Source organism: Rattus norvegicus, chromosome 1 (genome assembly GCF_021556685.1).
Source record: "Rattus norvegicus strain SHRSP/BbbUtx chromosome 1, alternate assembly SHRSP_T2T, whole genome shotgun sequence".
NCBI lineage: Eukaryota > Metazoa > Chordata > Mammalia > Rodentia > Muridae > Rattus > Rattus norvegicus.
In genome coordinates this window covers 220,312,669-220,452,976 of record NC_141534.1, presented here as the reverse complement: position 1 = coordinate 220,452,976, position 140,308 = coordinate 220,312,669, and the positions used below count along the sequence as shown (strand labels likewise).

The following is a 140,308-nucleotide window of genomic DNA, read 5'->3' as shown; positions in this document are numbered from 1 at the left end:
CTTGGGTGACCGAGAGCCTGAGACTAGAGGTAAAACCAAACACTGCTGTTCTAAAAGGGGGATGTGGCAATAAAAGAACTTGTAATAACATCGTCTATTGTCACAGAAGAGCATCCTGCTCAGCCATCATCAGAGAAGCTTCCTCCTGCCACAGAGGGGGACAAACACAGAGACCCACAGCCAGACGCTACACAGAGAGTGAGAGACCTAGGACCACTCAGCCCTAAATGTGTCTCCCTCAAATACTTCCCCTCAGAGCTCAGGGAACCTAGAGGAAGAGGAGGCAGAGGGAGTATAAGAGCCAGAGAGTGTGGAGAACACCGGGAGGACAGGTCCTCACTCACAGAGTCAAGCGGTAAGCACGGGGCCTGCATGCGTCTGCACCAGGTCCTCTGTGTATACAGCTTCAGGCTCAATGTTTTTATGGGATTCCAGAATGTGTGGATGAATAGGTTGCCGATTTTTTCAATTTGTTTATTTTATGTATATTGATTTTTTCCTGCATGTGTATATATATACCAGAAGAGGTCATCTGATCCCACAGCATCTCTGATTCTTGTGTCTTCTCTTGGGCTCTTTTTCTTATGTTAGTTTGTCTTGTCCAACTTTGATGTGGTGGACTTTGTTTTCTCTTATTATACTTTATTTTGCTATATTTTTGAGTGAGTGAGTGAGTGAGTGAGTGAATGAATGAATGAATGAATGAATGAATGAAAACCTAGCCACTATAGTAAAGGTTAACAACTGAACTATCATTTTTGCCTTGTGGGAGAGGGAAATTCAGCTTTCTCCAAAGGAGTGACATTGAGTATACCAAGCACTACAGGGCAGAGCAGGCCTCATGTTCAGGAACAGTTAACTGACATATAATGGACTCTATAGGCTGTGTGTGTGTGAGTGTGTGTGTGTATGTGTGTGTGTGAGTGTGAGTGTGTGTGAGAGTATGTGTGGGTGTGTGAGTGTGTGAGTGTGCGAGTGTGTGATGTGAGTGTGTGTGAACGTGTAAATGTGTATGAGTATGTGAGTATGTGTGTGTGTGAGAGTATGTGTGGGTGAGTGTGTGAGTGTGTGTGAGTGTGTGTGAGTGTGTGAGTGTGTGTGTGAGAGAGTATGTGTGGGTATGTGAGTGTGTGAGTGTGTGTGTGAGTGTGTGTGAGTGTGTGAGTGTGTGTGAGAGAGTATGTGTGAGTGTGTGAGTGTGTCAGTGTGCGAGTGTGCGTGTGTGTGTGAGAGTATGTGTGAGTGTGTGAGTATGTGGGTGTGCGAGTGCGTGTGATGTGAGTGTGCAAATGTGTGTGAGTGTGTGTGAGTGTGTGGGTGAGTGTGTGAGTGTGTGTATGTGTGTGTGCTTTTATTGGCTACAGTTTGGTAGATTTGAGTGGTTTTGGACTTTGTTTTCTTAGTTTGGGGGGATTTTATTGTTGTATTGGTTTGGGGGATTTTTTATTTTTTGAGAAAAAAATAAAGTTGAATGAGTAGGGACAGGGAGAGGATTAGGAAGGACTTAGAGGAGGAAAAGATATATTTAATTTTATATATTATAATATACTATACATTTACATATAAATAAAACATTTAATTTTTTATATTTTTTATTTGAATTTTAAAACTTAAATAATAAAGATATAATAAAGAAGAATAAATAACTAAAGTTTATGCTTTAGTTAGAAGAAGAAGAAGAAAGTAGAGGCCTGATGGCTTTGCAAGCACAAGGACCCAGGTTTGAACCCGTGGCACCACGTGGAAAGCTGGGTGTGGCTGCGCCTGCCTGTAACCCTAGCACTGGGACACAGAGGCAAATCCCCAAAGCTCTTCCAACCAGCCTAAGCAGAACCTTTGAGCTTCCGATTCAGTGAGAGACCCTGTCTCGAGGCAGATAAGGTGTCAAAGAGGAAGACACCTCAGTGCTGCTCAGGCCTCCACCTGTATGTGCAAGGGCATGCTTACCCACATGCTCATGTACATGCACCACACACATGCAAACACACAAGCATACATAAGTATGTGCACATGTCCATATAAACAATATATACCGCCTCTCTCTCACACACACACAAACACAGATATACACATACACATACACATACACATACACATACACATACACATACACATACACACACATACACATACACATACACATAGAGAGAGAGCGCACACGCTCTGGATGAACCCAAGTATCTGGGCCTGCCTTACCTTATGTGCTAGGGTATCTGACTCAAGACGACTAAGGCGTGGCTAGGGAACATGCATTTCTAGGGGACCACACAAACCACATAGAGGACTAAGCCAGTGTGGTGGGAATGTGGAGCCCTAAAGACTGGGCACCAGCAGCATATTAGACAGAACCACTTCTCTCTGGGCCTGGGTTCTGGCCCTAAAAATTAAAGGAAGTCATGAGTCAAACTAAGTGCTCAGAGGGAGGCCTTGAGGCCTAGCCACTGTGGTTGTCTCTTGGTGTCATCAAGATGTAGCTCAGCAGTGGGACTCAGCCTGCCGGTGGCATAGCACTTACAGCTATAGCTGCCCTGAAAGAATGATTCATCAGCTGAAAAGAGTCATTCAAGTCAGAGACCTCTGAACGTGAGGGGTAAGGGGTGGGGCTCACAGCCACGTCAGCCTAGATTCCCTATGCAGCTGGAAGACATGGAGGAAGAGGCCTTTGGATCCAGAACATGCCCAGTTCCGTGTCTGTGATCCCTGACACTTGAGAAGAACATTGCCCACCCATCCACCCACTACCTTGCACACTCCACAGCCATAGGCCCTGGTCCCTGAATACAGCACGTCTTCATGGCATCAAGCTCAGTGGTACGGGAATAACAAGAGCAGATCCAGCAGGGCCCCTCACTTCTGCAGAATCAGAGCCTGTGGTTTCCTAGCACATGGGTCCTGGGGAACTGTGTTTGAAGTGTGGCCCAGATGCCCAGTAGGAGCATTCAAGGCCCCTCAGAATCCAGCACTGTGACCCCCATGAAAAGAGGAATGACCCTATAGACTCATGTATATGAATGCTTGACCCATAGGGAGTGGGCACTAGTAGAAGGTGTGGCCTTGTTGAAGAAGTAGGTGGGGCCTTATTGGAAGAAATGTGCCGCTGTGCAGGTTGGGTTGTGAGGTCTTCTATGCTCAAGCTACACCCAGTGTGGCACACAGTCTCCTTCTGCTGCCTTTGGATCAAGATGTAGAACTCTCTGCTCCTTCTCCAGTACTATGTCCTACCATGGCAACAGTGAACTAAACCTGTGAAACTGTAAGTCAGCCCCAGTTAAATGTTTTCTTTTATAAGAGTTGCCCAGGTCCTGGTGTCCCTTCACAGCAATAAAACCCTAACTCAGACAACCCAGTCCCTGCATCCTGTTCCCCACACTCAACTACCCTATCCTCCTCCCTGCCTCCTGTCTATGCCTGGATCTTGCTACCTGGAATGTCCACCTAGGCCTTCACCTCCTGAAATAGTCTCTGTGGGGGAAAGAGTCCAGTGCAACTTCCCAGTAGAGACCAATGCAGCCTCCCAGTAGAGACCAGTGCAGCCTCCCAGTAGAGACCAGTGCAGCCTCCCAGTAGAGGCCAGTGCAGCCTCCCAGTAGAGACCAGTGCAGCCTCCCAGCTGCACTGCATTAGGAAGCAGGTCTTTTGAGTTCCTTTCTGGCCACTTTTAAACAAGTCAACCAAAGAGGAAGTGAGATGCAGTCAGGAAACCCTAAATCTTCTAGGAGGTGCCTCCGGAGGTGCCCATACCTCACAGAGAAGTGACTGGGTGAAATTCTACAGGACATCTTGTACGAGACTGATAGAGGCCACTCAGAAGCTACTATCACTATCACCATGGAAAGGAATGACCTCCTCACACAGGCAGCAGGCCCATGCATACATACCTCCACCTTCTTCACTCCTCATTGTCATCAGTCAGCATTCATCATCACCCCTGCCTGCTCTGCACACACCAGGCCATGCCCATGACCTTGCTCCTGATGTCTGTCCGCTTCCCTGGACTATTAGTTCTTCCACCCACCTTTTGATGCACTCCTAATCATCCTTCAAAACCCTGTGCAAAAGTTGCCTCCTCAGGGACGTCTTCGCTTACCCCACCTCATCTCTGTCCTCCCAGTCTTCACTTGACTCATAGCCACCCTTGTTCTCCGTGGTCACTCTTTACTCCTACCCTCACGATGAACAGTCCAAGAGGCTCTTCTTATGCTTACTCTTCGTCTCCAAAGCTGAGCAGGGTGTCGGGGGTGCATGTGAGAGTCCCACGAAATGTCTGCTGAACACACGGCTCTCCAGTGCTGGAATCTGTGTGCAGACCCAAAAGCTCCACCAGACCTCACAGAGGCCCATGCTTCCTCCATCTGGTGGGCCTGCACCCAGCCCAGAGCCTGCTACAGCTCCCCCTGCGGCTAGTGATGGAGACAACCTTGGACAGCAAGGAGGCTGGATTAGGGTTTCAGATTGGCTCTGTTGGTAGAGCGCTTGCCTAGCATGCCTTAGGTCCTAGGTTCTATCCCTAGTATTGCACACATCCAGCAAGGCTTTGTGTGCCTCTCACTCCAGCACTTGGGAGGTAGAGGCAGGAAGATCATTCTTAACTGCATAGGGAGTTATAGCCAGCCTTAAGGAAAGAGGAGAAGGAATAGAAGGAGAGGAGAAAAAGGGAAAGCAGCCAGGCCTGATTATGTTCTATCCACACACAATTTAATCCTCACCATAGGAACAGCCAGATATTAGCTCCCTAGCAATATCATAACAAGTTCTCACACACTCGGGGGCTTTTAACAGTGAATATTATTCTCATGTAATCTGGAAGTTGGAGAAGTCTGAAGAGAAGTGGTCAGCAGGGCCACAGGGCTGCTGTAGAATGGCATCCATCCAGACAGACATCCATCCACCCAGACATGCCCCATCCGCCTGCCCCTAGGGTACACTGAGTTGATGAAGGGTGCAGATAAGTGATGCTCTGACCAAGCCAGCTCAGTCAGTGAACAGGCCTCTCCAGCGCAGGAGCGAGGATTAAAAAGAAAAAGGACAATTAGACAGCACTGTAGCGTGACCCCAGCCAGCTCTGAGGCTGAGGCGGGTTTATTTTTTCCCAGCCTGCTTTTATACCATTTTAATGACATGCAAGTACTAAGGTCAGCTCTAGGTTAAGGGAACAAGAAGGATAATAAACACAAACCGCCAAGCAAGGCAGTAAACAAAGCCCCGTGATCACTGTTTCTAAGGGCTTATCAGGATGACCAAAATATCGGAGCCTACTTCCTGTCCTAGGCCAAAGTCAGATTCTTGCCTGAAGCCTACTTACTTGTTCTAGCCTAAAATCAGATTCATCTCTGAGCTCACGTCCCTGTTCTGGCCGGATGTCAGATTCCTCTCTGGAGAAGCCTCAAAGCTCTCCATATCTCTCAAATCTCAGAGCATCCCAGTCGTGTTCATTTGCCGTGTTGGTTTATTGAGACAGGATCTCATGTACCCCAGGTCGGCCTCAAAATGACTCTGTAGCCAGGGACGGCCCTGAGCTCCTCCTCCCTCCACTTCACAAATGCTGGAAGTCTAGGCACCCTTATCCTACCATATTCTTAGTCTTACTTTATGGATTAGGAAAGTGAGAGATGGCTCGGTAGTTAGAACAAGCACTGGTTTTGTGAAGACACAAGCTTGAGACCCAGCATTCATGTCACGTGGCTTACTACCCTGTAACTCCACCTTCTGGAACCTGAGACCCTCTGCTGGGTCCACACACACTATACTCACGTTCACAAATTCAGACACAAACACATACCTACACACATAATTAAAAAAGGAAAAAATAAAGCACATTCCTGGGTCTGGCAGCAAGCTCCCTGAATCCCGGCACCGGAGAGGCAGAGGTAGGTGAGTTTAAGGCCAGCCTGGTCTACAATGGCCAGTTCCTGACCAGCCAGGGCTACATAATGAGACCTTGTCCTCGGGGGTGGGGGGTTGGGGTAAGGGGAGGAAGAGAGAGAGAAGAAGATGAATATGGAGGAGGAGGAAGAGGAGGAAAAAGAGGAAAAGGAGGAAAAGGAAGAAAAGGAGGAGGAGATCTCTGATTTTGAAGCCAGCCTGGTCTACAGAATGAGTTTCAGGACAGTTAGAGCTACAGTGTGAGACCTTGACTTGAATAAACTAATAAATAAAAATGAAGACTACAGGTACAGATGCTGCCAAGCCTGATAACCTGAGTTCCATTCCTAGGCCTCCAATGGTAGAAAAGAATCCATACCCCAGAAGTTGTCCTCTGACCTCCACAAGTGTTAATTAATTAATTAACTCATTAAGATAGGAAGACAGATGTAGTGATCTCAACACTTAAGGCAGCAGTAGAAGAAACATCACAAATTGGAGGCTAACCTGGGCTATGCAGCCAGCTCCAGTCAAGTCAAGGGTACAGAATAAGATTCTGTTTCAAAAAACAGAAGCACATAAACTAAGCGAATGTTTAATTTAATAAATGCATTTAAATATCAATAAAGATTTAATATTGGATATTTAATGAGACCTGGACATTTTGGCTCATACCTATAATCCCAGCACTGGAAAGACTGTGATAGAAGAAGCCTGAGTCCAGCCTGGAAGTCTATAACTGAATAAAGGAAAACCTGCCTAGCAACCCTATAAATTCAGTGCCATCCCTATCCCCACTTACAGAGGGAAAGCAAGTCACAGAGCAGTCAAGACACCTCCACAGTCTCCAGTTGGTGAGTTCAGCAGCTGGATCCCTCCCTTCTGTGGTAGCCAGGAGCGCTCAGGAGGCTGTGGAACTGTACCCAGGATGGTTTGGCGCCCTTTTCCCAAAGGCATCTGTGTGAGTCTGCTTTTCACCAATGTGATAAGGCATCTGAGAAAGTCAACTCACGAGGAGCAAGGTTTTGCATTTTACCTCACTGTTTCAGAGCTGCCGACTCATGGTTCATCACTCCCTTGCTTCAGGAGTACTGTGAGGCAGATGTCGTGACAGAGCAAAACTGCTCACCTCACAGAGCCAGAAAGCAGAGAGAGTAGAGAGACCGGAGTCCCAGTGTCCTTTTCCAGGTCCTGCCTTGAGTGTCTGTCATACCTTGCTTCTACTACGCCCTCCCTCCCAAGAGTTCCAGCACCTCCTAGCAACCCAGCCTTTGGCACTCATCCCCTGAAGGACTTTTAAGAACCAAACCAACAACGTATCTGTCTGGGCAGTGAGCAAGCTGCCTGTTTCCAAGGGCCCAGAGTTAGAAAACAACTGTGTATCTCTCTTTTTTTTTTTATTAACTTGAGTATTTCTTATTTGCATTTTGAGTGTTATTCCCTTTCCCGGTTTCCAGGCCAACATCCTCCTAACTTCTTTATGGGTGTTCCCCTCTCCAAACCTCCCCCATTGCCGCCCTCCCCTGAACAATCACATTCACTGGGGGTTCAGTTTTAGCAGGACCAAGGGCTTCCCCTTCCACTGGTGAACTTACTAGGATATTCATTGCTACCTATGGGGTCAGAGTCCAGGGTCAGCCCATGTATAGTCTTTGGGTAGTGGCTTAGTCCCTGGAAGCTCTGGTTAACTGTGTATCTCTTAATTTCCCCGGAACTATCACCATTCTCTTTCTTTTTTTCTTTTTTGGCCGAAGGGCAAAGAAAAGCAGTCAGGTGACCTTCCTCTGTCACTCTGCTCAGGCACTGCAGTGAATGCCGCACTTGTCCGCTCCTCAGTTCCTGCCCTCACTGCCTAACAGTGAGAAGAGTGCTCACCACACAGCGGGAAGGTAGTAGATGAAGGAGGAACACTTCAATCAGAGGACACTGTGCACACACACACACACACACACACACACACACACGAAGGCACACAAATGTCCTGGGAAGGGCAGGGCGTGTACAGTGTCTACTTCTAAGATTCTTGAAAATAACATGCAGTCCTGTATGTGTCTGTAACTTTCTGTAGAGAAACCTAGCAGCCACTATTTAAACCCAGTGACCTGGCCAGTGTCCTTGTAAGCAGGGACCTGGGACACACCAACGAACATGAGGAACTCACACACATAGAGGAAAGGCTATGTGAGAACATGGCAGGAAGTTAGGAGGGGAGCCTGAGAAGAAACCAGGCCTGCGGTCATCTTGAACTTAAACTTGCAGTCTCCAACTGTGAGAAAATAAATACCTCACTTAAGCAGCCGATGTTTGGTGTTTTATTACAGCAGTCAGGGTGACTATAACTGCCAGAAATGTGTAATCTAATTCCCGGATCTAATCAGAAAAAAGCACCAGGCAAATCCACATAGCGAATAGTTGGTCCAAAAGCCAAGGGCATGAATGACAAGGAAGACAGGTGGACTGTCCCCACCAGAGAAGGCAATCCTGATCCTGGATGAAATCCCAGACTAGGAAACACTTGTCTTCTGCTATGAAAGTATTTGGGAGGAGGAGGACCAGAGGAAGGTCCAAGACCAGGTGTAGACCAGGTTGGCCCTGAACTCAAAGATCTGCCTGAACTAAGTCTCTCTCTCTCTCTCTCTCTCTCTCTCTCTCTCTCTCTCTCTCTCTCTCTCTCTCTCTTTTTCTCTCCCCCTCTGCCCCTCTGCCCCTCTGCCCCTCTGCCCCTCTGCCCCTCTGCCCCTCTGCCCCTCTGCCCCTCTGCCCCTCTGCCTCTGCCCCTGCCATGCTGGGATTAAAGGCACTAGCCACCATCACTAATCTTTGGGATTGGAGGAGAGGGCTCAGTCATTAAGTAATTTGCCTGATAAGAACAAGAATCTGAGTTCAATCCTGAGAACCCAAGTTAAAAGTCCAGGCATGGTGGTGAGCATTTGTAATCCCAGTGCTGGGGATGCAAAGACAAATAGATCTACAGCCCAGCCTGAACGATAGACGTGGTGAGTTCCAGGTGTTTCTTAATAAAACAGGATAGATGGTTTCGGAGAATGACACCCAAGATTGATCTCTGGCCTCCGTATGTACCAGGGTCTCCTGCAGGTAGACAAGCACCATGAACTGCACTCCCAGCTGGAGCCCTGACTCTGGTTTTGTTTTGTTGTTGTTGTTTTGCTTGTTTGTTTGTTTTTTTCAATTTATTTCTATGACTACACTGTCGCTGTCTTCAGACACACCAGAAGAGGGCATTACAGATGGTTGCGAGCCACCACGTGGTTGCTAGGAATTGAACTCAGGACCTCTGGAAGAACAGTCAGTGCTCTTAACCACTGAGCCATCACTCCATCACTGCTTGGGGGGCTTTTTTTTGTTTTTGAGACAGGATTTCTCTGTGTATCCCCGGTTATTCTAGAACTCACTATGTAGACCAGGCTGGCCTAAACTCACAGAGCTCCACCTGCCTCTACTTCTGTAGTGCTGAGATTAAAAGTGTGTACCACCATGCTGGCTTGGTGGCAATCATTACAAATCAGCTTTCCTTCACAACCCCTTGACATTTGCACACACACACACACACACACAGAGAGAGAGAGAGAGAGAGAGAGAGAGAGAGAGGTGAGTCTTTATCAAAACAAATGTTACATAATGAAGTTTATAGATTAGACAAATGTGCTTCAACCAGTGTTGATTTCCTGATTTTGATCAGTTTACCATAGATACATCCTTTTAAAAGGAAATGTATATTCAAGTAATTAGAGGTGCTTTGCACAGTCTGAAGAATGATCTGAGATAGCCGTGCTCTTGGTTTTGACCAAGTGAGTCTAAGTGCACAGCAAAAGCAAAAGAATAAACAATAAGGAGCAGATCAGCAGCGGCAACGACAGCAAAACACCATCAAACCGGAAGCTCAGAGCATCCAGCAGAGAGTAGCCCAAAAGAGAACAAGAACACACAGTAACATCATCGGTCCCATCATCTTCCAGCAGGAAATGATTGGGGACACCCCACTGAGGCAGGCAGCTGGAAGTCCCCAGTTCAAGAATCCCAGGAAGAGCACAGAAGCCCCACTTGGCTGAAACTTCCAAACAAAGGATCACATAGCAACAGATGCCTACCGTCACGGCCAGCACGTACAGACATCCAGCAGAAAACAAGTGGGCGGCCCTGCCGAACAGTCAGTCGTGTTAGCGCCTACCACTGCGTGCAGCAGTACCGCACTCTCTCTCTCACGGCAGGCATTTTTATATTGTGGGATAAGAAGTAGTAGCCTCAGCTGGAATAATTTATGGTCTAGTTAGTCATCCGAGTGCACTGCTTTTATTCCCCGACTGTTTGATGTTTTCCTTTCTCCTTGTTAGAGTTGAGGATCAGCCTAACCCAGGTCAGGGAATTTTGGAGGCACTTGACATAAACATGTTTGGGTCTGAAATGGGAGGGGGAAGCTCCCCTCACTTCCAGAGCCAGTTTCTCAGTGAACAACTTACTAACATAATTAACGTGCATGACAAGAGGTAAAGAAGAATCCATTCACACAACTCAAATAGCACAGAAGAAAACGTGTTGCATACACACAAATGCATACACATAGATACTCAAAGCAAGCAGGGGCTAGAACAGATGCAAACGAGTTCTTTCCTGTGAACTTGAAAAGCCTGGGTTTGCTTTTGTTGTTATTTGTTTGTTTGTTTGTTTGTTTGGCAGAGTTTCTCTTAGTAGCCCTGGCTGTCCCAGAACTCATGGAGTTAAAGGCCTGCGCCATGACTGCCTGGCTGACTGAGATCATTTTAAAGTGACCAGTTTACAACTGGGCATCATTCTTGTAGAAGAGCCCACTTTCCTGGCAGCTTTTCCTCCTCATCTTCTCCCCATCTCCACCATTCTCTGCCAAGCTCTTAAGGTGTATTGTTGTGTTGTATTGTGTGGTTTGTTTAGTTGTTATTATTCGGTTGTTGTTGTTTGATGCAGTCTTGCATAACCCAGTCTGGCCTCAAACTTGTTATATTACAATAATTGCTATATTGCTCTATGACCTTGAAATCTTGATCCTTCTGCCTCCACCTTCAAAAGAGTGTCAAGGTTACAGCCATCACCTCCAGTTTATCTGGTGCTGGGGACTGAATCTGGGGCTAATATTTATTTATTTATTTTAAATATATTATTTATTTAATGTATATGAGGACACTGTAGATGTCTTCAGACACACCAGAAGAGGGCGTCAGATCCCATTACAGATGGTTGTGAGCCACCATGTGGTTGCTGGGACTTGAACTCAGGATCTCTGGAAGAGCAGTTAGTGCTCTTAACCACTGAGCCATCTCTCCAGCCCCTATTTATTTATTTAATGTGTGTGAGTGTCTTGCCGGCATCTATGTATGTGTACCACAAACATGCTTGATACTCATGAAGATAATCAGAAGAGATTTTGGATCCACTGGAATTGGAGTTGTGGATGAGTGTAAACCATATGGATCCTGGGAACTAAACCCAGGTCCTCTGCAAGAATAAAGAGCGTTGTTCACCGCAGAGCCATCTCTCCTATCCAAGACCCTATTCTTGAAGTCAACTTCCCTTCAGAAACACTTCCAGGAGCTCCATCCCACCCCACCCTACTCTAGGTGGGTACCTCTCCTTACAATGCTCAGACAGCCACCAGAGCCAGGAATTAAGTCGTGCATTAAGTCATTGCAACATACAATGCAATACACCCATTATGGGTCTCTTCCCATCTTCTTGCTCACCCTGCCAGATAGAATAACTTTTCAACTCTAGTTCTCAAAGGAGAAGCCTGAGGCTTGTCGGGGGAGGGGAGGATGGCACAGCCAGGTCACAAGTAGGAAGCCATAGCAGCTAGATTGCAGCCAGTATGTAACTACATGTTCTCTGCAGAGCAAGGGAACCACAAGCATTACTGACCCATGTTACCAGCCCTCACTGAGAGAGACTCTGCTGGGCTCTGGGAGAATTGGTACCCTGAAGGGAGGTTGATAACATCCCTCAGAGGATGGGGGAAAGTGAGGAGGTAGCACAGGCTTGCTATGGCCTGTCTGTTCTTGTGTGTTCATAGATGTTATCTCTTACAATTGCTGAACAGAAAACCAAGATGACATTAGGTGATTGGCAACCCCTCGCCACTTTCCCTGTAACTGATACCTTCTAATAGTACCTGGCTTTTTTTTTTTTCTGTCAATAAACCTGATAGATACATCTGCTAAGCTTTCCTGGTAGCTATCTAGGATGCCATGTTTATTCCATTATCTAGTCTTATTTCATGTTATTTTACTTATTATGTTTGAACACTGCTTCTCAGAGATGCTTGGCACTAAAGGTGTTTTATTTTTGTGTGTGCATGTGTGTTCTGTGAGTACTCATGCATAAGTAGAGGCCAGAGCAGGATGTCTGTGTATCCCACTGTCTTAGTTTGTTTTCTGACACTGTGATAAACAGCAGGACCAAAAGCAACTTGGGGAAGAAAAGGTTTATTTCATTTTATACTTACAGGTATTAAACAGTACATCCGTGGGGGAAGTCGGGACAGGAAGAAACCATGGGGGAATGCTGCTTATTAGCTTGCTCCTCGTGGCTTGCTCAGCTTAGATTTTTAGAACCAGGACCACCTGCCCAGGGATAGCAACACCCACAGTGGCCTGGGCCCTCCTGTGTCAATCACCAATCAAGAAAATTCCCCTACAGGTCGATCTGATGGGGGCATCTTTTCAATTGAGATTTCTGCTTCCAGATGACTCTAACTTATGTCAAGTTGGTGAGAAATGAACCAGCACACCTGTTCATTACTGTGCCTTATTCCCTCTGGAAGGGATCTCTCCGTGGATCTGGAGCTGGGCTAGCAACCAGAAACTCCCAGTAATCCTTTTATCTCAATCCCAAGAGTGATGGGGTTACAAACACCTAGCTTTGTACACGGGCGCTGGGGGTTTGAACTCAGATCATCATATTTGCATAGCAAGCACTCTCACCAAATGAGCCTCCATCTTTCTTCCTTTGTTTCTTTCTTTCTGTTTTATGTCTTTTGGAATGTTTGCATTCTTCTGGGGACAGCACCCTAGACTAAACAGAAATTTCACTTGTGTCTCATGCCCATTTTACACACATAGCCTAGAGGTATTCTTGGTAGTGGTGGTCTTGTTTAGTTTTGTTTTTGAGACTGGGTCTCCCTCTGTAGTGCAGGCTGCCTTCAAACTCATGATCTTCATGCCTCAGCCCCGTGTGCTGGGACTACAGGCATGTACCACCACGTGGACCCAGCAACTGGATCTTGATTTGTTCCGGATCACGTGCGTGATGTGTGACTCATCACAAGGTCAGGAACAGATTTCCACTTTTGCTGCCATATTGGTGCTCAGAATATTCCAGACACTTGTGCATCTGGGATTTCGCATTTTCACAATTAGAGGATGTAATAGCTAAGGATTAACTCAGAACCCCGAGAGGTGCTACCACCAAGCTCACCACTCACCACCCTGCATACCGCCAGCCCTGCCGGGAGCTGGGGTTGAGTCGGGGCAGGAAGTAACCTTGTATTCAGTCCCCAGCGTCCTGAGAGGCAGAAGGAGACCTTGGAAGGATACCTGGGCAGGAAGCTCCCACACTGATGTGAGACTCAGGAAGCACCCAGTCAGTGGACTGAAGCATTCAGGAGTATGACTGCTGTCTATAGCCTGCCTGCAGCCTCTTTGCTAGAAATCCCTGGGTAGTCCCAGCTGCCACAGAAAATTGGTGAGGGGTCAAGGGCAGCTTTCTGAAGATCCTTGATAGACCCAGGATGGAACGGGCCTTCCCCTGCTGCAGGGGAAGGAGTTTCTCCATAGCCCCTTGTAAGCTAAGCAGCTGCTCCCCCAGGTGGATCCCCTTGGCCCCCAGAGGCTGCCACTTCCTGCCTGATCCATATAAAGGCCTGGCCCCAAGCTGGCCGATAGGGAACTCATAGGGGTTGTTGTGGGTGTCTGTGGTGACAGACAGGAGCCTCCATCATGGCCTGGGGTTGTTTTGTGGTCCTGCTTCTGCTGGTGGCAGCTCCCCTGAGATTGGGTCAGCATCTGCATCTCAAGCCTGGCTTTCAATACAGCTATGACTGTGGGGTACAGGGCATGCAGCTGCTGGTGTTCCCCAGGCCAAACCAGACTATCCAATTCAAGGTGCTGGGTAAGTGCTGACAGACACCCGTCCCAACTTCCCATGCCCAGTACCAATTCCAGCCTGCTGCAAAGAAGGAGCTAGACCTCTTCCTAGAAGCAGGAACTGGAAGAGTAGAGGCTAGCCATTCAGAGGTCTGCAAAAACCAGCCTCTTGCCGGTCACACACAGAGATGGAAACAACCACCAGAGCAGGCTTTCCTGTGCCCCTGTGCACAGCAATCACCTGTAGGAAAGATAGGCTCTGACTCAAAAATGCTGGGCTCTGAACTTCCAGCTGTAAGCTTCCAGGTCCACAAAACACCCTCGGGGTGTGATTTAATGTAGGGAATGGGGGGGGGGGGTTCTGTGTGACAATTTGAACCTCATTTTAGAGCAGCATCTGAAAGGAGGGAAAGATATCACACACTCACACACACACATACACACACACTCTTGCCCTGTGCACTCTAAAGGAAGGGTGGGGGCAGGCCCAGAGGGTGGGGTGGGGGGCTGGTGCTCGCCGTTCTGAGCTAACAAAGCAAGTGAGCATTTAGCAGGTGTCCCCAAATGAGTGAGAGAGCCAGTTAGGATGACAAGGAAGCGTCAGTCTTTCACTCTGCCCTCATTCCTCCCCTTATTGTGTGTGTCTGAGAAAGCTCTGGCTCCAGATGCCTCAGCCAAGGCACAAGGCTAACTAAACTTAAAACTGTGAGGTGCTCAGTCTGTGCCTGACACACTGTGAACATTCCTGTATCCCAGCTACAAAGAGTCAATGACAGAAGTGAAAACCAAAACCAGAGAGGGAAGACACTTGCCTACAGCCACACAGCTGAGCTAGCAAGCAAAACTGGGTGTTAGAACAAGCTTGCCGGAGAGTTCCAGCAGCCTCTTGCCCTGCAGCACCTGAGGCTCCCTTTTCATCTCCTCCCCCTGCCCAGATGAATTTGGGAACCGGTTTGAGGTGAATAACTGCTCTATCTGCTACCACTGGGTGATCAGTGAGGCCCAGAAGCCCGCAGTGTTCTCAGCTGATTACAAAGGTTGCCACGTGCTGGAGAAGGTAAGGACAGAGTCACACATGCGAGGACGAGGACGGAAGGAGCTTGTCCTAACAGCCCCCTCATAACCAGAGAAGCATAGAATCTATGAGGGGTGGGGAGTAGGCAGGTGACAGATTCGATCCTGAGATATCCCACAAATCGGCTCCCTCTCTACCAGGGCTGCCCAGCTTCCATTAACACCAGCCATCCTGGGTGGCAACCGCTCCAGGGTCGGGTGTAGTCAACAGCCAGGCACTATGCTCTGGCCTCCAGCCCAGCGCTCACGCTCACCTGACGCTCACCTGACGCTCACCTGAAGTGTCAGGTGGCCAAACTCAGTTGCTCTCTGTGGCCCTCTCACCAGCAGGATGGGCGTTTCCACCTGAGGGTGTTCATACAAGCTGTACTACCCAATGGCCGTGTGGATACAGCACAAGATGTCACTCTGATCTGTCCCAAACCAGACCACATCTTGACTCCAGAGTCCTACCTGGCACCACCCACCACACCTCAGCCTTTTATACCTCATACTTTTGCCCTTCACCCCATCTCTGGCCACACCTTGGCTGGGTCTGGCCACACTGGTCTCACTACATTGTACCCAGAGACCCATCCAACTCCCGCTCCACCATCCTCAGAACCTGGACCTGTTGGACTCACCGTGCCTCAGTCCCAGTGGGGCACCTTGGGGTCCTGGGAATTGACTGAGCTTGATTCTATAGGTATGTGAGCCTCCTCTGTGTGTACACGCCTGTGTCTCGGGACCTTTGGGCTTTAAGCAGTCATTTCCTCACTGCTCTGTCACCAACCCTAGGTACCCATCTGCTCCAGGAGCGGTGTCAGGTAGCCTCTGGGCACATCCCCTGCATGGTAAAAGGTAGTTCCGAGGAAGCCTGTCAGCAGGCTGGCTGCTGCTATGACAATACCAAAGAAATGCCCTGTTACTATGGCAACACAGGTACAACCTCTCATCCCAAGCATGCTCTTGTAGTTCCTGGCATAGCAAGTCTGCCTTCCATCTAGCGGAAGTGCCTTGTATGCAGTCTGAGAGAACCCAGCTCCCAGGTAGACTCAACCACCCTCATTTAGGAAGAGCACCTGCCCCAGGGGAGTTAGGTCCCCTTCTTACAGACCCTGACCTCCATCTGTAGCATTTGTCTGTCAGCTCCTAGGGCATTTGCTTAGGCCAAAGATGGGAAGAACAATGTCCAGATCCCTTGACTCTTGACTAGTGGTCAAATATTGTCACTCCCGGAGCCCTTCCCCTGTCCCTGAGCTGGAGAGACAATCCCAAAGTCCTGATCTACCTCTTGGATCTGCCTTTGTCCTAGTCACTCTCCAGTGTTTCAGAAGTGGCTACTTTACCTTGGTCATGTCGCAAGAAACAGCCTTGACACACGGGGTCATGCTGGACAATGTCCACCTAGCCTATGCCCCCAACGGATGCCCCCCTACCCAGAAGACAAGTGCTTTTGTGGTTTTCCATGTCCCTCTCACCCTCTGTGGAACAGCAATCCAGGTAGGAGTGGACCTTAGGCTGGAGGGTGAGCCCCACTTCCTGAGGGGCATCACTGGCCCCCTCCATCCTCTGTCGCATCATGGACCCAGGTAGGGGTGAGATGCACGTTGGAAGTGAGTTCCACCGCTGGGGAGCCTCACTCACTACCTCTTCCTCAGGTGGTTGGTAAGCAGCTCGTCTATGAGAACCAGCTGGTGTCTAACATAGAGGTCCAAACGGGACCGCAGGGTTCCATCACTCGGGATGGTGTCTTCCGGTGAGAGGTAGCTGGGTTACAGACCTGGGTGTAGGGTGTGAGAGCATAGGATGTGAGACTAGTGTCAGGGTCCAAGTGTCTTTTGCTTTAGCACAAAGTACTATGGCCCGGAGGTAGGGGACACAATTCTTTAGCACACTTTAAGCTTTTGGACTTAAGTGCTTGAGGCAGCCAGTTTCAGCATGGCATCAAGGACTTTGGGGGAGGGGAATCAGGGAAATACAGGGGGACAGACAGCGTCTGTTGAGATTAGGCTAAAAGGAGCAAAGACAATGGAGTGAGGCCTTCAAGGCTGGTGCTATTACCACAGCTGTATAGCACACCATCAGCGGGCATTGGGCATGGGACCCTGGAGGCACGGATCGGTGACCCCATGGCACTCAGGCTACAAAAGGAGACACTGTTAGGCTAGTTGTAAGGACAAGCAAGGCCCTGAGATACAGTCCTGTGGTCTCCACAATCCTCACTAGAGCCTCTCAATGGGGCAAAAGAATAAATGAGGCTTAGGCATATTAAAGGCTTTTTCATGGCTCCACAATCCAGGGGTCTCCCCACCACACTTCAGAGACCTCAAGTGCCAGGACACAGCCCTGTTGTCTTGATACTGTGGTACCTGGCACCTAGAGTAGGGCCTAGGGTAGCCAATTCAAGCTGTCCTGGGCAGACTAGGTGGGCAAAGGCAGAAAAGGGTGAACAATGAGGTCACGGGCCCTCTGCACCCTGTGGAGGAAGCTGTCTGCTGCAGCCATTGTTGGGATGTTGGTGATTAAGTAAACAGGTTGCTCTGACTTATGGTCTCCCCCAACCTCTCGTTCTTGAACTTTTAGGCTTCATGTTCGCTGTATCTTCAATGCTAGTGATTTCCTGCCCATCCGGGCATCTATCTTCTCACCACAACCACCTGCCCCTGTGACCCGGTCTGGACCCCTGAGGCTGGAGCTGAGGATTGCCACGGGTACAGTCCCCACCCCACCTGCTACTTTCCCTTCCTGCCTCTAATGCCTTGGTACAGTCTGTCCTAGGTTCACAAGCCCCTCTCTCTGCAGATAAGACTTTCAGCTCCTACTACCAGGGGAGTGACTATCCCCTTGTGAGACTGCTCCAGGAACCAGTTTACATAGAGGTCCGTCTCCTGCAGAGAACTGATCCTGGTCTGGCTCTCATGCTTCATCAGTGCTGGGCCACACCCTCTGCCAGCCCCTTTGAGCAGCCCCAATGGCCCATTCTGTCAGATGGGTGAGTGGTAGCAGATGACTAAGCTGCACCCCGGAGGGTGGGGGGTTCTGCCTGCCACAGCTCCTCAAAGAGGCTTTTGGACTTCTCTTCAATCCAGGTGTCCTTTCAAGGGTGACAACTACAGAACACAAATGGTGGCTGCAGACAGGGCAACGCTGCCCTTCTGGTCTCACTATCAGCGCTTCACCATTGCCACCTTCACTCTCCTTGACTCCAGCTCCCAGAATGCCCTTCGGGGACAGGTTGGTTAGGAAGACCTTTTCTGTTTCTCATGTCCCATGCTACCTGCTGAGTGATAGCTAGCTGGTCACCACATCCTTCCCACACCCTACAAGCTAATGCTGAGATCCCAGCTGTTTCAAGTGTTGGGGAAAATGAGGTCTTCAGAACGCTGACCCACACACAATTTGGGATGGGAAGAGGTAGCTGACACCATGGCTCAGAAGGTAAAGGTAATTACTGCCGAGCCTGCTGACCTAAGTTCAATCCCTGAGTGGAGTCACATTGTGACAGAGAGAACTGGCTCCCAGGATCTGTCTCTGGCCCTCACGTGTGTGCTGTGGCATGCACGTTCCTCTACATACACACAGATGCGAAACATCGGAAAGATAGAAGGAAACACTGACTGTGGCTACAATCAACATGAAATCTCAGCACCAGCTCTGGTGTTTGTTCTTGTGTGGTCTCACATCTGATTCTAGAAATGATAACGTGTGCCTTGGTTTTCTGCTTTGGTTTTTAGCATAATAGCAGCGTCGCCAGAAGATAAAAATGGATGTACTTAGAGTCTTTAAACCTTAAGCTTTTCTGTATGGTGTACACATAGCACCACAGGAAACATGCTAGTATGGTCCAACCCGTGATAGATAGTACAACATGTTCACAGATCTCTCATGTTCTATCCCTGCCCTTAACTAATCAGATGTGGCTGGTCCCACTGGTAGGCAACGCCGAGGGTGGCATCGCTACGTTGCTTGTGTGCTGCTTCCCAAGCCAAGAGGCTCTGTCCTTCATGGTTACATGAAGGTGACCATGGCAGACTGACGCTGCTTCTGGTCCCCTCCCCTGAGCTGTTTCTGGAAGCAGGGGTGCCTTGTCTTCTCTGCCTCCAGGTATTGTCTGCAGGAGTAAAGAGAGGACAGCAGACATGTTGGCTGGCACTGTGGCCAAACCTTACCTCTTCTCTGTTAGCTGCTCCTGGGGGCAGAAGGCAAAGGATGGGACAGAGGACTGTAGCTCTCTTGAGTGCCACAGTGCCTGCCTGTAGGGAGTGTCTTCTGCTACAGGTTTTGGGGCTCAGGAAGCAGAAGGGCTGAACTCCAAATTGAGAACACCACAGTTTCCATCCCCACCAGTGTAGGGTAGCTGTGGTCATAGTCTCTGCTCACCCATCTCTCTCCCTGCACTAACACAGCCCTGCACCTGAATCTTTCAACCCTGCCTCTGTGCTTCCAGCCTAGCTGTACAAACCTAGGCCACCCCTTGACTCTGTTTCCTTCTACCAGGTCTATTTCTTCTGTAGTGCCTCTGCCTGCCACCCTGTGGGGTCCGAGACGTGCTCTACCACATGTGATTCTGAGATAGCAAGTGAGTCTGGGGGTATTTGGGTTTTTTGATGCACTTTTGCACCCGTAGCTGCCTCTCAGTAGAGGTTGGAGGCCAGACAGCTTTTCTCCTGGGCAGGGCATCGACGATCCTCTGGTCACCACAATAGCACTATCCGGGCCCTGGACATTGTGAGCTCTCCAGGAGCAGTGGGCTTTGAGGATGCTCCTAAACTGGAGCCTTCAGGTACCAGGGTTTGGGGTGCCCCTGAGGGTCACGGCCCTCTCTATAAAAATGCTGATGAAACAGGGAAGCTCTGGTCGTGTGTAAGGAAGGCAGAGGTGTGGTGTAATCTCCACTAAATGAGGAACTAAGTAAAAATTGCCCAGCCCCTATCTACAGACAGACTGCTCCAGGCAACCCTCCCCCTGCTTCTCTGACAGGTTCCACCAGGAACTCCGGTTCAAGACCCTTACTCTGGGTGCTCCAACTGCTGGCCCTCACCCTAGTCCTGGGGGATGGTGTCTTGGTGGGTCTGAGCTGGGCCTGGGCCTGGGCCTAGAAGTTCTGGGAAGGCACCGGAAATTAAATGGGCTCAATAAACCATTGTTTGAAAACTGAAAGCTGATGTGGGGAAGTTATTTACAAACCTGATGTATGTCTTTTCCAAGAGTGTAGGGTGTTTGAGGAGGAACAGGGTCTTCTCACTCTACAGCTAAGACTGGTTTTGAACCCAGTGATTCTTCTGCCTCAGCGTGCTGGGATTACAGGGGTGAACCACATGAGAAACTTGTTCCTGGGAGTCAGTAGTGTCCTTTCAGAATCGTGACCCCTATTATACAGTCATGTTATATTTCACCATTTATGGCAGCTTCTCTGTTAAATTACCACAGAGGTGAGATGTTCCTGTCACTCATGATGTCACAGCCACCATAACAGTGAGATGCAGTGCCACAGATATGTATAAGCTTGTGCCGAGTGTATATACTAGTAGAGCATGTATGTGCAAGCATACACACAGTACAGAATACTTGACTACATCAAAGGACTGAAAACTGACTTACATATTCCCTGTACTGCCTTTTTAACCACTATTTTAATCTTTTAACTTTTTTTTAACTTGTACATGTAGAGGTCAGAGGACAACTTTGTGGAGTCATTTCTCTCCTTCCCCCTTGACACGGGTTCTGGGATTTGAACTTGGGACACTTGCAGAGCAAGTGTCTTTATGTGAGGAAGTCACCTCATGACCTCTGCCACTAATTTATAGTTGTAACTCCTGCTCGAAACAACTAAAACCGGACATTCATGCCAGTAGGTTACTTGTGTGTAGCTTTCCAGTCTCAGGTTTACCACATTCCTGACTGGATCAATAGGCTACAGGAAAACTGAGCATGGTGGCCCCTGCCTTTAATCCCAGCAGGGGCAGAGCAGGCAGATCTGAGTTTGAGGTCAACATGGTCTACTTCTGACTTTCTGTACAGCCAAGGTCATAAGACCGTCCCAAAAAACTAAAGACTACGTGGAACAATTGACAAAACGTTTTGTTCCTAGGGGAGAGGTGAACATGTGTGGGAGTCAGAAGACACACTATGGGGTCAGTTCTCTCCTTTTACCTTTAAATGAGCACAAGAGATGGAACTCAAGTTGTCGGGTTTTTTTTTTTTTTTTTCTTTTGTGGGCTGAATCCCACTAACCCACACAATGAAATCTAATGCCATCCTCAAAGCAACTTAACATATGCCACAGCCTGGCATTTCTCTTTCCCAGGGCAGGGTATGGAGAGAATGCCACTAGGCAAGGGAAGGTGGTCATTCAGGCACAAGAGCAAAAGCAGAGATGTAGGAGGGAACATTTAAAACCTGGCAGTCAGCAAATAGCAGCTGGGAGCTGATGGCCTAGCAGGAACTTATCTAGATGTGGGTGTCCTCAGAGCACCCGCAAAGCTGCCTTCCCGACCGGAGGAAGTCAGAAGTCCCACGGACAGCAGAATCATCAAGCCTGAACTAACTCCCCAGTCCCACTGCATCCACCAAAGGATACGGGATGTACACAGCTGACTCCCAGCCTCCCAAAGCCAACCTATGCAGAGCCTACTGGCAGCACAGGGTAGCAACAGGCTGGCCTTGATCTTTCCTGCCACTTAGGAATAGCCATCATCCCATAGGTCAGGGCCAGGCTATGTTCTCATCAATCAATAGCATACTGATTGATGTAGGCTGGGAGGGAAGCCAGTTCAGCAAGGGATACAAGAAGAATCTGGAGAAGCTAGAGAAATCTCTGGGCCTCTGGCAGGATATGAGCTTAGCTGCCACAAAGGCAACAAGCCAGCAACCCTCGTTTGACACAAGGTCCCTTCTCCACCCTAGTTTAGGCTTATTCCACCTTTCCAGGATAAACATGGGCCTCCAATACCTGACTCAGGGCACCTTTGCTTCTCCCTGGGCCTTGTGGCAGTTGTTGCACTTCCCTGAGTCTGTTTTATCTTGTTAATGAGACTAGTGTCTAATCCACAGGAATACCAATGCAAACCAGTTGATAAAGAGACCTAGAATCATGTGATACCAGCCAGCACTTTGCGGATATTAGCCACTGACTGGAATTTCTCTTCTTCATACTCCAAGCTATTGCTTACTTAGTTTTTTGTTTTTGTTGTTTTTAGTTTTGTTTGGGTTTGAGGTCAAATCCACAACCAAGACCCGGCACTGGGAAAACTCCATTTTTTTTTTTTTTCTTTTCTAGAAGAGGCAGCACACCACCAGGAGCGCACCAGCCAGGGCTGGAGACCAGATACTGGCCATAAAGCAAACGTCCCTTCTTTTTTTTTTTTTAAGTTTTTTTTTAAAGATTTATTTATTCATTTATTATATATGAGTACACTGTAGCTGTCTTCAGATACACCAGAAGAGGGCATCGGATCTCTTTACAGATGGTTGTGAGCCACCATGTGGTTGCTGGGAATTGAACTCAGGACCTCTGTAAGAGCAGTCGGGTGCTCTTAACCACTGAGCCATCTCTCCAGCCCGCAAACGTCCCTTCTTGAGGCTGCCTCCCAGCTGTGACTAGTGACATCATGGCGCAGGCCAGTGTAGGATATATTCATGGCAGGAGAATCAGCATGGCTGGGAGAGAAAGCTGATTCCATCAACTTCTCCTGCCGAGCTGGAGTAGGATTGGTGTCCACACCGTTTAAACAAGAGCATTACTCACCCAACGGGTGCCAGAGGAGTCCCTTCCAAGCTAAAAACAGAACAGTAAATGCTTGAACCATTCTTTTGTTTTGTTTCCTACTTACCACTGTGTATACACACTGGAGGATAAGGCATGGCATGGCGTATACATGGAGGCCAGAGAGTAACGGTCCAGTCAGTTCTCTCCTACCTCTATATGGATTCTGGGGATCAAATCCAGATTGTCTGCCTTACAGACCCAGCACCTGACCCACTGAACCATCTTGCTGACCCCTTATGTTTTTTATTTTTTGAGAAAATTGAATTTTCCTCTTCCCTTTCCTCTCCCCATATAAACCCTTGTTCTTTCCAATTCTCTGCCTCTGTTATTACGTGTGTGTGTGTGTGTGTGTGTGTGTGTGTGTGTGTGTGTGTGTGTGTGTAATTATGAAAATGTATAATGTATATTTTGGAGAGCTCACAATCACCACTTAACTAAGCCAGCATCATCTCTAACTACATTCTAAATATTTATCCTCATTTTTTTGACACAGGATCTGCTAGAACCGAGGCCAACCTGATGGCCTTGAACTTCTGAGCCTCCTGCTGAGATTACAGCCCTGTGCCTGATTTCACTCAGTACTGGGTACAGGTAGGGAAAGCACTGTCAGCTGAGTGAGCTACGCTCCCAGCCCCAGTGCCTCATCCCGTATCATTTCAAGCATCTGTGTTTTATGGCTTTCTATTGAACTAGGACACATCTGATCTGTTAGAGGAAACTGGGCCTATCACGTCAGGTATCAAGTGTGAATGCAGTTATGTAAGTGTGGACCTCTTGGCGAGCTGCTTTCTTAGAAGAAATTCTTAGATAGAACTCCTGGGCCAGACAGAAGCCACATCCCTTCTGACTGTGGGCTGAGATCCGCCCTCTCTGCCCCTCCAGATCGTGCACCAGAGGCAGCACTAAAGTGATTCTGCTGTTAGCTTTGCATTTCCATAGCCACTTGCATCTTCAACCTGCTGGGGTCCATCTCCATTTCTTTGTACACAGAGCATTCAGAAACCCAGAGGCTTTGAACTTGTTCATCGTTCCCAGCAACTGGCCATGGGGTTTCCTTCGTGTCCCATTTCCCTCTCATTTTTATCTTTGACTATGGCAGACCTCCTGTAGAACCATAAACATACCCATTTGCCCTTTGGAGCTCTTATTTTACCAGTGCAAAGGTTTGCTCAGTCCATGAGCACGATTTCTGATAGGGAACTTCGTACTGAATGAAATGGTTTACAGGTTCTGTCAATACCTCCCTATCAAACGGTTCTGTGAACCAAAACACGTAAACACCACAAAGCTCTCTGCAAAACTAGCTTTCCTACACTCTCAGCACTGTCAGCTGAGTGACAGTTCCCAGAGCCTCATCCTGTATCATTTCAAGCATCTGTGTTTTATAGCTTTCTGTTGAACTCAGTCTCGATGGTGGAAGACACATTCCTAGATACCAAATCTTATGAATTGAGCTCAGAAGGAAACAGCTCCCCTTCTTCCTCTCATTTCCACCTGGTAGCCTGGGCCTATAACAAGGGAAATCAGAGCTGATGGGGAGGAAGGCGGGCCACCATTCCTGAGTAAGAAGCAGGGCTGCTTGCAGTCCATCAGATTTCCTCTTCCTGCCTTTCGGCCACAGCTACAGGACACCCAAGGGTTCCCTGCCTCTCCAGTCTCCCCAACAAGGCACTGAGAACACATTATCTCCATGTGTTTCCATAAGGAAGTGAGCGAGGGCTGACCTCAGCTCAGTGGCTATCAGGTAACAGAACTTGCTACCAAGACAGTGAGCAGACTCCAGTTTGGTCTCTGGGACCCACATGGTGGGAGAGGACCGAACCCTGCAAGCTGTATTCTGACTTCCACACGTGCCATGGTGACAGGGCACATACCACACACATATAAGATAAAAATAAATGATATAAAAAGGAGTATGCAGAGTTCACTGCCACAGCCTAAGATATGTGGCTTCCATCCAGGCATTCCTGCAGGAACACTCAATGCAAAAAGCCTTTTCTGTTCCAATAATGGGCAATACCAGACCAGTCTTTAAAAATAAACAATAAAAATACCAAATTATCTTTTTATAAGCACTTAAATCACTGTTGAACTAATGTGAGGGGGAAAAAGTCACACAGAAGGGATGAAAATAAAAAACAAAACCTCTGGGAAGTAAACAGCTTCTAATTTGGGAACTCTGGGGGCAGGGGCGCTTCTTCAGAATCCTGGCCATGTTGACATCCGCCTGGATGAGAACAGGGGGCCTGCCAGAGGCAGAAGTCTAGATGTAGGCCTCTGAGGGAGGACACTGCCGAGCTCAACCCAGAGTTAGGGCAATGAGGAATCTTGCCTGTCTTGGTGCTGGTGGACTAAAAGAACTGCCTTAAAGAGAACTGTGATCGCTCTCTCTCCAATGTGCCCGTCCAAATTCTTAGTATGCAAGTGGGGAGACAGAGGAATCCTTCCAGTTTCAGTCCTGGCTGATCTGCTTCATCATGCCTCCCTGGCTGGACGGATGAGCTTTTGGTTTTGTGGAGCCTGCTTTTTGTTTTTCCAAGATAGGGTTTCTCTACGTAGTCCTAGCTGTCTTGGAGTTCACTCTGTAGACCAGGCTGGCCTTGAACTCAGATCTATCTACCTCTGAATGCTGGGATTAAAAGTGTTTACCACCACACCCAGCTGGATTGATGAGTTTTAATGTCAGGCTTGAAGATGGAGAAGTTAGGTCAAACCTTAACACCACGGGTGTCAAGCACTGAGGGCCACTGAAACTGTTACTAGCAGCCATCCCGAAGCAGGGCAACAGTCACTAGTCACCGAGGGGTACCATGTGCTCACTCCTTGCAATAGCTCACTTAGCCCTCAGGTAGGCACCACACAGGACTCAGGAGTCACTGTAAAAGGAGAGTTAGGAGTCAAACTGAGGCTTGATGCAAGAGACCATACTAGCCATGACCCTACACTCCAAGACCCACAGAGGAGGTCATTAACGGTCCACTGCTGTCTCAGCTTTGTCTCTGAAACTATGTTTTAAAGTCCCAATTCAAGGCCACGTCTCAGGACAAGAGGCTTCTCTGACACTCACCTGCAGAAGGGGACTAGCACCGCCTGCTGGCTAGAGGCATGCTTTGCAGGAGCTTGGCCAAGGTACTAGGTTAGTTGGTAGCTAGTGTTAATTTCCCTGCCCCCTAGGTGACCATGGTTGGTGCTTCAAGTTCAAGCAGTGTAGACAGACTGTCAGTTCAACGGCAAAGGAACATGGTTTTGAACATCCAGAGGCTCGACTGTTCATAGGGTGGAGTAAGCACTGATTCACATCATAGCAAACACATTCCCTCTGGGCACCAGGCTCTGTGACGCTCCTAGACCCTAAGTAATAGGACTGGTGTGGTCCAGGAAGATGGAGCCCTTTAGGATCCTTGAAGCCCCAAATGAAAGCTTGCTTTTTTAGTGGCATCTTCCATCAGAGTACTTGCAACCACTACCAAGAAACCCAAGACTAGGCCTATTGACTAGGAATGTTCCCTCATACAAAGGGTAGGTGGGGAGGATCACTGGACCCTCAGCTGACGTCCAGACATTTGTTCCTACACTTCCTGGCAAACTGTATAAAATTCTGCCCTAATTGCATGCGATCTCACTGTCCTGTGAGATACTCTACAAACTGTGCCCTATTAGGAGGGATGGCTATTTGTTTACTTCTCTGATGTATGCCAGGACTCCCTACCTGTATTGTGGGACATACACACACATCCCACAATTTCAAGATGACCATGGAGCTGTGCCCAGAAAGGGTTCCCAAATCTTGTCTCTCACCATCTTTGTAGGTGGATCATAAAAATGCACATTACCATCTAACAGAAATTGCTCAGTGGCTTTGCACTGGCCAGCTTTAGGGACCACCTTAGGCCCAGGATGTCCCCAGGCATCCCCTCCCTCCCCTCCCTACATTGGCACTCCACTACCACCTGCAGACAGCTGTTATCGGCTCATCTCTAACTTGGCTGTTGAAACTTTTTATTTTACATTTACCTCGTTACTAAAGAACTGTAAGACTCAAGTTTTTAAAAAATCACTTTCACTGGGCAGTATTGGCACATGCCTTTAATCCCAGCACTCAGGAGGCAGAGTGAGTTCTAGGACAGCCGGGGCTATACAGAGAAACCCTGCCTCAAAAGAAAAGAGAAAACTGCTTGAGGGCATGTTAGACCAGAGCAATCCTATGAGAAGTCATAGCTTCTTCAGTCCAAAGTGGATGTCAATGTCAGGAACTCACCCATCAGAACTCAGCAAACCACTGGCCTTCATGGCCAGGATGCCCACTGACCCTAGCATGCTCACTGCTGCTTCACCAGTCTAGAGCAAGCTCCGTCACAGTGAACTCTATCTCTCAGTCACCTCTTGGTCCATTTACTTTAAGTCCCTGTATTCGTAGGGGGTGTATACATATGTACACATGCATGTAGAGGGCAGAGGATTACTTTGAGTGTCATCCTCAGGAAATTCTTTTGAAATAGGGTTCTTAGTTTAGAGCCCACTAACTAGGCTAGTACAGATTGTGTGTGAACTCCCAGGATCCTTGTCTCTGCCTCCCCAGCACTGGTTAAAGGGCTCACCATGCCTGGCTTTTTACAATAGGTGCTGGGGACTGAATTCCGCTCAGGCTTGCCTAGAAAGCACTTTACCAACTGTGCCTGTAACAGTTTACTGGATACACTTCTGGGGAGCAGCGGGCTGCACAGTAACTGCAGCAGACGGTTTCTCTACTATAGCTCTCCCATCCTAGCAGTAAGGTAAGTCTGAATCTCCTTGCCCACAGGACGCCCTGACAGAACATACCCAGTTGCTCTGTTGCGTTGTCAGGACTCCCTAGCTTGCCCTCACCCCTCTAGGTGATTCCTCACGTCTCAGATCCTCTTTTCTAAGAGCTTCTTTGTGGACTCACCAACACTGCCCTGCCCCTTCCTCCCTCATCTCACTACACTCCTAACCTCAAAACAGGCTCCCAGTGCCAACATTCTATTGGGGTGGCCCTACTAGGGCACTGTGGACCCCTGGGCACAGCTAATGGTGACTCACCCTTGGACAGTGGCATGCATCTCCCACACACACACAGCTCCCTCACCTCAACCTCAGAACCTTCTTTCCTTCTACCTACGGCTGTCCTCCTCTCCTATAGTACCAGGTAACTCCTACATTAATCTCCTGTTTATCATCTAATGTTTTATTTATTGTGCTCGAGCTGTCTGCCCAGGGAACAGCTCTACTTCAACAGATTAGCTGCCAGTCAACAAAGTCTCTCTGGTCAAGCCATCCAGGAATCAGTTTATATCATCTCCCTCTGAAGGATTACCCTAGCAATCCACTCACAGCAACCCATCAGCAGGCTAAGGCTAATCTTCTAGCTCCCCGATACATTTCAGGCTTGTGTAAGAGAAGCCAAGCCAGGCAGCTAGCACAGAACAAGTGACAGGGGCACTGGGAACAAGGGCAAGGCCTTCAGGATTGGAGACTTCTGGCGGACAGCTTTTAGGCTGCAGGGGAAGTTTCCTGTTAGCCAGTGCTCCACACTGTGCTCCCTCTCCCATGACCTCCCTGAATCAGGGTTTCTGGCAGACAGACACAAGAAGCTGACTGTTTACTGTGTGGCTTTTTTTTTTTAATGAAACTAGATCACTGCTTACAAAAACCTGCAAGAGCCCTCCTGCCCCTCCCCTTCACAGTTCCCTTGGCTCACCTCCCTGTCTCAGAAGAGCTGAAACAGAGCAGGCATGGAACAGCTGCCACCACTGGGGGAGGTGCTGAACTCCGACTCTGAGCATTTTACAGGGTGACAGTTCCTCCATGTCCGTTCCCTGGGGCCCAAAGGCTGCATGGATAGCAGTGTTCCATGTGCCCTGGCTCAGACCATCATCCAGACCAGAATGAAATGATGTGAATGTCCCCCCCTAACCAGACCTCCCTCTCCTCCTAAAGTCCCACCCCCCACCCCCACCCTCTAACTCTAACCCACTACTGAGATGAGGCCCAGAACTGTGACAAGGCATAGGGCCTACAGACTGTAGAATTTGAGGCTCCTGTCCATGCCGGTTGAAGCGATGAACTTGGCGTGGTGCCCAAAGGCCACTCCAGTGGTCAGGCCACTATGCTCTGAGGAGAGAAGGAAAGGGAGTGTGAGAAGGTTGTTCCTTCAGGACTGAACAATGATTTTGTTTGAATAGCACGTTCCTGGCACAAACCCAGACTGCACTTTATGGCAATCCCCTCAACGGCAGGATTCTGCACACTATTTATCTTTAGCCAGCACTCAGCACCTGGCAGGAGGCAGCAATCTTTGTTGGGTGAATGAACATCTGAATACTAATCCCGCTCTCATCTGAGATTTTGGGCAAGATTATTTCAATCTGGCTGAAAGTCTTGGCATGTATGTTTAGCTTCAGCTCATTACTTGGGCCTGGAATAGTCCATTAGCCTGTTCTAGCTCATAGGTGTCAAAGTTCAGGGCACAGCACAGGGCTGGATCCAGAATAGACAAAGCTGAGCTATCCTCTTCACAGGACTCCGACAGTTGGAGAACATATCAGATGTAGGATAACACTGGAGCTTCAAAGCTCCCCAGAGAAAAGCCCTCTTGCGCTCCTAGCTGGCCCAAACTCAAGGTGATCCTCTAGCGTCAGCCACTAAGTGTTGGGATTACAGGTGTGAACTACCACATGCAGCAAGATCCCCACCCTAAAGATTGCTGACGCAACTCAGGGTCACAGGGGAACTCCAAGGTGAGAAAACCTCTTGCACAGCACTGTGTCATTGCCCTTGAGTACTTGTGTTGGGGCCTGAAGACCTGCTACTGTGGGAAAGGCCCTGAACTCCATCTCCACACAAAGCGAAACAAGCGTACCGAACTGCCTTCCATCTGCTCTTCCTAACCTGATGTATAAGCTTCATTACTCATCCACGACAGCCCCCAATAAAAAGTTCACGAAGGAAAGAAAAGGCCAGGCACTGTGGTGCACACCTTTAATCCCAGCACCCAGAAGGCAACGGCAGCATATCTCTGTGAATTTGAGGCCAGCCTGGTCTAGAGTGAGTTCCAGAATTGCCAATGCTTGTTACCCAGAGACACCCTCTCAAAAAGCTAAAATAAATAAAAACTTCATTACTGCCCATTACTTCATTACTGTTCTTATTCATTACGCAAATCAAGACCCATTACCAAATATACCATAAAATACTTCTAACCTATGGGTGTCATGCACTTTCATGTAAGCCCTCATGATCCCCACGAAGTGTCTCTTCATGTATTCCAATTTTCCTGGAACACCAGGGAGATCAGTTTGCTCCTCAACACACAGCTTGGGAGAGGCCAGCTAGTAGCAGTACTCTGGGACAGACTCACAAGTACTTTTCCTGGGCCACAATGCTCTACTCCCCAGCCATAAGTAAACACTACTGGGTGGGGATGGGGGTTGAGAGCTCAGTGACAGAAACCTCGACTGTGTTCTAGTCCCAGGACAGCAAGACGGGAAGGAAAGCCTATCTAAGCCAAGCCCAGAGCTTTATCCCCACTTCTCACCAGAGCAGACACACAAGGCCCTGGAAGCCCCAGGCAGGCGTCCTCTACCTGTAAAGTGAAGAATCTCTGTCCACTGTTTGCAGATGTAGATCTGGACATCTGTACCCCCAAGCGCCAGGTAGGTGCCACTCTGGTCAAAGATTAGTGACTTCACCTGCCAAACCCCAAAGAGAGGCAATTACACAAATGAACAGAAGACATGAAACTGGGAGCAAACAGGAGCGGCTTGCATGAACTCAGAAACTATCGCCGAGTAAGGAGAAACAATTGAGACTGAGGAGGAACACACCTCAAAGTTGTTGTCCAGCTGCAATGTCTTGAAGTTCTTCAACTTGCGTAAGTCCCAGAGCTTGACTGAGGAGTCATCAGCTGCCGTGGCCAGGTAGTACCCATTCTCAGAGAAGGCAATGCTGGTAATGGGGCCGGAGTGGCCAGGGAAGTTCGCCACATTGGTGCGTTCCTGCAGGTGGAGGTTGGGCAATAAAACAGCATTCACTGGTCAAAACAGGAAAAAAAGCAGGGCTTACCAAACTCCTATTGTGAGATGTCCTATACATCCACAGTTCCTTGATCACACTTATGCCACACAAACAGAGCTAGGTACTCCTCTCCCAAGCCCTGAGATAACTCAGGCTTGCCATCACAGCTCATAAGTTCCTTCTCCTTTGGGCCCCAGACGAGGCCTGCATGTCCTACCTTCAAGTCCCAGATCTTGATCTGGGAGTCCATGGTTCCTGTTCCAAAGATGAGGCCATCAGGGTGGAACTGTGCACAGGTAAGAGCTGAGGAAAGGGAAGAGGTCTGTAGTCAGGAGTTTGCAGGGAGAGTGAGAGCGCTTCATTCCTCACTGTACCAGCACAAGAGTGGCACTACATTACTGCCAGTGGTAAACACTGTCTTTAGAACACATAAGCAAATGACTGAATGAAACACACCAACAAATTGCAAACAAAAGAGCTCAATGCCTCTAGGCCACTTACAGCAGCCGGAAGTCTCATCTGTCACCTTGGTGAGCACACGTCCTGTCTGAATGTCAGAGAACGCCCAGTACTGAAAATGAGATGAAAGAAAAAAAAAAAAAAAAAAAAAAGCCAATGAGAAAGTGGGTCTTGTGGTCTTCAAGACAGATCCCCCTTGCAGAGTTAGTTCCCATAGAGAAGAAACATTTCCCAAACTCTGGGAACCTTGCTGCCCCCTCCTCCCGGGATGAGAAAGCAGCTTCCTCAAGGCCCCCTGACTGTGACTGCACCTGATCATCAGAGGAGCTCAGTAGATAGTCTCCAGTGGCATGGAGGCTGAGTCCTGTCACCGCACTCTCATGGGCCCGAACAACCTGTACACAAGAAGTGTTCGGGACGGACCAAATCCTGATAGTAGCATCAGGGGACGCAGAAAACACCAATTCCTGAAAGGAAAGAGAGCAAGAATCAGAGTCCAAGAAGTGAGATGCATTTTAACACTTTTCCAGAGTGATGAGGACAGTCACAACTGCCAGCAACTACTTCTAGCCCAGTCCTGCCTGTAACCTTCTATCTAAACAACAAAGTCTGGGGCTGGAGAGATGACTCAGCGATTAAGAGCGCTGACTGCCCTTCCAGAGGTCCTGAGTTCAATTCCCAGCAACCATGTGGTGGCTCACAACCATTTGTAATGGGATCTGGTGCCCTCTTCTGGTGTGTCTGAAGACCAAAGTGTCATATACATAAAATAAATCTTAAAAAAACAAAAAGCAAAACAGAGCCTAAGAAAGCCAAGGAAAAAAGTGCTGCTGAAGTGCCAGGCCAGGCGAGAGCTTCACTACTTAGTAGGACAAGCAGCAACTGCATCAGAGAGCACTTGGGGCCCATTTTCAGGCTGGGTAAAATATGGCTTGTATAACTGAGACTGAAGTCGTGTGCTGCCTGCAGCTAAAGATGGCTGTAATAGACGATGGGAGCAGCACTGAGCCTAAAGGAAAGCCATGGGCCCTGTTCCTTCCACTTAGACCTCAAGAGCAAGTTGATTATCCAAAAGACTTGGGGCAGAAAGAACTTATTTAGTTTCCTTAACAAATTATTCCAACTAGTTAGGATAGCAACAGCTAAAAGATAAAAGCAACTATTCTTTCATTAACACATAAAAGCCAATAGTGGCACTAATATCAAATAAATAAGAAAATAGCGCTGCAAATTATACCTAATTTTTTCAGTTTGTCACAGTTGTGGTGGTTTGAATTAAAAACGGCCCCCATAGGCTCATGCTTAGTCCCCCAAAGTGGCACTATTTGAAAGGATTAGAAGGATGCTGCTATCAGAGGAAGTACGGGTGTGGGGTGTGGGGTGTGGTGGGGTCAAAGGCCCACACCAACCCCAGTGCTTTGCATGCATGCTGCACACATATCTGTCTGTCTCCTTTCGGATCAGGATACAGCTCTCAGCTACTGCTCCAGTACCATGCTTGCCACCTGCTCCCTGCCATGATCATGGACTGACCCTCTAAAACTGTAAGCAAGCACCAGTTAAATGCTTTCTTTTATAGGAGTTGCCACGATCATGGTGCCTCTTTACAGCAAGAGAACACTGACAAACATAAATTCCTCTATTTCTCAGTTTCCTTTTTTTTAAATATTATATATGAGTACACTATAGCTGTCTTCAGACACACCAGAAGAGGGCATCAGGGCTGGAGAGGTGGCTCAGAGGTTAAGAGCACTGTCTGCTCTTCCAGAGGTCCTGAGTTCAATTCCCAGCAACCACATGGTGGCTCACAACCATCTATAATCAGGTCTGGTGCCCTCTTCTGGCCTGCAGGAATACATTCAGGCAGAAAGCTGTATGATGTATATATAATAAATAAATAAATCCTTTAAAAAAAAAAAAAAAAGAGGGCATCAGATTTCATTACAGATGGTTGTGAGCCACCATATGGTTCCTGGGAATTGAACTCAGGACCTCTGGAAGAGCAGTCAGTGCTCTTAACTGCTGAGCCGTCGCTCCAGCCCTACATCTAAGTTTCCTAACGTATGAAGAGAAAGACTACCTGGGAGGCTGCTCAAGTACCTGAGGCAGCAGCATACCAAAGCCACTGTATTCTATGAAACCATTAATCTCATCTAATAAGCTACTTTTATCCTCTAAATCAAGGGTTCTCATCTATTAGAACTCACACGACTTTCAACAGTCTTGGGGGTCAGCATGGGAACATCAATGCCTGTTTCACCAAAACACTAGAGGTTGGGCAATTAGTTCTGAGCCTCAAAACCACTGGATCTGGACTTAGAAATAAGACAAGGGTGACTTCGAGAGTATCTTACCTGAGAAGGATGAAACACCACACTGGTGACCTTCTTGGTATGGCCTTTGAGAGTGGCCAGGATTTGCTCAGTACTCTTATCAAAGACAACAACGTTTTTATCTGCCCCACCTGAAGAAGATACAAAGAAGACAAAAATGAGGCAGGCCTTAAAGTATCCCTGGGCCACAGAAGGTCTTTCTGTCCTTAAATCCATGCAAAGGACCAAGGGGGGTTATATCTTCCCTGGGTCCTGCCATCCCTCATCTTGGCTGTCAGGCCAGACCTAGACTCACCAGTAAGAATCTTGTTGGTGTCTGAGGGACACAGGTCCAGAGCAAGAATCCCAGGAATGCTAGCACTGTGTAGCCCCTTTGCAGACAGAGCCACATGAAACCCAGTCACAGCCAAATCCAAGCCATACAGGTCCTCCACTCCCCTTCCCCACACCCCTCATTTTCCTCCCCAGTCAGGAAAGAAGAGTGAGTTCTATTCCTTATCCACCCAGCTTGGCTGGCTGCCTGGATGTACCAATTCCCCCCACTGCATGGCAGGACAGAAGAGCAGCCAAGGTGAGACACTCTGCCAGGGACCCAGGTAGCATTTCTCATGACTCCGCAGGCTGGCCACCTTCAGCCACTTACCACATGGGATGCCACCTGCCGGTACTTGCTGAGCTCTTCAGGCTTCACCAGCTCCTCAGGGACAGTTTTTCCTCTCTGAGAAAACAAAAAGCCCCCAAGAGCAGCAATGAAAGCAGGCTTCAACGAGCCCTTTCTCCAAGAAGGTGGGTGTTCCCAGCAGGCAACAACTCACCTTCTTACGCTCCGTGGTTAGTACAGTGGCCTTGTCTTGAAGCTGTGGAGAACATAAATAATTTTGTGACACAAAGCACACTGGGTGCTAGTCACATCTGATACATCACCAAAACACGCCATCTGCCAAACTGTGGGCTAAAAGCTGACACACCTCCACCCCCATCTTATAAGGTGAGGTATCCACAACCTTATGGTATAGCTGAGAAAACTGAACATCAAAAGAACTCCCTTGCCACAGCAGGTGGGACAGGAACCAGGTTGTAGTGCTCTGGGAGCAGGTCTAGGCTACAAACATGAGAGCTCAGATGAGCGCTCACTCCGTTGACCCACAAATGAAGACTACATCCAACAGAACCTAGCTGTAGTCTGAAGTCTGCTCTGCCTCTTCACAGCTGTCTGACTTGCCACCTCAGACTCCTCATCTTAATACAAAGATAACTCTTGCCCTAAGGCAAAATGATCAAAATCTATAACGAAATGACTTAATATCAACAAGGACTGCAAAAACTGCAAGAGCTAAAAACTTCCCTCATAGGTAATTAAATCTTTCCCACAGTAAGCCTACGAAACACACACCCCTCATTCTATTCAGAAGCCAGGGAAATGAGACAAAGGAAGCCAGACTGAAGTAAGTGTCATCAGAAAGCTCTTGATTGGCAGTACAGGCTCCTCTCATTGCCCACTGTGAGAGTCTTACAGGCCCCCAATGCCTACAGTACTAAGGGAGAGACTGCAGTCCCATCAGAAGAACACACAACTTACCTTCTGGATAATCTCAGGGGTCATTCCCACAAGCTCACCCAAATCCATGGGCTCTCCTGCACCCTGTAGAAAAGAAAGGGAGAGTAGGAGGGGCTCACAATACCAAAACTGTCTGTGTAAGGGACAGCTACTGGGGCCTGGAAGGGAACACTTACCACAACACTGGGCTGTGAGCTTGGCACAGCCTGAGGTACAATAAGACCAGCCTGTGGTTTCAGAGTAGCCAGAGCTGAGAGAAAAGATGAGGTTAGAAATGGGACATAACAAAGCAGGGCCAGCAGCAGGGCCAGAAGAGGGTGGGGAGCAGCAGGGAACACCAGAGACCTTCTCGAGCAGCAGTGACCTCCTTGGTGAGCCGGGCAATGACTCGGCAGGCAGCATCGTGCTGGTACAGAGCGTGGGACAGTTCCTGGCGGGTTGTCTGCAGCTGCTGGCGAAGAGTGAAGCTGTGCAGCATGACTGCATCCTGGGAGAGGGTAGGCCACTGTGAGGACTGGGGGAGAGCCGGAGAATTCGGCCAACCCTAGAGAAGAGGACACCACCTCCTATTCTACACTGAAACCAACCTGAGCTACTCAGAGACCCAAGCCAACATCTGAGTGACCCTGAATGCCCTGTACGACATTCAGGCTCCTACCCCATACCACACCCTGGACACACACAGAGTAAGAATTAGCTCCTTCCCACCCCAACCTTTGCAATTCACCAGCAAATCACAGGCATTAATGTCATCACCTCTCTGAAAGGAAATAATTATACTGCTGTGATTATTTACTGGCTATCCTCAGCAAATGCAGAGCCCAGTAATGAAAGAGTCCCTGGTGTCACAAGGCAAATATGTCAACTGCATTCTACTTACAGAATCCAGATAGACAAGACTAATGAGTGTCCTGTAGTCAGGAAGTCAAGTCTTAGAGACTGAGCAGTGTGTCCTAAGTCACAAAGGCTGACAGTGGAGAAAACTTTGGAATCTAGGTCTGCAAGAGTTCCAACAACCGGGCTCCTCTTGTATTGCTATCCTGTTCCTCACAAATGAAATAAGGCCAGCACAAAATGAGGGGGGCTGCTCAGTGGTACAGGGATTACATTAACCCTGTGTTCATCACCCCCAAGAGTCAGGCCTGGTGGTTGGCACTTATAATCCTAGCACTAGAAGGCTGAGGCAAAAGGATCAAAGTTTCAGACTAGTCTAACAAAGCAAAGTCCTATCTCAAGACAGTAAGAGGGCCTGCAGAGAGTTGAGAGCCCAGAAATTAAGAGCACTTGCTGTTCTTCCAGAGGACTCAGGTCCAAGTCCCAAACCCCACAGGGTGGTTCACAACTGTTCATAACTACAGTTCAAGGGATCACACACCAACTCCTGCCTCCCAAGCACCAGGCACGTAAGTCATACACAGTCATACATGTAAGCAAAAGGCCATACACAACATAAAACTACATTAAAAGAGGGAGGGAGGGAGGCCTCATCTGTTCAATCCTCAGGTCCTAGCCCGGAGGTGCATTCTTTTTTTTTTTTTTTTTGGTTCTTTTTTTCGGAGCTGGGGACCGAACCCAGGGCCTTGCGCTTCCTAGGTAAGCGCTCTACCACTGAGCTAAATCCCCAGCCCCCGGAGGTGCATTCTTTTCACAGACTCACCCACTCATCCTGCAAGGCTTTCAGAATGGCTGGGATGCTGGTGGCAGAGGGAGGCTTGGGCCGGATTGGATGAGCAACTGCCAAGAGAGGCAGCAAAGCAGGTATGAAGAACTAGAACCCGGGAACTCTTCCCCTCCCCCACTCACAGCCACCATCTTCTCCACCAGATTGGCACCACCTCCCACTCTTGAAGGCTGAGCTGAGATGGCCTTGGACCAAGGCTATTGGGCAGGCACCTTTGATGTCGATGAGCTGCTCCTCTGAGAGAGGCTGGTTGTTGATAGGATCTGTGCCATTCTCTGCAATGTACTTCTCAATGAGTCGCCGCTCATACACATGATTAGAGACAGGGGACACGCATGGGTGCTCTGGCACTTCGTTGGAGACTATAGAGAAAGACAGGTAGTGAGCCACAGGGTAAAAGGAGACTCTTCACTGTGTCAGCCCCAACAAGACCCTGTCCTTTATAGTCAGCTATCAGGAAGCAAGGTCTGTGACAGCAAGCCTGCCTGTACTTGGTCCCACAATGCTTGCCAACTACTTACCTAGAATCTCTGGTCTGCTGATAATAAAAGTCAATAAATAATAACTGCCCAGATCCTATGTGCCAGTGCGGTATAGAGTGGTCGATCTCTTTTTTGAACCCAGATGACTAGGCACATGACAGAGAAGTACACAGAGCACAACTCAAACTTCTGTCATCCATCGGGAGCCCGAGATGGATCAACAAGAGAAATTACAAAGCCATGTGACAAGCACTGATAAATTAAAAACAAACAAACAAAAACTTTCCATTGCTCTGCTACTACGTGCCAGGCAGAATTCTATTCTAAGCGCTCGACAGAATAGTCTGTGTACCCTTGAAGATGGGACTTACAGCTGTCACTGACCTCCAGGACAATGCAGAAGCGAAGCACACACTTGATAAACATCAGAGCAGATTAAATAAGTGCAAAAGTACTGGGGCTCAGAAAAGAATATCCCAAAGTATGGAGCCCTGGGCATGCCAAACTACCAAAAAAAAAAAAAAAAAAAAAAAAAAAAAAAAAAAAAAGCCTCAAAAGCAAGCTGAGAACCAAGGTCTCTCTGACCTTCTCAGACCCCCCTTGCTTCTCTACCTTCCCCTAAAAAAGACAACTGGATCACTCAAGCAGACAAGTGAAAGCTACCTCCACATCAGACTCTTCTGAAGGCCGCTCTAAGATAGTGACTTATCACATCACAAAACAGCTCTTATTCATCACATAATTCTATTCGCCTTCCCATAGGTTGTGAGTCAACAACCCAAGGCTTCAAGCTCCTATCCTTCTCAGTGGCTTCCCTTAGAGTCACTTAATTTTGCAGGACTCCATGCACATGTAATTAAGTATTTGTTTCAGTACTTAAAATCCCTATTTTTGTATATGGCTTTCCTGTCCTATTCTGTAGGTTTATCTCACTACTCAACGACTGAAGCTTTCTGAGAGCTTTCCCTCTCCTACCAGAGGAAGGATGGCCCTGGGCATGTAAGAGTGTTGTTTCAAAGATGAAAAGGAAACAAATCGTTCATAAATACTTTGCAAACTGCTATTTCTTCACTATGAGACTTCCTTTTCTGTTTGTCATTTCCCTCCTTCCTTTCCCTCTTTGAATTAATGGCAACGTTCTGAGAGGGAAAGAGAGAAAGTGAGGAAACTAGTAATGGGGTAAACAACTGGGAGAACACCCGCAATGCCGTAATACAACACCCAAAGACAAGACCATATACTACATGGGAAAACCATGGATCCAGGCTCAAAGAACCGAGCTCCATGGCTTAGTTTCGTCGCACACCCCTGGATAAACCCATTCTTCAAGTCTTCCGACAACCTCTGTAACACACGGATCTTTATTTCCCTTCAGACAATTCTTGTAAGCATAAAATGAGATCACCGTTTGGAAATGCATCGTAAATCAATACAGGTTTTCTAAACATTCGCTGTTTTCATTAGTCATACTGCGCGAGGCTAGAAGCCAGACACCTGGCTTCCAGCCCTGGTCTCGAAGTCACTGCATGATCTCTGCAAATCAGAAACTCCAATTCCTAAGCGAGGTTTCCCAAGCAATATCCATTGCAATGCTTTCAATTTTGCAGGTGGGGAAACTGAGGCCCAAACCCGCTAGAGCCCAGATCACAGTCGGAGGCGGATCCTGGACACGTCCTCGGGTTTTTGACACCAAGAGCTGTTTTTCACTGCACCAGCTCCTCCCCCCACTTCTGCTCAGGCCTGTCTCAGCTCTGTAAAACGCTCTGTCAAAAGACCCCTGAGACAGTCATTCTTCCCAGCTACGTGAATTGCGCATCACTGCGCAAATGCACCCTGCACGCAGGGCCGGGGGCTCTAGGGCCCGAGCCACAGCGGCCGCACACGCTCCCGCCTCCCGCCGCAGCCAGCACTCACTCGAGCAGATCAGGGACATGGCGCCGTCGTAGCGCTGCTGCCAGTCGCCTCACAGCGGGTTCCCGGACTAGCTCTGCAGCCTCCGCGGGCCACTTCCGGTCCCCCGCCGCTTCCGGAGCGCTCGGACGCGGGTAGACAGCTGCCCGGCGTGGCGATGCTCGCACAACTGCTTCACGTGGGGAGGTGGCCGGTGGCGCGCCTCAGCCTTCTGCAGCTAACGGAAACTGCCCTTTCCCAGCATGCAACCGAGCAGGAAAAGGCCCGCCTCGGAACACTCGGCTGTTTCCGCATTGGCTCGGCTTCTTCCGGCGAGTTTTCCAAGAGGCCTGAGGCGGGAAGGAGAGCAGAAACTACATTTCCCATGAGGCTGCGGGGATCTTAAACCTAGGAATCTGGCCAAGGCTGTTTTTGAGGCGGAGCTGCTGTCACCCAGGGAACACTAGTCTTTGAAATGTTCGTGTGCAGGACAGATTTCTCAGGAGCTTGTAAAAATGCAGATTCCTAGGGTCTGCCTTAGAGAGTCTGTAGGTATGATTCTGAGCCTGTGTTCCTTGGCTGCCTTTTGAGAAACAATGTGACCCCGTAAATAAAGCACAAATGAGTAAAGAAGCTAACACTGTCTAGGTTCTGTCTCTACTCTTGCTCTGGGAATTTGGGCAAGTCCCTGGCTTCGTTGCCTGCTACGTTTTAAATATAGTCTGTTTTCTAAACTCGAGGGAATTTAATTCCTGGCGTCTATGTGAATATTTAAAAGAATGGAAAGTTGATGGGTGTGTTTGCACAAGTCTTTAAGCACAGGCACTGAGCTGCAGAGCCAGGCAGAACTCCGCGTTCAAGTCCAGCCTGATCTGTACAGTGAGTTCTAATCCAGGACAATCAGGGCTGTGTAGAGAAAGCATGTCCCAATAAACAAACAAACCGTAAGAGTGGAAAGTTAACAGGACTATGGTGTTTTTCTGTGGTTTCATTTTTGTTTCTGTTTTTCAAGACAGGGTTTGTGTGTGTGTGTGTGTGTGTGTGTGTGTGTGTGTGTGTGTGTGTGTGTGTGTATAGCCCTTGGCTGTCCTGGAACTCAGTCTGTAGACAAGACTTGACTCAAACTCAAAGATCTTCCTGTCTCTGCCTTTTGAGTGCTGAAATCAAAGGGATGTGTCATTACTATCTGGCTTAACTGTGGCATTTAGAGGTGGGATCTTTGGAATTAGAATAGGACATAACAAGAATCCTGGTGGGGTTCTTATAGGAAAGAAAGTGAACAGGCACAAATGCATGAGTTGACTTCCATAGTTGTGACACCAGAAGAGGCCCTAGACATTGCCTGTGTCATTCCCTGTGAACCTTGTGCTTCTAGAACTTTGAGCCAAGAGGGCCCTCTTTTCTTTAAAGTAGCCTGCCTCCGATATTTGTTAGAACAACGGTTCCCCGCCACCTACCAACTGTTTATGTTTTCTCTAACAAAAACCAGACCGGCCGCTGGGCCTGATACCTGAGTTCAGTCACCAAGACCCACGTGGCAGAAGGAGAGAACTGACTTCTGCATATTATCCTCCAACACACACACACACACACACACACACACACACACACACACACACACACACTAAAATAAATAAATAGTCTGGGCTTGGTGGCACATTGAGAACTTACCTCAGAAAAAAGGTAAGTAGATAAAGTAAAACTAAAATGGAGTGAGTCACACTGGAGTTCCATGTTACCAAATTAAAACTAGCTTTCTGACCTTCTGAGAAACCAGGACAGAAAGAGGTGAAGGCCACATTTTCTAGCCATGCCAACTGCAGCAAACATAACTCTGTTCTGGCTGCCATTGTCCTTATGAAAAGTAAGCAGGAGGGATCTGATCTATTAACCAGCTAGCTCTGTGCTTCCCTCCTCTTCTCCCAACCTCCCAAGGAAAACATACTCCGTCCTTTTCCTTTGTTTTATTCCTGCTTCCTGTCTAGGAAATCACTCCCCTCCAAGGCGTCAGAACACATTCTGGCTTACAGAATGAAGTTTTACCCAATTCTAGAATCACAAAATATAGCCAACGTAAACCTTGAATGTGATCTAATTGGTCTAAGAGGCAGAAATGAGATGAAGAAAAAAACTGCCGACATAGATTTCAGTCTATGGGATGATGGGCACATAAACAATAAGAAGAAAGTTCCAGACAGGGGTAGGTGCTCTAAATACAAGATAAATTAGAGCAGGTTGAGAAGATGGTACTGGGGATTGGAGGGGCGACTGCTTTAGGCAGGGTATGGGAAAGGTATGCCCCCTGAGAGAGGATGTTCATTTTTAGCACTTGAATTTTATTTTAGTGTATGTGTATGCATGTGCCACAGCAAATGTATAGAAGTAAAAGGAGACCTTGAGAGAAGTGGTTCACTCCTCCCATGTTGGTCTTGGGATCGAAGTCAGGTTGTTAGACTTGACAGGAAGTTTCTCTCCCCAGTGAGCTGTCTCACCAGCCCAAAGGGTGGCAACATTTTTGCTGAGACCTAAATAAAGGACATGCGTCAGTTCAGAAACCACAGATATCTGATCAACCAAGCTCCTGCAGTCTCACCTCATCTTCCTCTCAGCCACACTGGCCCTTCAGTGGCCCCAGCAGTCCCCGAGGTAGGTGGCTCAAAATGTTTATGTGGCTACCTTTCATCAACTCCTTCCCCATCTCCAGCCCCGGCCAGACCCTCCAGGGCAAACTGAGGCCTCATCTTAAGTATTGCCCCCTCTGTGGATCCTTTCTTAATCTCTGGTGGGCTTTTTGTTTTGTTTTTTGCTTAATTAGTCAACCCATTTTGAGTAACTATTGTTTTAATTAATTTTTTTAGACCATCCTCTTTGGTATCTGGGTCCTCCTTGACTAGACTGTACTACTCTCTGCTAGTTCTCAAGAGTCCAAGAGTGTGACCCCAGTGCCTGGCACTTAGCAGGGACATTGTCACTATTGTTTATTGAATGGCAGGCTGCCTGACAGGCCAGGCATCTTGCATATTTAGATGTATGGTAGGAAATAAGTGAGTCTAGGTGGGGCCCCTGAACACAAGGTGATTAGACTAGATTGATCTGGCAACCAAGCAGCATTTGATTGAGTTTTGAGCTGATAACCATACTTCCAGAAATTTCCTGTGGAAGATACATACTATGGAGTTGGGAATAGACTAGTATTATGTATCTATGTCCTCTGAATCAAAGCGTTCCCTCAAGAAGGTGCAGGGAGGGAAGAAGGAGGCCTTTAAGACTCAAGGAACTAGCAACAGGTACCAGGCTCGGTACCTGTAAATTCAGAATGTCACAGGATTTCCAAAGCCTCTCCCCACTGTTATAAAAGCAGTAAATCATTTGGGGGAGAGAAAAGACTCTTAGTGGAATTGCAAGTTGATCAGGAAGCAGCTTTTGTGAATTCTCCCTAATAGTGGGGTGGGCTTTTTAGTCATGCAGTTGACTTTGAGTCACCCATGGGCCCGTAAGTGACATCTATAAACTCACTTCTTCAACAAGCTAGGCTTGAGTGGAGTTGTTTCCTCTGTCTCCCCCAGGAGAAGTCACACAACTTGTGGAATAAAAGAATGAGACCTGGCATGTTGGAAACGTGCCCTCCCAACAGTGTTGAGAGAGGGGACCTTTAGGAAGGGACTGGGTGGTGAGGGTTCTGACTGCATAGATAACAAAATTAACAGGTCAGTATTCAGGAGTGGTTTTGTTATAAAAACTTGTTTGGTGGAGATGGGGTCAGAGTTCAGTGGCAGAGTGGCCTGCCTACTTAGTGCAAGTCGCTGGGCTTGATCCCTAGTGCCACAAATATAAAAATCAAAACAAACAAACAAAAACAGGGCCAGCCAGATGGTTCATCGGGGAAATGCATTTGGTGTTCAAGCTTGACACCCAAATTCAATCCCAGCTTCCACATGAAGGGGCTGGGAGAACTAACTCCAGAACGTGGGCCTCTGATCTCCAGTGTGCCCAGAGTGGTACATACACACACAACACACATTCATCCACACGGGCACACTCACACATGCCCGCACATGCACCTGCATGTGCATACACACGTGCACACTTTGCTGTCTAGCACATTGCTTTGAGTTACCATGTAATTCCCTGTCCTGTTATACGTTGTAGCACTCTTCAGGTGCTGGAGCTGTTCCTGGATTTCCTAGCCTCTGAATACAAGAGCTAAATAAACTTTCACTGTTTTATAAATAGCCTCTGGTGTTAGCATTCCTTCTAGGCTCCGCCCTACAATTAGTTACCTTTTAACAGTAGGACAACAGTAGGTATGTCTGACTCACTATAAAAGGATCTGTTTGGCCCCTCCTCACTCTCTTATCCTCTTACTCTCTTACTCTCTACCCCTTCTCTTTCCCTCCCTCTCCCCATGTCCCTCCCCCTCTCTCCATGTGTTCCTGGAGGCTTCTCCTATCTATCTATCTATCTATCTATCTATCTATCTATCTATCTATCTATCTATCTATCTCTATCTCTCTGCCCCTACTCCCTCCTCAACTCCCCTTCTCATGTCCTAAATAAACTCTATTCCACATATACCCATCATATGGCTGGTACCTCAGGGGGAAGGGATGCCTTAGCCTGGGCCCGCAGAGGCACCCCCTCCACCTCACCATACCACACCTCTACCAAACATATACTGGCTCTTCTCCTTTTTTATAACACACAACATTTGATATTCTGTTACAGCAGCAAAAAGCAGACAGACCTGGTGATTAATTATTGGTACCACGTGCCTCATAGATACTGTATTACAAATTGGTGATATCACATGAGCAACATCAGACCTGTGTTTGTTTCTACTAGGGAGTTTATGACTGTGAAGTAAATGGGGAATATCTAGAAATCAGGGAAAAGGGAGTCTCTTGAAGTATTTTCAGTTTCAAAGGCCAGCTCCTCCAGGAATGGAAAGGATTGAGGTTATAAAGGAAAGAAAAACTTTTACCCTAGTAAGTCCTAATAATTGAGCCTATGTAATAATTAAATAGAAGTAAACCATTTTAAATTATATATACATATATATGTATGTATAAATATACTTATACTTACATACATATACATATACATATATGCCAGAGTCCCATGAAAATGTAACAGAGAAGGTCCAGAGGAATGAGGATTTGATAATATCCTGGTAGGGAGTGAGGGCTTGATGCTTTTGGGTATGAAGAGGTGACAAGAGATGAAAAGAGAAAAAAACTGAACTTGGGCTAAATACTAAGGAGTGGGGAGGCTGGGGATGTGTTTCAGAGGCAGAGGAAGAGCACTTGCCTCACTTGCTAAGACCATGAGGTTCAGTTCTTACACACACACACACACACACACACACACACACACACACACACACACAAAGAGTCTCTGAGTTCAAGGTCGTCCTTAACTACACAGTGAGTTGAGCGTAGCTTGGGTTGTATGAGACCCTATCTCAATAAAAAGAGAGAGGGTGGGGGGAAGGGGAGAAGGAAAGAGGGAGAGGGAGAAAGTTAAATTGGCAATATATCTTCTTTCCTGTGAGGGAACCTTCCCAGGCTGATTGGCTTTCCCGGCAAGGGACTCATGTCAAAAGGATACCTCTATGGGGGTGAGTATCTTTAGGCGAATAAGGGTACTTCAGAGAAAGCCCACACACATACTGGGGATGGGTAAAGGTGACAAGAGACAGGAGGGCCTGGAGGTCAAAGAGACATTGGTTCTGAGCCTGCTTCTGTAGTCTATGGTTCAGCATGCCATACTGGTTCATTAGCTGTTTCGGGTTTTGGCCAACGTGATATAGGTTAGGGTCATCTGGGAAGAGAGAAAATGCCTCCATCAGACTGTCCTGCAGGTAAGTCTATGGGACATTTTATTAATTTATGATAGAGGTAGGAGAGGCCAGCCCACCGTGGACATTGCCATGAGGAGGTAGGTGGTCCAGGTGTATATAAAATACAGGCTGTGTGAGTCATGGGAGCAAGCTAGTAAACAGTATTTCCCTATAGCCTCAGTTTTAGTTCCTGCCTCCATGTTCCTGCTTTTGAGTTCCTGTCCTGACTTCCCTCAGTGATGGACTGTGATTGGGGCGTGTAAGTAAATTCTTCCCCAAGCTGCTTTTTGGGCACGCTGTTTATCATAATAGGAAGCAAACTAAAACATGTGACAAAATGCCACGCTTTGGTGAGTCATTTTCCTGATTTCTAACAAGGATATTTGGTTTTGGAATAACCAAAAGAACCCTGGAGGTAAAGGTTTGTGCATAAAACGTTGTGAGTCCCTGAAAGTGGAATCCTATGCCTTGTTCCCCCAACTGGTACCTCTAAAGCCAGAGCTGCTGCTGCTTAGGAAATATGGAGACATATTTCCCCAAATACCCAAAGTATCTCTGCTTTTCAGGAGAACAACCATGAGTGTGGCCTGAGAGCAGAGGGTTAGGTAAGGTATCAGGGTTTCTTAAGCAGCTGACAGAGGATTAGATGACCTTGTTCCTTTTCCTGTGTCAGTGGTGGCAGGAATGAACAGACAGTTCCACACTGTCATTCAAAAGAGCTTGAGGGGTTCCTTTATTCTTTTAGGGATTTTAAAAAATATATACATCCATCTATCTATCTATCTCTATCTATCTATCTATCTATCTATCTATCTATCTATCTATCTATCTATCTATCTATCTTTGTGCATTGGTGTCTATCTATCTATCTATCTATCTATCTATCTATCTATCTATCTATCTATCTATCTATCTTTGTGCATTGGTGTTTTGCCTGCATGTGTGTCTGTGTGAGAGTGTCAGATCCTCTGGAACTAGAGCTGCACACAGTTGTGTGTAGCTGGTCTTTGATACTTTGTGAGTTCTTCTTTTTCCCACCCTTTATTCTCCTCCTCCACTTCACCACCTAACACTAGATAGAAGAGGAGACAATGAAAGAGGAAAGAGAGGAATTAGAAAAAATCACCGAATCTAATTTCTTTCCATTTGTTTCTTCCTTGACCATGACTACTAACAAACCACAAACAGCCCTCCCTAAATGACCAATAACCACCACCACCACCTATCAGAGGGCTCTGGCATTTATACACCCTCTGAAAAGTTCGCAGAATTCCAAATGTCACACAATTGCAGAAACGATCTGCAGTTGGCAAAAACGTGCTTCTGCTAGTGCATGAGGCAAATCATAGTCAGCTGCTTCGGACAGTCTGAAGCAGTCCCACATACCTACACCTGGGATTAAAACAAAAGCACATTCTTATGATATTTCTGTGTTTTTAAAGAAACAATTCCAAAATTGTCACTACAGTCTTCCCTTCTGCTTTAAATCATTAATTGTGCTGTGTGGAGCAGGAAATTACAGACATTTTCAGTGGAATAAGCACTTATGGTTCTGTGGTCAAGGTTTTTAGGAAACCTCTCTTACTCTATTTTAATCATTATCTGTTTTGATGGTATCCACAGCTTTTCATTTTCTATAGAAATATAAAAAAATCTGAGTCCCTAATGCAAAAGTTTCACTGGCTTCCATTCTGTGTACCATATAACACATCCTTGTAGTATATTGGCTGATTTAATCCCACAGTCTTTTTCTATAACGTCTCTCTGCTGCTGTTGTTCCCTACTGACACAGCTCCTATTTCTGCTGCTTCAGGGCTCCAAGCCAGGCCCCCAAGGCCGTTTCCCCTTGATAAGAAATTATTACTATTTCTTATCAAGAAGAATAATTATTATTATTACCTTGAATATCTCTTTTAGATCTACACTCCTGAGTCCAATGGCAGCCCTTGCTGCATTGCATCACACCCTGGGAAGCCTACTCATTCTTTGTTTGAGGTTTAGGAAAACCACTGCCCCTAGGACCGACTCAGTCACGTTTCTTGTGCAAAGTACTGTGTTTTTTGCAATTAGCACGCTGGACGTTTTGCGATCTGAGGCTTTTGGTTAGGTCACAGTCTCTTTGAACAGTATTTCCCACAACTGAAACACTGGCCATTTTTATGCTAAGACCTCCAACTGTAGTTTGACCTATGATATTAGCATGGCACATGTTGAACCAGTATCTGTCATATCCCTTATCCATTCACCCATAGGTGCTGCTTGGGCCTTTAATGGCCCAATAGCTTTTTTACAATCAGTATTTGCATTTTCAAATGCCAAGATTTCTATCAACACTTGTCTTGTGTCAGGGTCTAATACAGCTTTGTTCACAGCTCAGACTAATATTTGTAAAAAAAAAAAAAATCAGTGACAACGTCTCCAGAGCCTTGTATATATAAGTTTTGTAAATGAGGTGGACTTTTCCCCAGGCTCCTCAACTTTGTTCCAAGCTCTTAAAGCAATTAGCGGCATTCTTCACAGTAGCATCATCAAGTTGAATCTGCTCTTGTATATCACAGTACCGATCTTTGACTATATTCTTTCCCCTTGCTCTGTTTCACTGTCCGATATTCACAGCTTCTTCCCTCCAACATGTTAACCACTGTAACTATGGACTGGCCTCTAGGACAGCTGTCACCGACCCCTTCCAGTCTTGGGGGATAATTCTATTTTGAGTAAACTAGTTATTTAGAATTTGTTTCACACAGGGCGAGTGCATCCCATATGAAGTCATAGCCTCTTTAAAGAGGGTTAGATCTGTCATTTCTATAAGGATGCCATCCTATCTTGTCATTACCTTGTCCCACACTATTAGCGGGCATATGCTGTGTGACTACTAGGAAAACTGATGGTGATCTTCTAACCGAAGGCCACCTCTAACTCTGGCACTGCAGCTGGTTTAAGATTAACCCTCCTTTCAAAACAGATTATTTCATCAGATTTTCCTCCCATTTTTTTTTCAGCTTTACTCTGACCTGACCCCCACTCTGGTACAGTTTCTTTCTCTCTTCCCTCCTGTGGGAAGTTTTAACTAACCCAGGGATGTGAGCATGGTTTTACCAGCTTCAGATAGTTTCTGCAATTGTGCGACATTTGAAATTCTGCGAACTTTTCGGAGGGTATATAATGCTAGAGCTCCCTGATAGGTGGTTGTGGCTGTTGGTCATTTAGGGAGGTTGGCTGTGGCTTGTTAGTAGCTCCAAAGAAGAAGTGAAAGGAAAGAAATTAGATTCATGGATTTTTCTAAGTCTTCTCTCCCTTCTATCTTTGTTTCTCTCCTATCTACTGTTAGGGGGTAAAGTGGGGAGGGGGAGAGCCCACCATGTAGCAAGGACCATTTACAAATGGTCTACCTCCCACTCTCAGGGTGAGTCATGAGGACTGGGAGTATTTGTTCTCTCTTCTCCAGTGCCCTCAGTCCCCAAGTGTGTCCACCTCCACTTGCAACCTCTCTAGTTGCCCAGTCAACTCTACAACCTTTTCAGAAACAAGTGAGCAGAGTGACCCCTTTTGTTTCCTATTTCAGCCACTTTTTGTTTCTTAGGATCCTCAATTTTCACCCACAATTTTAACAACTGCTCAACCAGTTTTCCAAACTTTTTTGAAACAAAATATACAAAAAAGAAAACTTAAAAGCAGAAAATTCCCTCTGGGAGCAAAGTGGGGTTTATCCCAGCAGCAACCATGATAATTTTTTTTTTTTTTTTGCTGGTTTCTTAAAAAAAAAAAAAAGTCACTCCTTCATCCCTTGCCCTTTCCTCTACTGCATTTGAAACCCAAGATCTCATTTTATCCTTAACTTTCAAGCCCCACTTTGGGCACCACTTGTAACTGGTCCTTGCTACTCTGTGGGAGACAGACAGACTGACACACACACACACACCAGTGAAAAGAATGACATAACCAGGTGTTTACATAGGACTCTCAAGAGAGAGTCACAATGAAGTGTCATACCATCAGCTCATATAGAACATTCTGGCAGCTCTCAAGTTACATCTTAAAAGGGCTGCTAAGAATTGCTTTTATCCTTTTCTCACTTTCTGATAAGTGACTGGGTTAGGAATATAATCTAGTAAAATATAACCACGAGCCACTAGGGTTGCACCCTCTAAGGGAGGGCCAGGCCAGGTCCTTCTTACTGTAAATGGGGGTCTCTAGCGAAGTTCCTAGAAACTTGTAGGTTTACAGCTGGGAAGAGAGAACTCATTAAGTAGTTGTTGTATTGGCATCTTGATGCTCAGCTCGTGGGAGGCTTTAACCAGACTCCTGAGTGAGGGCCTCCTTTCCCTTCCAATGTCCTCAAACACTTCCATTTTTCTGTCCTACCTCAATATGTGTCCCTATGTTAATTTCCCAAAAGGTACTTGCAGCCTAAAACCAAGTCTAGAAAGAACACAGAAACATCACTCCCACCTCACCAATCCTGAGATCTTTTTTTCATTGAGGCCAACTGAAAGTGGGAAAAGAAATTTCACAAACAAATGTGAAGTTACAACTATTAGAAGACCCCAGAATGAGGATCCTATCAGTACTGATTCTGGAAGGAAGACTCCCAACTGAGAAGCACAAAGCCATCAAAAATACAGATGAAGAGACATGCACCTGAGAAACACCTGAAGGAGAACGACATGTGAGGTGACAGACTGGGCTGAAGGAAAAATTAAAAGGGTGACGCAAGGAGGGGCTGGGGCAAAGGCTGATTCTGGGGAAGGAGTTTTAGCATTAAAGGAGGCTGCCTTGGGGCAGCCAGAGTGACGGGCATTAAAAACAACGGCGACAACACTCAAGCAGGCAAGATGCTACAGTAGTGAAGGTGCTTGTTCGCCACACCTGACAACCTGAATCCGACCTCCGGGATCCACATAGTGGGAGAGGACTTCCATGGGAGTACTGTAGTGAGCACATGCATAGAATACATAAATACATGTAATTTAAATTTTTATGGGCTGGAGAGACGGCTCAGTAGTTAAGAACACTGACTGCTCCTCCAGAGTCCTAAGTTCAATTCCCAGCAACCACATGGTGGCTCACAACCACTTGTAATGGGATCTGATGCCCTCTCCTGGTGTGTCTGAAGAGAGTTACAGTGTACTCATATAAATAAAATTTAAAATTAAAAAAAATTTACATTTCTACGCCTACCTCATCCACAAAGCTACCCCAATGTTCTAAGGTTCTTAAAAACAAAACAAAAAAACCTCGGGGCACCGGGGTTGTTTCCCTTTCCCTAACAATTGTAAGCAAAGCTACGGTGGTCACCCACACATTTAGGGTGAGGCTTTGCTCTTTCCCAGAGCGGATGAGTTTCCCCAAGACCATACACCATTATTGTGCCCACTAACACGTTGTGCCTTTTCTCCCTTCGGCGCCTTTTTAAGCGTGAAAGGTTTCTCAATTCTCCATGTGCTCGCCAGCGCCCCGCCTTAGGAACTACACTTCCCGCGAGGGAACTGTGCCGCCCTAAATGCGTTGCAGGCTCGTATCTGCACCGAATCCTGCAACAAGCACCAACTCTACCCATGCCACAGCCTCGAAGATTTCTTTCTTTCCCCTTTCCTGCCAAAGGCTTCGCTTCCGTTCCAACTCCAATATCCGACGCCATTCTTCTCTTGGAAATACTTGGGAGGGAAACCACTACTACATGCAAACCGTAATGGAGCGAGCAGAGCGCATGCGTCCACGGTGCTTGCTCCAGCAGCAGCCTTGCCTGCCAGTCTCTCCTGGCTGCCGCCCCGCGCATGCGCAGACTATAAACCAACTCCCAGGGAGTTGAGGCGCTGGTTTGGTGGCGCGTTTTCTAGCGAAGTCCCACGTGAAGGATAGCGGTGGCCGGAGCAGGGTGAGTGAGGGCCGAGACCGGGGCTGTGGATGCAGCTTAAGGGACAGATTTGCAGGAAGCAACAGGGCGGAGCCGCGAGGCCTTGTGAGCCCGAGTGGGGAGGGGTCGAACGTGGAGCGTGGGGCTTAGCAAGCCTGGGACCCAGATCCTCGTTGCTATGCAACCAGGGGCGTTGTTACTAGGTAACCCAGGAAGAGAGTGTTTCCCGGGATAAGTGGGTTCGAGCGCTGAGGTCCAGTCCTCCGGAGGGAGCAGCTGCTAGATTTGGGGGATGAGGCCAGTGCTGAGCTGCACACCTCCCCATGGTCCAGCCTCCTGCCACCTCAGTTGGAGCCCCGCTCTGGGTACCCTGACCTCATGGGCCTCGCCGCGACGCCACAATGGAGTGTTTGGCAGGGGATGCGCTGTTCGAAATAGCACATGCCACTGCCCCTGTCGCCTGGAGTCTGGGCCTTGGGAAGGGAGCGGCAGGGCTGCACCCCGCCTTTGCAAACACCCTGCCCCACAAACAGTTGCTGGGTAGCAGCTGTCAGGGGTTTAGCTAGGGCTGCCTCCAACCTGCCAGAACGCTGACTTCATTCTCCTTAGTGGTGACTTCGCCACGTTTAGGACCTTCTAGCTCAGCTGTGCTTCTCATGTGGCTGTCATATATTTGGACTGACTGACTATTCAAATAACCTCCCCCCACCACCTCTCCATGTCTTTATGTCCTACACTTGTGGCTTCTTGGCAGGGCTTCTGATACTCATTTAGCAAGCACTTAGTCATTCTATGCTAGGTGTTGGGGATTCCAAGAAAAGTTAATGTCAAGTTAGTCTGAGAGTTGCTGGGAGGCTGTGGGACAAACTTTGAACACAGTGCTTGCCCAAATTATTTAACTTCTTGAAGCAACCCTTAACCCAGTTTCAACAGACTTTACATTTGAGGAGATTGAGACTCAGATAGGTGAAGTAACAGGTGTAAAGGTAGTGGCAGCTGATTTGTGATAGACTTGAGCCTGTGTCCTTTGTACAGAGAGCTTTTGGGAGGCCTTGCTTAAAGCAGACTTTTCTCTGGGTTGCTGACCTTTTGCAACTGCTGTCTGATTATGCTTCAGGAATCCCGAGGAGCTTTTAAAACAAAACAAAAAGGCTGAGCTCCTCCCTGGGAGGGTCTGAGTGGGTTGCCTGGGTGGAGCAGACATCCTTGTTTAACAGGCTGTGCCGGCAGACCAGATGGACAATCCAGCCCTGAGGATTGTAGAGCCACTGGACAGCTATGAGTAGTGAAGGAACAGTTGGGGCCAGCAGAGGGCACTGAGTTAGTTCCTGCCCCGTAGTGATTTACATTGTGAAAGGAAAAAGAAGAGGAAGGAGTCCTGACTGGGGATAGTGTGGACAGCCCCACCCCACCCTGGCAGAGAAAACCACAGCTGAACAGTGACATCTCTCCACCATAGTAAGTAAAGCAGTTCCCCAGCTGAGACTGTTCCCTCCTAAGCTGTCTGAACAGGGGTGGCCAGTCTCAGTACTCTCTCTTCTTACCTCTTGGTGTGTAACCTGCAGGTGGGTCATCTCCTATATGAAGGCTTTTCTTGGGAGGTTTGGGTGTCTTTGGCTTTGAGCTAGATGGTAGTTAGTGGACCTGTATGTTCCCATGGGCAGACAGCAGACGTTCCCAAGGCATTGTGGGAATGAGAAGAGCAAGCCTGAGCTACTGGACTTGGGGATATAGTCCCCCCCTTCTGTTCTAGGAAGAATGGGGCATCGTGATGACTAAAGGGCTGGCGAGATGCTCCACGGGGAAAAGGCACCTGCCACTAATCTGGTCCTGGGACCCACATAGTAGAAGGAAAGAACCAACTTGTTCAAGTTGGTCTTTGGCTTCTACACATGCAGACAACACACTTGTAGACACACGCTGTTCTTTTCTTTTGTAGCTCAGTGGTAAAGTGCTTGCTTACCCGATAGCTCTGAGTTTGATTTCCAGCGCCCCCCCACCCCCCTCTCCTGTTGGAGGAAACAGAAAGTTTCAGACATGCTTCCATTTTGCAGAGGCCAACGCTGTTTGTCTTAATGACCATAGCGTCTTTCTGTATTAATATTTCGATGAGGGCTGTATGTACCTCAGTTAGTAGGGTGTTTGCTTTTAGATACAAAACCCCGGGTCCAATCCCTAGTACAACCCACAGATGACACACACCTGTAAACTCCATACTTAGAAGGTGGAAGCAGGAGGATCAGGAGTTCAAAGTCATCCTCCACTGCATAAGGAGTTCAGGCTAGCCTGGGCTAGATCAGGCCCTGGCTTAAACAACAGCAAAACTGCAAAGTTCTTAATGAGCCATGAGGAAACATGATGGTGGTGGGTCAGATTCATGTTGCCCAAGCTTCACTCAAAAGAAAGGAAAGGAGGGGAACTGGTAAAGAGAGTAGCTTGCCACTCTTCTTCATACCCAGCGCTCTCCGGAATCCTGTGAGATTCAGTTTCTGGCACACTTCAGCTCACCTGGATGAACGGTGCTGGCCTCGCTGTGGAGGGTTAGTTCAGGGTCCCCTAGCCTGGGGCAGATGGCTGCTTTAAGTTGAAGTTGGCACAGAGAACATAGCAGGCTGCTATGGGAGTTGTAGCTCATGTCACCCTGACCTTCTAGTAGGGAAGCGACGACACCTGATTCCTCCTGTTGGAGGTCCTTGGATATAGGATCCAACCCAAGATAGCAACCTGGCTCCTTAGGGCCCCGGTCGTGATCATGACCCAGATAGCTTAGGCACCAACCCATGTTTTCCACATCTCCTAGCAGTGGCAGGCAGGGACCATCTGGCTCTTGATTTGTGCCAAAGAGTAGACGGTTCTCTCAGCTTGAGGCGCTTCCACTTGAACTGTGTGTCTCGCAACTCCACTTGACCTTACAGGCCTTGGGAGGGGTGTCTGGCAGCTGTTTCTGGTCCAGAAGCTACCCCAAATGTAGTATTTTTAGAAGGGCTGTGGGTTTTTTTTGAGCCTTCTCTGCCCAAATGGAACATCTTTCTTTTCCCTCTCTGCTATCCAGATGACTCTAGATTTGTGGCCAACTCCCCCACTACCCTGGTAAGAACAGACACTTCAAAACCTGGCCTCTCCACCACCTTAGAGCCTTGTCTCAGCCTCTACTCAGTGGCTCTAAATCACAGAAACTCTCTGGAGCTGCAGGTGTCTTTTTGAGCCCGAGGTAGAATCGGATTTACCAGAGCCTTTTGACATTTCTCCAGCAGAGTGCAAAGAAGAAGGTGGGCCTGCAAACATTCTTCTTACCCACCCCTGCTTGCTTCAATAAGCTGGTGCTTGCCGAGTCTTAACTCATGTGTGGCATCATGTTTTGGATGAGATCAAAGCACAAGGTGCTTGGGCAGATTTTCACTGTAATTCCCAGAGATGGTTAGTGGACGCCAAGTGTGTTCTAGCTTGGATAATCTGTTATGTGACTTTATAGATAACTTCTAAATTGAACACAGTTCAGCAGAAAGGTTGTGGACAAAGAAGGAGTGCTCAGTAGATCCACCTGAATTCACAGCTTGGTTTTCCCACACACTGCCCGTCCTTCCTTGATTTCGTCATCGGGATGACAGTGCCTACCCGATAAGTATCTGTCAGATTGAGAAAGGCAGTGCATGCAAGACCAGTCCAGTGTCTTGCTTTTTATTCCTGATAATCTTTCTTTAAGGGCTGACTGTTCCTGAACTCTTTGCTTATTTTGGCAGTGTGAAGTTGAGGTCATTCGTCGATGGTGTGATATAGTATGCTTGTGCGCGCGCGCGCGCGCACACACACACACAAACACACACACACAAACACACACACACCAGCAGTTAGCTTTCCTTCCTTGCTCAGATCTCATCTATCCCTTATAATTTAATGCATGGGAAGTTACCTTTTGTCAAAACCATTAGCCTTTTGCTTGGCTTCCTGCGTCCTCTCCAGAGGATAAAGGGTGAAAACAGCCCTTTCAAATATACCTTCCATGTCAATAACTATTTTTAGAAAGCTCCTTAGATAACCAAAAGATTGGAGAGAGCAGTTGCTGCTGGCGGGACCAGCCATGTCTTAAAGGATACCTCTCAGGAGGAAGAGGGACCACGAATTGAGTGGATTCCAGTGGCCAGAGATTTTGTTGATCACACTTATATAATGAAACGTCTAGGAAAATACAGAAAAGACCAGGTTTAGAGAGCTTCCTGATCGCTAAACATATGGAGACCTTCTAAGGGTACATAGATAGGGCTTGGAATCGCTGCACTCCTTCTCCCAGACCTTGTGCTACCATGTCGACAGCTGGTATCCTTTATAATGCATGTTTGTGCTTAACCAGGGGACCTACGTGTTTCTCTGAACTCCACTCTCTTTAGCCACTTAATTAGCCCTGACAGAGGGGTTGTAGGAGCCTTGACTTGTATTCAGACAGAGCACAGATAAAATAAACTGACGGTGGAGACACAAGCCCCTCCTCCTATTGCTCAAAAGCAAATACTTGGAGGAGAATTGGTGGGAAAGAACCAGATTCATTCAGGGCCTGCATCTGAGAAAACGGGGCTGTTGGCCTCAAGTCTCCATCTTATATAAAGGGGTTTGTAGAGAGGGGGGTACGGGGTGGGGGTGCTCCGTGCATAGTGGGGTCTTCTCACATGGGGCATGCAGCCCCATTTTACCCCCTCTGGCCAGAATGTCATGATAGACCTTGACTTCAACCTGCTGAGGCTAGGTCCTGTAGTTCCTAGATAGACAATACTTGTCTGTAAGTTAGACTCTGGAGCCATTTATATATTTCGTATTAGTTGAAGCACAGAATTAAGAAACAAAGAAGAATATTACATATCCTGATATAATCCCAAATTCACCAGATGTTATGGATTCTATACATGTAAAGATTATTTAAGCGGCAGTGGGGGCATATACCTTTAATCCCAGCACTTGGAGACAGAGGCAGGCGAAATCTCTGAGTTTGAGCCAGCCTGGTCTGTAGAGTAAGTTCCAGGACAGCCAGGGTTACACAGAGAAAACCTGCCTCAAAAAAAAAAAAAAAAAAAAGAGATTATTTAGCAGTTTATACCTGTTTGTCCTTTTAAGGATTGAACCCGAGGCCATGCAGATGGTAGGCAAGCCATCTGTCACTTAGCTACCTGTCCCTAGCAACAGTAAATATTTTAATCACTGTGGTACTGCTTCTCTTCAGAGGTTAGTAATGTGTTGGTGGGCAGAAGAAGGTGAACTAACCTTGGGAAGGAAAACCCCCTATAGAAGGGTCACATTGTATAGGTGTGATCAGCAAATCACTGGCCATAGGAATTAACTCAATCAGTAGCCACCCTTCCTCCTCAGAGAGTCTCAACCCCCTAAAAGCATGGCTGGTCCCCTTGGTAAATTACCTCTCTAATCCTGTGGTTATCTAGGAAGTGCTCTAAAAATGGTCTTATTATCATGAAAGGCATGTTGGAAAGGACTGTCTTTCACCCTTCATCCTCTGAAGATGTGCAGGAAGCCAGGCTGAAAGGCTAATTACTTTGACAAAACTATCTTTTTTATTCTTTCCATGTATTAAATTACATGAAATGTGTGAGCTCTAAGCCAGGAAGGGTAGACAAAAACCAAACTGCTGGTGTGTGTGTGGGGTGTGGGGTGTATATGCGGGGGTGTGTAGGTATGTTTAGGTGTGCTAATATGTATGTCTATATGTATGTACTATATCATAACCATTGACACAGAATGACTTCAACTTCCTACTCCCAAATAAGGCAAAAGGATATGACTCAATCTCCAGGTCGGTAGTGACAGAACCAAGTTGAATTAGAAGATGTCAGTGGAGAAGGGATTGCGTGCTTGCTGAGGATAAGAACAGAACAGAATGCCTTGCACAGGTAGTCGCTAAATCTTATGTTGACTATTGAGTAACAGTCGGGGAGAAACAGAGTTTGACCTTAGAATGGCTCTCAACTTTGTACAGTGGAATCATTGAGGAGCTTGTGTCCACGACAGAGACACACAGAGACAGCAGCATCAGAGCCAGTGTGCTTAGACACAGACACTGAAACTTTATACCACTTTCAGGTGATGTCACTGAGCAGCCCCAGTGATCCACTGAATTCTGATCTCCCACCAACGGTAGGATTTGGAAGCAGAGACTTGGGCTGAAATCCTTCTAAGCCCAGTGATTTTATACAAGTGCTCACCTGCCGTCTCTTTCTTCACATCTGTGCCCACAGAGGGCAGGAGAAAAACCACCATACATAATGGCCCTACAGTGATACTGTTGCAAATTCAGTCTTTTTTTTTGTGTCTCTGTTAACCAGTGAGTACTTATTTTATATTGGTTTACAGAGTGGTAATCCTACTTGTGTGCTATTTTTAAGTTACTTTTTCCTGTCATCTTTGGCTTAAGTATGTTATAAGCTTCTGAGAATGAAGCCTTTAGAGACTTAAAAGTCATTTATGGCTGTGGTGCTTAAGATGTAGAGACAGGCCTTCAGAATGACAGACTGCAGTGACGTCTTGGCGACTGGAAGGCACAGGGTAGCACTTGCTGGTGTACTGATCTGGTAGAGATTACCAAAGAGGGAGCTGTGGATCAGATGGTTGTGCCGGCTCAGACTCCAAGGCGTGGGTCATCTTTTTTTGGCAAACAGCTCGTTTTAGGTTTGGCTGAGATGTTTGCTGTAGGCCAGGGGTGAAGAAAGGCAATAACAGATGAGCTGGGAGAGTCAAAATGTCCATGGGTTCTGGCTCACTGCCTACGTATGGCCCTCTCTTGACAGACACAAACATGGCAGGCGCACACAGCAATCCATCATGGAGCAGGCATCTGTTCAAAGCTGTCCTAATGGTCCTAGGGGCCCTTCTCCTCGTCCACTCAGCATCAGCCCAGACTCATCGAGAGTTTGCCTCACCTGGCCAACAGAAGAGGGAGTCCTCAGCTGATATTCTGACCGAGATTGGCCGATCTCTGAAGGAGACGTTGGATACCTGGCTGGGGCCAGAGACCATGCATGTGATTTCAGAGGTAAGGAAGGCTGCGCCTGCAGTGGCTGTGTGCAGAAAGAAAAGGAGAGTCGCTGTTAGTGCCACCTCACCTTGTCACCATATCCTTCCCGTCCTAGTTCCTGCTGCTGAGAGCCCGGCCTTCCACAGACACAGCCTGGCACTCCTGACTCTTTTGCAGGCTGATTGCCTGGTTCTTGCCTTCCAGGCTTTTTGCACTTTTTTCTTGAGGCTTGGTCCATTTGGCCAGAAAGGCTACAAAATGAGCTACCCTTATAAACTCATGTTGATGGGTACCCACAACATCTGACTTGATCTGAGTCACACCTGTCATCTTGAACTGACAGAGCACAGAGATCTGAGTCCCAAGCCTTCACCTGTAAAAGTAAGGTGGGGCTCATGAAGGACCTGTGGCAGGATCAGTTCTTCCACCAAGTGCCATTTCTAGTGTGGTGTCTCATCCTTACCACCTAATAGTTCATACCGAAGTGCCAAGCCAATGGTTTATAAAATCCAGAAGATAGGGCTGGAAAGATGGCTCAGTGGGTCAAGTGTTTACTATGCAAGCATGTAGACACGAGTTCAGATCTTCAGAACATATGTAAAAACTGGGCCTGGTGTGTATGTCTGTTTCCTCCAGCAGAGGAAAGTGTGGTGAGCAGAGTTAGGCAGATACCAGGAGCTTGCTGGCTGGCCAGACTAGCAGAGACTAGAGCCCCAGGTTCAGTAAGTGATGCTGTCTCAGGAAATAGAGAGGCTGGAATAGAGTAGCTCAGCATGTATGGATGCTTGCTACTCTTGCAAAGGACCAGAGTTTGGTTCTTAGCACCCACAGGTAGTTCACAACCAATTGTCACTATAGCTCGAGGGGATCCAACATTCTCTTCTGGCTTCTTTGGTGGCACCCCCACCACTACCACCACCTATTCATACACAAACGCATAGACACATAAATGAAAATGAACTCTTTTGTTTAAAAAAGCAAGTGGAGAGTTGAGGAAGGCATCTTGACGTCAGCTGTCAGCTTCCGGTCTCCACATGGTCCCATGTGGGTACACAGGCACACACACACACAAATCCTAATGTAGTACAGTCGATCGACTCCTTTTCCCTCTCGAGTCCCAGCCTTGCGTGGACATTTTTCCACATACCCTAATGATTTCCTAGGAGATTTGGAGGCCTCCAGTTTCATAGGGCAGCTACCACAGGATGGTAGTGATTCGCCCATTCACACACAAATGCATGTCCTGCCACCCCCAGAACAGCTCCAGCTGACCAACTGATGTCGGTCTTAGATGTCCTGGATTCTGGGTCAGTGAGGAAGTATGGCAGAAGGGTCCCTTCACTGGACTCAGTCCACGGACTGCTCACCCAGACCCATGTCCACTGGGGAAGAAACAGCTCAGAGATTTCCCTGCAGGTATTGTCCAGACTGTGAGGGCCAGGCAGGAAGAGAAGAGCCTCGCTCATGATGGCTTTGTCTTTTTCACAGACCCTGCTGCAGGTGATGTGGGCCATCTCATCAGCCATCTCTGTGGCCTGCTTTGCCCTGTCTGGGATTGCTGCCCAGTTGCTGAGTGCCCTGGGGCTGGATGGTGAGTAGCAGAGAATGACTGAGCTAGTCATGGCCGTGCCTGACCTTGCTGTTGGTGGGGTTTATCTGTGCGGGGTTAGACATTCCCCCAGCTGTTTGCAGAAGTTCCCAGAGGTGCAGTAGAAGGGAGAGCTAGGGATTCTAACCACTGTACCAGGGGTTTACTCAAGTTGAGCATCGTGCAAAGGTCTTCTCCTTTGTACTGTCTCCTTCTTTGTTAACCATAGCCCATGGAGGCACATACACTGTTCTCATATAATAAATAAAACTCCATTTCCACAAGAGTTGTAGTCTTTCAGGAGTCCTAAGCCTGGAGGTTGGGATTCAAACCTGTTTCCCAAGCCTGGAAGGATGCAAGGCTGTTGGTCCCTTCCTCTTCACTATTTCTTACCCCCTCTGCCCTTACCACAGATTGCTGACTCTGTCCTTTTCCCTTTCAGGTGAACAACTCACCCAGGTCTTGAAGCTCAGCCCTAGCCAAGTCCAGACCCTTCTACTGTGGGGAGCAGCAGCACTGGTCATCTACTGGTTGCTGTCCCTGCTCCTAGGCTTGGTCTTGGCCTTGCTAGGACGGATCCTGGGGGGTCTGAAGCTTGTCCTCTTCGTGGCTGGCTTTGTGGGCCTGGTGAGGTCGGTGCCCGACCCATCGACCCGGGCCTTGCTGCTCTTGGCCTTGCTAACTGTCTTTGCCTTGCTGAGTCGGCTCACCGGCTCCAGGAGCTCGGGGACCCACCTAGAAGCCAAGGTGAGAGGGCTGGAGCGCCAGATAGAAGAGCTTCGAGGGAGGCAGAGGCGAGCAGCCAAGATACCCAGGAGCATGGAGGAAGAATGACAAGGGTATCCCAAAGTGACACCCTCACCGTACCAAAGAGCTGAGCTGCCTCTGGGTCTCATGGCCCTCCTTGCAGCACCCCCCCTCTCCCTTCCCAGCCCTTTCCTTGCCTCGTGTTGGAACCCTTCACACCCTTACCCCTGCGCTAGCCCCTAGCTGAGAGAAGAGAACCTGTCCTCTGCCAGGTGCTCAGTCAAGGGGTGGCTCCCAGCCTGCCTCCCCCAGGGCGGGTTGGAGAGACCTCAGCCCTGGCTTCTGCTCTCAGCCAGCACCACTGCCACTGATCTCCCGTGATGATTAACCTTCTGCTGCCTGGCTTCCTTTCAAAAGGCCTTCCCAGGCTGACCACACCCTCAGCTCCTTTCTTCCTACTCCCGGCCACACTACCATCCCTAGTCCCTTGAGGCCCTTATGTCTTCCTCACTGCACAGCAGGGGGAAGGGGAAGGAGATTTGAGACCTGAGGATAAGGGAGGAGGAAACGGTCTGGAGGCCTGTGCACCTATGTTCTGTTACAAGTGCCTTAACAGGAGTCAGTAGCACCCTCCAGTTGTCCCTTGCCACACTGAATATAGGAAAGTGTCCTATGGCTACTTTGTGTTCAGAGTGAGCTGTCCTTTGCAGAATCCCCACTCCAGCAAACAAAGCAAAGGCTGGGGCCCTGCTGTAGGGACTGTTAAATCTCCCTTGGGGATTTCAGGGACCTTGAAAAAGACAGGAGGACCTGCTGTCTTGCAGTTTTACTCCTGTCCACTCTGCCATCCAGGAGCAACCCTTGGTCAGTGTTGTGTCCCAGTGGCTGTGAAGGGCAAGGTCTTGCCCTGATCTGTTCTGCAGGGCTAGGAGGGAGCCTGGCACTTACCCCTCTTCACCAGGGCACTTGCTCACTCCTGGCCTTGGCCTTTATGGCCCTGGTGGAGGGAGGTGTCCTATGCCAGGTCCAGCACAAGATGTGAAGAATAAATCTATTCTTACTGATAAGGTTTGATGTGGAATCACGGCTGCAGTGATATATTTTTATCAGCGCTTGGTGGTTTTAAAAAAAGTGCATGCTATTTTATTATCTTCTGAATAAAATGTATTTACTCAAAGTCTCTGCTGCCAAACTTTCTTCTGTGGGGGCAGCCCAACTTTCTGGACTTCCAGCAGGAATCTGTTGGAAGGAAGGGAGGGCTCAGGAAGGCAGGGTGTGCCTGGTACCCCTCCCTCTTGGAGGGAGGCATGCACTCTCTTGTAAAACTTGTGGATCTGCAGCAGTGTTGGGACTAAAGTTGCCCCTTCCTGCAGCGCTAGCCTGGGGAACCTGGAAAAACTGGCTTTCCCTCCCAGACTCAGGAATTTACTGCAATAAGATTCTCACTGTGGCTCCAGGTGGTTCTGCTGTTTTGTGTAAGCCCAGGCATGTTTCTGTTTCCTTTTCCTCTTTAAGTTGCCATGGAGATGCCAAATCTTCTGGACTTAATCCCAACACTACCTGGGGGCAAGGCTAGGCGGACCGGGAGTCAGGACTCCCTCAGAAGGGTTGACCAGCCTGCACCCTTCACCCTTTGAGACTCTGGGATGGGTTTGGTAATGAAACACGCTTTCTTCACGGATGGCCGTAGGTTGCCATCTAGCCTGGTTCGGCCTCTCCTTTTCTGTCCCAGCAGCTCTGTTCTCTATGTTCCTGAATTCTAGATGCCTTCACAGCCGAGATGCTTGTAGGGAGGGCATGAAGCAGAGGAAACGTTTTTGTTTGTTTTCTTCCTTGATCATCAGCTTCCAAGTGGAATCCCAGAACTCACCATGTGCCTCCCGGGCAGAGGGCATCAATTTGCTTAGTCTCCAGGGATGCTGCCTTCTTCCGACCCTAGGCACGGGGGGCGCTCTGGGTTTGGGGATCCGCAGGGCACTAGGACCCGGCGGGGCGAAGGGGGACAGCCCATGTGCCTGCGTTCCCTCCCACCCCACTGCTCCCGCTCCATTGTCTGGGAACTGCAGCCGCGGGCCGGCGGCGCAGGAAACAGGCTGGCCGGAGCGGCGGGCGCGGGAGATGTGGGGCCAGATCGCAGCCACCTGAGCCGCGCGCCGGTTACCTGCCTTTGGTGGGAAGGAGTGCGCCTCGATGACGGAACGTGCGGCAGCGGCCCCTCGGGGGCCCTACGGTGCCTGGCTCTGCCTCCTGGTGGCTCTCGCCCTGGAAGTCGTGAGAGGTCAGAGGGAAGGGAGGGAAGGGGAGGGGCGACCTGGCCCTGCCCGGCCGAGGCCTTGCGCCAGTAATGCCCTCAAGCCTCTGGGCTCTGGAACTAAACCTAGAGCAATGCCCTGGAGAGGTCTAACCTTGGGAAACCGGCTCCCAGCCAACAGCCCTTTTGCCTTCTTCCCTATGCACTACCTGGATGCTCCTACCTGAGCCTAAGGTCTTCTCTTCCTCCCATCCTCACAAGCCCGGTCCCAACTCCTCTGCGAGCCAGCCCCATCTCCAGCTCCGACATCTAACCCTCCTGCCCTGCTTCCCCGTGCACTACCACTTCCTAACCTGCTGTTTCCCAGAAGCCTGCCAGTTAGTCACAGGAATGCAAAACAACCTGTTTGCCTGGGACCCGAGAGATACGCTTCTCTCTACCTGTTCCAAGGAGATCTCCAACCTTGGAGTCTTCTAGGAGAGTCCCAGCCTTGCCTTTATGAGCCCTCGTGGATGTACCCATCACTGGGTAAGGGGCAGCAGCTACCGCGTACCTGACATGAGCTTGGATTGGAAGGTGAAAGATACTATGGGAATTGGGAAATGGTGAAGTAGTCTCTACCCTTCTGCCCCCATTGAGGGCTGGACTCCCAGTGATGGGAGACCATGGGAATCCGTGGGAGTCAGGCTACTGAGCATCTTGTAATTATGGAAGCATTGAATTAGAAGGTGGACTGGAACCACCCTAAGGGCCAACAGTCACTCACTTGTTACCTTTAGGGATACTGGCGTGCAGGGGTGTGGGGGTGCTCCAGAGAAAAGCCCCACCGTCCCAGCTCAGCTGTGGAGCTGAGAGAGCTGGTTCTGGAACTTCTTTCAGGTCCCTGCTCCACACCCTGCAGAACCAGTGGGACTCCTAATAACCCCTCCACAGTGAGGGAAGGAGAGCTTTGTCATTCCAATCTCACTTCAACGTATGATCTACCAAACTTACAAAGCCCTCCCCTGCCCACCGGGTTATGAAATACTCCCACCCCTGTTCCAGTGAGGAAACCCGGGCTCCAAGATGCTAGTGACTGGCCCATCTTTCATGGAGTAGAGCTAGGACATAAAGTCAGATCTCTGCCCCCAGCTCCCAAACCTCTTCAGGGAGAGTGGAGGGAATTCCAGAATGAGTGAGACAGAGCCTGGAGTTGACATAATTCAGGAGAGGCAGCAGAGCCAGGCACATCGACTGTACTTGCGGTTCCAGGTACTCAGGAGAAATGGGAGGATAGTTCCCCATCTTCGAAAAGCAGTAGCGGCAAGGAGAGCTGGAACAGGGTCTCTAGCAAGGGGCTGAATGACCACAGAAGGCTTCCCTGAGGAGACAGAATGTGCTCTTGACCCTGAAGGAGGGTAGGGTACATACAGTGTGGAGCCCACGTGGCGTGCTGGTGTTGCATTGAATGGAAAGGCTGGGAAGCAAGTCGGTGAATTCCTTACTGGCCTCTCAGGTCCACTGCGAGGTGGAGAACCCTCATACATCATTTTCTAAATCCGTTAAGTGGAGTTTGTGGTAATAGAAGTTAATCCACAGAACTGTGTGAGACCGGAAAGAGTTAATACATGTAAAATTGAGTCAGTGTGGGATTAAGAGCTTGAAGAATTGTTACTCTTTGGGGATTATAGTACAAATCAATATAGCTGTAGTGGACCTTTGTGCTTTTTATGAACAAATATTCTAGCTCCTGATGGTTTGTGAGTGCCAGAACCCTCTTCATTCCTGAACCCTGAACCCCAGCTAGGACTAGGGCTTGATCCCCAGAAGGGATCAAGTTTGGAAATTTGGTGTAGGTGTACCATGACAGTAATTAGACTTGGAGGGGGTGACCAGCCATGTCCACCAAAGGACACAGACACAGCAAAAAGGGTCTCCATTTCTACAGAGCTCGACTGGGAACCATCTTTTACTGAGTAGTTCCCAGTGCAGGAGGAGTTCTGCCCTCCAAATGCCCTATCTGAGGCAGATAGGTTGTAGGGATAGGTGGAGGAGATGTTGAAAAGGCTCTGCTGGAGAGAGAGAGATAAGTTCTGTGTAAGTCATAAAGAAGGAATAACTGGGAAGTCTGATCCATGACTCTCAAATTCTGTCTACTTTTGTGAGGCTCTCAGTTCCTCAGTCACCTCATCCGTGAAATGGGATGACTCCCCTACATCTGGAAGATGGTACATTTGTAGTCCATTTTACCCTCTCCTCTCCATCCCCACCATGAGAATGAAGCCCAGTTCAACCTCTGTGAGTTCTGTAGCCATCCCATGTCTACCCTTGTTCCTCTCCAGTTGGCAGTAACCAAGATACCCTGGACCCCATCTACCTGCCAGTGGCCCTGGAACTCCTGGATGCCCCTGAACATTTTCGGGTGCAGCAGGTGGGCCACTACCCACCTGCCAACTCTTCTCTGGGCTCCCGCTCTGAGACCTTCCTGCTCATGCAGCCCTGGCCCAGGGCACAGCCACTTCTCCGGGCCTCCTACCCACCTTTTGCCACTCAGCAGGTAAGAATAGGGCCCAGGGACTCCCAGGCCAATGAGTCTCATGGCAGGGGCAGGGGCGGGGGTGTCTTCTCATTCTCCTATCTAAGCACCAACAAGGGATTGGGCACATTAGGGTGATGCAGATATACATAGCTTTTCCCGTTCTCTGCATAGGAAGACTGAGGCCTCTAATCTCCTGCTCACTGAGATTAGAAGCCTGAAATCCCCTTTTCCCAGACCTGACTATGGTGTCATCTGCCTCTCCACCCGGCTCTGCAGTTGAGCGTGCTTGTTCTTTCCCAGGTGGTCCCTCCTAGGGTCACTGAGCCCCACCGGCGACCTGTCCCTTGGGATGTGCGGGCTGTTTCCGTGGAAGCAGCGGTGACTCCAGCAGAGCCCTATGCCCGTGTCCTCTTCCACCTCAAAGGGCAGGATTGGCCACCAGGACCTGGCAGCTTGCCCTGTGCCCGACTACATGCCACACACCCTGCAGGCACTGCTCACCAAGCCTGCCGCTTCCAGGTGAGCACACTGCACCACGCAGGTGCGGTGCCAGGGTGGAAAGGAAAGGACTCTACTACAGTCTTGAGAGTCTAGGGCCATTGCCACCTGACTCTTTTGCTTCCTGATAGCCCTCAGAGAAGGTCTCCTGAGGATTTCAGCCCATGGCCCGTGGCTTTGGACTCATGTCTCTGAGGCCCCAGTTCCCACCTCTAGGGAGCTGGAGAAGAAAGAAATGAGACAGAGGTTAGAGTCACTGGAACAGAGCCATTAATCTTTGTGAGTAGTGATGGAACTTTTGTGGGTTCTGTTTACACTACTGTGCAGTTGGACCCAAACACCCACTGGAGAGAACTGTTTCTTGCTCTTGATATTCCGAGTTCTAGACAAGTCGTGGGATGTGGTAAAGATCACCCCATTTTGCTCTGAGTCTGTTCAAGAAGAGTGACCTACAGAGTAGTCTGACACCTAGACCTGGTGAGGGGTCCCTAGTTTATGGAGGCACCCAGGAGACATCCTAGACATCCCTAGTTCTGCCTTTCATAGGTTTTTCCATCAATGGGAGCAAGACTCCTTCCCACCCTTCACAGGGCCAACCATAGCCTTTGCTTTCATTGTGTTTGCAGCCATCTCTGGGTGCCTGTGTAGTGGAACTGGAGTTCCCCTCTCAATGGTTCTCCCAAAGTGCCACCACAAGGGCAGAACTGGCCTACACTCTGGAGCCTGCAGGTGAGGGCCCTGGGGGCTGTGGCCCTGGCACGGAGGAGGAACCCAAGGAGCAGGCTCTTCCAGTGGGTAGTGTGGAGCTGCACCCTGAAGACCCCCCACAGTACCAGGAGGTCCCGCTGGATGAAGTAGTCACTTTACGTGCACCCGATGTGCCAGTGAGGCCTGGCCAGCTCTTCACTGCCACCCTTCTGCTTCGACACAATTTCACAGCCAGCCTTCTTACTCTGCGGTGAGTACTAGGCCCTTATGGGTGGAAGAGGTAATAGGGGCTTAAGTAGGAAGATAGCAGGTTTCTAGTTTTCCTGTGGTCTCACTGGAGCTCTGGGTCTCCACCAACCGTGAGTTCTGCATAAAAGTCCCAAGCAGAGAATTTGCGAGATACTGTGTTGGGCACAATCCAGAAGTAGAAAGCCTCTGGGATTTCATGTCCTGGGGTAGAGGAAGCAGGAAAGGCTTAGAGCCTGAGAAGTGTAGTGTCCAGTGCTGGGTTATGCTCAAAGATGATAAGATGGCTATCTGTCTGGGCTTGAGTATCCATAAGTTTCTTCTACTTGCTGCTCTAGCTGAGGGGGGCCTTTGGACAAAACCCATTCTTTGCCATCAAAGACTCCATGCTGTAATCCTTTTCTACAGGAAGTTACTCCAAAGTATCCTCTCTCCTACCCAGTGAAGCTGGCAAGGATGTATAATGTAACTTCTCTACATCTGTAGGTCTGTGGGAGTTCCACTCCACATTCTTCCTATTTACCTCTCATACCTACTCAGTCTCCTCCACCCACTGAATCCACAGATCTTACAGTACAAGTCCTGAGTCTCCACACTGGTGTTGTTGCACAGAAGTGTGCAAGGCCCCGCCCCCATCTGTACCAAGGACTGGAGGAGAAAGCATGAACTAGATTAGACATTGTGGGGGTGGGGACGCTCAGCTGAAGCTATGACGAACCTTGAGGACTTGGGCCAGAGTAAAGGGAAAATTATCTACCACTTCCAAGAAATAGTATTTAGGAAGAAAGGTAGACTAGGCTATGGGTGTAGCCTGGGCAAAGGCCTGGGGACATGCATATGAGCTGGGCTAGGATGGGATGACTCTTGGTGTGGCCCAAACCCAGAATGTATGAAGAGATGTCACTGCCCCTACTGAGGCTGAGCCAGGGCCTGGAGGCTCTGGAACACCAGGCCTGGGCTTCAGCTTGTGGGCAGTAGAGAGTTATAAAGGGCTTTGGGGGTGGGTAGAGGAAGGAGCATGATATGACCTGTCTTGAGTTGGGGGCCTTTTAGGAAGAATAGAAGGAAATTCCCATTGGAACTGGGAAGGCCAGAGGGGGCGGGGGGGGGCATCTCTAGCTCTTCATCTGCCTTCCCAAAGCAATTGGTAGCTCAGCCTCCATATTGACCAACAGCCCATACCCTCTTGCAGGATCAAGGTGAAGAAAGGGCTACAGGTGACAGCTGCCCGCCCAGCCCAGCCCACCTTCTGGACCGCTAAGCTGGACCGCTTCAAGGGCTCAAAGCACCACACCAGTCTGATCACCTGTCACCGCACTGGGCCTGCAGGGCCGGATTCCAGGTGCCTTGAGAATTCTAGCCCTAGAGTGTTGGGGAACATGGTTGGGGATCTGATGGGGTCCCACCCCAAATCATTTGGAGACCTAGATTAGTGGTTCTGTGGATCTTAAGAGGGGCCTGCAGGCCAAGTTGGGCTTGTAGCCAGGATGCAGGCTTAGGCTCTGTCACTTTTCTTTTCTTTCTTTCTTTCTTTCTTTTTTTTTTTTTTGGAGCTGGGGACCGAACCCAGGGCCTTGTGCTTGCTAGGCAAGCGCTCTACCACTGAGCCAAATCCCCAACCCTGGCTCTGTCACTTTTCACTGTGATTTTGGGGGACTTACATCGCCCGCTATGCCTTGGCCTTCTTGTCAGTCAAATGGGAACACTTGTAGAGTCTACTTCTGAACCCAGGCGGTACCTGGCAGCTGGCAAACACTCAGCTTATCTCTCTTCTGCCAGTAGTCCCCTGGAACTGTCCGAGTTCCTGTGGGTAGACTTTGCGGTGGAGAATAGCACCGGTGGGGGTGTGGCAGTCACTCGACCTGTCACGTGGCAGCTGGAGTACCCAGGTCAGGCCCCTGAAGCAGAGAAGGACAAAATGGTGTGGGAGATCCTGGTGTCTGAGCGGGACATCAGAGCCCTCATCCCTCTGGCCAAGGTAAGAGCCTACCCTTTGTGCTCAGCCCCACTGGATGCCTGGTCCCAGAAACCCCAAGAGGTGAGAGCCCTGGAACTAAATGCCCCTTACACCCTCAGGCTGAGGAGCTGGTGAACACGGCTCCGTTGACTGGAGTGCCACAGCGTATCCCTGTGCGTCTTGTCACTGTGGACAGTGGGGGAGCCCTGGAGGAGGTGACAGAGCACATTGGCTGTGAATCAGCCAATACCCAGGTCCTGCAGGTGAGCCGCTGTACTTGTCTCTGTGCGTCTGCACAGCCAAACAAAATATAGCTTTGTTCCTTCCTGCAGTGTCCATCTCCAAGAGAACAGCTTCTCAAACACAAACATCATGAGCAGGGACATGATGGCAACTTTTTTTTTTCTTCCCCCAATCATCATCTCTGTAAAGAAGGAACCCTGAAAACCCAGCCTTAAGCTCTTTTTTTTTTTTTTTGGTTCTTTTTTTTCAGAGCTGGGGACCGAACCCAGGGCCTTGCACTTCCTAGCAAGCGCTCTACCACTGAGCTAAATCCCCAGCCCCCTTAAGCTCTTTTTAATCTTTAATTTCTTGTTTTTTCACTACAGATTTTCTCTGTGTAGCCCTGGCTGTCCTGGAACCCACTCTGTAGACCAAGCTGGCCTTGAATCAGAGAGATCCTCCTTCTTCTGCCTCCCAAGTGCTGGGATTAAAGGCCTGCGCCACCACTGCCCAGACTTGAGCTTATTTTCACATTTATTGTCCAGTTGTCCATCCTGGCCTTGGCCCGGGAGCTAAGTTGGAAGACTGCATGTGCTTTGGAGTCCGGGAGGGTTGGGGGAGACCTGTGTTAGTTACTTTTCTCACTGCTGAGAAAATGTCAAAATGTCTGACAAAAGCAGCTCAGGAAAGAAGGGCGTCTTCCGGCTCGTAGTTCAAGGGTACCGTCCATTACTGCAGGGAAGGGAGAGTGTAGGAGCTGGGGCTCACATTGCACTGTCGTCAGAAGGCAGAGAGATGAACCCTGGTGCACTCCCACCTCAGTGAGCTCCATCTAGGAGTTCCCTCACAGACATGTCTCCAGATTTGTCTCCTAGGGAGTTCTAGGTCTTGTCAAGCTGACAGTGTTAATCATCACAACCCATCTTTGTTACTAGCTGTGTGGTCATGTGCAAGTGTCTTGACCGCTCTGAGCCTCCAGTCCCTCAACTCTAACATATTATTAGGTTGCTGTAAGAATTAAAAGTACCTAAGACAGTATCCAGCGATAGCGAGAAGTAAAGTATCAGCAGTTTCTGCTGTTATAATCTGATGAATTAATCATAACAATCACTGTTGTGATGATGAGGGGTGGTTAAGAGAGTAGACAGCTTTCTCTGTCTTGAGGTCCTAGTGAGGAAGCATTGACCCAGATTTCAGACAGCAGTGACAGCACATTGGGGGCTCCTGGGTGGATAGGTGGGCCTGTCTAGCCCCTCTGCCTTCACTCACTTAGCGGTAGCTGGCTGTTAGGTGCCTCCAACACCAGTGTCTGAGACTGGAACTGAGGAGCTTAAGTTGTAAGTTCAACCCAGACCCTGCTAGGAGGACCCTGCTAGGCTGTGTGTGTTGCATGCAAATGGCCCAGCTCATCCCTTGGAGAGCCTAAAGTATGGCCCAATGTCCCTGGAGTGGATTTTGGTAGTACAGCAAAATATTTTAAGCTAACAGCAGTGGATCCCACCATCCAGCCCACCACAAAACACGTTTGTGATATCAGAACTGAATTTGAGCTGTAGCCCCGTTTAAGGCTGGAGAAGGTGATGGTGTATCAGTGCCTGTCATTTGTGTCTTTGCCCATCTCTGCCTTTCCCTAGGTATCTGAGGCCTGTGATGCTGTGTTCGTGGCTGGTCAGGAGAGTCGGGGAGCCAAGGGGGTTCGGGTGGACTTCTGGTGGCGCCGCCTCCGGGCCTCACTGAAGCTGACTGTATGGGCCCCACTCCTACCCTTGCGCATTGAGCTGACTGACACCACTCTTGAACAAATCCGAGGCTGGCGGGTCCCAGGCCCAGCAGAAGGGTGAGTGCAGACCTACAATAAAAGCCCATAGGACTTAGTGAATTCCTTCTGGGACTAAAGGTATACAGCAGACACTTCCGTGGACCTAGGCTGGGGACTTGCAATGCCTTCTGCCCGTCTAGCCTGTATTAATGACTTTCCATGTTGCCACGACAAAACATTTGATGAAAGAAACATAAGAAACACGGGCTTATTTTTGGCTCACAGTTCAAAGTACAGCTCATTATGGTGGCCAGTCATAGTGACAAGAGTTTGGATAGCTGGACAGGCCACATTGCATCTGAAGTCAGAAAGCAGGGAGATAGATGAACACTGGTGCTCTTCCTTATTTGAACTTTTTATTCAGTAATGGGACCCCAGCTGATGAAATGGCACTGCCTATAGTTAGGGTGCATCTTCCCACCTCGGTCACCCTGATTCAAAAGCTACCTTGCTGTCATGCCCAGAGATTTGTCTCCTAGAGGATTCTAGATTTTTGTCAAGTTGACAATCTTAGCTATCACCCTCCCTTTGACCACTGTAGTGTAAACTGTCAACCTCCATATTGCCTCTCCGGCTGCTTCCAAGTCTGCTGTAACACATTCAAATTCTTTTTGCCTGATTTTTTTTGAGAACGTTCACTATTCAGAACCTTGAATGGCCCCAAGCTCCATAAAAATCAATTACACTGGGTAGTGGGGAGGCTCACAGGAACTAGAGAGCAAGGATGAGGGGTACTGTGAGGAATGTAGCTCTTAGGCCCTGTAGGAACTGAGTTGTCGCCCCATTGCCTTGTTACCTCCCCACTCCAGAGGTACACAGAAACAGCGGCAGCCAACCGAATAGACAGGCACATTTCATCAGTCCGGACTGGGAGCCGGGCGTCACTGACCTGAACAGAAAGATCCAGAAAAGAGAGCATTCAGGACAGAGTTTGAAGAAGAGGAGGCATACATCAGTCTTGCTACTATTGTTGTTTCCTCATTTGTGCAAGACGAGGCTGGAGCAAGGGCATTAAGCTTCATCTAGAACCTTTACATGGGTGGCTGGGCTGAGCTTTATTGAGTTGGGAGTTTAGGGAAGGCGTGGTATCCAGTGGGCGGGCCCTCACTGACGCTCCTCCCCGCAGGCAGTTAGAGCCGGAGGCTGCTGCAGAGGAAGTGGAGCGGCGCTCCCGCGGCTGCCGCCTGCAGTACCAGAGAGCTGGTGTACGCTTCTTAGTGCCCTTTGCGGCTCACCCGCTGGACGGTGGCCGCCGCCTCACCCACCTACTCGGTCCTGACTGGTTGCTGGATGTGAGTCACCTCGTGGCAGCCCATGCCCACGTGCAGGATCCTCGCATAGCCACCTTGGAAGGTGGCCGCATCCTAGTGGGACGAGAGCCTGGAGTCACCTCTATCGAGGTGAGCTGCCACAAGGGACACTAAAGAGCAAGACTCTGTCCCCTTCTCCCAGGGTAACTGGTGTCCCCAGACTGTTCATGGTTAGGTGTGAAGGCTGCAGAAGGGGCTTACCGTGGCTGGGGAGAATAGGTGGGCAGTCTGGGAGGCATGCTGTAGGTGTGAAGGGCTGGGGTATACGTGTGAAGGGACCAGGCCTCTGGACAAAGGACAGTTCTGTGGTGTGGATTGGAGTCTTTAAGTGTGTTAGAGTGTGGAGATAATGATGCCAAAACGGTACTTCAGGGAGACCGTGTGTGGGAGACACCCCACTTTCAGTTGCTTCCCACTCTTAGGTTCGATCCCCGCTATCTGACTCCATCCTGGGGGAGCAGGCACTGGCTGTGACAGATGACAAGGTCTCGGTGCTGGATCTGCGAGTGCAACCGGTGATGGGCATCTCACTGTCCCTGAGCCGGGGCGTGTCCCACCCTGGAGAGGTCACAGCGACTTGCTGGGCCCAGTCAGCTCTTCCAGCCCCAAAGCAGGTGATGGCTGGGGGTGAGAGAGCATGGGCAACTGCTATAGATGGGGGGTGATGGAGGAGGAGGATGGGAGGAAGTCCTGGTACTTGGACCACTTGCTCTAGGGTTTTCCAAATAAGGACTACTTCCCTGTGAGGTAGTGAGCTCTCTGGCTGGAAGTGATCAAGCAGTGGCTAGCTGGAGTATGGCATTGGGAGGTTCATTAGGTTCTCCTGAGGACTCAGACTCCTGGGCTGAGTGGCAGACAGGTGATTGACACGCGTCCCCTCTCTCCCTGTGTTTTGTCCATTTGCCTGTGTCTCTGTTTCCTCCGTGCTCTTTCTTCCGTGTGGCCTGTCACTGTGGGAGTGGTCTCTGTGTGCATGCGTGCGTGCCCTCGCGTGTCTCTGCTTGTGTCCGTGTGCCCTGCAGGAGGTGGCCCTCTCCCTGTGGCTGTCCTTTTCTGACCACACTTTGGCTCCAGCCGAGCTCTACGACCGCAATGACCTGGGACTGTCGGTCTCAGCTGAGGAACCCAGTGCTGTTCTGCCAGCTGAAGAGCAGAGAGCCCAACTTGGTGTGGTGGTGAGTGGCGTGGGTGCCGAAGGGCTGCCCCTACACGTGGCTCTGCACCCACCGGAACCCTGCCGCCGGGGCCGCCATCGTGTTCCCCTAGCCTCAGGCACAGCCTGGCTGGGGCTGCCCCCTTTGCCCACACCAGCTCCTGCACTCCCATCCAGCCCTGCCCGGACCCCACCATTCACAGAAGCCTCTGTGGAAGGAAAGCGGCAGGTAGCAGGTGATATGGGGAGCCATGTGGGTCCGGGCATTAGGGGCAAGTTTGAGCGGGCAGAGGAGGAAGCTGGGAAGGAAGAGAATGAGGCCAAAGAAGAGGAGGAAGATGAGGAAGAGATGGTGCCTGCCCCTCAGCGTGTCACCGACCTAGAGCTGGGAATGTATGCTCTGCTGGGCATCTTCTGTTTGGCCTTCCTCATCTTCCTGGTCAATGGTGTGGTCTTTGTGTTGCGCTACCAGCGCAAAGAGCCTCCCGACAGCGCTACAGACCCTGCCTCCCCTCAGCCACATAACTGGGTCTGGCTGGGCACCAATCAGGAGGAACTGAGTCGGCAGCTGGACCGATGCTCTTCCTCGAGCCCACCCAAGGGGGAGGGGGGCTGCCCCTGTGAAAGTGGGGCAGGAGGGGATACTTCAACCGTGGCTCCCAGTGCTTCAGAGAGCCCTGCTGGCTCCACGAGCACCCTGGCCCGCAAAGAAGCTGGGGGACGTCGGAAGCGAGTCGAATTTGTGACATTTGCACCAGCACCCCCAGCCCAGGAGGTGCCTGAGGAGCCTGTAGGGGCCCCGGCTGTACAGTCCATCCTGGTAGCAGGTGAGGAGGACATCCGCTGGGTGTGCGAGGACATGGGGCTGAAGGACCCAGAGGAGCTTCGGAACTACATGGAGAGGATCCGGGGCAGCTCCTGATACCCCAGGCCTGCCAGGTGCAGCTTTGCCCAGCAGCTCAGGCTTGGGGACCAATGGGATATCTGGCTATACTTCTTGCCTGACCCTCATGCTCATCCTCTGGTGCTTGTTGATCTGAGTCCCCATCCCAGGCCCTTTCACCCCCACCCCTTGTCATGGACTATGGTCAAGAGGGAGGGCGCATGCCCCTTATTTATGGGAACCACTTCATTCTAATGTTGGGTACAGAATAAATGATAAAAGAATGGGCATGGCTGGTACTGCTGTGACACTCTCTATCAGGGTGGGTGGAGACCATTTCAGCCCCTGACTCTGCTGGTTGAGTTCTGGGAGTCTGGGTCCTGACGAGTCCTCTCATAACGACCAGCAATCCAGAGAAACAGGACAGCTGTGACAGCCTGAATGCCGGCTAGCAGGAAGAAGTAAAGGTCCATACGACAGTTGTTGATGTTCCCTAGGGACAGGAAGGATGGGTTAGTAGCTAAAGTGACACTCCAACTGGTGTGGTCTAAGAGTGCTGGGAAGAGAGCCCTCTAGTATCTTAACTCCCCAAGTGTTTCTTGGTGTGTATCCCCCCTCCTCTATTTGAAGGCTGGAAGCAAACATCAGGCCAAAAAAAAAGTGACCACTCAAGCAGTAATGGCTGAGTTCCAGAGGCAAGAAGGCACCCCTGAGGGCCACTGAGTCTAAAGCATGGCTGTTCTTCCCATCCCTAAGTCTTCCCCCACTGTCTTCTCTGGGGACGGTCCCCTCTCACTCACCGAAGTCCTTAGGGCAGTACATCCAGCCTCCAGGAAGGGACAGTAGGGCCACCAAGCCAGAGCCTAGCAGTGAACCTACCCCCGAAAGGCAGAAGAAGATGCCCATGATTGCGCCCTGCATGGAGCGTGGGGCTTCCGAGTAAGCGAACTCCAGACCTGTGGGACAGAGAGGGAAGTGACTGGAGCTTCAGGGTGAGCAGAGATGGGTCCAAGTGTGGGGAATCCCACTCCTCCAAGCCTCTATTCTCTCCCTTGGATGGCTGTGGCCTCGTGGCTGGCAGCACCCGCATACCTGTGACATGATGCACGCTATCTGCTCTGCTCATCCATACCCGACAAAGCACTCCCCCTGGATACCATCAGCACTACCCAGAGCTCTGACTAGTTATTTCCCTTCCTCCTGGGTCCCCCAGTGATGGGGATGGATGACAGCTGAGACAGCAGCTTCTTCAGCTTCTCCCCCACCTTCTGCGCCCACCTTCCGTCCACACCATCACCAAACCATTTCCATTCAGGCTCTAAAACACTTTCCAAGTGGAGGCCTCCCTTTCTATCCCATCTCTCCTGGGCCCTGACCTCATCCTCCACACATGGCTGGATGGGTCTCTGAAACTTCTTAGAGGCTTCCATTCCTGTCAGACTGATGGGAGGAAGGAAAGATGGTCTCAGGGGAAGCGTCACCACCCAGGTTCAGCCATTAGACCCACTGTGACTCTGCAACCCACACTCTCCTCTCCAGTGCCATCCCCCTCACCTCACATGCTCCTGGCCCATTCAGTTATCACTGGGTTAAGGTCCTGGCCACACTTGCTGACATCAGCTTTCCCAGAAGCCCGTCTGTTCCTCCCTGCATTACCCACAGCCCAGCCACTCTACAATTCCCAGGCCAGCACCAGTGCTTTTTTGCTTGCAACTTGAGTTTTATCATCATGATGGAATGGAAGAGGCTACCCACTGCTTACAGTCCTGCTGGAACAGGATTGGGAGTGCGTACACACACACACACACACACACACACACACACACACACACACACACACAGACCTGAGTTCCTGAAGGGAGGAACCCCCAAGCCAGGGGATTATTGAGGAAAGAGGCAAAGGCAAAAGGCAGACCGTCCTCACACAGACATGGGGATATGTGGACAGGGCCTTCTAACCTCCAACTCCACAGGCTCTGTTGTAGCGCTGGCTCAAGCCTGAACCCAGGGCTAAAAAGGCCCTCAAACCTCACGGAACAGACGCAGACCTCATTCAAAATCACTGCTCCCTTCCACACAAAAGCCACAGTGCTGTGCCCAGGGTTCCCTCCTGGTCTGGAGGTACACCCAAGAAGAGCCCAGAACCAGTGTAAGAACCCAGTGTACCTGGGATGCTGGCAAAAATCTCACTGATCCCGATGAGCAGGTATTGGGGGATTTGCCACCAGATGGACAGTGGTGCCGCATAGTATAAGTCCTTCCCAATCAGCTGAGGCACTGTCTGGTTGGCAGCAATGTACTGCAAGCGCTCTTTTTCCAGGACTCCTAAGGGGTTGTGGGGGTGGAGAGCAAGAGAACAGTCAGACCACCCCAGGCAGCTTAGAGCTTGAGTTCCAACACCCAAGCCCGCCACCTTGGAAGCTCAGCTAGGTCTTGTATTTCATAGGAGTTCTCCTTAATTCAATCTGTTAAGACATTCTTTGCAAGTGAAGAAAGTGAAACTTAGGTTGAGCAATCGGCCCAGACTCACACAGGTGATAATGAGTTAGGGCTGAGTTAGTCCCAGTATATCTGGTTTTCAAGCTGGCCTACGTTCCATAAGATCACATGACTTCTCTAGGGCAAGGTTAGGTATCTGTCATGGCAGTGTTTCCAGCCTGGATTTTTATCATCTTCTTCCCCTCAGTGCTTGGGAGACACCTTTGCCCTGGTGAGTGAATCACAATCAGATTGGACTTGCATTCCAATCCTGGCCCTTCCATTGGCTTGTTGTGCAGCCCTAGTCAAGTCACCTAACCCTGTGGAGATGCCATCCCCTTACCCAAGACACAGTAAACTCCCTGGGGATAAACTGCCTGAGGATGGCATAGGCCAAAATGCACAGCCGTGAAAGGGTCGAGTTTGGGTTGCACATGGTCAACAAGGCAGGGTTCATTTAGCTTTACTTTTTCCCTTTGTTTTCAGACAGTCTCATGTAGCCCAGGTTGGCCTTGAAATCCTGATCCTTCTGAGTGCTGAGGGCTACCACTGTGCACCATGCAGTGACTTTCACTCTTCTACCGTGTGTCTTGAGGGCAGGACCTCTCAAGGTCTGAGTGAACACGAGGCATCACACACCTGCCACGATGATGGAAGTGAACCCAAAGAACATGCCCAGCGCCATCTTCTGCAGAGCCGAGGGCAGCAGCTTACACCGCAGCAGCAGAGGATCAATTAAGTGGTCCTTGACAGGGACCAGAATCAGTATCACTGCAACATTGGCCAGCAGGAGCCAGGCTTCTGGGATCTGGGTGGGGAGAGGAGAGGCAGGCAAGCTGAGCAGAAGGAGCTCTGGGCTGGAGAATACCCCTGTAACCCAGGGCTAGTGGCCCGGTCCCCACACCAACACCCAGGGAACTCAGCCTTCTCGATTGTGCGACTAGGAGACAGGATTATATCCAGGAAGGCAAAGAAGTTCTTCCTGGACACGAGTTCCCATCCTGAGCACAGCATGGGAAGGGTCTCAGGGACATAAGAGAAAAGGCAGTGTTGAACAGTGACCTGTGTGTGCACTGGGGCTTGGTGTTACACACGTCCGCCCACCCTGCAGGTGCTTTTCTTTGTCCTAAGCATGCTGCCTCACTGAGGGAGCAGGGGTACAGTCAGCATCATTTCCTCCTATTCACACAGGCTGTAGATTCTCACAGCTCCAGCTTGGCTAAGGCTGACCATGTACTTATTCCCTTACCCTGTAGTTACTGCTATCCGATCTCAGTGGCAAAGAGATGTTAGGGTTGGTGCGGAAGATGTTGGGGATATGGAGGTGGAGACCTTGTAGGACATAGGTGGACTGCATCTGTGGAGAGATGGAGAGGTTGGGGTGGAGCTGGTCACTGAACTTCTGGCTTCAGGATGGATGCTTCAGGATAGACATTCCTTAGCCACAGTCCCGGGGCAGCTGGTCCTTCCCCAAGTCAGGGAAAGGCACCTCCAACCTACTTCTCATTGTGAGGCAGCTTGGGGATGGGGTCTTCTGGTGTTCTCAGGCCATGGGCAGTGCCCACAGATGATCCCAGACCTAGCTGCAGCCACTCCACATATTCTTCCCCTTTGTGTCTCTAAGTTTCACGCAGGTGGGTATGGGTAAGTGTTTATTGAAATGGGAAACATGACTGTCTCCACTGGAAGTTGTCGTCTAACAGTGAAGCCCAGCTGAGTGCTAAAGGTTGACACAGCCAGTGGAGAGATACTGACCTGCCATAGGGTTTTAGAAACAGTTGCTGGAAGGAATAGGTTTGGTGCCCTCAGTCCTTAGCCCTGGCTGTACATTGCTGGTCTAACTGCCCTAAAATGCAGGAGTTCCATGAGACTCCTGGCAGGGGGCCATACAGGCAGTGCTCTGGGGTCACTTGGGTCAGCAGCCACTGCAGAAGGATGTCAATGTCCTGGCAGCTGTTATGGACATCTTGCCCATAGCCCTGTATCTTGTGGGACAGTCAGTGCCACCCTAGACAAGCAGGCTATGATAGAGATCTTAGGCTCTCTCCAATTAAGAGGGTGTAGGTGGCAATGGCCTTGTTACCTGGGGGTTAGGAATGGATTAGGTTGCTGCTTTGGCTCCACACATGTCAAAGCACATGCACACATATATACACTCAAATGTGAATGAAGTCTAAATACACACACACACACACACACACACACACACACACACACACACACACACACACCATTATGCTGGAGAAGTAATGCTATGGGTTTCTGAGGCAGAGGTTGAGCCCATGAGGGGCTGGGTGCCAGGCCCCTGGTCAGAAGGCAGAGATGCCTACCTGGAAATACACCATCCAGTAAGGCACAAGGGTCACCATCACAGGCAGGACCTTCAACAGCACCTGGAAGTTGGCCATATCTTCTTGTGGAGAAGGTCCAGGCTGGTTAGACCTCTGGTCAGGCAACAGGTGAGCACCTTCAGAGTTCCTTTAAGGCAATAGGGAAAGAAAAAAAAAAAGACTGCCAGGACTTGACTCTCTCTAGGACCAAGGCCACTGTTTCTACCTCCACCATCTTCCCAGGATCCCCATTGTGTGAGGGGTGGGGATGGGGGTAGGGAGGGCAGTGAGATGGCTCAGCTGGTAGGGACACTTGCCTTTAACCTGAGTTTATTCCCCCAGGCTCACACAGTGAATGGAGAGGACCAAGTCCCAGATCCCCCTCACCCCAGACACTCCTCCCCTCCATTACACTGTTAACATTAGCAGCAACTCTATCACCCTTACGATCACCCCCACGAGTAAGGTGATCAATAGCTATCACAGGTGGCCTCAGACTTATATTTCTCTCAAGATACATACAGCGTTTGGATTGGGGGTGGTAAAACCAGGATCAGAGGAAAACAGTCGGGGTGGGGGGGTGTTCATTTTTTGATCCGTGGCATCCATTTACCACAAGAACCATGGAAGTCCTAGCACACACCTGACTCAGAATGTGGCACATGTCTGGTGTACCCCAGTTCCCTTGCTGCTGACCCCAAGTCTATTCTGAGTGGAGTTAACAGTGAGGTAGAGAGCAGAGAGGCAGAGATGGAAAAACCATTACCAGGAGACCAGATGGACTGACAACCACCACGACCTTTATCCTTTGCCCTCAGGGTTTCTGAGCTGTCCTCATCTGAAAGTCCTGAGCTGTCCTCTGAGACTCCAAAGGGAAAATGTCCAGCTGGTCTTCTTCAGGGACAGCTGCCCTCAGCTCCTTCCCTCCCAGCATCCAGTGCAGTTCCTTACCAGCACTGTGGTCTGTTTCTCTTGCCAGATTCAAGCAAGCTTTACAACATCTGGTCCATGCCATGTTTTGCAAATGCAAGTCTCTGTAAGCCTTAAGAAGACCCACAGCTTCTGCCTCCCACCATCTGAAACATTCCTCCTTACAATCCTGTCTTCTCACATCCCAGACACCATACTCAAAGAAGTGCAAGCAACAGACGAGGCCATGGGAAGGGGAAACCGATGCTCTCACCAGCAGTCCCAGCTGAGCTCTGACCTCACCATCTATTTCCACCATGTGAGAATGTTCTAGAATCTAAGCCCTTCGAAGCTCCCAGATGACCTGGTGATGTCAAGAGCAGCAGGAGACAAGCCCTGCTAACCCTGGTTACCTGAAGCATTTGAGAGAGGATGAAAAGCTGCTGCGTGAGTCAGTTAGCTGTGGTGGGGTCTGTGAGGCAGTAAGAGCTAATTAAAACCACCAGACTCCTTGGCACCTGCACTTTACTGACTGACCTTCAGCAACCACGCAGGCTGGGGAAGGCTGGTGCATCTTCCTTCTGCTCTAGATCCCACTGACCCCAGCTGGGACTCGGTCCAGCCAGGAATTAGAGACAGCTCTGCGTGTCATAAATAGCCAATTGTACATGATAGAATTTTATTCAACTGTAAGGAACAATGAAATTATGAGATCTGAGGAAAACGGATGGAAACGGAAGGTATCCTATTAAGTGAGGTAACCCAGACTCAGGAAGACAAATGCTGTATGGTGTCTCTCATGTGTGGATCCCAGCTGCCAACTATTGCTACACGTGCATATGATGTGTGATTGGATTTAGATGCTAGGAAACTAGAAAGGGGACCAAGAAAGGAGAACACAAGAAGCTTAAGAAAGGGGCTAGGAAGGGCGATAGAATGCATGTGATAGAAAGTGGGAAGGGAGGATGGGGCAGAAGGGCAGGGTGAGGAGTGGGGCAGAGATGAAGAGGGGAGAGCTAACAAAAACTTAGGGTGTATCAAGATGCCAGAAGGAAACCTGCCATCTTGCAAGCCAGTTGAAAAGACTGAAGGTACAAGATGGCTCCATAGGCTGAGGTTCTTGCCACTAAGTCTCACCACCCGAGTTTGATCCCCAGGCTCCATATGGTGTGAGAGAACTGATTCCGACAAGTATGATCTCCATATGGATGTTGTGGCAGGTACACACACACATACACATGCACACACACATGCACACACACATACACATGCACACACACACACGCACACACATGTACACACACATGCACACGCAGACACACATGTACTCACATGCACACACATGCACACACATGCACACACATGCACACACACAGATATACACATGCATTCACAATTTTAAGAAGGAAAGAGAATGCCAGAGGACAGTGATGGTCTTGGCAGCAGTGGTGATGTGTTAATGGGATTGGCAGTAAAAATAAAGACTGCCCCGGGGCTGGCAATGACAGTCAGGATGGGCAGATAACATGGCGGCCACAGGGAAGCTTCCTCAGATATGATCTGAGTCTTTGGAGAGATGTTATCCTTTCTCGAGTCTCAAAGGATGACACAAGGTTCTTGGACAAGAAAAATATCGGGTACTCTCAGGATAAAGGGCAAAGAGCAAAGGTCAAAGGTGGAGCTACAGTTGACCTAATTATTCTATAATAAACAACCCTGTTATTAAGTGAAATAGAATATTCAGAAAGCAATTGGCATGGCTCCTCCCTCATGAGATCATACCTGAGAGAAGTGGATTACCAGTGTCCATGGAAAAGTTTGGTGGTCAACTTTCATCCTTTCCGTCCAGTCTTTAAAAACTTTATTTACTTAATGTGTGTGTGCATATTTGTATGTGTGCATATATGTATGTGTATATGTGTGTGTATGTGTGTGTATCTATGCGCATGTGTATATATGTATTTGTGTGTGTCTGCATGTGTGTATATGTGTTTGTGTGTATGTGTACATGCGTGTATTTGTGTATGTGTTTTGTGTGTATATATGTGTATATATGTGTATATGTATGTGCACGCAGGCTGTTGTTCAGTTCATGAGCACAGGTATCTTAGGTAACTTTAACTGTCAACTTTGTGACACGGCTTAGAGTCACCTGAGAAGAGAGTCTTAACCGAGGGGTTGCCCAGATAAGCTTGGCCTGCAGGAACATCTATGGGAAATTGTTTAGATTTTTTAATTGATGTAGGAGTCCCTAGCCCACTGTGGTTGGGCACCATTCCCTGGCAGGTGGTCCTGGGCTGTATTTTAAAAAGCCAGCATGAACCTAGGCAGTGCAGAGAGCAGTAGTCCTTCATGGTTTCTGCCTCAAGTTCCTGCCCTGACTTTCTTCAGTGACCGGCTGTAACCTGTAAACTGAAACAAACTCTATCCTCCTCTAAGTTGCTTCCCACCCCTGCCCCCTTTTTGTTACTCTAAACAGGGTTTCTTTGTGTAGCCTTGGCTGCCCTGGAGCTTGTTCTGTAGACCAGGCTGGCCCCTAAGTCACAGAGATCCACCTGTCTCCGCCTCCTCAGTGCTGGGATTAAAGTCCCGCATACGCTCACCACCCAGTTTCTCTGAGTTACTTTTGATCTTGGTGTTCATCACAGCAGATAAAATTACAACATTATATGTGTACTTTCCTGTGTAGGCTAGAGGTGACACTGAGTATCTTTCTTAATTCCTTCTCACCTATTAACATGTTTTAAAATTTGTGTGTGACAGAGGGAGAGGGAGGGAAGGAGGGAGAGGAAGGGGAGAGAGAGGGAGAGAAAGAGAGAGATCACATGAGTGCACATGGAGACCAGAGAACACCTGATAGAAATAGGGCCTCTCACTGAACTTGGGGCTAGGCTGTTGACCAGCAAACCAGCTATCCTTCTGTCTCCACTCCCTCCACCCCCAGTGCTGGGATGACAAGCATGTATGTGACCGGGCCTTACTTTTTACATGGGTTCTAAATTCAGCTCTTCATGTGTATGCCGCAAACACTTTAGAAACTAAGACATCTCTCAAGCCATTGTGTGTGTGTGTGTGTGTGTGTGTGTGTGTGTGTGTGTTTACACAGGTGCAAATGTGTGCATATGCATGGAGAAGCCAGAGAATAACATTGGAACCTTGAGTCTTATTTTTTAGGAATATTGTCTGCCTTCTTTGAGATGATCTCAGTGGCCTGCAGCTCAAGAATTAAGCTAAGAAGGGTGTTCAGCAAGTCCTGGGGGGGTGGGGGATAGAACTCCGGTTCTCATAGTACTTGGAAGGCAAGCACTTTACTGATTAGGCTGTCCCCACAGCCCTGTCCTTATGATTTCTAGTTAAGGAATCACCCATAACCAACAACATCGGCACTGGCACCCCCATCATTTTCAGTTTAACCACCATCCCCAGTCATAGTGGCTCCGACCCACAGTAAAGAAGGACTCATTCAGTGTCAGCCCTGAAGCCGAACCAGAAAGCCAGCAAGTTGGACTTGTCCCCACCCCCATGGGGTGGTGCTTGGCAGCTACTTTTGCCCCTTGTTACCTGGAAGAGGGCCTCCGCCACCACTGCCACCCGGGACAGCAGTTTTGGAATGCAAGGTTCAGCATAGATGACACTTGGCTGCCTGTTGGGGGCTTGGTGATGAAGACGGGTGTGGCGATGAGAAAAATGAAGAATGCCAGGCCCACGAGGCCCACGATGATGCTGTAGCCCTGTAGGAAGCTGATGTTCTGTTCGATGAAGGCCACCACCAGCAGGGACAGAATGGCACCCAGATTGATGCTCCAATAGAACCAGTTGAAGAAGCGGCGGGTGGCATCACGGCCGAGATCCATCACCTGCCATTCAGCCAAGGAGGAGAGTGAGGGAGGACCCAGGAGGTCCTCTGTACACATACATCCCGCACGGATGCTTCTGGGGTCAGCAAGTAAGCACACTGCTAATCTCATATATATATAATATATATAATATACGTATATAATATACAATATACATATATTATATAATATATAATACACATATATTATATATCACATATAATATACATATATTATATGTAATATGTAATATACATGTATTATATATATGTTCATACACTCATTCATACATGTTCACACATGTTTGCTTGTATGCATGTTTGCACACATGTCCTGAGGGTGTTCATGCACACGTGTGGAAGTACATATGGAGATCTGAGACCTGATATCAGGAATTGTCCTCAATTTGCTAGTTTGCCTTATTCAATGAGGTAGGGTCTCTCAATCAAACCCAGAGCTCATCAACATGGCTGGTCTCCTTAGCCAGGTTGTTCTGGGATCCTATCTCTGCTTCTCAAGGCTGCAATTCCAGGTGGGCCACCAAGTCCAGTGACAATCCGTGCAGGTTCTGGGAGTTCAGGCTCTGGTCTTGATACTTGCACCTTGAGCATGTTAATTGCTGAGCAATCTCTCCCATCCGTGAATAGAGAGCCAGTTAACAGCTCAAACACTTGCACACAGCTGTTTTTAATATGCTCATGACACACATTTGTTTTTTCATTGTCACCAACTAGGACATACAACAAATGTCTTCAAAGCTGATCTGTTCACTTCTGGTTGATTTGTTCCTTTGTCTTCGAATGGCCCATACTGTGTATTGCTTTCTTTTTTCTATCAGCAAAATAGAAGTCTCCGTTCATTCCACACTATTCACTGTGACCCTGGCTGGCTAGTGAAAGATTAGACTGAGACTGATGTAGAATTTTGCCTGCAGCTTGAGTTGCATCCTGATACTGCATGGAAGTCTGCCCCTCTGATGTGCCTCCCTCCCTTCTATCCACGTTCAAACAAAGCTGGAGAAACAGAGCAGGTGGGTGGAAGTGGTTCTAAATGCATAGCGCCCAGAGCAGGCTCCAATCTTATGGAAAAGCATCTTTCACAGACCCCTTAGCAAGGTCAGACCTCACCCCAGGATTTAGGTCAATCTACAGTGGATCCTCCCACTCTGGCTTCCTGTCTCTGGCTAGCTGTACTGGCTGCATTCCCAGACCATGACCCCTAGATTTTGATTCAATAGCTCAGAAGAAAGATCCAGGCCCCTGCATTTTTAAAAAGTCATAAGAACTGAGGGTCACTTCTCAAATGAATCTATGCGTGTGTGTGTGTGTGTGTGTGTGTGTGTGTGTGTGTGTGTTCATGTGTGTGTGTACAGATGCACGCACATGTGTGTTGGGGTTTATCTGTGTGTCTGCATATGTGTGTGCGTGTGCAAGTATGTTGAGGTTTATCTATGCGTGTGCATGCATTGTGTATTTGTGCATATATGCATGTGCGTTCATGCACAAGCATGAGTGTGTGCATGTGAATGCATGCGCTGAGGTTTATCTATGTGTGCATGTGCACTGGGGTGACAGGCATGTGTGTTTACACTGTGCTTTTGACAGGGCTTCTAGGATCCCACCTCGGATCCTCGTGTTTTTGTAGCATGTATGTAATCTTACCCCTTTGTCCTTTCCCTTCCGTGCTGAAGGTCCAGCTTTGGGCCTCAAACGTGCTACACATGTGCTCTGTCACTGAGATACATCCCCATCCCTCTTTGACTTTTATTTTGAAACACATTTTCACTAAGTAGTAGAGACTGATCTTGAACTCACTCTGTAACTAATGGAGAGTTTACCAGCCTCCTTCCCAATCCTCCCAAGTACCTAGGATTCCAGGCCTGCCATATCAGGTCTGGCTAACAGCCATGCTCCAATAACCACCAAATCTCAGAATCCATCACTATCCTTCCACCCTTTCCAAACATGGAATATATATTTCCACTTACTAAGAGGATTCTCCCATGCTTTCCTTGCAGCTGTTATGCCGAGGAAGAGATAAATGTTTTTCTCCTTATCTAAATGTAAAGCTATAATCCGTACAGATGTTCTTAAAATTGTACTGCCTTGGGGATTCTATAAGGTACCCTTGGCCAATGAAAGGGGGGGTGGGGGAGGCATAGCCATGCCAGCTTGTGGAGAATCCCTGCCTGGACCTTCAAGCGGAAAGTTGAACACACCCCATTATGAACAGCCACTTCCATTTATTAATTGAAGGTAAGTACACATGACAAGCGTGACTGGAAGGGAGAGACCAGGCAGCCTACGCAGGGTATAAATGAGTCCTTCTAGCACAAGCGAATACCTTGTGGAGAATGATGGATGGCCCTTCCTGACATCAGCAAGTGTGCTGAATTCGCAGCTCCTAGGCATGGCTCTTTTCCAGATGGCGCCAGACTCCCCATGTCCCTAGACTGACTATTTAATGTCCCAATCGCTACAGCAGCCTGTCCTGTGCTCGGCTATGCCCAATCCTGCGGCCCCACCATCTCTCCACTACATTAGAGCCGTCTCTAAAGAACTCGAATCCAACGAAGTCTATGCTGCCTCAGGGTAGTCCAGGTCTACACTATCCTAGGACACAAAGACAGCAAAAATCACAGGGATGTGGGAAGGGAAAGGAGCCCTTCAACCCAAGTCTGGTTTGAAGCCCCCCACGGGCTTAGATTCAAGAATTCCAGCACAATGAATTTGCTTGATGGTTTCCAACACAGAAATAATATTTATCGTATACAGAGTGATTTTCTGTTAGAATAACAATGACTGAACTCAAGAGATGACTCACTGAGTAAAGTCGTGGATGTTACACAGATAGACTCAGTGGTCTGTTGTCAGGGCAACCAGCTCTTCCACCAGAAGGAAGAAGAGAAGAGATGCTTAGTAGCTGAGGCCTTTGGAAGTATGGCGGAAAGATGACTGATGAGAGGGCAGGAGGCAGAGATGATCTCCTTTAGAAAATGTTCACAAGCTTGGTCCAGGAATCCCAACTGCTAGTGGCAGAGATGTAACCTGATTGGGGCTGAATTTTGATCAACAGGAACTACCTAGATTTGCAAGGCACTCATTTACATAGTTAATATTACCCAACAGAAAATTCTATATATAGCACCTTCTGCTAATCTCCCAGAACTGTACACCACCAATCTGAGCTGTCTTCTTTCATGGGGCACAAATCACATGCCAGGAAATGCCCACAAAGAGACTCATTCTAACCAAATGGAGACCCACGCATCATTTCATCATTACCCTGTGCTGTAAGCAGCATAACAGCCACTTCCCAGCCTGCCATCCCTTGTGGCACCCTCGATAACAATAAACTTTCCTTTGTATTCAGTTTCATGGAGTATGTTTGTTACTTGCCTGCTAGCCCCTGTTGATAGGTGGCCACCCCTATCTAAGCCAAGGTTTCAGGGCAACTGGGAGTGGGTAAGTAGTGTGATATCAATCAAAGAGTAAAGTTAACAGAAGGAGGAACATTCCTCTCAGTGAGTATTGGGAATCTCCTGGTCTCAGGTTGTTCACAAATGCCTGTAACTCAAGCTCCAAGGGACCCAGAGCCTTCTGTGGACCTCTCCTATGCACCTGCTCACATACGTGCACGTATGCTTGCAAAGACACAAACACACATAAGCAAATACAACACATGCTATTAAAAAGGGAAATCCTCAGTAAGGACTCCAGTCCCAGTGGTGGGTGCTGGGTTGTGGATGCCGGCCAGAAGACAACTCATTTACAACTCTACCTTGTTGAGTGTTTTTGAGGAAAACAAAGTAAATTAGAGAGATGTACAATTCACCCAGCAGCCTGATCCCACTGCCGCTATCAGCTGCCCTCCCCTTCCCTGGATTCCTCATCTTTCCCACGGCTGTCTGTTTCTGAATTCTGCCTGTGATTGTTCACACAGCGTGTGGTTGTTTTAACAATATCCTTTACTATTGTATTTATTATCAACTCTCCTATTTGTGCACAGCTGCCCAAAACAGAGCCATGTCAGCGAGACTTTATCTAGTGCTGCTGGATGAGGAAAGGCTGGCTGGCTCCTGCACCAGCACCCAAGTACCAGTGACACATTCAGACAGGGCTCAAACTGGGACCCGAGACTCAGCTGCTTCACCGTCTCTCATGACCTGATCTCTGTCATCAGAAGTAATTTGAGGGGCTACAACACTACCCACCTGGGGGATAGTTAAGAGAACCAAGTTAAAACACGAAAAGCAACTAGGCATGATGATGGCTCACCTTTGAAATCCTAGCACTTAGGAGTATGAGTCAGGGCCATAGCCACAAATATGAGGGCAACCTGGGCTCCTTAATGATTCTAGATCAATCTGGGTTACAGAAGTATGACCTTATGTTAAAACCAGACAGACAGATAGACAAACACACACACACACACACACACACACACACACACACACACACACACACACACCTCTGAGGCAGACGTGGCAGCACAGGAGGAAGAGGCAGGAGGTTCAGGAGTTCATAGCTCTCCACAGGCACAAATCGAGTTGGAGGCCAGCATGGAATGATGGGACCCTGTCTTCAAAAAAAAAAAAAAAAAAGCCAATAGGCCTGGGGCATGGGGCATGGCTCAGAGGGCCATGGGACTGTGGTTAATCCTACTGAGGCTCCTACATGACTCTCGAGTGAGCAGCCCATCTGTTTTCATATAAGGAAACCGATGTAAATAGAGAGGGGAAGTGGTTTGCCTGAGGTCCCTCTGGATGCTAGAACCTCGATCTCAGGATTTCCAGTCCCCGTTGGCCTCCGTGGCACAATAACTCTGGACACTCACCTGGTCGGCCCCGAACGAGGTGAGGTTGCTCCTGACGGAGCTGGCAGCCAGCGCCAAGAGAAGCAACACTAAGTAGAGGGTGGTCGCGCAGTAGGGGCTGGACCAGGAGCCTTGGCAGTTTGCGGATGGACAGGCAGGTTTCAGTGGCAACTCGGGCATCTCTCCACAGAAGGATCTGCGGCCATCGTCGGTGATGGTGGTGAGCAACAAGCCAGTGGCAGCCAGGTAGAGCAGCAGGCTGAGCGAAATAGCAAGGAAACGGCCCAGGTACACGTCGGCCAGCCAGCCTCCCACCGGAGCCAGCAGGTAGGAGGCGCCTAAGAAGAGGAGTGTGGCCCGCGACGCGTGCTCACCATCCCAGTTGAAGTTCAAGCTGTTGAGGTAGAGCACGAGGTTGGAGGTGACGCCAAAGAAGGCAGCGCGTTCCAGCATCTCCACTAGCAGCACCGCAGCAGCTGCTGTCCGCCTCCACCGTCGGGGCCCCCACCGGCCTTGAGCCACCAGTGGTTGCCTCTCTCCGGATCTGCTTGGCTGCTGTTCGGCGCGAAGTGCGGACATCGTGGGCTTCCTGTCTCCGTGACCCAGACTCTTTCCTTTGTCCTCCCCTCTTCTCTCTTAACCCCGATTGCCCTCTTTTCTCAACCCTGTCTCCTCTTTTTCCCTCAGGTTCCTCTCCTTGCAACCTAGTTTCTATCTCCACCTTAATTCTTCACCCTCTCCTTCCACTCCCAGTTCTTGTTCATCTACCCCGTGCTTTCTACCTAGTCGTCTTCTCTCCTTCCTCCACTCTGGCCTAGTCTACCCTCCCAACGCCACCCAACCATCCTGCTTGCTCCACTTCTCTATCCCCTCCCCCCTTCCTGCTAGTCTCCCCCTTTGGTTGCCCTTTCTCAACCGTTGTCCCCTTCTCTTATCACCTGGGCCTCAGTGTCTCCCCTGGCCCTGCCACCTCCTCCACACAGCACTCTTTGCCTGACTGCTTCTCTTCCTCCCTGAGTCCCCTCTGGCTCTCCCTCCCAGCTTAGTCTCTGTCCCCTTTTCAGCTTAAGAAACTCTGGGCTTCCCCTTTTCACTGGTCCTGTGGCTGCCTACGTCACCCAGTATTTAGGAGAAATGAAAGTCTGTGGGTCACAGGGTCCCTTCTCATTCAGCTTTCCAAAAATCTCCCTTCTTCTGGGCTGTTGTCGGCCCTCTTAGCCGATCAGCCGGCTTTCCCAGGGACAGGAAGGGAGCCTTCCTTTCAGTTTCACTCCAACCCGTTTCCCTTCCCATCCTAAAGCAGCATCCTCCTCCGCTAGAGTTTGATTATCGCTGTAGCTGGGGACTTTAGATGGGGCAGGCAGACACTGAGGGGTATCTTCTGCTTAGGGAACCATGTTTGGAGGAAGGTCCGGATCCTTCAACCTAAAAGGAATGGTGACGCTAAGATCAGTACGCCGGGCCGGATCTGTGACGGCCATAGGTCATGTGAAGGATTTGGTAGTCCCAGGTATTCCTTCACAGATCTAGAGACAACCGCAGTAGGAGTGGGAAGGGAGGTGAGAAGTGACTGGATCCTGCTATCTGAGCTCCAGGGCTCACCACAGCCTGTTTCAAGGGAAATACTGGCATGCACTTTGCATTGCAAAAGCAACAGAGGGGAAGGAAGTGGCGCCATATGGGAGCCACAAGATTGACAGGGGCACTGACCTCAGACTAAATCACAGTGACCCCTTACTCAGATCCCTCTGGTGCCTTATAGGAAAATAAAGATGAGCCAGTCACTTCTTGACCTAAATGTTCAAAGGGCTCTGACCCTTACCTCTGTCTAGATCTCAACCCACTGAGTATGGTCTGCTGATCTTTCTGCTTACCTCCCAGGCTAAGTCCTTCGGCTGGCAAGGCGCCTTGCTTTGCTGTCTCTTGTCCAGATAGACTCTTCCTCAAGCCCTTCACGAGTCTACTTTCTCTTGATTTAGGTGTCGGTGTAAAGATCACTCCCGGGGCCTTCCCGGAGCTCAGATAGCAGGATCCAGTCACTTCTCACCTCCCTTCCCACTCCTACTGCGGTTGTCTCTAGATCTGTGAAGGAATACCTGGGACTACCAAATCCTTCACATGGCCTATGGCCGTCACAGATCCGGCCCGGCGTACTGATCTTAGCCGTCTGAGGTTAGAAGCTTCCCCACGGGATTTTCACCATCACATGCAGCAGGCCACACTGTCTCATTCAATCTCCATGGCTCAGTTACTGTTTTATGCTCTGCCCCTGGCGGGAAAGGACTCACACTAGTGGGGCAGAGACATTTGAGAACCATTCGTCAACCCTTCCTAGTACTTCCCAGTGCTTAGCAATGGCAGCCATTCGTTAAGTATTGGTTGAATAAAAGAATAAAAGAATGAGGGTGACTTAAGCGGCAGAAAGGACGACATCAGAAAGCTAGAAGCTAAAATAGACACCTTTGCTAAAAACCAGAGTCACCAGCAAACACCTGGGCTTTAAACTTGTGTGTGTAACTTTGTTTTATTATTTTGTTTGCATATGTATTGATTTTTATGTTATGTGCATTAGTGTTTTGCCTGCGTGTATGTCTGTGTGAGGGTTGCAGAGCCCCTGGAGTTGGAGTCACAGACAGTTGTGAACTGCCATGTGGGTGCTGGGAATTGAACTGGGTCCTTTGGAAGAGCAGCCAGTGCTCTTTAACTCTCAACTCCCCTTTTGCTTGGTTTTTGAGACAAGGTCTCAGTGTAGGCCAGGTTGGTCTGTAACTCAGACTGTGTATCCAAGGATGGCCTTGAACTTCTGATCTTCCCACCTCCACCTCTAGAGTACTGGGACTGTAGGTGTTTGTCCTCATGCCCAGTATATGTGGGGCTGGTAATTAAACTCTGGACCTTGGGCATGCAGGGTTACCACTCTACAAATTGAACTACAGTCCAAGCCTGGGTTTTATTCATTCATTTATTTTTAGAGATGTATTTATTTTTTATTTTATGTGTGTGAATGTTTTGCATGTATGTATGTATGTATGTTTACCACATGAGAGCCTGGTCCTCTCAGAGGTCTGAAGAGGGTATCACATTCATTGGAGCTAGAGTGAAAGACAGTTGTGAGCTATCATGTGGGCGCTGGGAAACAAACCAAACCTTTTCTCTGGCAAAGCAGCCAGGACTCTAAATGTCTGAGCCGTCTCTCCAGCCTTTCATCCCAGTTTTTAGCACTTTATATCAGGGCAGAAGCCCAGCTGTGACAGAGAAGAAGAATCCATGGACACATATGATTCACTGTAGAGAGGGGTAATATAATTTGACTAAGATAGACAAAGGCAAGGCCGGGAATGGAGGCACATACTTTTAACCCCAGAATTCAGGAGGCAGAGGCAGGTGGATCTCTATGTTCAGAGCCAACTTGGCCTACATAGAAAGGGGAGGGGGACAGAGAGAGAAAGAAAGAGGCAGAGACAGGGACAGAAGAGGCCATTCCCAACAGCTCACCCCTTCTTCTCTTGGAGGACATTTCAGGATCCTCTGACACCAAGATGTGTCAATGAAGCTCAAGTCACATAAGACCCAACTCCTTCCTTCATCAGCCATGGAGGTAGGCAGAGGTGACAAATGCCGATCCAGAAGCCACAGACAAAGTGTAACACTCACTTGTTGCCAGTCATCTTCAGGGATCCAGGAAGAGAACACTTTCTCTTGTGCTTAGAGAAATCAAAAGCAGCAAACAAAGAAAACCATGGCACTGGGCATGATGGTGTATCCTGTGACTCCAGTTCCTACCAGCCTGGAGCATGAGGATTCTGAGTTCCTGGGCGTAAAAGGGAAGGGAAGGGAATGAACACGCCCATTCTTGGGGGTGCAAGTAACAGAATGCAGCTCTTTGTTGCCACAGGACAAGCTTTAGAGACTTGGCTTTACTCCCTCCCACCACCACTAGGAGGACTGGATGGCTCTAGTGAATGGAACAAGAGCTGATAGTCAAGCCTCAGGTTCCTCTCTGGTGTTTGGACTAGTTAGAACTCCATTGTTCAACCTTGGTGAACCCTCCTGTGCCCACCCAGAGCTTCACCTCTCTCTCTCTCCTCTTTCTACACTTCCTGGCTCACTCTACCGTCTACCCAGCTTCCAGCTCCAATTCACCTGCATCTTGACCCATGGAAAGCCTAGAACTTTCCGTGAATCATTACTATGGTCCCCCACGACTTGGCTCCGTAGTTTCCTTTCCTTAAAAGTCTCCCTAATTTCTCCAGGGAGGTTGGGTTACCCCTCAGAACGCCCACAATGACTCACGCTGTCTGCTCATCTATTTCTTAAGAGGATTAGATACTTTGGGGAGCAGGGGTTACATTTTCTTTTCTGTGCTTCAGCACCTAGAGACATGCCCATCCGCTCCAAGAGAACAAACTCTGGAGTTGACCAACTTGAAAACAGGCACAGTCAGAACCCTTTACAGTCGATCCTTTAAGTTTATTATCTGAAAACTACAGGAGAACCATACTTACATTAGACTTCTTTGTAAGCATTAAAATGAGATAACTTAGTCCTGCGGCTGGCATGTATTAGAGGGCCAATACATGTCTATACCTTAATTAGTGTGATGGTTACCTATGTCAACTTGACAAGACTTGAATCGCTTGGGGAGAGAGTCTCCAAGAGGGAGTGTCTACAAAGGGTTGGCCTGTAGGCTTTTCTGTGGGGATTATCTTGTAAGTAAAACAATGTGGGAAGTTCTGGTTCATTGTGGGTGGTGCCATTCCCTACGCAGGGTGTCTGTAACTCCATAAGAATAGAGAAACCAAGCTAAACACAATCAATTAAGCAAACAAGCAAGCAAGCTTCAATTCATTTGTATTTCTCTGCTCTTGACTGTGGATATGGTATGAATGCCTGCTCTGAGCTTCCGCCACTATGACCTCTCCACTATGACCTCTCCACTATGATAAACTGTAACATGGAATTGTGAGCCCCCAAAACTGGTTTTGTCCCCTAAGCTGCTTTGGGGGTGGTATTTTGTCACAGTTCAAGAAATTAAACTAGAACAGTTCATCTCGAACTATATACATCTCCATTAACTTCTATAAAGCTAGAATGACTATTGAGGTTATGGAATTTCTCTTAGATTTTACAGTTTGTCTATCAGTTACATTTTTATGGCAATATCAACAAAAATTAATATGACAGTTGATATTCACCTACAGAATAATGAAATTATATTCAAAATTTTAATCCTACATTAAAAACAACCCAGTCAGCAATGGATCAAAGATATTGATCTAAATCTCCAAATGCTCACACTTCTAGGTGAAAACATAGGAAGCATTTTTGTGGCATTGGGGTAGGCAAGAACTTTCTGAGCAGAACACCAGTAGCACAGCAGCAAATCTGAAGTATCATCAGACAGCAGCAAAGGAAGCCATCAGCAGAGCAAACAGACAGCCCAAGGAATGGGAGAAAGTATTATGAACTGCATTTTGGGGACGATACTTAGAATTTACAAAGAACCGCAGAAATCAAGAAACTAAGTGAAACTAGTGAAATACTAGGCGAGCTAGTGAAATGAACGTTTTTCAAAGGAAGGAACGTGGAAAGCCAAGAACTGTTTTGGGAAGTGTTCTACACTCCCAGTCATCCGATAAACACAAATTAAACCGCCTTAAAATACCACTCACCCCAGTCAGAATGGCCGCCAACAAGAAATCTGTCAATAGATTGTTGGAGAGGATGTGGGGGAGGGGAGAAACCTACTGCTGGTGAGAATGCAAACTAATGTAGCCACTGTGGGAATGAGTTTGGACAGAAAATTAAAAGAAGTGCCAAATCACCCAGTTATTGCCCTCCTGCGGCATGCACACAGAGATCTCCGTAACCTATTAGAGATATCGGCTTACCCGTGTTTATTGATGCTCTGTTTCTGATGGCAAGAAAATAGAACCAACCTAGGTGTCTATCAACACACGAATGGATAATGAAAAATGGTGTGCATATAAAATGGAAAGTTATTCGGCTCCAAAACAAATGGAGTCATGAAATTTTCAGGAAAATGGGTGGACTTAGAAAGTATAATATTAAATGAGGTCACCCTAACTCAAGAAGAAAAAAACCACATGTTCTCCCTCGTATGTGGATCTTAGCCTATAATTCATACATGTATATATGCAATAGCTGTGAGTGTATATATAGAATAACAGAGCAGAAATCAAGAAATGGTAACATTAGATGGCAAAGAAAGGCAGGATATAGGCAAAAAGACAAAGAAGTCATGGAAGAGGATAAAAAAATATTTTTCTCATACAGCCCAGGACCACCTTCCCAGGGAATGGTGCCACCCACAGTGGGCTAGGCCCTTCTCCGTCTATTCACACTCAAGACAGTCCCCTACAGACATGGAGAGCGCAACTGATTTGGACAATCTGTCAATTGAAGAATCCCTTTTTAGGGACTCTAGCTAAGCTAAGCCAGGATAGTCCCCTGTCACAGGGCACTCCTTATGACCAGAAGACCTTTGTATGAGCTTCTTTTATTATTGCTGTTGACAAAACACCCAACCAAAGCAACTTAAGGACGGGGTTGTTTTGGTTTGTAGTTTGCGGGTACTGTCTACACTCTACCATGGCAAGAAGGCAAGGTAGCAGGAAAGTGACAGCTGGTTACTTTTTGTCTGCAGTCAAGAAGCAGAAGGGATGAATGTTGGTACTCAGTCCCTTTTGCGCTTTTAATTCAGGTCCAGACATTAGCCTAAGGAATAGTGACGCCCATTCAAAGTCGGTCTTTCCTGCTCAGTTAAACCATTCTGGAAACACCCTCCTAACCATGCCAGAGGTATGTTTCCTAAGTGATTCTAAATGCTAACAGATGATAGTGACAATCTCTGTAGGCTGCAACCTCCACCTATTAAAGTTTACACTCCTTTTCAACAGCTCCAGGAGCTGGGTGGATCCTGGGAGGACATTAAACAGCACAGATGTTTGTTGTGATCATTGAAAATGCCTCCAGGTACAACATTCCGAGAGGCAAAAGTCATTCTCCTGTAGATAAGTGGATGGAGTAGATAAGTATCTGCTGGTTGATGCCTCTAAGTCTCTGCTGTTGAAATCATCAGGTCTGTGGTCATACGTTATGGAAACCTAGGCCATTGGTTCTCGGCCTTCTTAATGCGGCACCTTTAATGCAGCTCTTCATGTCATGGTGACCCTCAACCATAAAATTACTTTTGTTGCTAATTCACAATTGTAATTTTGCTACTGTTATAAATTGTGATGCAAATATCTGTGTTTTCCGATGGTCTAAGGAGAAGACCCCTGTAAAAGGGTCATTCAGCCTCTGTGTGACCCACAAGGTGAGAACCACTGACCCAGGGAATGGCAGAAGAAGGGTTAGGGTATAACTGTGTGTGACCTCACCATTGGACTTGTGATCTAAGGTTCAAATGCCCAGATGGGAAGTTACAGAGAGCCATTGACGTGGATGTGGGCAATGGTGACGCCACGTGCAGACTGTTAGTGCAAAACACAGCTGTGCCCTCAACTGGGATAAGAGGTAATTTATCATTTTCTTCTTCTGTGAGTGTGTGCATTATGCATGTTTGTAGGCATGAATGGGGGGGGGCATATTAGGGGATAGTGCTCTTGCATGTAGAGGTTTAAGGTTGATGCTGGGACTCATTCTGCATGGTTCTCACTCACTGAAGCAGGGTCTCTCAATCAATCCCAGAGCTCACCAATATGGCTCCTCTTAATAGCCAGCTTACTCTGAGATCTTATAAGTCTGTCCACTAAAGCTGAAATTACAAGCAGGCTGCCACCACCACCTGACATTTACAGTGAGTTCTGGGGATCCAAACTGAGATGCTCATACTTGTAAAACACATTGCTCCCTCTCCCTCTCCCTCTCCCTCTCCCTCTCCCTCTCCCTCTCCCTCTCCCTCTCCCTCTCCCTCTCCCTCTCCCTCTCCCTCTCCCTCTCCCTCTCCCTGCCCCATCTGGTTTTTGAGACAGTTTCTTTGTATACAGTTTCTTTGTATAGCCCTGGTTGTTCTGGAACTTAGTCTTCTGTAGACCAGGCTGGCTTCAAACTCTGAGATCTGCCTGCCTCTGCCTCCCAGTGCTGGGATTAAAGGCGCGTGCCACCACCAATGCCTGGCCGAGATAGTTCATTCTTAAGCTGACTTTTAGTGACCATGGTAGGAAATATGGATTCAAGTCACCCCAAATAACAAGTTTCAACATGGAAACAGTTTCAACATGGAAATTTTCACAGTTACAGGAAAAAAAAGTCATAAATCAAAGCATTTTCTAAGTACATTGGTGGGTGACATTGCCCCTAATTTCCCAGAGCTCATTGTGTTGTGGCTGTGAGGTTTTGATTATCACAGAGTCAAATATGTGGCAATCTCAAAAAAATCCCTGTAGCCATTGGATTAAACACTCCTACACGGAGTGAGAAAATAGGGGTGACAGCTGGGTTTACTTGATGTCCTCAGAGAAATAGTAGCACTGTTTATATCAGAAAGCCACCACCCCAGGGCCTGGAAAGAGGGTGAAACTCTTGCAATGCAAACATGAGAAGCCAAGTTGGAGACCTCAGAAACTACATAAAAAATGGGTATGGGACCATGCTGTCTTATTCCCAGAGCTGGGGAAGTGGAGACAGGATCCTCAGGGCTTGCTGGCCAGCCAGACTAGCAGAATTGGTGAGCTCTGGGTTTAGTGAGAGACCTTTTTTCGTCTAGAAAAGTCAGGTGTAGAGAAACTGAGCAAGACACCTGATATTGACCTCCACTTCTTACAAACACATACAGAGAGGGGGGAGAGGGAGGGAGGGAGGGAGGGAGGGAGGGAGGGAAGGAGGGAGGGAGGAGGAGACAGAGAGAAAGAGAGGGGGGGGCAAATACATTCAACTATACACACGTATACATCATACACACAAAGTAATTACAGGCCACGGGCACACATCTTTACATACATTATGTGTAACAAAATAGGAAGAAGATTGTTGTAGTTAAGGTTACTACTTCTGTGATGAAACACTGTGACCAAAAATCAACTTGGGGAGGAAATGGCTTATTTGGTGCATGTATTCTGAATCACAGTTCATTGAGGGAAGCCAAGCAGGAACTTGACAGGTAGGTACCTGGCATCAGGAGCCGGTGCAGAGGCCACAAAAGAATGATTGCTCCTCGTGGCTTGCTCAGCCTGCTTTCTTATAGGACCCAGCACCATCGGCTCAGGGAGTGGCACCACCCATAATTGTCTAGGTTTCCCTACTTCACTAATTAAGAAAATGGCCTAGGAGCTTGACTACAGTCCAATCTTATGGAGGCAGCTTATCAGCTGAGGCTCCCTCCCCTCAAATGACTGTAGCTTCTGTTAAGTTGACACAGAAGTAGTGAGCACAGAGGTACTAAGCACTTCAGAGTGCTGTGCACAGTGGCTGCATCTATGCACGCTCCCGACTCTCTGTTCTGGAACTTTTCCGCTGAACTGGCTAAATTTGTTTTTCTTTTTTAAAGAATGCCATGTTTGGGGACCGGAGACATTAAGAGGGTTAGGAGTGCTTGTTCCTCTTGCAAAGGACTGGAATCCAGTTCCCAGCACCCATGCAGGTGTCTCATAACTTCCTGTAGCTCTAGCTAGCTTCAGGGCATCCAAAGTCTTCTTCAGGCCTTCAAGGGCACCGCACCCATGTGTGCACTCTCTCTCTCTCTCTCTCTCTCTCTCTCTCTCTCTCTCTCTCTCTCTCACACACACACACACACACACACACACACACACACACTAATAAAATAAATCTCCAAGAAAGGAATGCTAAATTTTCTTAGACCCATAGTTGTTCAGACTGAAGAAACTGTCAGGCAGTGTTTTGGAAGGGAAGACAGCAAGCCTGTCACAACAAGGGAAACAACTCACAGTAGTTGTTGCTACTGATGAAACTGTAGCTTTTAAGTGAGAACTCTTGAGTCTTAGAAAACTCTGGCCACCATGATATAGACAGATTCCCAGCAACGGAAGCTCCTGGATGGGGTCAGAGATATAGGGATTTTGACTTCCTGATATTGTGCAATAAAGTGCATTGATATATGAAAGAGGTAAAGAATTCTTAATTCAAGGAACCATGAACCAGTCTGTTCCAGATGACCCATGCATGTTAGTACAAAATCATAAGTGGGGAAAGACACATTTAAAGCACAGGATGGATGACTGGGTTTCAGCGTTAGTCTCTGTGAAGCCATGATGATGTTAAATTTCACATTACGATTCACTTCACCAACCCTGCCTTGTGTGTGTGTGTGTGTGTGTGTGTGTGTGTGTGTGTGTGTGTGTGTGTGGAGTGGGGTGTGCACATGCCGTGACAAATGCTTGGGGTTGGGCTACTTCTGTGGGGTTTCTCTTCCTTCTGCTTAGAAACCCATCCCTTCCTCATTTTGCTGGGCCAAGATCAGTGGGGAGATAGTGAAAATGCCTGCATTCCACAAGCCCAGAGAGTCACTGGTGTCCTTTGCAAATTGAGAGCCAAAGGTCTTGATTCTAAGAGTTAAAAATAAATATGACTTCACTGGTTTGAGCATCCAACTGGACACATCTTCTAGCTTCCTGCTCTAGGCTTCACTTCAAGCATGGAGTGGCTTGGAGTATATCATGTCCTTCTAGCCACAATAACACTCATCTTCTGCTGTCCTGCCTTGAGGTACCCAGTTCCCTCCCAGGAACACCCACTTTGTCTTTACTCTTTCATTTGGATTTAGAGAAGAATTCCTTTCCATTCTAGTTTTGGATCCACTAATTTTTTTTTAGATTTTGCGTGTCTGTGTGGGTGAATGCGTGGGGGTCAGTCAGTCGTCAGAGGGAGACTTCCAGAAGTTAAGTTTTCTCCTTCTACCATGTGGTGCGGGTCCGTGGGTCCAGGGATGGAACTCAGTCCATCAGGCTTGGCAGCAAGCGCCTTTACCCACCGAGCCATCTCACTCTTGTAAGTTCTATGCCTCTTGAAAGCGGGGAAGTTGTTCCATCTCTTTTCTTCCGGTGGAGTGACTCCAAGATTGCACACTTCCAAGCCTCCGGCGATGAGTGGAGTGGACTCTGGAAGCCAGACAATACTGCATATGCCCCGGGCCCCTTTGTTCTGCCAGACACTCTTCACTAGAGGGCGCCCTCAGCCGGTGCCAGAACTCATTCCTGCCCCTCGCTCCCTCTGAGCTGGGCGGGGTCTCACTGTGGGCGGGGCCTGATTCACTATGGCTTCCCAACTTGCCACATCAAATATCCCCTCAGCTGGTGGAACCCTCCTACCAGTGGCAGAAATCCTCTCCATTACAATGAAAACAAGCTAGAATGAAGGAAGTTGAGAACCAGAAAATGTCGTGTCTAGGAGGCACGCCTGGAATGGGGAACCAGTCTCTTCCTAGACTCTATATATAGAGTTCTGCTTAGAGAGCCAAATTATCCATTCCCGCATTCTCTCAACAAAACTTGTCTAACACCTACTATGTGCTCCAAGGGGAGCTCATTGGTGAGCTAACTGCACACAGTCTACTTCCTAGCACTACCCAGCACTTCCAGGTAGCCTGGCCCTTCCCACTCCAGCCCTTTCCTCCCTGAATCTTTTCCTCCTCCAGCAGCCTCCCTGCGAGGCCATCTGCTGAGAACCTGCCTGCCCTCCTGCCCAGTCCTTATAACATAAACAGCCAACAGTCCTCAACGGTGGGATCCAGATTCTTTGGCACCTCTGGGCAACTTCCACCTGGGTTTGGGGCACATGGAGGTGGGGGAGTCCTGCTCTTAGATCCCCTATTCTCTAGGGTTTCTTTTGGAAAAGCTTAGACCCTTTCTATGTCTCCCCAGGACTGGGGAAATGGCTCAGTAGTTTGCCACAGAAGCATGAAAAGCAGAGCTCAGACTTTCAGAACCTTTATTAAAGCCTGGCAGGTATGGCAGCCTCCTGTAATCCTAGCACCTGGGAGGCAGAGATGGGGCCCAGGGTAAGCTAAACTAGTAGAATTGGGAGCTCTTGATTCAGTGAGAGACCCAACCTCAATAAATAAACAGAGAACAGTTGAACTAAAGACCACTCCTGACATCAGCTTCAAGCGTGTGCGCACGCGCAAACACACACACACACAACATACACATACATACATACCACACACATGCATACAGGCACCACACACATACCATACACACCTGTGCATCCTTTCTCACACACAAACATGCACACACGCTCATGAACACATGCACACACACTGCACACATGGCATACCCCTCAACACACACAAGCAAAGGAATGTCCATCAAGACCCTATCCTCCTGCCTCTTAGTCTCCACATTCCCAAAGAGAACACAAACCTTGGAACCGAATCCCATGAGAGCTGGATTCTGTGGGAGGGGCAGCAGGGAAGCATTAATTCACTCTTCTAGCACCAGACACTAGAGCATCTCTGGGAGTGAACTGTCTCTTTGTCTCAAAGAAAGAAGGCACAGCCTCTTTGTCTTTTTTGGAAGACCCCCAGGGATGTGCTCATTGGACATGGGCCTCTGTGAGTCTCAGGGTTCACTTTGGTTGGTGGGCTTATGAAAGACAGCTTGGGCTCCCCCGCTCAACACCCCTGTAACAGCACCCCTGTAACAACAGCCCGGCTTCCTGGAGACCAAAACCACAAGCAGAAGGTAGAGGCGTGAGATACTCACAGGCTGGGCCTGTGTGTAGGAGAGAGAGTGTGTAGCACAGAGGGCGCTGAGAACAAGAACACAAAGGGCAGCACGGTGAGACAAGCCGTCGGTGGCACAACTGCCTCACCGAATCAGGATGGCACTTCCTACAGGCAGGCGTGGGTAGCAGTTGGAGCCGGCAACAGACATGTGGCTCTTCCTTGGGATCGCTGGATTGCTGACAGCAGTTCTCTCAGGTAGATCTCTTCTGTCACCTCTTACAGCTTGTGCTAGAGGACCCGGGTCCTGTCTGCTTGGCCTCTTGCTAGTTGTTCCCTCGTGGCCACTTTTGTAGAGTCTTTTAACTAAGACCATCCTGGTGTGACAACAGCTGGGGGCTTGAGATGACACAGGGACCCCTTAAAGGGTTGGATGATGCTCTCGTCTTTAAAAGGCCTCGTGGGAGTGAGATGAATGAGCTTTGTGCCTGACTTGGGTCCTAGGTCTGAGGAGGGAAGAACCCTACTCACCTTTGGGCTGAGGAAGCACCCTACTCCCACCCTGTCACAGGAAGGGAGGAACCACTCCTCCGAGAAGGTGGACCAGCCAGCAACAGTATTTTCCATGTTAAGCCCCAGAGTGGAGTTCACCAGGAGCAGAGACATAATTCAGGGAGACCCAGGGAACCTCTAGACCATCCTTCATAGTGACTTTGGGGTCAACCTTTTGGACTAATTTGAGACACAAATTATCGAGAAAGCTCTTGAGCTCTTGAGCTGCCTCCAAGTGCTGAAGTAGTCTTGAAGCCTGAACTGGGGTTCTGGAGCAAATGCCCAAAGTCACCAGACACTCGTGAGGTGCCATAGAGTGCTGAGGGCCAAGCTAGCAGAAACAGGCAATAGCAGAAACTCAGGGATCCCTGTACATGGTGGGCTTTCACATTTCGGGGTAGGAAGATGGTAGAGAAACAGACTTATGGTCTAATGAGTTAGGTCTGCCCTACAGAAGGGAAGCCCAGGCAGACGGACAGGGATATAAGCTCGTCAGAGGTTATGAGCACTAGGGGACTTCTAAAGGAGTGCCTTCTTTCTGTCTGGATCCTCGGGCATATCATCCAAGTCCCCTGGCATGTGTTTTGCACAGTAGAGGCCTGGGCTTTTGCTGTCCTTTTTTTTTTTTTTTTTCCGGAGCTGGGGACCAAACCCAGGGCCTTGCGCTTCCTAGGTAAGCGCTCTACCACTGAGCTAAATCCCCAGCCCCTTGCTGTCCTTTCTTGACCAGCTGTCTCCAAAGCAGCTCTCAGAGCTCAGCATTCTTCTACCCAGGCCGACTGCAAGACCTCCTGCATGTCCATCAGTGTCACTGCCCCCCCCCACCTTTCCTAAGAGGCCCAGAGCAGGCTCAGAATTAATACCTATAAGGAAAAGACTGCTGACTGCTAAGACTGGAGTCTCAAATAAGCCAGCTCCTTCTCTTTCTGCTGCCTCCCAGTAGGGATGAGGGCTGGGGATGAGCGGAATACCGAGCCCTTTGTGCTGAAGCTGATAGGTCCTTCTGGGTCCTTCCTTGGTCTGAGATGATGGTTCCAGGGTGATGTCTATGGGAAGGCAAGAACTCAGCAGCAGGCGGGCTCCAGAGTCTACCCTTTGGTATGGTTTGCACCTGGCCCCATGCACAATATCAGTACCCTCAGCTCCTTCCTGTCCCTTTGTTGATGTCAGTTGACCTGCTTTTAGTTACTGATAGGAGTTTAGTTTTGAAAGAAAACTTGGTTATGTTGTAAGTGGAAAAGCCTTATCATTCGCCAGAAATTAAAGGGGTAAGGAAAGCATGAAAATAAATGGTGGCAAAACCAAATCGGAGGCAATTGACATGGTGCTACCAAGGCCCTGAGGCCTGCACCATTCCTCTCTCCCAGTCAGAGGGGTAATGAGGGAGGGGGTAAGGACATCCTGGTTCTGAATCGTTATTTTCTTCAGAATTTGTCGGTCACTCCGAGCAGGGAACAGGCCCCTTGTTGGTCAATACTCTCTGATCGGTGACTGATGGTCTATGTCCCATGGAGGGATGTCTCGAAAGGGCAAGTTTTGGAGGCGTGAGAAAACTGCACCCTAAAGTGACACTATGTCTCTCTCCCTCATGGTGATGGCTAGGAGACTGAGTCTCTGGGCCCAGGGACTGAATGTTCCTTCCTTCCTGCCTGATTTGGCAGACTCTACTGGCTGGGCCCAGGTCTTTGGAACTGCATATGGGATGGCAGATCTGTGTTGGACCACATGTGCTTGAGGAAAGGATGTTGAGAAAAGAGAAAGAAAAGGTAGAAAAAGTAACAAGCAATAAGGAGAAATGGAGCAGGAAAGTGAAGCCCAGGAGAGAGTTCTGGAGCTTTCTGTCTGGGAATGGTGTCCAAACTTGCTTGGTTCTATTCTGGGAGTCAGGGGCTGGCGAATGCCAGGGGTTAGTGGATGCCAGCTCTCCTGGGAGCCACAGAACTCTCCTCTGCTTAGGGCTGGTACCTGGCTCTCTACTCTGAGTCCCACACAGCTCACCTCTGGCAAGGCCTGTGTGTTACTGGGTGACCAGGACATCGGGAGACAGATTCACTGGGCCCCGTTCGGGCCTCAGTGTCCTGATCATCCAATGTGGGAAAGAGACTGAGTTGTGAACTAGAAGCCCTAACTGCAGGGAGGATGGGAACTTCAGTTTCCACCCAGTGTTTCTAATTCGCCAATTGATTGAGCTCTCATCCTTCCCTGGTCCTCATTTTCCCAGTTACTGGGTGAAGTCTTTTGTGTCCTGAAAAGGCAGTTTGTAATTATTTTAAAATCACGTACTTCCGGCTGGAGACGCTGCTCTGAGGCTGAGCACTTGTCTAGCGTGTGCGAGAGGCCAGCCTGACACCCAGCACCCGTACATAGAGAGATTGTTTAATTTTTAAAAACGAATCTGTTTTCCTTAATAGCAAATATAACCTTTGCTTTTCTTTATAAACTTGATAATTTCAAGGGGTCTTTGAGACAACCAGGTGGGAGAGAACAATTTTTAAAAATAATAAATGCCCCTTACTAATTAATTCTAGCTAATTAATTCCCTCAGCTCTATGCTGTCCAAAATGGCAGCATAGAAGTAACTGTGAAATGTGTCCGTGCAAAGCACAAAACAAGCTCTGAAAATGAGTTAAGATAAATTATATATATATATGTATATATATATCCATATAGTGTGTGTGTGTGTGTGTGTGTGTGTGTGTGTGTGTACATTAATGCATCCCACAGCACATGTGGAGGTCCAAGGACAACTTTTAAAAATTGTTTTTCTCCTTCCAACATGTCGATCTTAGGGATGGAACTCAGGTTGTAAGCACCTTTGCTCGCTAACCATCTTGCCAGCCCATCTTTGATATTCTAAACTTAATTTAGGAATCAAAAGACTGAAATCTGCACACACAAACACCTTTGATGAACTCAGGTCCTTACAGGTGCTAGGCAAAGGCTGTGTTGTGAGCCAAACTCTCAGATCCACGAATCTCTTTCCTTTCCCTGCAGAAAGCAGAGCTGTCCTAAGAAGGTAGTTCTCAGGCCTAAGACTTGACATAAGTGACCATGAAATTCTCCTAAATAATGATTTTGGCAGACATTAGCAAATCTTCTTGCATTACTATTATTTTTGTTTGTTTGTTTGTTTGTTTTGAGATTTATTTCTATGTGCACTGGTATTCTGCCTGCATGTCTGGGCAAAGGTGCCAGGTCCTCTGGAACTGGAGTTGTAAACAGTTGTGAGCTGCCATGTGGATCCTGGGAATTGAACTCAGGTCTGGAAGAGCAGCCAGTGATTTTAACCACTGGGCCATCTCTCCAGCCCGCTTTGAATTTTTAAATTAAACCTCGAACTGAAAGCAGTTACTCCATCACATGCACAAGAAGCTCTGAGGGCCACATGTCCCCAAGTACCACACACACAGGATTCTAACATACTAATGCACAGAATTTGACCCAACTTTCACTCCATGCATCTCCAGAAACACTAGAAGGTTCTGTTTATTTAATCACATCACTTTGTAAAGCCTAGCCACCCTGGAGAGATGTGCGAGAGGTTGGGGCTTTCTCGATCAGAGAGAATTTGTCATCTCAGGGGACTCGGTTGAGGTTGGCTTTGTCGTTTTATCAAAATAAAAGATGTGATTCTTCTGTGCTGTCAATAACCATGCTGTGCCTTTTTGTCCTCCAACTGGGCAGTCCTTTGACAAGCAGTTTCTGGGTACAAAGGACAAAAAAAACCCTAATTTTCTATGTCTGTGTCCTCACCTGGGGGATTACAATCTAGCATGTGTCCTTTTTTCCCTGTTCCATTCTGTGTCCCATTATTCCTGCCTTTAATGCAGCCCCCAGATGCATCAGTGACACAGGACAAGCTTAGACATCACCTGGCTTCTTGTGCGGTCTGGCTACAGATAACAACCGATAGGAGACAATTAGCATGGCTGGTACACTGGTGACCATCCTACTCGATCAAACCGGCACACATTTAGGCAGATGCAGATGGTTTCAGAATGATCTGTGAGGACTGAGATTGCCAACAGCTCTCGGAGTTTGTTCTGTGTTTGTCAAGGCCTTCTTTGCTGCCCACATCAGCCTCACTTTCTTACAAGAATGCTCATGATGTAGGCAGGCTTTGGCTGTTAGATTCCAAAGCTAAACACCCCAAGCTTTCCCCTAAGACAAGGAAGAATAAGCAGAAGACGGGGATTGGGAGAGGGGGAGTTCTGAAAAAAAATGGCTCAGCCAAACTTGGTGACCTGAATTAGATCCCTGGGACCCACATGGTGGAAGGAGAGAAGAGATTCACTTGTTCTCTGACCTCATGTATGTACTGTAGCACAATCATATACATAGGAAAGAAAGAAGGAAACGAAGAATCAAAAACAGACACACACACACACACACACACACACACACACACACAAACAGAAAAGAAACAAAGGAGGGAGAGGGTGTCAGTAAGCTAGTGAGTGACTGACTGATCAGGACAGGGCTGGAGGATCTGATAGAAAAACCCATCTAAGAACCAGCTCACCTTCCCTGGATCACAGGCTGAAGCCATCAATTTCAATGACTTGTGCCTGGCCTTAGACTAGTGCTGAGAAGTCCCTGTGGGCTAGCATTCCAGGCCACCAGAGTCTTACCACCCTTTCACCTTTCTTAAATGATGGTTTAAAGCGGTCTCGTGTTTATTTGTAGAAGGGAATCTGCACAGCTCACAGGGAAATCTGTTGGAAAACACCCAGATGTGCTATCAGCAAAAATAAATGCCACAGAAACAAAGAAATGTCACTAGACATTAGACACCAGCCACATGCTTTGCTGTTCTTTCTGTCCTCCAAAGCAGTGGTTCTCAACCTGGCGGGGGGTATCAAAAGGACCCTTTCACAGGGGTCACTTAAGACAATCGTAAAACAGATATTTTCCTTATGATTCATAACGGCAGCAAAATTACAGTTATAAAGTAGCAATGAAGATAATGTTATGGTTGAGGGTCACCACAATATGAGGAACTATATTAAAAGGTTGCAGCATTGGGAAGGCTGAGAACCATCACTCTAAAAGGAGGGTTGTGTGTGTCAGAGAGGCATTTGCAACGAGGTCCACAGGAAGCCTCTTCTCCATAACAGGCTGCAAGGGAAACAGCTCCATGGTGATAGTGTTGAGGTGGCAGTTCCAAAGCCATCATACAAACTTTTGAGTGTGTACTTGCTCCTTGGAAACATTTGGATCAAAGAAAGGGCAGAGGTCTATGCCCTCAATCTCAGCTGCCTGGAACACTCTTGGATATAAAGGTCCCATATCAGGCAGCCCAAGGCACTTGGAGAAGCCCTTAAATCTCTCTGGTGAACCTTGAAATAGTCATGACACCCAAGCCCGTGCCCCGTGATCCAGCTCTGGTTTGTATTTATACGGAGGTCAGACTTCAACCACAGGCATTGCTCCTCAGCAGCCTTCCCCCTTGTTGAGAAAGCTTCTTTGGCTGGCCTGGAACGAACTCAGAAATTAGATTAGTGTAACTGGCCAGCCAGAGCTAGCTAGTTCCAGAGATCTGCCCGTGTCTCTCCCCCAACCCCTCTCCCCAGTGCTGGGACTATGAACACATGCTGCCAGGCTCAGCTTATTTTGTGAGACCTGGGGACTGAAATCAGGTCCCATGATTTCAAAACTGTCACTTTGCAGACTGAGCTGTCACCTCCTGCATCCCTGTCACCTCCTGCATCCCTGTCAACTCTGGAAAATGGATTCTCCAGGACCCGGGGGAAGGCAGGGAGTCTTTGTAGGAATAAAGTCAGAATGGGTTTGGGGACCAGCTCTGACCTTGACTAACTCTGCAGGATAATCTCAGACAAGTCCCCTCTCTTCTCTGATGCGAGTTTCCTCCCTGGAAAATGAACATATTGAACACTAAGGTTGAATCTCAAAACCCCATGCCCTCTAAATACGTCCCTGGAAACCACAGGCTGAAAGAGCAGAGATCCAGTAGAAACCCAGCCTCAGGATGGACACGGTGTGTCACAACCCTAACCAAAACTTGCGGCCAGACAGGCTTGTTTCCAATCCCAGCTCTCTGTGATCTGCAAGCTACAGATAGCAATCCTTGGCTTGCCTGGTGGTCAGGTCAACTCAGATCTTACACCCGAAGTTCCTGAGCAGACTGTGGCGTTCAAACCGTTTATTAGAAACATGTCATATGAAGCAAAAGCTAACTAACCTTGTGCGAATGCACGAGATTCAGCCATTAAACTGGCACCATTTGCACAGTGAACTCATTTACCCATAAGGCAACTCTCTTTTATAGATGCACAAGTAGAGCCTACTTCAGAATCGTGCAAAATCCACAGCTAATGAGGTCAGGAATCTGAGCATCCCAGAGTCATTTCCTCCATGAGGAAGTGGCCCGCCTGCTTGGCCACTTCCGAAGTTTCTTCCCCAAGTGGCATCCCCTCTTTTGCTTGTTCACCACTGAGTCTAGGATCTGCCTGGGGAGGATCTGGGGTCCTGCGGTTCCAGAAGACCTTTAGCAACACAGATGACAGTGTGGCCGCCTTGCTTGGCAGTTAGGATCAACAGGCGGGAAAGTGAAATTCAAGAGGCACCAGGCGTCTACAGAAGCTTGCATGGTGGGAGGGTCCATCTTGGCATATTTTGTTCTGCCCTGAGCTCTGTGCTGGCATTAAGATACAAGACACAAAAGTAGTGTCATTGTGAAGAAGGAGGGTAAACAAAGTAGTGTCAACCTGGCCTAGCATGGCCACAGATACAAGCTAGTGAACTATAACCCTGCCCATCATTAGGGACTTCCATTTTCTGAGTCTCAGATTAGATGTGTATCCTATCCTATCCTTCTATCCTATCCTCACAAGTCTAAGGCAATCATTCCCATTTTAAAGGTAGGGAAATTGAGGCTCTGAAGATTATATAATTTGTCTCAGTGGTGGCTCATGCTAAGTTAAAAAAAAAAGTCATGTCTGGAACTGGGGATATGGCTCAGTGGGTAAGGTGCTAGCCTTGTAAGCATGAGGATTTGCCTTTGGACTTCAGGACCCATGTAAGAAAACAAAGGTCTGGTATGAGATTGTAATTCCAGTCAGGGGAGGCAGTGATATGTGTGGATCTCTGGGGTTCGCTAGCCAACTAGCCCAGCTAGCAGAGTCCAATTCTGGCCAATGAGAGATCCTACCTCCATGAAACGTTAGCTGTGACACACTAAGAAAAATATTAGGTGTCTTGGGATGCTGGAGGCCCCCATAGTTGCTTCAGCAAGGGGTGATGTGATATAGCTGAGGCGTGGGGCAGAAGAGGAGGAGCAAACTATGGCCCAGGTTTCCACCCACCATTTTGTAGGTTCAGTATGGCCCAGGTTTCCGCCCTCCATTTTGTAGGTTTGGCGGCCCGACAGCCTCCTGCCTGAAAATGGCACCTGACACAGATCGACAATAAACTTGGGAGAGCTGGGCCTGGTACACCCAAGAGCTTGGGGATAGGGTTTTTGCCATGGGGAAGGAACCTCTTGGTTGACAGAGCTCCTGGGTCTCCACAAACGTTCATGATGGGAGAATATTGGAGCCAGCTCATGTTTCTAGGCCACTCCTAGCCTGGCTGATGTCGCCAGACAGTGCCAACAGATGCCCAAAGGGTGTGTGTAGGACTGAAGGCATCGACCATTGGGAAGCGGAGGCAAGGTGGAAGAGGAGAAGCCTCAGAGTTGGGGTCTCTCTTGAGTACCCCATCCCCAGTTAGGAAGTCATCTGTCACTGTCTGGGTCAGGAAGGACACTAGAGAAGTATCTTAGGTGGGAGCAAGGCTAGCATGGATCTGCCCCATTCACAGCAGAGCAAGGGGAAGATTAAGAACCATCAGTTTATGATAGACCCGCTAACCAGCATCCCACCCACTGCGCGCCCCTCCTTATCACCACCACACACTACCTAGCTCTTTGCCTCTTCCTCAATGAGGTTAGGAGCAAGGGTTTTATCTGCACGACAATATGCTTTTAGCTAGGGTGTTTACCTCTTCCTGGAGGGGTACCTGGGGGACAGACTTGGGGTCAGGGCGGAGGTGACAGTTCATCATTGGGCTGCCAAAAACCCTACTTTTCTTTTTTTTTTTCTTTCTGGACCCAAGAATTAAGTTCCTTGGAGAAATGTCTTCTTTCCAGACGAGACACTGGACATACGACAGCATCCAAGTTGGAGGGAACTCCAGAGTTGCCAGCCAACTGCTGCCATTTGTCAGAGGAGGAAAGACTCGGCCCAGACTCCCAACCATTATGTCACCACATTTGCGTTGTCGTTTTCTCTCGAAGTGGAGTTTAGGTTGTGGAATACTGTCTCTTCCCCTCTAAGCGCCCTAATATATTTTAGTTCTGTCTCTTGGATTGCATTGCTCCTGTTTTGTTTCGTTTTGGAGGCAGAGCCTCTGAATCTAACTACGTAGCCCAGGCTGGGCCCAAGTAATCCTCCAACCTTAGTTTCCCAAGTACCTAGAACTGTATTCATGTATCGTCAGCTCCATCATTAGGTTTTTCCCTTTGTGAGACTTTCATACATGCATACAATGAAATCTGGTCATATAGACCCCCTTCCCCCTGTAATACCTCCCCTCCTAACTTCCTGCCCCCCCTTTATAACCCGATAACTCCAGTTTGTGACTGTCATAAGTGCATGGGTGTGGGGTCATCCACTGTAGGAAACCTACAGTGACCACATCCCAGAAGAATGGTTCTCTCTCTAGTAGAAGCCATCAACTGCCAACAGTTCTCAGCAAGGGCTGGAGGGCACCTCTCCTGTCTATGTAGGAACTTCTGCTGGCTTCACCCTGAGCCTATGACTACAGCTGTTGTGAGCTCGTGTGTGCAGTAGCCATATCAGGTTTTAAAACAGCACTTCACAGCACTCTTCCTCATCCTCTATCTCTGCCACTTCCTTCTGCTTCCCCTTCTGAGATGTCCCCTGAAGATGTCTGAAGATGTCCCACTTAGGGTTAGATGTTTTAGTTTTGAAAAGAAAAAATGATCGTCTCTTAAATAAAGGCAATGCATTTTACAAAATCAGGAAATTAACCCAGAAGATTCTGTGGATAAGTCCAGTAATATCTAGAAGAAAATTCTGCTCAACATTCTGTGCACAGTTCTCATGTCTGTTCTCTTTCACCGACAATGGCCTACCAGCTTTTTCAGCTGTGAGCTTAGCCTTTAATGGCGGCGGGATCTCTCCAGCCCTTACCAGCTTTTTCTTTCTCTTTCATGGTGCCGATCTCGAACAGTTGTTCTGTGAAACGTCCCTTAACCCTGTCTGACAATTGCTCCTGACTGATTTGAGTCATGCCTCGCTGGGCAGGGATGTCATAGGTTGATGCGTATCCATCTCAGAGCCTCTTTCCAGGAAGCCTAACTGCTGGGCTGTTCTATTAGAACTTTCTCTTCCTTCTCTGGGATTAACGCGCACTTTCTAGGTAGGTTTTTTTTTTGAGAGCGGCCACATAACTATGTAAGTATCCTGGTTCCTGCCAACCTTTGCCTACTCATGGAAAACCCTCGCCCAAATCAGTGACGATAATTATGGCTGCCAGTCTGGGGTCTCAGAAATTCCGTCCTCATGTATCATTACTCATTTGGTTTTCTTAGCTGCCTCAGTGGGTGAGATCTCGTAGGCATGGTGCGTGGAAGGCTAGTAGGAATGAAACCAAGTAGAATCTGCCCTCTGGGAGCCTCTGATGGCTGCCATCTTGCCCTGCTTAGCAACCCTGCCACTGGGGTGCATTTTGCTTCCATTTGGGACTCTAGCATTATGAGTTGGATGCCTTTTTAAGCTCCAGAAGTTATGGGGGGGAAAGCTAATGTGTTTAACATTTTAAATGGTATTATTTCAGAAAGTGATACCCATGGGAGAAGTGCTAAAGTAGCCTGGATTAGAGATGCACGCGAGAGCTCCAAGGGCGTCTGAGCAGAATCCTGGGTAACACCCACATGGGTGGATGCAGACGTCAGGGAAGATGTTATTCCAGGCAAAGGGAATAGCTGCTGTGAGGGGTGTGTGTGTGTGTGTTCACATGTGTGTGTGTGTGTGTGTGTGTGTTCACATGTGTTTGTGTGTTGTGTGGAGTCAGAGAACAACTTGCAGGAGACAGTTCTCCCCCTCCACCACGTGAGTTCTGGACATTAAAGGATTAAACTCAGGTCGTCGGGCTTGGCAGTGAGTACTTTTGCCAGCCGAGCCTCCTGGGCCGCTTCAGATTTTTCTTGAAGGACTGGAAAAGGAGAAAGAGTGTCTTTTGTTTACTATGCAACTCAGTGCTGTTTTATCTTCGGAACCAAGGCTGCTGTGGGAAAGTTTCACTAATTAGTGGGAGCGGTCGTGGATGGAGGCAAGAGGGATGGTGGGGAGGGGGATGTGCTGTGAGGGACAGGAGGACAGTTTACAGTCAGTGCTGGTAGCCAGGGAGCATCCTCTAGGTCCTTCAGCCAGCCCCCAGCTGGTCCAACTTCCCCTCTCACAAGAAAGAAACTGAAGCTGTTGAAAGGATGGGGACTTAATGAACCGCAGTAGCTGGCCTGTTCTACCAGCTCTCCCCACTCCCACCCATTTCTAGTGAAAATTCAGAAGCAATGTAAACATTAGTCATCCTTATTGTAAAAAAAAAAAAAAAAAAAAAAAAAAAAAAAAAAAAAAAAAAAGCTGTAACAACCACATTAAAAAAGAATAGGAAGAGACCAGAAGCTCACCCTGCACCTTCACGAAGCTCACCTTTTGTCCTAGAAGAAGGCAGTTGTTAGTTCTCAGAAGCACAGAGGCCATTTTGGCCTGTCAGCACACAGGTGGGAGTGCTAATAAGCAGGCACAGGCTGGTTCTGAGCCGCTTTCCTGGAGTGGCTGAGAGCACATGTCCCCCGGGGGCTACAACAACACTAAGGTTTATTCTTTCCACTGTGAACTTGAGAAAATCTCCACCCTCTCTCAGGTAAAATGAGTGTAGCCAGTAGATCAGCCCCTCAACTCTGGGGCTGTGACAGACCCCTGTGGCTCTCTTCAGGCTTCTATCGATGATATTTAGTCACCAACATCTGTGAGGCTGTTTAAGCTCTAGCCATATCAACATAGCCACAGGATTCAGGCTTTGAAGGACTTGCTTGCTTATAGACCCTACAAACATCCAGAAGTTAAGGAAGACACCCTCCATCTTTCTAGTTCCTGTCTTCTCTTCTAGAATTCTCTAGCATTCTACCCTTTCCCCTCTGACCTGCTGTTGGATTTCTGTTGCAGAAATGGCTGTAAAGGTGGGTGATTTAGTGTCCTAGGGCTAAGCGACAAAGTCCTAAAGACTAGGTGTTATCAGTAAGAGATACTTATTTTACAGAGTCCTGGAGGTTGAAGGTTAAGGTCCAGGGTCAAGATGTCAGGGGCTGGGGATCTTACAGAGGCCTGAGGGGCCTATGAGGGAACATCTGTTTCCCATCCGAGCTTCTACAGGCTTGTGTCCATCTTGAGTGCTCCTTTGGCTTGTAGAAACATACTCCGGGGCTGGGGCTGGAGCCCGTTTGGTAAACTGCTTTCCTAGTGTGCAATAAGTCTGAGACTTGATCCCTAGCACTGTGAAAACTAGGCATGGTGGTGTACACTGTCAGCCTAGCACTCAGGAAGTGGAGAAGCCGGAGGATTAAGAGTCCAAGGCCATTCTCAGTCCCACTGAGTTCAAGATCAGCTTCAGCTGCGTGAGACCTTGTCTCAGGAAACAAATAGCAGAATACTACTCCAGTCTCTGCCTTCACCTTAGCCTAGCCTTTCCCCTAGGCCTGTGTCTGTGTTGTTTTGTGAAGGCACCAGTACTATTGGATTAAGACCTGCCCCCATAGGCCTCATTTTAGCTTGATGAACTCTACAAACACTTTATTTTTAAATAAAGCCACATTCCGGGGTAGCTGGAGTTTAAATTCTAACATTTAATTGCAATGGTAAAAATATTGCACACGTGCATATACCAAAATTTAAAAGAACATGAATGGATAATTATGGCATTTCTGTATGTTAGAATAATACCTACATTTTTGTTAGCTTCAAAATAACTAATTTTTCTTACAGCATTTGAAAATTTTTACTTACTTTTATTTTATGTGTCTGAATGTTTGCCTGAATATATATGTATGTGCATGTGTGGTGCTCTCTGAGGCCAGAAAAGGACACTGGGTCTCCTGGAACTCAAGTTACTAATGATTCTGAGCTGTCATGAGGCTGCTGGGAACCAAACCCAAATTATCCTCAAGAGCAGCAAGTTCCCTTAACCACAGAGCCGTCAATATGCCACTTGAAAAATAGTTTGTTGTTATTTTTCTCCTGGTTTCTCCCATCAACCATCCCCCTACCTTCCACCAATAGCTGTCGTTCCATTTATCTGTCACGTGACCTCAACCTCACACTTCTCAACCATTCTTTCCCTTCTAATGGTCTCCTATCTAGTCTCGTAGAGTCTTTACCCTTATCACAAGTTCACACACACACACACACACACACACACACAAGGGGAGGCTCTGTGTGTGAGAGAGAACATCTGTGATTTCTCTCTGCGTCTCGGTCATCTCACTAAATACAGTCTTTTCTAGTTCTCCCTGTTTTCCTGAAAATTTAGTAGCTTCATTTTTCTTAGCAGCTGAGTAACAGTTCCACTGTGTACATACAGGGCATTTCCGTTATCCCCTTGTCTGTTGAGAGGCATTTAGGCCGGTTCCATTTCCTGAGAAGAATGTACAAGTGTCTATGTAGTGGGGCAGAGTCCCCTGGGCTTGTACCCAGGAGTGTGGTAGCTCCACTTACAATTTTTTTGAGGAATCTCCCTACAGATTTTTATAGTGGCTATGCTAGCTTGCATCCCATATCAGCAGTGAATAAGTGTCATTTTCCACATGTGGCTTGGAGTTTTAAAAGTTGTCAGGATGCATATGCTGTCCACGACACAATGTCTCAGAAGGAGGAAGGGAAGCCACTGGAACCACGTATATTCACACCTCAGCGGCAGCATGTAGGAGTCTTCACACCTCAGCGGATAGATAAAGATTACAAATGGCGTTTTAGGTCAGGCCTCACCCCCAACAGAGTTATAAAAAAACATTTTCTAGGGCCTCGGCGTGGCTATATGAGTGTCCTCGGAGCGGTTACTAAGGCAAGCCCTAGGTGTTTATACTTTCTTTCTCTCCCTAACATGCCTCAGGCAGAGGTTAGGGTCACAAAACCTACTGAGACTCAAAATTAGGAAGCAAGGGATTTGAACCCACCTTGGCCTGCTCCAAAGCCCACACATTTCCCAAGCTGTGGAGCTGACGCCCCTCTCCCAAAGATGCCAGAATTTAAACATTAAGTCATAGCAGGGCGTGGTGGTGCATGCTAGAGGCAGAGGCAGGCCGATCTCTGAGTTAGCATAGGCGACAGGGCAAGATCCAGGGCAGCCAGAGCTACACAGAGAAACTTTATCTTCAAAAACAAAAACTCAAGAAAGCAAACCAAACCAAAACAACCAAATAAACAAAAACCAAACCAAAACAACCACAAAACAAACAAATGAAATCCTAAACCAGAAGAGGAGGCCGGGGTGAGTGGGCGGGTGGCTGTCCACACGAGGCATGCCATCACCCATAACAGTGGGGACTGATTGCCAGAGCCTGGGTGGCCACCTCAACCCTCTTGAGAAGTTTACAAGCAGTCCTTACATCTTGGCCTTGACAAATGTCCCACCAAGTCACTTCCAGCCTCGTGTGGAAGACTTATGGACTCTGTATGAATTGCTCTGACCAATGATATTCAGAGCCTAAGAAAGCAACATTGCACTCCAGGCATTAAAGGTTTGAATGTTTTTGCCAAGAAGCATATGGGCTCCCTGCTGTACCATCTCATTGGTGAAGAAAGGTGTAGATGGAATGGAGGCACAGCAGGAGTGGCAGGTTAGTGTTCTACACAACCATATCTTAACCGCTCGCCCTCTGAGAAGTACATGCTAGCTAGCTTAGGTTGTCAGGCAAAGAAATGAGTCTTTGAATAGAATCTCTGTTTCCTCTAGTACTTCCCTATCCTTGAGAGGGCCTACTTGTCTTTAAGACATCACTCTTTCTCATCGTTACTTCTCTCAAAGTACTTTGTTTCAAACCCCGCAAACCCTGCTGAGTGCTTTCATCTGATGGCGGTCATCTGTGATCTCTACAGGCTGTGATCTCTACAGAACTGGCTAAGAAAAAGGAATCCGTAGAAGAATAAATAACCAACACCTCCCAGACACAGAGTTTAAAGACATAAGACCTAGAAAGGCTTGGAGCTGTCACAGAGGCATCCACAATGTGACTTACAGAATGTTGTATAGGATAACCATATGGCCAGGTAGCTCAGAGTATGGCTTTGAATGCAGAGCCTCCTGCTGTCCAATTCTGGCTGTGTTGCTTAGTAACCGTTACTTTGGAGAGGTCATTACATGCTGCTGAGCCTCGACTCTCTCATGTGGAACCTTAGATCTCATGGGTCCCTAGCAGAGATGAATGAGCATATGCAATACACACACACACACACACACACACACACACACACACACACACACACACATGGACACACAGACACACACACAGACATATACACACAGACACACAGACACACACACACACTACACACACACAGACACACGCACACACACACACACACACACACACACACACGCACACACACGCAAACAGGGAGTTTGTGGTGGGCATTCAGATGCTACCTCTATTCCAAAGGCCTAGCTGGACCCTGAACCTGCAATATACGTGGCCATTGGTCACTTCCAGACCCTAATTGCTACTGACACGTGGTGGTCCTGGAGCATCGGATTGTGCACCCTCAGTCCTACCCTAGCTCCTTTGAATCTGTCATTATTCCTGACTTCATTTAAAAGTGATGGATAGGAGGAGGACTGCTGGATTATGGGGTCTATGGACACAGGGGTGATGCTTGTAAACCTGGCTGCTGAGTTAGGGCTTATTCCTGGGGCCTAGGGAACCGTGGGTTCTGGCTCAGCCTGGAGAGGTTTGTGTTTCCTGCTGAGGTGGGATGAGCATGAGCTCTTGTGGCTGCTGGCACCCAACATCGAGGTCCCCTTCTCTTAGGAGATTTCAGCTGCCTTAGAAAGGTCTTGTCAGCATCCTCAGCCCCCAAACTCCACCCCACGGCAGGGGGACTGTTCATCCCTTGCTCACACTCAGGCTTTGTTTGCCTAGAAACTGCTGCCCCAGCATCCCGGGAAGGCCTCACTGCAGCCAGACCCCCACACCAGCCAGTGGGTGGGGACAGGCCCCAGGAGGTGATACTCAGCCCAGTAGTTTCAACCCCTGTGCCTTCCAGTCTTCAAACAGTCAGCCAAGTTGTAAATAGTTTCTGTCTTGACTTTAAACTCTTGAGTCTAGTCCAACTCTTGAGAAAGCCCATCCCACCTCCTAGCCTTTGACCATGGCATCTCCTGAAGTTCCGGCCTCCTCTCATGTATGGAAGCCACCTGCTGATATTGGAAAGAATGGATCTGGAGAACAAACTTGGACCCAATCCTCTCTTGGTTATCTCCAAGCCATGCGACCTCGGGCTGAAAACCTAATTTCTCTGAGTCTTAGTCATTAAAATGGGTGAGCTTTTTTTTTTCCTTTGAGTTTTATGTATGTGTATGGGTGTTTTGCCTGCGTGTATATCTGTGTACTATGTGTGTGCAGTGCCCATGGAGGGCGAAAGAGGGTCTCAGAGCCCCTGGAGCTAGAGTTACAGGTGTTCGTTAGCTGTCCTGAGGGTGCTGGGATCGAACTGGGGTCCTTTGGAGAATCCGTCAGCTCTTCTCAGCAGCCAACTCTCTAGCCCCTGGGATGGCTTTCACAACATTCCCTCATACGATGTTATGAATTTCAACACGAGGCATGGAGGAAGTTCTTGGTACATTTGGATATGCTTCAAGAAAGCTCCTTCCTGAAGGGTGATTAACCTGAAGGTCACTGGCCTCTATAACCACTGATTCGGTAACTTGCTTAACTCAGACAAGCACGGATGTACACTTGTAACCCTAGCTAAGAAGGCTGAGGTGGGAGGATCATAAGGGCAAGGCCTACCTGGGCCACACAAAGTTTAAAGCCAGTCTATTTAAAACAAAACACCAAAAGAACCATGGGCTGAGGATGTGGGTCCAGGCAGAACACCTACATACCTAGCGTATGCTAGACCCTGGCTGTAACTCTTAGTACTGAGAAAATAAAACCAAGATCTTCCTGGATTGGCCGACTTCCCTGCCTCAGTGGAGCAGTCGTCACCCTCCTTTGTGTTTCTGAGGTTTGTTCGCTTCTCTGTCCCCATCTATGTCCTATGGATAGGACTCCTGACATTTGGGCCTTCAACCTGGGTGGCAGCGAGAAGGTATGGCAGGCTCCCATACCTCCACTTCCTTACAGAAGAGCAGCTGCCTGGGTATGGTTCAGGAAACACTAGCCCATCCATCACAAAGCTGTGAGTGACCCTGAGGTGACTGAATCTATGATAGAGTCCAGAATAGTCTCCATCTGGGCTCAGACCCTCGCTCTGCATCTTAAGAGCTCTATTGATCCAGAAAGTTCCTTCATCTCTCCAATCCTATCTCTTTACCAGTAAATTTACCTCTGAGCACTGTTACAGAGACTGAGGCCCATAGTTTTTCAACCAAAAAAGGACAAGAAGACGTTTGGCAGGGCACATCACTGTGACTCAGGTGATTTTCGTAGGCCACACACAATGCGTTCACTAATTCCGTTTATATTTATTATTAAAATTGAATATAGTAAATGTTGCAGAATGTAGAAAGCACAGAACCATGCCAGCAATGTTACCTTCAGAGGTAGTTCCTGTTCAGTTATTTAATATGCATGCCCCAGCTTCTGTGTGGAAGTAAGAGGACGATTTTTGAGAGTCCGTTCCCTCTTTCCATCATGTGGGTTCTGAAGTTAGAACTGAGCTCATCAAACTTGCCATCTTGATGAGCCTCAAAGACGCAGCTTGTTATTACTCTAGTACAAGATCTTCAAAACTCGTGATAAATATCATAAACACATAGCAGTGTACTCTAAGTGGGTGGTTGTTTCGGAGCTGGGGACCAAACCCAGGGCCTTGCGCTTGCTAGGCAAGTGCTCTCCCACTGAGCTAAACCCCCAGCCCTCTATAAATGTTTTTAACAAGCCAAAGTCATCCTTACCCTTCAAATTTAAGCAATGTTTTCACTTTGCCATACTTGCTCAGATCTTATAAGAAAATGATTAATTAGAATGGAAACAACAGTTATTACCCGCCCAGGGACCTGGCGTCCAGAACCCGCATGGTATGTATCTGCATCTTTTCTTCCGTCCTTTTCTAGTTTTTTAATTTTTCTCTATAAATATTCTTTTTTTATTAACTTGAGTATTTCTTATATACATTTCGAGTGTTATTCCCTTTCCCGGTTTCCGGTCAAACATCCCCCTCCCCCCTCCCCTTCCTTATGGGTGTTCCCCTCCCAACCCTCCCCCCATTGCCGCCCTCCCCCCAACAATCATGTTCACTGGGGGTTCAGTCTTAGCAGGACCCAGGGCTTCCCCTTCCACTGGTGCTCTTACTAGGCTATTCATTGCTACCTAAGAGGTCAGAGTCCAGGGTCAGTCCATGTATAGTCTTTAGGTAGTGGCTTAGTCCCTGGAAGCTCTGGTTGCTTGGCATTGTTGTACATATGGGGTCTCGAGCCCCTTCAAGCTCTTCCAGTTCTTTCTCTGATTCCTTCAACAGGGGTCCTATTCTCAGTTTCTATTTTTATTACACAAAAATTCATCGCTGCACAGAGGGCGGTATTGGAACATGAGCTGAACTGTATATAGATGGTGTACTCCTATCTAAGTACTAGGCAGGCCCCACCCTGCTTAGCTGTGAGATCAGACAAGGTCATAGGTGTGTAACTGTCTTGGCTACTTTGTGGGTTCTTCTTTCTTCCAGCCTTCTCCACCCTTTTTTTTCTTCCACCCCTTCCACCCTGTAACACTATATAGGAGAGAAAATGGATTGAGAGGAAAGGAAAGAGATCCCTGAATAAAGCCACGGGTTGGAAAGAAGGTGATGCTATCGTTAGACTACTTCCTGCTGATAAGAGGTACTGAGTTCCTTGGGGGCAAGTTTGATCTTTGCTGTCAGGATATCTAATTTCTTCTGCTGTTTCTTCTTTGCACATGACTACTTAACAAACCACAACCAACCAGAAAAACCAACAACCAACCAACTAACCAAAATCCACCCTGCCTCTCAGGGCCCTAGCATTTATTTAACCTCTGAAAAGTCCCTAAAATTCCAAATGTCGCACAATCACAGAAACTATCTGCAGCTGGCAAACTCCTGCCTCTGCTAGAGCATGAAGCAAATTGTAGACAGTTCGACGCGGCCCCATATCCCACCCCTATATTCTTATAATAGTTCTGTGTTTTTCAAAGATACCAAGACTAGATGGCTCAGTGATGAAGAGCACTGACTGCTCTTCCAGAGGTCCTGACTTCAATTCCCAGCAACCACATGGTGGCTCAGAACCATCTGTAATGGGATTTCATGCCATCTTCTGGTGTGTCTGAAGATAACATAAAATAAATAAATCTTAAGAAACAAAAACAAGAAGCTGAGTAACAGGTTCACATTTATTTTAAAAAAAAAAAAGAGTGCTCGTGGTATAGACAGTATGTATGATGTGTCATGGGACATGCTGTTCTAAACATTCACCCTGTGTTCTGAAGATGTGCTAGTGGACTACTTCAATCTAGTCTGTATACAACACACTACGACTACACACTACAGGGAGGCTGTCATATTGCTTCTCCCTGTCTTGTGTTCACAGTGAGCATCCCTTGCATGCATCACATGGAAACACCCCATAGGGACACACACACACACACACACACACACACACACACACACTCGAAGATATGATTTCCAACATCTTGAGTTTTTGCAAGGACTCATCACCAGCCCTTTTCTGTGCTCTTTCTATGATAAATATAGGGACATCCTGTATATTTAGGGTACAATCTGCCTTCCCCACCCACTAGACATATCTGCGCATATGTATCTATCACATCAGGCGCTCAGAGTCAGTACCTTGAATGGGTTCTTCTTGTGATCATGCATCAGTCCTGTGACGTTTTTTATACCCATGAGGAACAGCACGTGAAGAGACTTGCCTGAGGTCACTCCACCGGAAGGGAAAACTGAGCATGTTAAAATAAATGCTGTTTTGAGACAGGGCCTCATGTAACCTAAGCTGGTCTCTAACTCAAGAAGTAGCTGAGTATGACCTTGAGCTTGTCATCCTCTTCCCCCTACCCGCTGAGTGCTAAGTATACAGGTGTGCACCACCACATCTGTTTGTGCGATGGTGGGGATGGAACCTCCCCGGGTGCTATGAATACCAGGCAAGGACTCTCCCAACTGAGCTACTGTCAGGTCTGAAAGAAACTGGGGACAAATGGCTAATTCAGGTACTATTAGCATACCAGAGTGACCTCCAGGCTCTCCCAGCACTGCAAGTACCTATTATGGAGTCCTTGCTGGCAACCTGCCTCCTCTCAGCTCTTCTCACCCTGCCCCCTGCCCTAAGCCTCTCCCAGTCATGGACTTCTCATTCCTATTTAACCCTGCTACAGTGGCCATGTGCTCTCCTGGCTCTCTGGGCTCCTGGTCCTCTGTCTCGGCCCTCTCTCCTTTTGCTCTTTCTTCTCTTCCTCTCTCACTCTCTCCTGCCCCTCCTCTCGTGGTCTGGTAGAGTCTACTGGCCATGCTTAGTCTAATACTTTCCCGAATGCTCTGCCTCATATCGACAGCAAGAACCTTCCCTCAGTCATACCTTGGAGTGGTCATGTCCTCGCTTTGCACAGATACAGCTCTAGCCCCAAGGCTTGTTTCAAATCCTCTCATATTTAATTCCAATCTGATATTCCTTCTGCTTTGCAACATCTGCTAGGACAGATGGTTTTCCCCCAACCAGATACCAAGACTCATCTAAGATCTCCCAGTGAGACGCTAGGAGGAGACCTGGACTTTTCTCTAACCTCTGTCGACTGAATCCTTAGTGAAGAGCAAAGGTGCAAGACAAAGGAACAGCCAGGAACGCTGGCTGCTGAGCTCGCGGGGAGGCAAAGCCTCCCTCCTGCTCCTTGGGAATTTTATTTCAAGTGTTCTTTATTCTCTGTGAAGTAGCTCTCATCTTACAGTCTGGTAGCTGCAAAGTAGGTGCAAGCTGAGCAGGTTTGGAGGCCAAAAAGGGAGTCTTTTCATATAAAGAAACTCCTGTTACCATGGCAACCGGAGCCCACATCTCCTCTCCAGGAACAGCGGATGCCATGTTTGCAGAGTCAGGGAAACCAGCAGCTAAGTTGTGCAAGACAGGCAGCTCTGAGATGATTAAGAGGAGAGGTGGGGAGGTGGGGAGGTGGCGGGGAGGGCATGTGGCCTTGGGGAGAGTGGGATTGTTCTTGTGCAGAGACAAAGGCTGAGAGGCTTCAAAATCACATGATGTCAAGGACGGAATATATAATTAATCGTCCTCTGCACTCTCAAATCCACTTGGGGTTGCACTAGAGAAGTGAGATCGGAGCCTCGGAGTGAAGAGTAATAGCAGTGGTGGCCATGTCCCAAGCCCTCAATATTTCCCATACATCACCCTCCAAAGCAAATCCGCGGGCACCGTGTATTGTGCCCAGTACCAGGTTATAGCCAGCCAGGCTTACTGACTTTGCCAGGTCATGTAGCTGGTAATTGTGGTAATTGTCAGTGATGGTTTAAATCACTGTTTGTCTCTCCCCAAGTCCCTTTTCTAAATCATGGAGAGAGAGAGAGAGAGAGAGAGAGAGAGAGAGAGAGAGAGAGAGAGAGAGAGAGAGAGAGAGAGAGAGAATGTCCTGAGAGCAGAAGAGACATGGATGAATTGCTGCCCTGGAAACGCCATGCTGCTTCTGTATCACTCCATTTCCGCTTATCTCCTTCACACCGCCCCAGCTCCCAGCATGAAGCTGAGTTCAGTAAATGTTAATGGGCTTGCTGTCCACATTGGCGAGCAGGAACAGGCTTGTTTCTCAGCACTGAGGAGAACCTGGCTCACTTATTCTCCCTGTCTTCCGTTGGGCCAGGGGACACCCAAAGCCTGTTGGACTGTGAGGATCCCACAGTAGAGGTTCTGAACTGCCCTTTTCATCTCCCTGGCCTCATTGGCAGAAAGGGAAGGGGACCCTTAGACTTCAGGGAAGCATGAACGATGCCAAGCCAGTGAACATCTTCTGCTGTGGAATATGGTGATCACAGTGCTTTTAAAAGCTGTGTTCTTGGGCTGGAGAAGTGAATCGGTGGGATAGGACAATCTTCTAAACATAGGTCCAAACAAAGGACTAAAACAGATCTATGTACTTGGTGGCCTTCAGGCTGTGAGCACTCCACACGCAGTGACAGTGGCCTAGCCTTGCAATGGGATGCCAAGTGTGTAAAGAGCTGTCCTGCCTGTACGTGGGTTCAGTCAGGAGCTTCAAGAGCTGGATTTCTCAGGTTCAAATCTTGCCCTCATTTCTGCCCAGCTGTAACAAGGTCCCTAGACCATTTGCCGAATACTGTGTCTGTGTACTTGATAGTGACACAGTTCTGATAAGGGGCTCATTCAGGAGAGCTCTTGGGAGGTCTCCAGTCCATTTTCCACACGAAACAGAGGAAGGACAGCTACGTCTATAAGAAACGCAGTGAGAGCTCAGTAGTTGATCTCTCTCGTTTTAGATTTTAATCTAAGTATCAAAGAATGTAAGGGGTGGAGAAGATTGAAATGGTCATCGACTCATTATACCAGTGAGAAAACAGGGGCCACACAGCAAGGTAATGGCAAGAACCAACCGAGATCCCCAACCTGCCAATGCTTAGCCTGATGATCCCCACAGTGCCTCCCGCTAGAGAATACTGACATTTCCAGGGAAAACACCCAGATCTTGCAATCGTAGGAGCTGTTTCTTCCCAGGAGGGAGTTGGCTTTGCTTCACCTGGCCATATGGTTTGCTCTAGCTTTATTTACAGGGTCACGTGAGCAGAATGCCTGGATAGCCGGCACACAAACTCATTTTACCAGTGCTGTGAGCCACCCGGTACACTTATCTGAGGGTGAGTGAGTGAGTGAGTGGGTGGGTGAATTCGTTTTTATTTTGATGTAGACTACCTGGACATTTTAGAAGAACACAAAGCAAGCAGAGAGAGAGAAACTCACCAAGGAGAATGTGTTTTCTTTTTCTGAGGATCTTTCCTCACTGGCAAAGACTGAGCTCCATCTTTTTCTATCCTCTCAGCATCCCTTTTGGGTGAGGCTCTGCCCAGTGAACGCAGCCAGCAAAAAGGATCAGGATGCTGCCCGTGTGTAGCTTACAGAGCAGGGCTGTGCCGGCCAGGCTTTCTGTGGCTGTGGCACACACATTTGAAGATGAATTAAGGGAGCAGAGATTGGTCTGGGCTTACAGTTTCAGGGGTGTTGATCCTTCATGTCAGGGAGCACTTGGAAGGGCAGAGCCGTTCACCACATGGTGGTCAGGGAAGAGAGAGAGAGAGAGAGAGAGAGAGAGAGAGAGAGAGAGAGAGAGAGAGAGAGAGAGAGCATATAGTTGCTCTCACTGGCTTGTTCTTCTTTCCCATTCTATTCTATGCAGAATCTCAGGTGACCAGCCGATGGGATGAGGCCACCCACATTCAGGAGAGGTCCCTTAGGTCCCTTCCCTTAGTGAATCCTCTTGGGAAATGTCCTCAGACATACCTAAAAAAATCGCCATCTTTAATTACTTTTTTATTTATTTTGTGTGTGTGTGGTTGGGATGGTCAGAGGACAACTTGCAGGCATCTGTTCTCTCCCATCATATGGACCCCAGGTACCAAACTCAGGTTGAAAGCCTTGGAAGCCAGTACCTTTATCTGATTTCCTAACTTTCTAGATGCTTCTCTATCTGGTCAACATTAACCTTCACAGGAGGGACCGATGCCATTATCAGCTCACGACCAAAATAACTATGTCATTCTCTCGGCTCCGTCCACAAAGAAAAGCTCCAGCTGCCATTAGTGAGCATGACAGAAGATTGATCCTGAACCCTTCGGGGTCTCTGGAAGGTCTCCACAAGCTAGAACCGGGCCAGGGGCTAGCAAGGTCTGGGGAAGAATGGAAATCTGTGAACTGGCCTTCAGCCACTTGCTGTTCTATTGCAAACCCCCACCCTATCATTAAAAACCCTTTATAAATAGTTTATGACAAGTATTTTTAATGTGCTGTGTGTTTCTAGCCAGTCCCCCAGTGGCTTTCAGAGAATTTAGCTGTCTTCAGTGTGTGTGTGTGTGTGTGTGTGTGTGTGTGTGTGTGTGTGTGTGTGTATTTTGGTGTGCTTTGGTTTTAGTGTGATGAAAAACAGCCTGTTTTTATCTGTAATGACAACACATATGGGAGCACTCTGTCCCCATTACAGGCCCTGGGTGACTAAATGCCATACTGATTCATCTTTACCACAAGCCTATAACATAGTGAGACTAAGGTAAGCTTGTAAAGGGGTCACCTGAGTCTCAGAGGGGGTCGGTGACCTGCCCCAGTAGCTGAAAGGACACTCCAACCACTAGTCCCAATTACAGACTCCGATTTCCATGGCGAATTGCATCCAGAAGTCCCCCCGCCTTTTCTTTTGTCCTCTAGCCCCCACTCCCTTCAACCCAACAAAAGGCCTTGCACAATTCAGGCAGGCTCTGGCTCCGAGCTCCCACTCGAGCCCTCAAGACTACTTCTGCAGGTTAAGTGCCCAGAAGCAAAAGTGTAGGTAGCTGCTGGCTTGGCTTGCTGCTGTCCTGGGTGCTTACAAACACTTTCCAGTGTTTCTAACCATGTTTCCAGCAGTGACACATGGCACACTTCCCACAAGGTTCTTTCTGTAAATCCAATCTCATATCACAGCCCCCGCTCCAACTCTTACCCTGCCTCCTCCCCAGCATGAAACCTTCAACTTTATTCCACACCCATGATTTTCTCAGCATCTCAGGTTGAGCCAGTGGGCGTAGGTGCCTTGGACTGTAACTGGCACCTAACTGACATATACAACAGCTTATTCAAGGGAGGAGACCCAAGAGTCCAGTTACTCAATTCGCTCCAATGTTGGGATGGCCAGTGGGATCTCCGCTTCTCTTTCATAGACTCCTCCCCTATGCCTCTCTAATATCCCTCTCCTGAGACGCTTACAGGAACCCATGGGCCTCAGTGGCACAAGATAAACCAGAGTCCTAGTTCCTCAAACTTTTCTATGGGCTTTGCTGTTGTTTTGAAACTGGGTCTGACTATGTAGCTAAGAATGATCCTGAACTTATAATCCTCCTGCCTCTACCTCTGAAGTGCTGGAATTACAGATGTGCACCACAGTATCTGGGTTCTTCTGCAAGTTCGGTTAGATTTTATTTTACTTTCTGAGAAAGAGTCCTGCTATGTAGCATGGACTGACTTGAAATTTTCTATTTTCTCCTCTCAGCCTCTTGGGTGCTGGGCCCATGGGCTAACACTGCTCCTGGCTTCCTTTGTGCTTTGTCCTTCCTGTGTTCAGAGTCCCCTTGGTGGCACCTTCCTCTGGAACCTTCTCCTTGGTGTCTCTGCCTGTCCCATTGGGGATGGAACCCAGGACATGTTAGGAGCTCACTCTACTGAGCCACATCCCCAGCCCTGGGACTTTCCTTAATCATAATATGCAGATTGGAACACTTGTTGTCTATTTCGCACAAGCAATCTGAAGGTGCTTTGTGTTTCAGTGTGCTCTCTCTGTTCTCGTAGGCACCTTTTACACACACGCGTATACTAAAGTACAACCATGTGACCAAGCCCTCCCTTCACTGTTTTCTTCTCTGTGTCTTGCCTTCCTACTTAATACACATGAGCATCCCTTGGGTCATCAGGGCTCTGTTTCTTTTTCCTTCCTTTCTCTTCTCCTTTCCCACACCCAGAACGTGCTGCATTGATCAGGTTGGCCTTGAACTCGAAGAAATCCACCGGCCTCTGCCTCCAGGGTGCCTTTATTGCCTCTTTCTCTTCTGGACTGCTTCTGCACCCAGTGCCAGGCTATGAGCACACAGATTTCCTAAGCAGTTTTCCCATGGGCAGACATTTCGACTCTGGTTAGTTTTGTGCTGTTCTATAAAAATGCATTGAACATTGTTCTCTTTTTAGAAACTGCATGTATTTGTTTGCACGTGTTTGTGCCATGACGGTGCGCGTGAGGTCAGAGGACAACCCATTGAGGTTGGTTCTCTCCTTCCGCCCTGCGAGTCCTGGGTCCTGAGCTCAGGTCGTCAGACGTGGCAGCGAGTGTCTCTACCTGCTGAGCCGTCTCCTCCACCTGCCATTGCTTTCTCTTGAATGGTACAAAATGGTCCCGGCATCTTAATGGCAGACTCCTGGGAAAGGCAAATGTTTGTTGGTTGGTTGGTTGGTTTTTCAAAACACACTCTATTGAAGAAAAAAAGTAACCCAATTTGAAATGTGAACTGTTTGACTGGGCAAAGTGCTGGTGACACAAAGGTAACACTTGCCCCATCGTGGGGCTTGTGTGAACAGAGATCATGGTGGAAGGAGAGCTCGAGGTAACACAGAAACTCAAGATCACAAAAACCAGGTTCTTTTTTGCATCCGATGATGTGACAATGGCTGTAAAACAAAGCTCACGGTTCTCAAGTGCAGCTAATTTCAATAAACTGGTGATTTTGTGGTGGGTGCGAGGTGGGGGGGGCGTGGAGCTGGCAGTTTCCACTCTGTACTTCTATTATGTCAGCCAATCAACAAACACTGGGCTGAGCATCCTGGAAGACCCACCTGGGATCTGCCCTCTAGGACTTTCTGGTCTAGGGAAAATAATATGCACCTCTACACACAAGGAAGTGGTTGTCCGTACCAAGAAAATGAGATGAGGCCAAAGTGAGCTGAGCCCCCCAATCCCTAACATGGTTTTACACACACACACACACACACACACACACACACACACCCAGATGGATACAGTGTCAACCACATGCTAAGAGCTAACATGCAGACACAGCTCCTCATCCCAGCCACAAACCCAACCCTCCCTTCTGCTCCCTCTCCTTGCATATGCAGAAATATTGAAAGCCACACCGGAGCACTGGGCTCGTTGCTGTGGGAACCAGAATTCTGCCAAATTATGCAATCTTCACTCGTGCACATCTGAATTCTTGCTCTGAGTGTTACAGCCACTGCGGAGTTTGTGCTTTGAATTCTGAGTCATTGCCCCATCTAGGTCAAGCTGGGCAGCAAAAAAGGATGGAGTTGCTGAAGACTTTCGATTAAAGGCCCGATTACTTCCTGTCAGGGTCATGGAGAGGCCTAGAGAGGAAGGGCTGTGTCTACAAGGGCAATGCCCTGGGACTTCTCTGGACCCTAGACAGGAGAGTAATCAGGGAGACCCAGAGGGAGACAGTCGAGGAGAGGCTTTTCTATGAAAGAAGCTATGGTATTCAGATAAGGAACAGTCTGCTCAAGGGACCACATAGGGAGGAAGCCAGAGGGACATGCTTCTCCTCTCCTTCCTCTCTGTCAGCTCTGTTGTGGCTTCCAGAGCCTGGAAGTCACAGAAAGCCAAAGCCCTAGGCCGATGCTGAGGGCAACCCCTGGGACAGAGTGGGCAGATATGACTCTGAAGGGACAGATGCTCCCTGTGTGGCACCAGCAATGGATTTGCATCACTTGGCTCTCCCTTTCTGATCTGTATGATGGCATGGCTAACAATACGCCACGCTGTGCTGCTGAGAGTAAATGGATTGCAGTGTGCAAAGACCTGGAACAGGTCCTAAGACAAAGTAAGTTCCTCGGTGTCTGAAAGCACTCTGTAGCTCAGCGGTTCCCATTCGGTTTGAGAATCTTCTCTACCCTGAGGGGAGCAAAGGAACCAAGGCTGAGGACCACGTTTTCCCACAAGCCTCAGCAGGCCCCTGTCATTAGAGCATTTCTGTGGCCCTCATGCTGGAGCTTCCTTACCCACCCTGGTTGGTTCATTTCAGGTCTCCCACCTCCAGCCCCCTCTGACCAGCACAGAAATGGCAGCATCCCAAATATGTCCTCGGACCCAGGTAAGCAAGCCATGTTCCAGGCACTACAGTCAACTCTCTGGGACCAATAGGCTGGGTCTGGGGTAACAAGGACAGTGGATTTTCAAGTGCCAAAGAAGTCCTCTGACTCTCAAGATTACTTCTTCCTCTTTGTCCAGGGATGTGGGTCCCACCAGTAGGCTCTCCTTGAGGCGTGAGAACTCCTGTATTTGAGAGTCTCCTGTACGCACAAGATACTAAAGGGATTTGTGCAGAGGAAGCTAGAGTTTGTGGTGGGGGATGAGCACTGCCAGCCCAGTCTTTCATTTCCTCTCCATGAGTATATTGAGGCCCTACTCTGTGCACAGCTGTGAGGGAGCAGGGGGGTGCATTCTGGGGAGTAGAAATGGACAGGTCATTCCTATAGAAAGGTAACTGGGACCTAAGAGAGGTTCCTATAGGAAGGTCATCCACTACCACTGCAACTGCAGGTCTCCTCATGTCGTGCCCTTTAGTGCAGCTGAGGAACCAAGAAAGGGACTTTTGGTCCAACAGGCCCCCTGAGCCAAAACCTTGCCTTTCTGTTACAAAAGGTTCTGATGGAGACAGGGGCACCAGAGAGGGGATTGTGGGACCCAGCCTCTGGTCTAAGCCTCACTACACTCTGGAGCCATTTTTGTGCCTCATCTTTTCCCTCAATTGAATGCTAGGGTTAGGTCTTGAAGTTCCCTGGTCCTTCCATGAGGTAACCTAGCAGCAGGAAGGCCTGAGGCCCAGAGCTGGGAGGGGTCTTGGCCAAGGTCATGAAACATGGTATGGGGGTCTCATCTGACCCTGGTGTGGGAACAAAGATCTGATGAAGTCTCAACTCGCTTTTGACCCTTCCAGAGGAGCAGCTGGGGATTCGCCTGGTGAACGGGAGCAGTCGCTGCAGTGGATTTGTGCAGGTTCTTCTAGAGTCCTGGGAGCCTGTGTGTGCAGGGCACTGGAATCGGGCTGCTACAGAGGCTGCATGCAACGCACTGGGCTGTGGCGATTTGGGAAACTTTACCCACCTGGCGCCACCCACCTCTGAGCGTCCACCAGGAGCCACTTCCCGGAACACTAGCAGCTCCAGGAATACGACATGGGCGGGGGCACCAACTGTGAGATGCCACGGAGCCAATTGGCAACTCTGCAAGGTGGAGGACTACGAGTGCAGCAGCGACAGGCGGCTGGTGTGGGTCACCTGTGCAGGTACAAGTGCCTGCCCCTACCTACCCTACACTTTAGGTTTTAAACATTGCAGCCAAACTTCCAGACTTCCACCCCGCCAGCTTCCCAAGTCATGCAAACTCAAGTGTTCTATGTAGGTGCCCTCATCAAATTAGGTCATTCCCAGATCTGAGTGTCGCTTCAGAATGTGGTCTGCAGACTCCTCCCCTGCTAGGTCTCCTGAGCATCCACTTAGTTCCCTTTGGTCCTCTATCCTAACCTAGTTGTTGTGTATTCTCTGCCTCCTTCCTTAATGGGACGTGTCCAGCCTTCCCTCCAAGTAGGTAATTCGCCACATTTCTGAGGCTGCCTTTGGCTAAGGCTTGGTAGCCAAGGCCACACCTACACGGTCTTCAGCCCTTCCTCCTGCATTTCAAGTTCCTCCCACATTATCTTAAAACCACGCCCACTGATTGGGTTCTCAGTTTAGAAGGGACTCCAAAACCCTCCAGGTTACAGCCACTCCCTCAGAGTCCAATGCCCCACTCTTCCTGCCTCCACCCCTAACCATCTAAAACCTTCCCACCCCCAGAGAACCAGGCTGTGCGGTTAGTGGATGGTGGCAGTCGCTGCGCTGGCCGCGTGGAGATGCTGCAGCATGGTGAATGGGGAACAGTGTGCGATGACACGTGGGACCTGGATGATGCAAACGTAGTGTGTAAGCAGCTGAAGTGTGGCTGGGCAGTGAAGGCACTGGCCGGCTTGCACTTCACCCCAGGCCAAGGACCCATCCACCGTGACCAAGTGAACTGCTCTGGGACCGAGGCCTATCTGTGGGACTGCCCGGGGCGGCCAGGAGACCAGTACTGCGGTCACAAGGAGGATGCAGGAGTGGTGTGCTCAGGTCAGTGAGCCTGGAGGACAGAATATGTTTACCACGGGGTTCTGTTTGGCCTGTGCTTCTTGTGTAGATCCACAACAATGGCGGGTGTTAGTAAAGTGATCCTAACATCCCTCCAGATGCAACTGCTTCTGCCTGTGCACAGCCTTGGTTTCGAGCAGCCGGGATCTAGAGTGGGCCAGAGTCTGTGGGGTATACAAAGGGGTCACAAATGCAGGAGAGAAAACTCGCAGGACCGTGTGGGTTCTTCTCTGCCCTAACGTTCTAGCCTGACATCCATCACCTGCCCACAGAGCACCAGTCCTGGCGCCTGACTGGAGGTGTTGACTCCTGCGAAGGGCAAGTGGAAGTGTACTTCCGGGGTGTCTGGAGCACCGTGTGTGACAGCGAATGGTACCCATCCGAGGCCAAAGTGCTCTGTCAGTCCTTGGGTTGTGGATCAGAAGTGGACCGGCCCAAGGGGCTGCCACACTCCCTGGCAGGCAGAATGTACTACTCCTGTAAAGGGGAGGAGCTCACCCTCAGCACCTGCTCCTGGCGGTTCAACAATTCCAACTTGTGCAGCCAGTCGCTGGCCGCAAGGGTTGTCTGCTCAGGTATTCTTTCCTTCCCCAGCCCCTCCACCACTAGATTTAGTCCACAAATTCCGTCTGCCTACAGCTGCCATTTACTGATCCAAGAAGGACCACTGCACTTACCTGTGCATGGTAGACATTAACTAATGGATAGGGTTTTTTTTTTCTGCGATATGGTCAGCTCAGACCCAAATTCGTGGGTTAAGTATTTATCAAGGAAGTCACTATTATGTGCTAAGTAATTGGTGTTCCCTATCTGTTGCAATTGGTTCAGTAGGTGAAGCCAACTTGTTATCCCAAATGTGATGATTTCGGGGAAAAGCCAGGTTGGGAAACACGGATATTAATAACGCGTGAGCCGGCAGCTGGAGCTATAAATCACATGTCGAGCACTGCCAAGCTCTCCGTAGCTTGTTTCACTTTAGCCTTAGACCCACTGTCGGAGGTGGCTTCTCCTGCCCTTCACCAATTCTCAGAGGACACTGACAATTCACAGCATTGGTGTCTTACAGACCACAATGACAAATAAATGCAGTCTGGAAGTGTAGCTCAGTGAAAGACCACTGGGTTCAAACCTCAACACCTCGAGGAAGGAAAGAAGGGAAGACGAGAGGAAAGAAAGGAACACCTAAAATTCTGATGTTTGGCATGGTGAAAGAAACTAAAAATAAATTATTGTTCAAACTCTTGACGTGTTGTCATACACAGTGAGGCCATTATTCCAATTGCAGAAGCTAATAGTGTGAAATTGAGGTTCCGCCCAGTGGGAACACAGTGTTAACCTCCCTGTGGAGTTCAGACCCCTGACTCTGAGCTCCAACCCTGCTGTTTACCAGCCAGGACTGGGACAGTTCCTCAACTTCTGTGGCCTCAGAATAGAGGATGCTTCTCCAGGTAGCTGGAGACTACAGCTAATGGAGGCTAGAGCTAATGGGCTATGTAAGCTGCATATCCTTGGAAGCAGTTAGAAGGGGATGTGGATTATGCTAATGAGGACAAAGCTCCCCAGGTCCCGAAGTCCCAAACAACAAACTGAAAGTTGAGTAGAGAAGGGACAGAGGGTCTGCAGCAGCCTACATAGGCAGAAGAAATGGTTCTACCATCCCCGTTTTAACTGAAGTATTGCCCGGCCAGCTTTCCAGGGGACCCTCCCACGGCTGGCAACCTGGGCTGTTTCTGTACCCTTATGTCCCCAACGGGAATATCCCATGGTTCTAGGGCACTTGTCTGTCTTGTTCAGTTTCTAGGTGCACAGTAGGTAGTCAGTAAACTCACTAAGTGAATGTGTGGTACCTTCCAACAGGCTCCCAGAGACATCCCAATCTGTCGACTTCTGAAGTGCCTTCCAGAGTTCCGGTCACCATAGGTGAGTGTAGCTTTTCCCAGTAGTGCAGGTGTGCATGTGGGTTCATACAGACATGGCTGTCTTCCTGGGAACAGACTGATGGCTTTTTTCTAGGACCCCCAATCCTATGAATGAACTAGCCCCTCAAGGGACATCCTTCCATAGAGGACCACAGCCATATAGGACCTATGAGAGCAACACACACACACACACACACACACACACACACACACACACACACTTCCTTGAGCCAGAAAGGTCCCAAATGCTTTGGAACCACTTGGGTGGCCAGGTGGTGGGGTACCAAGACCACCAGTCAGTATGAGCAAGGTTTAGAGCCTGGGGTCTACTGCCCTCATGCATTATTTTCAAACCTTTCTGCCTCCTGAATCAACTGAGCAGAGCCTCTCTGCAACCTAATACTGAGGAGGAGCAAGCTGGAGTTCAGAGGTTAGAGTGAAAGCCACCCTATGGTCCAACGCTTCCAACTTTAACTCTATTTCCAGACCTGGTCAGGTCTGTCTGCCAGATCTGTGTAGTTATGCCAACAGTTATGCCATAACTGACTCCTGGGGCTGTGTGTGCTGGCTGTGTGTCATCACGTCTCTGAGCCTCAGAGTCTGGGGGATGGTGATCACGACATCTTTCTGAGAATATTGCTATGGGGTCATTTCATCAAGGAGTTTTCTAACGCCTAGAATGTGTCTGAGCTTTAAGAGCCATTTAGAAGCCAAGCACTGACTGGGTTCCCATCCCCACTGCCTGGATCACTCGAATCCAGCCTCAGACCCTCAATATGTCCAGGACAGGGCTTGGCAGAGAGACTGAAGGGCCAGAGTCCTGCCAGAGACCCTGGCTATAGATAAAGAGCATCGGCAGGGATAAGACACCGGGAGCTGTCCAGGCTGTGGAATGAGGCTGGCAGAACCTGAAGCTCCCACGTCCCCTTTTGGAGTCAGGGTGAAGAGTCGCACCTACTCCAAACTGCAAAGAAAGAGGCAGCCTCTAGAGCACCATATGGGCCCACTGTTAACACTTCACTTAGTCCCAGGGGTTCCTGACGTCTACACCCCAAAGCCCCCACTCTCAACAACCACTCACACTGCTCTGGCTACCAAAGCTACCTTCCCTTCCTAGCCCAAACCACCCTGTCAGCAGCCAGGAAGAAAAGGGAAGGAAATGAGGGCTGAGTGCTGTATTTCCCCCTGGGGAAGCAGACACAGACAGCCAAAGCATGTGGCCCAATTTGTTGATCTTCCCTCTTGGCAGACCCTTCAGGCCTGAGATAATGTCATCATGCTGTGACCCTAGGATATAATGCCTGACACACAGGGGTACTAAATAACTGTCTACCGACAAAAGATAGTGCTGAAGGCGGGGGTGGAGAGGTAGGGGTGTGTGTTGGGGGGGGCTGTTGGGGAGGAGAGCAAGCTGTGTGCTAGTAGGCAGAGGAAATTTTCTGGCAGTAAATGCTTTTGGTCAATTGCTCATTTAATATACAATTACGGAGCACTTACCATATATGAGGCACTTAAAAGCCAAGATGGAAAGATTTGAATAAAAGAAGGGAGGAGGACAATCGTGGAAAGGAAGGTGGATCAGTTCATGGGTTAAAAAGCCAAGGAAAGGTGGGAAGGGAGCCCACATCTGCTTCTTTTCCTGCCTGAATTGAACTTCCTGTTTCCAGAATCTTCTGTGCCTGTGAGCGTGAAGGATAAGGACTCTCAAAATTTGACACTTCTCATTCCCTGCATTGTCCTGGGAATTCTCCTTCTTGTCTCCCTCATCTTCATAGTTTTTCTTCTCTTGAAAGCCAAAGGACAATATGGTAGGTATAATGGTCCCAGAGCTTCTGGACAGAAAACGGCAGTTGTGAGGCATAGGCATGCCCCAGTACGTGAGGTGTGGAAGAGACGTGGTCCTGCAAGGACCACCCAGTTCAGGCTTAGGGAAACCTCCTGGTGGTGGGAAGGATTTTCCCAGCATGCCCAGTAGTGGAGGCTTCTTGGGAGAAACAAACTCTGTGTTTGTGTTGGGTGTGGGTAAAGCAAATGTGTCCTCGAACCTGGAACTTGAAAGGCTGGGAGACAGAAACAGTAAAAATGATACACAGGCTCTCTGCCTCCCTCCCTCAGCCCTCCCTACTTCAGTGAACCACCAGCAACTGTCCACTGCCAATCCAGCAGGGATCAACAACTACCATCCTGTCCCTATCACCATTGCCAAAGAAGGTAGGAGGTCACTCACGGGGAAGGCAGGGGGAGAACAGGGAGGGTAGACTCTAGAAGGTCACCACTGCTGAGGCTAAAATGACAGCAAGAAAGGGGAGCCCAGGCCAGACTGTGACAGACTGTGTTGCCTTGAGCAGTTCTCAGCCTTAGGCTTAGCACACAAGTGACCTTCTGCTCAGTTTTGTCCACCTCTGGGCTCTTGAGTTCTGGGCAAATGCAAGCCGAGTGTTCGAGATGTTGGTTCTCAGAGGAAAGGTTGGCTTTGCTCACTGGCTAGTAGATTTGTTATGTCACTTCTCAAGATGCTTCCCAGCCAGATGCCCAACAGAGCCTTCCCAGAACAAGGGCTGGGGTGTGGCTATGTTGGTAGAGTACTTAATACATACAGGCCCTGGGGTCCAATGTCCAACACCACGTAACCCAGACATGACGTGGCACTCCTGTAATGCCAGAACTTTGGAGGCAGAGTTCAGGGTTATCTTGAGTTTGAGGCTAATATGAACTACATGAGACCCTATTTTAAAAAAAAACTTTTAATTTTTTCATTTTCTCTGAATAAAAGAATTAGGGCTGGAGAGATAGCTCAGTTGGTTAAAGTGCTAGCCTTGCAAACATGAGGAGCTGAATTCAATCCCCAGTATCCATGCAAAAGTTGGGCATGGTAGCACGAAGCTATAATCCTAGTGCAGGAGAGGCTGAGATGAACAGATGGTTGTGGCTCCTGGCCAGGCAGTCCAGCCTATTCAGCAAGCTCTAAGTCCCAGTAAGAGAACCTGTGGAAATGTGGTGCAGGGCATGGTGACCATAGCACATGGCTTTAATCCTAGGGTGCCAGAGGCAGAGGCAGAGGCAGAGGCAGAGGCAGAGGCAGAGGCAGAGGCAGAGGCAGAGGCAGAGGCAGAGGCAGAGGCAGAGGCAGAGGCAGAGGCAGAGGCAGAGGCAGAGGCAGAGGCAGAGGCAGAGGCAGAGGCAGAGGCAAAGGCAGAGGCAGGCAGATCTCTATGCATTCAAGACCAATTCTATTGGCATAGAAAGGTCCAGCCAGCCAGGGATACACAGTGAGGCCCTTATCTAAAACACACACACACACACACACACACACACACACACACACACACACACACACACACACACACACGGGGGTTGGGGGGACTCACTCTTTAGGATACATAATTTGCCTCCGAAGAATTTGAGTTCAATCTCATTGCATTTTTTGAAACAAAATTGGTCATTTGCTACTCTGCTCCCTGTCCCTGCTACTGGCTCTCTGCCCTTCCCCTTAAGCCTTCTGCCCATCTCTGGGTTGTGCTCTGTCTCCCAACCCTCTGTTCTCTCCCCAGCTCCTATGTTGTTCATCAAGCCCCGGGTCCCCGAGGACTCGGACTCCAGTTCTGAATCCGACTATGAGCATTATGACTTCAGCTCCCAGCCGCCTGTGGCCCTGACCACCTTCTACAGTGAGTGCTGTGCTGGCCTCAGAGGTTTGGGACCTGCAGGAGGGCATCTGCTGGTGCCCACAGGGCTTTTACATGACTTCCTTGATGCTCCTCTGAATGGTCCTAAAGCAAAACTTTCAATGTACCCTTTGACCCTGGAGACATGTCTCTTCACAGGAGTGTCTCCTGTGCTGTCTTTGGCTGGGTAAGGCCTCAGAAACATCACCAGGCCTAAATGCCTGAGACTGTGCAAATGCCCAAGGTCCAGGTGAGACACAATTCAGGCAAATCCTTACACATTCATCATCACCGAACCATGTCTCACTCTGGCCTGCACAGCTCCCTCCACGGCCCTGCCAGCTCACACCTCCTAGTCAGTTTGTCTAGTTTTGCCTTCTGGGAACAGGGCCAGGGAAGATGGCACTTGCATCAGGGGCCTGGCAATGCTGGGAGGTCAGACTAGGCCAGAGTCCTGCACCTCTGTGGATCTACTTGGAGCATGTCCTTGAACCCCACTTATACCTACTGTACCATCAAGTTAGGAGCAGAGTTCTGCCATGTGTGTCAGGAACCCTCCTGAGTCCTGAAAGTTGTGGGGACCCCAGAATCTTTTGATGCCACCGTGAACTCCTAGGATCTTGCCTTTATCTGCATGATGCAGAACGAGTCCTTGCCGCATCCACACAGCAGAGCAAGGACAGCCTTCACTTCCATCCCTCCACGCAGAGCACAAGCTTACTGGCTGTAAGAGGGCCGGGACAGGGAGACTCCACCCAGGAGGCTGAGGGCTAGGCAGGGGAAGATCGGACACTAGGCAGTGGCCTATATCTCCACCCCGGCTAACTCAGGCACTCTGGCCTATGGGTGGGTGTTTGGTGACCACTCAGATACTGTGGGACATCTGAGCCCAGGTGTAAAAGGGGCAATATTGTGTCCCAAATGTAATGACATTGGAACTCAAAATTCACTGTCAGGCTTCAAAGAGCTGACCCCGCATTCTTAAGACTCAATGTAAGCCTGAGCCTGAGCCTTAAAACGACACAGGATCCAATATTCCAGGCCTTGTGGCTTCTCCTTAATCCTAATAAGTGCATCCCAGGATAAATACCAGTCCATTTCTGCAGCAACCAGGACATAAAGGCTTAGAGTAAGTAACACTGTTATGGGGAGCATCTGAGACACGGCAGGAGTTGGGGTACAGGACAGCAGGTTTCTAGCCAGAAATCACCTGTCTCCACACTGGTTCCTGGTAGACCTGAGATACCCTAGAATCTAGATGAAAGGTGAGCCCTGTCCAAGTCAGGGGTGTCCCTCCTCCAGGCTCCTGGTACAGGAGACGGAGCCTGTATCCCTCCACCCCGCCCTGCTTCCTACAGATTCCCAGAGGCACCGGGTCACAGAGGAAGAAGCCCAACAGAACAGGTTCCGGATGCCACCCTTGGAGGAAGGTGAGTCCAGGGGGGGAGGTCATGGAGAAGGGAAGCAGGGTGTCAACCTTGCCTCCAAGCTCAGTGGCTAATCTCACCTTAGGATGCATTAGCAACAACTTCCCTCAACTAGTGTCTCGGCCTAAACACTCCCACACGTAGTAAGTTACGTTGGGAGCCTAGTTAAAGCTCTCTTGCCTCCTTGCTTTTCTTCCCTTTTCCTGGCCTAGGACTTGAAGAGTTGCACGTTTCTAACATCCCAGCTGCTGACCCCAGACCCTGTGTGGTGGATGCCCCCTCTCTGGGCTCTCAGTACCACACGAGGAACAACAGTGACTCCAGCACATCCTCTGAGGAGGGTTACTGCAATGATCCCAGCAGCAAGCCACCTCCATGGAACTCCCAGGTGTTTTCCGAGAAGAGTCCCCTCACAGAGCAGCCCCCCAACTTGGAACTGGCTGGCTCTCAGGCAATGTTTTCAGGTAACCGTGTATCCTTCCAAGCTCCCAACCCTGTGTCCAACCTACCCAGAAGAGGTACAGATCCAAACCCTGAGCTGCTGGCTGTGTGACCTCGGACAAGTCTCCTCCCCTCTCTGGGCCTTCATTTCCTCATTCGTCCAGTTTCAGACTTGGCTCTCCTGAGTCTTCAAGGCGTCTGCCTCTGGTAGTTTGCACACAGCCTGGCTCCTGGCAGAGAGTAACTAGCTCGTGTCTCCAGCAGGGGCCTCGGCTGATGACAGCTCCAGTACCTCGTCTGGGGAGTGGTACCAGAACTTCCAGCCACCACCCCAGCATCCTCCAGTGGAACAGTTTGAATGTCCAGGTAGCCGGGGTGGCGAGGTGGGGGACGTAGAGGATGTGGGTAGGATGGAGAAATATTCGGAAGTTTCTGTAAGAGGAAGTGAGCCTACCGTCAATGGAGGCATTCAAGCAGAGGCTGCTCGCTGGCCACACAGGAGAGGTATCAGTAGTGGACAGGCTGCCAGCATGCACTCATCCACCGTGTACCAGCCTGGGACCCTCAGCTCTGTACTAGACCAGGCTCTGGCTGGAGGCAGCAGTAAACAGAAGGATAGGACGGTTTCAGACGGTGCCTCAGGAGCTGGGGTCGGAGATGGACACAGGTCTGCTCACTCTCACTCTGTCTCCTGGCATGGTGGCAGGGGTAGCCACTGTGCCCCCTACTGATTCTCTTGTCCCCCACAGGACCGCCTGACCTCCAAGCAGACTCCATTGATGATGATGAGGAAGACTACGATGACATTGGAGCAGCCTAGCCTGGGTCGCCGAGGCTCCTGGGTGACCCCTCCCTCTGCTCTCCTGTTCTACCACCCATCAACTTCTCAGAGGCTGAGGCCCCTGGCAGAGATGGAAGGGTGGGCATTCTCCCAGCCCCGCATCCTCCACCCATTGATTAACCTGCAGGAGCCTGGAACAGAAAGCAGGGCCAATGGTGTGAGTGCCGGGTTGAACGAACAGAGTCTGGCCACTTCTTGGTGGTGGTTGAGGGCCATGCTGGGTAACCCTGAGGCCTCATCTCACTCCATGTCATGTGCTTTGATCCCAAGTCTCAGGAAGCTGCTGAGGGACTGAGCAGCTCACCCGCTGCTGAAATACAGGCCCGAGGCCAGAGGCTGCCATTATCACTCAGCCTCAATACAACCCGGGGCTTTGCATGGGCATGGCTCCCTGGGCACTGTCAGCTAAGAGTAATCAAGACAAGCACATGCTTCCTTCCAGAGTCAGGCCAAGGCCAGTCCTGCCAACCAGAGGCCTCTGAGTCCACCACAGGCACCGGCTGGACTCCTCTCTCTATCCCTGGATAACTAAGCAGTATTCTAATTCCTTGGGCTTTATAGAGGGTCCCTGCCCTGCCTGAGTCAGGAGATGGGCAGCCCAGTTGGGACAAGAATGCAGGGATCTGTCCTGGAGGGCTAGAGGGCACGGACAGCTTCGAGTCCCCACAGATCCCCTTGGGTTGACAGGAACACTCACCCAAGTGAGTGTGGTTATTGCCGGCAAGACCTTAAACGGGTCCTCCCCACAGCCTCAGAGAACTGGAGGGTCCCAGCCAGGCTACAGAGAGCTGTCCTGAGTTCCAGAGATTAAACGATTACTGAGTGAAAACTAGGTGTATCTTGACAGTTCCTTAAACTCGGTGCTCTCTCTTTCTCCCTCTCCCTCTCCCTCTCCCTCTCCCTCTCCCTCTCCCTCTCCCTCTCCCTCTCCCTCTCCCTCTCCCTCTCCTTCTTCCTCTCTCTCTCTTTCTCTCTCTCTCTCTCTCTTCCTCCCCCCCCTCTCTCTCTCTGTGTGTGTGTGTGTGTGTGTGTGTGTGTGTGTGTGTGTGTGCTCATGTGACAACATACACTTCCTCGGGTGTAGAGGAGCCCAAGTCCTTATCACGGAATGCTCTGGAGGCTCCAATGTGAATAAGGAATGTGACTCCATGCACAAATACATCTGCACTTTGGCCACCCATGTTCAGTCCTGAGGGACATCTGGACACATATACCTTAAAGTTATTCCCCAATGGAGAAGAAATGGCATCCTGAGGTGGTCTGGGGACTGGGCGTGCTTTATCAACCCCACCACTTGCCTTAGGAGATGACCCCAGTGCTCCAGTGCCCCCATAAAATACTCTCAAGTGGCCTGAGAGCAGCCACCTTCCCTGGACACTGCTGGTAGGAGCCCAGCTGC

At 48.8% G+C, this 140,308-nt stretch overlaps 7 protein-coding genes and 1 long non-coding RNA gene across 38 annotated transcripts in view; 4 read left to right on the top strand and 4 right to left on the bottom strand.

Annotated features, from left to right (window-relative positions):
- Ptgdr2 (prostaglandin D2 receptor 2) overlaps positions 1 to 4,374 on the bottom strand; it is a 15,760-nt gene extending 11,386 nt beyond the window's left edge. The window contains exon 1 of the mRNA XM_087563643.1: positions 4,206 to 4,374. The gene's annotated coding sequence lies outside the window, so the exon portion shown is untranslated. The remainder of the gene's footprint in view (positions 1 to 4,205) is intronic.
- A 9,433-nt stretch (positions 4,375 to 13,807) lies between these two features.
- Zp1 (zona pellucida glycoprotein 1) lies at positions 13,808 to 20,204 on the top strand. 2 transcript variants are annotated; one of them, NM_053509.1, is given in 12 exon segments: positions 13,810 to 14,016; positions 14,927 to 15,048; positions 15,393 to 15,750; positions 15,843 to 15,986; positions 16,360 to 16,547; positions 16,706 to 16,803; positions 17,631 to 17,758; positions 17,850 to 18,039; positions 18,137 to 18,281; positions 19,545 to 19,626; positions 19,723 to 19,830; positions 20,028 to 20,204. In NM_053509.1, coding segments are annotated over 12 exon segments (1,854 nt in total). In that variant the 5' UTR covers positions 13,810 to 13,844; the 3' UTR covers positions 20,147 to 20,204.
- An 8,230-nt stretch (positions 20,205 to 28,434) lies between these two features.
- Positions 28,435 to 39,502, bottom strand: Prpf19 (pre-mRNA processing factor 19). 2 transcript variants are annotated; one of them, XM_087617747.1, is made up of 16 exons: positions 39,277 to 39,502; positions 37,093 to 37,242; positions 36,857 to 36,933; positions 35,545 to 35,743; positions 35,376 to 35,449; positions 35,221 to 35,283; positions 34,457 to 34,498; positions 34,285 to 34,359; positions 33,937 to 34,012; positions 33,663 to 33,772; positions 31,620 to 31,775; positions 31,351 to 31,420; positions 31,067 to 31,152; positions 30,660 to 30,830; positions 30,419 to 30,524; positions 28,435 to 28,947 (listed from the first exon to the last, which is right to left on the bottom strand). In XM_087617747.1, the coding sequence occupies exons 1-16, from the start codon at positions 39,293 to 39,295 to the stop codon at positions 28,850 to 28,852; spliced, it is 1,572 nt and encodes a 523-aa protein (XP_087473873.1). In that variant the 5' UTR covers positions 39,296 to 39,502; the 3' UTR covers positions 28,435 to 28,849.
- Positions 39,503 to 50,874: 11,372 nt separating this feature from the next.
- Positions 50,875 to 61,472, top strand: Tmem109 (transmembrane protein 109). 7 transcript variants are annotated; one of them, XM_087574949.1, is made up of 6 exons: positions 50,875 to 50,969; positions 52,288 to 52,406; positions 54,001 to 54,217; positions 57,734 to 57,978; positions 59,449 to 59,551; positions 59,991 to 61,472. In XM_087574949.1, exons 4-6 carry the CDS (start codon positions 57,742 to 57,744, stop codon positions 60,380 to 60,382), a joined length of 732 nt encoding a protein of 243 aa, XP_087431075.1. In that variant the 5' UTR covers positions 50,875 to 50,969; positions 52,288 to 52,406; positions 54,001 to 54,217; positions 57,734 to 57,741; the 3' UTR covers positions 60,383 to 61,472.
- Positions 56,481 to 62,896, bottom strand: LOC147997055 (uncharacterized). Its single transcript, XR_015652969.1, has 2 exons — positions 62,770 to 62,896; positions 56,481 to 58,003 (listed from the first exon to the last, which is right to left on the bottom strand). It is a non-coding gene; the product is annotated as an uncharacterized LOC147997055 (long non-coding RNA).
- On the top strand, positions 62,344 to 74,150 carry Tmem132a (transmembrane protein 132A). 2 transcript variants are annotated; one of them, NM_178021.2, is given in 11 exon segments: positions 62,344 to 62,573; positions 64,868 to 65,082; positions 65,365 to 65,583; positions 66,189 to 66,520; positions 67,709 to 67,858; positions 68,299 to 68,494; positions 68,593 to 68,736; positions 70,330 to 70,532; positions 71,641 to 71,914; positions 72,247 to 72,438; positions 72,847 to 74,150. In NM_178021.2, coding segments are annotated over 11 exon segments (3,066 nt in total). In that variant the 5' UTR covers positions 62,344 to 62,485; the 3' UTR covers positions 73,900 to 74,150.
- Slc15a3 (solute carrier family 15 member 3) lies at positions 74,066 to 100,687 on the bottom strand. 7 transcript variants are annotated; one of them, XM_087618434.1, is made up of 11 exons: positions 100,570 to 100,685; positions 99,180 to 99,306; positions 91,724 to 92,039; positions 88,250 to 88,622; positions 83,139 to 83,434; positions 78,669 to 78,816; positions 77,588 to 77,695; positions 76,978 to 77,146; positions 76,027 to 76,185; positions 74,661 to 74,816; positions 74,066 to 74,353 (listed from the first exon to the last, which is right to left on the bottom strand). In XM_087618434.1, exons 4-11 carry the CDS (start codon positions 88,406 to 88,408, stop codon positions 74,199 to 74,201), a joined length of 1,350 nt encoding a protein of 449 aa, XP_087474560.1. In that variant the 5' UTR covers positions 88,409 to 88,622; positions 91,724 to 92,039; positions 99,180 to 99,306; positions 100,570 to 100,685; the 3' UTR covers positions 74,066 to 74,198. The 7 variants fall into 7 exon arrangements, with proteins under 7 accessions (XP_087474560.1, XP_087474355.1, XP_087474452.1 ...); XM_087618229.1 differs by having other exon boundaries at positions 91,883 to 92,039; XM_087618326.1 differs by lacking the exon at positions 91,724 to 92,039 and having other exon boundaries at positions 100,570 to 100,687.
- On the top strand, positions 100,664 to 139,738 carry Cd6 (Cd6 molecule). 16 transcript variants are annotated; one of them, XM_087639509.1, is made up of 13 exons: positions 100,823 to 101,129; positions 128,474 to 128,542; positions 129,389 to 129,736; positions 130,287 to 130,598; positions 130,889 to 131,191; positions 132,474 to 132,536; positions 134,203 to 134,343; positions 134,651 to 134,746; positions 136,087 to 136,203; positions 137,559 to 137,630; positions 137,840 to 138,091; positions 138,333 to 138,434; positions 138,818 to 139,738. In XM_087639509.1, the coding sequence occupies exons 1-13, from the start codon at positions 101,081 to 101,083 to the stop codon at positions 138,886 to 138,888; spliced, it is 1,995 nt and encodes a 664-aa protein (XP_087495635.1). In that variant the 5' UTR covers positions 100,823 to 101,080; the 3' UTR covers positions 138,889 to 139,738.
- Positions 139,739 to 140,308: the final 570 nt, after the last annotated feature.

Coding starts and splice junctions, on each gene's coding strand:
- Zp1 (XM_087595349.1), top strand. CDS start 13,845: ATGGCCTGGGGTTGTTTTGTGGTCCTGCTTCTGCTGGTGGCAGCTCCC. Junction 16,804..17,630: donor ACTCGGGATGGTGTCTTCCG/GTGAGAGGTAGC, acceptor TTGAACTTTTAG/GCTTCATGTTCGCTGTATCT. Junction 19,627..19,722: donor ATGTGATTCTGAGATAGCAA/GTGAGTCTGGGG, acceptor TCTCCTGGGCAG/GGCATCGACGATCCTCTGGT.
- Prpf19 (XM_087617747.1), bottom strand. Junction 33,773..33,936: donor CACCAACAAGATTCTTACTG/GTGAGTCTAGGT, acceptor TATCTTCTTCAG/GTGGGGCAGATAAAAACGTT. Junction 30,525..30,659: donor AGCTGGACAACAACTTTGAG/GTGTGTTCCTCC, acceptor GGGGTTTGGCAG/GTGAAGTCACTAATCTTTGA.
- Tmem109 (XM_087574944.1), top strand. CDS start 57,742: ATGGCAGGCGCACACAGCAATCCATCATGGAGCAGGCATCTGTTCAAA. Junction 57,979..59,448: donor CCATGCATGTGATTTCAGAG/GTAAGGAAGGCT, acceptor TCTTTTTCACAG/ACCCTGCTGCAGGTGATGTG. Junction 59,552..59,990: donor GAGTGCCCTGGGGCTGGATG/GTGAGTAGCAGA, acceptor TTTCCCTTTCAG/GTGAACAACTCACCCAGGTC.
- Cd6 (XM_087639509.1), top strand. CDS start 101,081: ATGTGGCTCTTCCTTGGGATCGCTGGATTGCTGACAGCAGTTCTCTCA. Junction 136,204..137,558: donor GGCCCTGACCACCTTCTACA/GTGAGTGCTGTG, acceptor TGCTTCCTACAG/ATTCCCAGAGGCACCGGGTC. Junction 138,092..138,332: donor CTCTCAGGCAATGTTTTCAG/GTAACCGTGTAT, acceptor TGTCTCCAGCAG/GGGCCTCGGCTGATGACAGC.
- Slc15a3 (NM_139341.1), bottom strand. CDS start 88,807: ATGTCCGCACTTCGCGCCGAACAGCAGCCAAGCAGATCCGGAGAGAGG. Junction 77,147..77,587: donor CGGATAGCAGTAACTACAGG/GTAAGGGAATAA, acceptor CTCCCCACCCAG/ATCCCAGAAGCCTGGCTCCT. Junction 76,186..76,977: donor CACTTCCATCATCGTGGCAG/GTGTGTGATGCC, acceptor ACAACCCCTTAG/GAGTCCTGGAAAAAGAGCGC.